This window comes from Camarhynchus parvulus, chromosome 2 (genome assembly GCF_901933205.1).
Source record: "Camarhynchus parvulus chromosome 2, STF_HiC, whole genome shotgun sequence".
NCBI lineage: Eukaryota > Metazoa > Chordata > Aves > Passeriformes > Thraupidae > Camarhynchus > Camarhynchus parvulus.
In genome coordinates this window covers 126,800,320-126,944,498 of record NC_044572.1, presented here as the reverse complement: position 1 = coordinate 126,944,498, position 144,179 = coordinate 126,800,320, and the positions used below count along the sequence as shown (strand labels likewise).

Below are 144,179 nucleotides of genomic sequence, written 5' to 3'. Positions count from 1 at the left end.
ATCAGGGTGGAGTCATTCTTACCACCACTTCCTGCATTAGCACAGAGGATCAGTGTCTCTCTAGAAGTGGGACCTTATTTTTACTAAATGGCCTGTGAAAGCATTTCCATTAGAGATGGTTTGGTGTATTATAACTAAGTGGACGGAACAGAGTGAACATTTATTTACCCAGGAAAATTTGGATCAGACAGCACATCTGGTTTTCATTGAAATCCTCAACTTTACTAAAACAAAAAGTCCAGCTGAGTCAATAGAGACTCAAGGAAGGCAGGTGGTTGACATGAGTGCAAGAGAAACAGGATCAAAACATGAGCATTCTCTGAAGCTTCAGTTCAGATCATTCCTGGAAAGCATTTTAGCATCCAGTTTGTAGAACTGAATGAGTAAAAGGATTGCTTGTAAGTGCTGAGTGCACAAAGAATTGTTTCTCTGAAATGTTTTTGTTTTCTTTCCTTTCTTCGTTAATCTTAATATCAGGTGAGCCAACCTAACCACTGCACCAGTCTCAAAAAATACATGAGCCATTTGCAGTGGGTAACACTACCACACTCAGCTTCCTAGGAGCCACACCGGACAGACTGACTGCTGCTTGTGCAGAGGCACAGGACATCCAACTTAGCTGTCAGTGCCTGGGAAGGGTTTTGAGAGGGATGAATAATGCTAGGACTCAAGCCTGGCTGAAAGCTTTGTTCTGAAAGCAGTCACAATATGCAGCATCTGCTGCTGCAGCTTCAGGGAACAACAGTGATGAAAAAAGAAATTTTCCCTCAGTCTGTTAGTGCTCACCACTGTCCCTGGTGATATGGGATTCCAGGACAACTTCGATTTCTAACAAGGTTAAGCCTTCTTCATAGTGTGGAAGATGTGTCCTGCATAGTGGGCACAGTAGGTCCTGTGGCAGTTTGTCCTGGATATCCCACTAGATCTGGAAAAAAATTATTGAGGAAACAGAGAAGCTGCCATAAGAAAAAAATATTGGGACTGGTATGGAGCATTGAACATTTTTCTCAGACACCAGGTGCTTTGAAATTATGTTTTGCTCTTTCTATAGGTAGCTTTATGTCTTGGCAATGTGCTTATGTGAGGAATAATGTAAAGAGGTGCCCTGTTTGTGCATGGGTGTATGTGCCTGTTTTGCTGGCTGTGCTGGGCTGTTTGCCTGGCCCTGACACTGTGGGACAGGAACAAGTAGTGCCATTTTGTGATTGGTACCATCAAACTGCTATTTCAGTTACTATTTTTCACATCAGCTAAGACTTCAATGAAAGACTCAAAGAAAGAACTAAGGCCCCTTGACCCTCAGTCCCTGCTCTAATAAAGGAGTGATTAACATTACAGTTCATTATTATTTTCAATTTCAACTCCCATATGAAGCTAGAGGAGCTGCAGTACTAGCCAGAATCCTATTTTCTGCCTGTCAGTTAAGCAAATGAAGTCCCAAGACAGTTTGACTCACCTTCATATATAAAAGAAAATTCTTTATTCCAACACACCTGTGTCTTTCTTAAAATGCATCTTTATTCTGAAAAGTGACTGTCAAAAAGTTGCATCCTTTTACTCAATTATCTATTCCTTGCCAGTATATTTATCCAATGTATTTCGTACTAAAATGAATTTTTACATTTTTTTTCTTTCACTTAGTGTTGACAAAGGTATGAGGAAAAAAAGCTGGTTTCCATTCCGGCTCATTTGTCACCCAAAGAGTTGTTAAATATTTTTAATTTCCAGGACCAAAATGCTGCCTCCTCAGCTATTACTTTGCAAACTCAGAGGAAAATTTATCTGCAAAGATTTAATTGTGAGTAGAATTTGATGTAATGAAGCTTTAATGGCAAAGCTGCATGAGCCAGAAAATGCACAGCTTGACTTTCAGATCCCAAGCTGAATCTGCAAGTGGAGATGCTTCTAAACTGAGAAAATGTCATTCAAGTCACTCAGGCACAATAAATGTGAATCCCTCACCACCTTTTTTATGGTAAAGAACAGGCTCATATGAACACTAATGGAGGACTAAGACACTGATGGCTACTTCTGCATAACCAGGGTAGTACTCAATGACAAGACTCAAAGAAGCATTGTGTAAAAATTGTCAAGCTCAATACACACAAATGGCCAAATGTGTTTTCTTCAGAGCAGAACAACTGTGGTGCACCAAAAATGCCCTATTTTTCCAGCTCTACCAGTTTGTCTAAAGAAAAATGACTCCCTAGAAATCTTCCCCTGAGCTGTCATGGCTGCAGTGACATTTCCACTTTTGCTGAAGAGCTCATCTGGAGAGGCAAGTTCTAAGAAAGCCTCAGGGAGTGATGGCCATAAAAATCTCTGATTCTCTGATTTTGTGTTAAGAATAGTAAAATGTGCCAACAAACCAGGAGTTGAAGTCTGGGAGGCTGTTCTAGGCAAAAAAAGTAAATACAATAATGCTCATTGGAGAAAATTACAAAAAATTTCTATCAGCTAAAAGTGTTCAACAACCTTTCCATTCCTCATTCACTTTACTAGCGTGGTCTGAAGATTATTTTTGAAGCAAATCTGTATTTAGAATCTATTCATTCAGTTTTCCTGCCTTAGGTTCTTCCTCCAGGCAAAACCAGCCCAATAAAGCAGCTGACACTGTCCTTGTTTACACAGGCAAGTACTGAGTATCTTGAGTCTCTTGGCCTCTGGGAATGCTTCCAGGCAGAGCCAAGCTGGTTAAACAGCTGTCTGAAGCATTGGAGATGGAAGGTAAGAAGGTAAGGGCAGTCTTTGTTAACTAAGAAGCTCCAATTGTTGTGAGAACATTTTGTTCTGCTATTGTTTGTTGCTCACCACTGTTATGTTGTTGCCAAGGACTGAGTTCTCCCCTGCTGCAGTTTTGTAATTACTTGTGTGCTGTGAGTCGAATCATAGAAGAGTTTGGGTTGGCTGGGACCTGGACATTCTCACCTAGGTTGGGTTGCTCAGAGCTGCCTCCAGCCTGACCTCGAATGTGCCCAGGGATGGAGCATCACTCACCTCTTTGGGCAGCCTGTTACAGCGTTTCATGGCTCATCACAAAAGATGAATCACTTTCATCTTCCTCATTTCTACTCTGACTCTACCCTCTTTTAGTTTTAAACTATTACCCCTTGTCCACCTCAATAGGCCCTACTAAAAAGTCTTGTCCCCACCTTTATTATAAGACCCATGTTTGTAATGAAAGGCTGCAGTAAGGTCTCCCTGGAGCCTTCTCTCCCTCAGGCTGAACAACCTCTACCTCTCTCAGCCTGTCCTCATAGGAAAGGTATTCCATCCCTTTGATCATTGCTCCCCTCTGGATTGCTTCCATAGCTCCATGTCCTCTACTGAGGACTCCAGAGCTGGGTGCAGCATTCCAGGTGGAGTGCCATGAAAGCAGAGCAGAGTGGCAGAATCACCCCCTTGACCTGCTGGCCATGCTGCTTTGGATGAAGCCCAGGATAAAACTGGCTTTTCTGGGCTGTGAGCACACACTGCTGGCTCATGTCCAGAATGAATATCAAAGGGTACTTCAGATAGGTTCTTGTTAATGCCATATTTTTAAACAAGCACATTAAATAGAAAGAATTAAAGGCCAACTCTGAATCTTGTTAAATTTGTCATCTTGCAAACTGACAAAGATATCTTCAAAATTGTCCCATAGTAGCTCAATTCAGCTGTCATGTAGTCAGTTACAACTTGCCCTATTTTTTGCATAAATTATTTCCCTTAATATTTTGATTTCTTTTGTCAAATATACAGTGTTACTGTATTGCTGACATATTTACTTGCTTCAAAAACTATATATAGTTCCTGGCTGGTTTATCAGTCATTTCAACAGAATAGGAGATAAAGTGACCCCTGTATCTTTGAAGTGCGCATGAGGTTTTAGCACTCATCTCTCATTAAATTCAATGATACTCAAGCTAAAAGCATGAATAGTTCCCTCCCTTCACTGCTCTCTTACCTGCAGCTAAAAGACAGGCAAGCCTGTGATCATTCTTTTCTTTAGTTGCCCCATGTTAACCTGAAACTCAGTAAATACAGTTTTTATAACCCAGTCCTTTTGAATGTTAGTCCATGCAGCACAACGCTCTTTGTTCAGCTTCCAGGTACAGTGAGAGAAGTACTCTTGATGGGTTTGTTCACAGCCTCTACATGGTTGTCAGTCCTTCAGAGGTGATCTGTTATATATGCTGTGAATAGTGCCTAACAGATACTTTACTGTGTATGGATGCATGTAACTAGCACTGTTTAAGTGGAACCTCAAATTTCTCAGCATTTTCTAAATGGCCACACTTCATTTAAAAGAATTCTGAAATCGATCAATATTGTATAATAAAGAAAGAATACCTATAAGCATAAAAATAATTTCTCCATGGGGTTTGTGTAGTTTTAGTTTTTTCAACTTCTTGTACAAAAAGGTATCCCAAAGCACAATCAATCTTCACCTGACAGAAAAACTACATGCCCCTTTAGCCATTGTTTTACTGCCTTTGTAACCCAAGGTTTTCCCTTTCCAACAAGGCTGTTACACCCACCTAGGAGAGGAAGTGAGAGGTCCCATTTTCCCTTGTGTTGTGTTACTGAATGGATAGACACAGAGGGATGAGCTCCTGCTCAAAGCAGCCTTTTAGCCCCCTGTAAGAAATGATGAGCAGTGACTTTTCCAGCTGTTGTTGGAGGCAGCTCTGATCTATGCTATAGGGAATGAGACCGGAGCTCTGTGTGTCACCTACTTCCTTTGTGTGCCCAAAGAGCATCTCAAGGTGAAGGGCAGTCTCATCTAATATAGCAGTTTTCCTCTTTTCCTCCCCGTTTTCAAGAAGCAGCAACATTATTCTGTTCATGGCTTTATTTAAAATTATTTTGCTAATTCTGTGGCCCGACTACAAAAGAGTGAATGATACTGAGTGAATTAGAACTGAATTATGCTAGTGGAAAAGTACAGGTAAAGCCACAGGTTTTCTGTGAAAACTGAACAGGAAACCTGGAACAGGAACACAGAAGGCAAGTTCTCATCCTAAATCCAAAATACAGCATATACCAGCTACTGTGAAGAAAACTCTATCCCTGTCAAAACCAGACAACACCCATTTCTAAAATATCGAAAGGTGATGCTCTGTCCAGTAATTAACTACTTCATCACTGGAAACCTTAATAAGAACGTGCTGATTTCAGTTCAGAGCAGATGCTCAAAGGCAATAAATTATAATCCTCTATCCCACTCACATCCCTTTCATACTGCTATGGAACTAATGCTTAGGCTAAATGTTTTCTGTTATCACAACCTTATAAAAAACCTTCTTAAACCTAACAGAAATTAAGTGTTGATTATGAAATGTGAATTTCTGGATTCTGTTAGATGATCTCCAAAAATACTGATTATAAACAAACAAGACAGTCACGTAAAGGAATTACAGCAATAAACATTTCATTTACAATGTTTTCCTCCCTATGGTTTTCCTCCCTTTGCTCCCTATAGTAAGAGCAAAAAACTTCCAATACTAGTCCTCTCACCTTATAGAAAATATATTGTTCCTTCCAACTTTTCAAGATTCATTTCCCATACATTGTCACAGTGATGGCTAACGTATATAAATCCATGGCTCTTGAGTTTTACTTCTATCTTAAGGTATCTGCAATGTATCCTCCAGATTGCTGACAGAACTGGAAGCAGATGCTTTGGAAACCATTTGAATTTCAATAAAGGAAGGATCCTTTATTTGGTCAATAGATTATGTACAGATTTCAGAAGGTGAATTGGAGTCATAAATCATAGAACTTGAGGGAGCAAAATTCAGGTTCTTCTTCATTCAGAGGCTTTCTGAAAGACATTGAGCAAGTAGTTTAGTCTGATATAGAATGTAAGTATTTCCAATATTTTTAATGAAGTGTGTCTAGCTTTTTCTGTTCTTTGGGAAGTAGAATCATCTCACAGCAGTATTCATAATTAAATTCTCTAAAGGGCCAGAAGTGTCCAGATACTATACTGATATCTCATAAATTCTTTTGTTGGAGCCTCCTTTCCTTTTCTGTGAGAGTATCTGTAGAAGAAGGAAAACTTTCTCTTCTTCCTGGCTACATTATATCCCAGCCTTATGAGTGGGATATAATGTAAGCTTCTTGAAAGAGTAGTCATTTACTGGCTCATAAGAAGTGCCTTCTTTTGCTACAGTCTAAAGCCATGCATGGAGCAGAGAGGTCACATACGATTGGAAGAATTATTATTTCTTTTACAGAACATGACAAGTCTCCCATTGTACTTGTGCACTTCGTTCTACCCTTCCAGTCAGCGCTACTAACCACAGCACCCATTTGACCACTTTCTTCAGAGGGTTTTTTCAATAGCCACCTGCAGGAATCTGTGCTCTAAAACCTCTGAAGTACCTAGGGCTTATTGTTGCAATGCCTGAAAATATCTGACCAGCTCAGCTTGCCACTAATGCCTTTTGCAGAGGGACAGGCAGCAAATACAAATCAAGACTTACGACTAACAATCATTAAGTAGTTTAAAACACCCGAGTTTCTAAGATGTTTACAAACTGCAAGAGGAACATTTTGCAGAATAAAACTGCAGTCCTGGAGCTTAATACTCACTCTACTATTTCATTACTGCTCCTGTTTTATATTAGCGCACTGAGCAATTTGTATGCGTCTATGGACCTTTTAGAAACACAGACCCAAAGCAATTGCCAAATGCTATTCGGGGCTGCTAATACGTAATAGTTCTAATGAATAATGTTTTTGTTAAGAATGTGGCAAACTGCTATTTATTCAGATGAATTCCAACCAACCATAATGCCTGGGTCTTACTTCTGAGGTATGAATGCAATAATTACCAAACACAGTTCTAAAATACAATTTGTTAACTTGGACAAGATTGTGAGATCGTGACATACATTTAAAGTGTCCCCAAAGGTGCTTTTGGTCGGGTTTTTTTCCCCCTTGAGTCTTTGTTTATGCAAGCAGGCTCTACACTTAGTGAATCCACCAGCTGCATGTCTGCACAAACATTTCTGCTGCATGCATCAAGATTCAATGACTGAATGTGAAGCAAGCAATAAGGTTACACCGAAGATAAAGGAGGAAATGAATTTTCAAAACTGTCAAACTCTTTTTAATTTTTAGTTTGAGACTCAGAAGTAACTTACAGTGGTTTTGAAAATGTCCTCAGAATATGTCCCAGAATCAGCAGAGCTTTTAAGTTAGTAAGAACTAGTAGTGGAAGCAAAGGTTGTGCATTGGAACTGAAAGCCACACAGTTTGCTTCTGGGGCCAGAGAGAGACAGACCTGCATAGAGCTGTCAGAATCAAACAGAACCACGAGCAGCAGGCAGAGCCTGGGCGGATGGGAGAAGAACAAGAACAGTGTTGAGGAGGTGTCATTGACTAGACAGAATCAAATCAAATACAAAATCCAGCAATTATATATTTATTAGTTTTAAGTAAGCATATTCAACTTTGATGTCTTAATGTGGCACATTAGATTGACAATTTAAAATGTTATGAAATTATGATTAAATACTTTTATTAGAGATTAAACTAGAACTAGCACTGACAAATGTGATCTAGAACAAAGTAGGTGAACTCAAAAAAAGAATAACTGAAACTAACATATTACTGAGGAACTAACATTGTATGACCATAAAAACATGTTGGAGACTGGCCTAAAAAGTTTTAAATCACATGATTTAAATCTAAACTTAATCCTATGAATGTGAGCGACTTGTATCATGTTGTATGAATTTCCCATCAGCCAGGACTCTTCAGGACACACACTTTCTTCTGTTTCTCTGCAAAGTTTCTGCTGATCTTGCAGAATTGCAGACATGTTTTAGGCTGGCAGAGACTTATAAGCATTTCAACTTATGCACTGATAAGTGCAGAAATTTGCAGCCTCATAGCTGGGAGACAGATGATACTGCAGGTGCATTAGTACGAATATAAATGCCACACTAATTTTTATCATGACTCATCTGGGAATTTAAAGAAGAGGCAGTCTCCCCTCCTGCAGCTGAGAAAGCCCAGGAAAAAACCTCTGGAGGATTCAAGCAGCTGGGCTGAAGAAACATTTTGGTTTTGTGCAACTCGTAACTTCAAGCATTTGGAAAGCACAGCAAATAGAGAGACAAGGGAGGAAAAAGACTTGGGCATATAACTATTAGTAAAGGAAGAGTGTTCCAAAAGAAAGGACAGGTAGTACTTCTCTGTAGTACTTCTCTGAATGTTTTGTATAGCCCTGAACTTTCCCATTAATAATGTAGACTTTTTTAACACTAGATGAATGTTAAAACTAGATTGGAGTAGCTTGTCACATACACAACCACAGAAGGCAATTAACAGTTGAGGATGGCAGAATCTACTTCATGGCAATATAGACAATAACATCTCTGTGGCTGTGATCCTGATTTAGCTGAAGCCAGCTCTCCCATCTTGAGATCCACAGGAAGAATGTGAGTTTAAAAAATGTGCTAAATTTTTAAGGAAGTCCTGTGTGTCTGTGTCCTGAATCCTTCTGATTGTTTGACGTTGCTCTCTCACAACCCATTAAATCAGCATAAGTGAGGGCAAGCAGGCAGACAGATGCAGATGAGAAGCTGGTGGGAAGAAGGTGGAAACTTTCAAAAGCAGTTGTGCTTCTTTAAAAATACTGTGTTAAATGGCACCAGGGAAGACCTGATCTGGAGAAAGGACACCTCTTCATTCCCCTCCAGGAAAAGGCTGGGGTGATCTAGGCTGAACTTGGAGGGTTCTGTGCCTTAACTGATTCTTGCTGCAATGAACCTCTGTGGCAATCCACTGAGCTAGAGAATGCTGTCCTCACCAGAAGAATAAATGGTCTCATGGTGTCCAGCCTTGCCAACCAGAGTTGACCTGGCCAAAGTTGTGGTCAGGACAGCAGAGTGGAAAAAAGGCTTAATTTTAGAAGAAAGGGTCAACTTTCGTGCATTGGTTTTGTATATGGGTTCAAAAATTATTTTCTCAGTCACATTTAACTCCAAATTGTACATTACATGTATTGTTATAAACTTGTCAGAACATTTTTTTGTTGGTATTTTAAAATGGAAATTAATTTTAAAAAATCAAAAGGAATTCTGAGCAAGCTATTTTTGATGAATTTTTTCTCTCCCCTTGTAAATACACTGCATGGGCTGGGGGCTCACTCACAGCCTGTCATGCCCCACTACCCCAGCCAGGGACAGGGCAGGACAGGACAGGGGGCAGCCTGGGCAAAACCAGCCCTGGGCATCAGCCACCTCCCTGGGGCAAGTGGGGGCCAAGGCTGGGACAGGAGCTTAGGCATTCTAGGACCACCTTCCCCTGCCTCCAAAGGAATGGATCAGCCAAGGCTGCCCTGCCTCTAAGCCAGCCCTGGGCTGGCAGCCAGATCCCCAGAAGGGGATGCTCCCAGAGCTCTCACAGCCCTCTCACAGACAGGTAAGGATTCATGGGAATGCATTTCTTTTGCTGAGAGGAGAGGAAGGAAAAATCCTTTTGATGCCTGGGTGATATTTGCTCTTGTAATCCATGCCATCTCAAAAGAGGAGTAGGAAGACTGAAGGATGATAATCAACAGGGCAGAAAACATGGAAGAAAATGAGAGATTGATTAATTGCCAAAATTATGCTGCCATGAGCCTTGGAACCATTAGTGTACTGCAGCTTCCAGTGGAGCTCAATCCCTCATTGCAGTACCACCTGCTGCTTTCCAGAAGATTGTGGAGTGATGTGATTGGCCTGTGTCATATATGTGACATTCTTTTACATCAAAAAGATGAATTTAGTAATGCCTTAGATATTCCCTAACTTAATAGAGGCCAGGTGAATTTGGGGTATAGATCTTGCCCAGGGAAACGCCAAGGATGTCTATTTTGCCCATGAAGGTGTGACATGCCCCTCTGCACACCCACTGCACAAGTTTAGCACTCTAATGGAGTAGCCACATAGTTTTCATCCCATTCATTGTTTTCACCCAGTACCTTCTTCAGTGTTCCCCATTCAGCACTCCCACAACAGCTTTAGCAGACATCATTCAAATTAGATACTGATCACATCTTCATTTCTCACAGAGCTCTTCATTCTGATTCTTCCATAGGCACTAAAAATGCCAGTTATATGGCATTCCTGACACCCCTACAATTTAACCTCTGAGGAACTGAGTCACAGGGAAGTGCAAGCTCCTTCCTCTGGATGAACACTGGAGATGATGAGCTCCTGATACTTCAGATGATACTGCAATTTTTAGCTTATAACCCATTCTCTCATGGGTCCAATCCATCAGTTCTACCTTTGTGAGCACTTTGCATCTCTGTTAGCTTGGCCTTAAGAAATTTGCAATTGGAGACCAGAAAGCAAGGAGCAAAGAGGTCAGCGATCCTCAGAGGAAAATAAGGTTTTATATGGCTTGGCTGGCATCACAGAGGAATCCTGGGCCATAGATCCAGCTGTCTAAACTTGCATTTCATTGAACTGGCATGAAATAATTTCTTTGCTTAAACACATTCAGATTCCCAATTTTTTTTAACAAGGGTTTTTCAGGTAACGGCACCCTCCTCCACTGCAGTATCATGGCACCAGAGAACCTGAAACATCTTCAAAGTGCATACACAGTGCAATAAAATAGTCTTAGATACAATCTTAAAATGGAAGCTTTTAACTTTTGAAGGCTAAAAATTGAAACTTATTTTTTGGATTTTGAAAGGTCTAGTATAATTTTAATATGTCTCATCCAACAATTTTAACTTGTTAAAGGAGTCCTTGTAAAATCTGCTTTCTTTGGTAATATGCGTGCTATTATTATGTTCCACATGCAAATTAAATGTGAAGGACCAATTACACACTGCCTTTTATGTTAGTGAGTAGTTTTCAAGTGTAGGAAGTGTAATAAGTACATTTCTTTCTGAGAGGGGAGTTTTAAGTAGTAGTTTTTTACATCCACTCCATATTTATATTTCCTTATTAACAATGACTGTGAGGAGCTCAGATGAGAAGAGGCAGGGCCTATAATCTCAAAGACAGATTTTGCAATCTTCACCCACTTGAATGTTCTTCTTCAGTTGTGTCCAGTAAGACAAAAAACCTGAATTTGTGAGGTGCTGAAGTGAAAGCCATCTGATGAGTGAGAGATTCAGCATAGGAGGATTCAGGGCTTCTTGATACCAGCTACACCAAGAAGAATTTAAGACTCACAATATGACCCTGGTCAGGACTAACAAACCAATGGAGAGCCCTGGGTGGGCTCAGCCCCATTGCAAACAAGGGAGATAAAGAGCTGGTGCCTACAGAAATGGCAGGAGAGAGGTGCAGTGGGGCTGGAGGCACGATGGAGAGCCTGCCCTGCAGGGATGTCCCCGGCCCCTGCACACAGCGTGTGTGACCAGGGAGCCACGGGGAGCTGCTCAGTTCCTGGCACTCCGTCTGCCAGCAGCATGGTGGGCCTGCAGAGTGAAAGAGGTACACTCTCCTAACGTGCCAGGTGTGAGTCAACACCTGCATCCTCTTTGAAACAGTTCCTCCTTCTCCATGCCACACAAAAGTTGTACACGCCATGGAATATGCAGTGACAGCAGTTGGCAGCTGCTTAAGCCCAGGCAACTATTTCATCATTAGTCTGAGTGCAGAGTCATGCAAACTGATCACATTTATTGCTGATTTTGTTTATACTTCTGTATACTAACGGGTTTTCAGCCAAGAGTAACTCCCTTGTTTAGACCCAACTCATTTGCAGCAGAAGTGATCCTCAACCCTGCTGCATCTGTGTGCACCCTCGCGAAAACAGAGGGAGGGTGGCAACAGCATTGGGAGCAGTGCCAATCTTGCCTTGCCAACATGGATGTATGCTCTAAAATATCCAGAGCTGCTGTACACAGGGAACTGTGGTAAAAAGGACAAGCAGATGTGATTTACCTAATTGATGGCCTAATTAGGATCTGAAGAAGAGGTGGGTGATTTAGTGCTGTTGGAAAACAAGTTATTGAAAGGATTGAAATTTGATATAAAAGGTCTCAGTGGTGTTTAATAAACAGAATTCACTCCAAAATGTTTTTAAATGTTCCAGATCTCATTTTCTACAACAGCTCTGCCAGACTACGATCACCATGTTCAGTACAGAGCCAAGAGAGCACAGCTGGGGTGAGTGGGGATTGCCACTGTTTTCTTGCACTCCTCTGTTTGATGTGATGCCTGTCCCCTAGACTGTGGCATTAGTCAGTAGACAAAACAGTGTGCAACATGCCTCTCACTTCGGTGAAACTCCCACGTTCATTATAACATGTTTTGTTCAGCAATTTCCACTCAGTTGCATTTTTAAGTGCTTCAAAACAAGTCACTCTGGGCTGGATGTGGTTTAAAAAGCAGAGAATTGCAATGCTCAGCCCTGAGGTGATCCTCCTGGAGTTTACCTTCTCCTTCTATTTGCTCATTTGCCACTTTATCTTTTTTTTTTTTTCTGTTTCCCACGAAAAGGAATATACTGCTGGATCTTCCACAGTATTGTCAAATTCTAGCCATCAGTCATGAGGTGGTGCTGCACCATGAGGGAAGCCAGATGTCTCTAGGCCAACCTTGCTCTTAGATTTCTAAAATAGATATTTGGGCAGGGGAGGCTGGGAAGAGAAAACTTCTGCTTGATTGTTTGGAAACTCAGTAGGTTTTTTTTGCAAAGACGGTTTTGAGATGAGTGAGGAGCAAAGGTAACATGTAGGTGACAAGGAAGGATCTTGCACAGTCTGAGTCCCTTAGCAGTTTGCCCCACAGGAAAGGAAACCATTGAGTCCAGGGAATCACTGGTGATGGGATCGCTGACAGAGCTACTTTTGAAGTCAGCTTTGGTGCCACAACTGGGCAAAGAGCAATGTGAGTGACAGCAAATCTGGCTTCCTGTGTAAAATGATCCTACTTGCAAGTCACCTCTCTCATTTTGTATCTGGATAGCTCATCAGGTTATGTCATGCTCATACCATGCTTGTGTAGAGAAAGGATCCCACACCTGTGGGATACTGCCTTAGCAACCATCAGCAAAGAATGGTCATCTCTTACCACTTAGAAAGGGAGATTATTAAAGAATCTAGTTTCCTAAAAACAGAGTCTCCAGGTGTTTTGCAAATCCAGCTTCCCACACAGACACATAGGGTTTGATCCTTCTGGATTGATTCAATCAAATTTGACACAGATGCAGAGATTCAAAGGTAATTAACATCTTTAAAAAATATGAGAAGTTAAGGAGAGAGCCTCTATGAGACAGCCATGTGAAAACAACCAAAGAATCTATTCTGGACAGAGCCTTCATGGTTCTATCATTATTGGGGGAAGGGGAGAAGGGGAAAAAACCAACAAGCAAGAAACAATTTTCCCCAAAATGTCAATCAAAATAGCACCTTCTTAGATACCAAACTCAATCATAAGACATAGCTTAGTAGAAACTCTGACTCCAGTAGCTCAGATGTTCACATGATAATTTGCTCTCTGTGGGAAGCCTTCTTCTTCTGGAGGAAGAACTTTCTTCCTCCACTTGGTCAAAAAAATGCATTAATGATCTTCCCAGTACAGTGCTTGCCTTTAAAGACTTGGGGATTGTTGCAGGAAAGGCCTTGAAAGGGTGAATGAAGAATATGTTTTGCTGATGGTTGAAATTAGTCGTGGTTTAGATTGACTTTATTTTAGTTTTATGACAAAGAAATCTGAAATACTTAGATGTATTTTCTTGTACATTTGTAATGGAAAATGAAATATAGTAAATCTCTGAATAAGCATTATCCAGTCCCTGTTTTATAAGCCTATGGAGATGCAGCCCACAAAATAAATGAGCACAATATCACTGAGTGCTGGACTTTGGTCAGAGTAAGCTGAAAGATGCAAAACCATAATGAGACCTGCTAGCTTAAGCAAGAAGGACATTAGTATCCAGACAATGATATTATTCCCTTCTCTTTTGCACCCTCTTTATTTCAAGAAGCCTGTGAAATTCTGGTCTTAAAAAACATAGCCCATGTACTTCTGAGGGGAGAGAAATATGCAAGACTGTTGATGTGGCTTCATGATGGGTTTTGCTCTCTTGCTATTTGTACCCAGTTGAGAACTGACCTCATTCAGCACAACAGAAATGTGACCTTTCAGGTGCTTAGAAAGATTTTAACAGGAAGCAGGGTTGTTTTCTTTTTCTTTCTTTCTTTCTTTCTTTCTTTCTTTCTTTCTTTCTTTCTTTCTTTCTTTCTTTCTTTCTTTCTTTCTTTCTTTCTTTCTTTCTTTCTTTCTTTCTTTTCTTTCTTTCTTTCTTTCTTTCTTTCTTTCTTCTTTCTTTCTTTCTTTCTTTCTTTCTTTCTTTCTTTTTCTTTCTTTCTTTCTTTCTTTCTTTCTTTCTTTCTTTCTTTCTTTCTTTCTTTCTTTTTCTTTCTTTCTTTCTTTCTTTCTTTCTTTCTTTCTTTTTCTTTCTTTCTTTCTTTCTTTCTTTCCTTCCTTCCTTCCTTCCTTCCTTCCTTCCTTCCTTCCTTCCTTCCTTCCTTCCTTCCTTCCTTCCTTCCTTCCTTCCTTCCTTCCTTCCTTCCTTCCTTCCTTCCTTCCTTCCTCCCTTCCTCCCTCCCTCCCTCCCTCCCTCCCTCCCTCCCTTCCCTCCCTTCCCTCCCTCCCTTCCTTCCCTTCCTTCCCTTCCTTCCCTTCTTTCCCTTTCCCTTTCCCTTTCCCTTTCCCTTTCCCTTTCCCTTTCCCTTTCCCTTTTCCCTTTCCTTTCCCTTTCCCCTTCCCTTCCCTTCCCTTCCCTTCCCTTCCCTTCCCTTCCCTTCCCTTCCCTTCCTTCCCTTCCCTTCCCTTCCCTTCCCTTCCCTTCCCTTCCCTTCCTTCCTTCCCTTCCCTTCCCTTCCCTTCCCTTCCCTTCCCTTCCCTTCCCTTCCCTTTCCCCTTTCCTTTTCCTTTCCTTTCCTTTCCTTTCCTTTCCTTTCCTTTCCTTTCCTTTCTTCTTTCCATCAGTTACTGATCCAACATACTCTTGATACTGGAGAAAAAGGAGCTGGGAAAATTTATTTATGAAATTTTCAGGTATAGGTAGGGTCAAGAAGGGACTTGGCAGCTATGTCTACTCCCCTCACTTGCTGCTTTATCTCGGAGGTGCCTGAGATACTGAGGATACTAAGTGCCTGACACTGGGAATTGCTGAGATGCCACCAGTACCAAACAAATTTCTGTCCCTGAAGTTCTGGCAGAAATCCCCAAGGAGGCAGCAATCGAGCACCTGTGGCCTCCATGGGCTGGTACCAATGCTCCGGCTCCAAAAAACAGGGTTTGGCCCTCCAGTTTCTGCCACTTAAAACCCCATGAAATCTGTTTCTTTTCAGCCATCATTCTTGACTAGACTATGAGTCAAATTTAGGATTTTCCATCCAAGCTCTTAATTTGCTTCCCCAACAACACTGAAAGCACTAAGTATGTGCTTTGGATACTTGCTTACTGACTAAGACCTCATATACATTGTCATCTGACACATTGCACAGCTGGGCACACATCCCCAATGGGATCTTCTAGTCCAGCCATACATCAAATAAATTTGTAGTAATTGTCCCTTCAAACCAGAACAGCTTTCCACACATCCCTAAGATCACCAAACCAGAACTCATTGGATCTGAAACCCCCCAGAGTGCCCATTTGCTCAGATTTGGGATTTTGATGGTGATTTTGAATGGTGCAGGCCATACTTGACTGAAGCTGTGACTGTCTGGACAACAGAGGATTGAGGAGGTATTAAAGCGAACAGCCCTATATAAAAAACATTTCAAAACCACCTTATTTCTGCTGGGAGTCAAGCACATTTCCTCCACGCTCATCTCCAGTGAGAAATACCCTGGAATTTTTCCCCCTGCAATGCTAACTAATCTGCTATAAGAGAAAGCCCAGTTGACTTTGAAGTGGTAAGTATGCTTAAATTTGCCGCAGGCTTCATTACCCCTGAGGGTCCCTAAGGCCTACAAATTATTTTTATTCATTTAAAATGAAATAGAAAAAAAAAATCAATACAGCTGAAAAAAAAGACACTGGAGAGTTTTGTGACCCCCTCACTCTCCCTATGGTGTTTTGTCTTCAACCTAATGGGATCTCCTTTATCTTTTCTTCTGGAGAAAATTCTGCTTTCATTCAAAGCAAAGTAGAATTTGACAAATGGTCTGGAAAAGGCACAAAATATTGCTGCCATAACTGTGTCTGTTGTGAATTAGGACTGTTGGTGTGTTTGTTTGCATATTGTGCCAGCAGTGTATATGGAGAAAAGCTCCAACGAAAGTGCTGTCACAGAACAATTTATTACTGCACCACAGGGTATGACTGCAGTAAAGATGCCATGTATCAGCAGCCCCAGGAACACTGCGGTGGAGACCCTGAGTTGAACTTTGTCACACAAGAGGAGGGTTTATCTGGTAGCCTGTGCTGATATCTGTGCTTCCATATCTTCCATGCTGCTACTTACACTTTAGCCCTCCTGAAGCTCCTGGAGATGCATCTGCCACACTTCTGTCAGACACCCAGTTACTCTGCAAGAGTAGCATGGGCTGACCCAAGGGAGCCCAGAGTTAATGTTTGGAGGCAATTTTCCTCCTCCTGTTTGTGGAAACAGGAAGCTCAAGGAACAAATGTGTCGTCCAGCCAACTTGCATTAATAGATTAAATACTGTAACCCTGCTATTCAGCCTATGGTTACCTCCGTGCTATTCAGCTAAATATTCCCCAAAATATTGAAATATTTCTGGGAAATGCTTGTCATCGTATATTAAGCTTAGGTCCTACAAAACCTTCCTAATCTTCATACATTTTCCCCACATTTCAAGTGTATTAGCTCCTATGGCAATGAGATGCCATTGGCATGGGAGAGCTCAGTGGCATTCAAAATAACCCTTATTTTGGGGGAATTATAGAGTCCATTTATAAAACAGAAAGTCATTTATACTACAGTTTGTCAAATAAAGAAAGTGTTTATGGGCCAGGTTTGGATCTGGTGATGTGGGTGGGAATTTTGCTACTGCCTTGAGTTGTACCCAGTAAGGTCCTTATGCTGCACACCATATGTCTTGCTAACCACCACACAATCCCTCACCCCAAACTGCTACCTCCTCTATTTTTTTGGAAGAGTATCTATGAAGACAGATTCATGCAAAGTACCCTCATTGTTTATAAAGAACACTAAAAGCATAATTATTTTTAGGAGTTCCTCAGTGATAGGAAAATCTAGATTTCAGACAGAGATGCCAGATGATCTAGTCATTGATTTCAGAAAAAAGATTTCTGCAGGTACTGCACTCTCTTCTGTTTCGTGTCTCTGCACCCGCCTCTCACTGACTCCTGGCTGCCATTTTAAAGAACAGTATGGAAATTATTTCAGACATGTAGAAGATGGGGTGTGATTCAGTTCGAGATCTCAGTGGGCTGCAGGGATTAAACTGGTGATTGTGAAAAGTCTTCCTACACATTTTCCATATATTTTACATGTCATCCCACAAAAGGAATGAAAATAGAAGAGTCCATTTTACCAAAGCTGTGAGAAGAAGAGTATAGAAACTAGAAAGGTGAGTAAAATATGCCAGAATGCCTCCATTTCACACAAGCCATTCCACAAAAAACAGGGAGCGGTCACCTTCCATACACAATATTTCTTAAAACCTCTGCCGCTAATCCACTTCCTTCATCATGTATTGTGTGCAGTGTGCTCAGTATAGAGAAATAATTCAGAAAAAACAAGGTAACTCCCTAAGAAAATGCAAGAAGTCTGAAAGTGGAATTAATAGCCAATGGCAATTTAAAAAACTGGAGTTGGACTGGTGTGAACTGGCAGATCGATATTACTGGAGTTTTGAACAAGGTATTTTCGGAGGAGATTTGAAGTGAGTGAGGGAGTTGTCCCATGTACTGCAATGAGAAAAGACTTGGATAAAATAGACCTGATATATTGATTTAAAAGGTAAATTCCTCATGAGACCCTTTTACACTACATTATTTTGGTCATTATGGGAATTCTGATGGTCCTCTACTGATAGAAATAGTATCTTTAGACAGACACATGGAAGAGTGTGAAGAAATGCATCAGGATGATCATGTGGAAAGGACTTTACATTCTGCAGTGCCCTCAGATGAAAAACGCTGCCTGAAACACACTGACACCTGAAAGCCTCTCTGAGCTAATTTCCACCTTCCTCCTGGGACATCTAGGATGGGGAAGTCTATATATGAAGGCAACCAAGATCTTATGGAGGGATCATATTAAACCTCTAGAAGCAGCATGTGTTTGTCAAGATCCAGCTTTGTGGTTGCAAAGGGTGCTAAATTTTAGAAATTCAGTGCTAACCAGGGAAGGCTACAAGAAGTTTTAATGTCTTACATTAACTTTCGCCTGAACTCTATTCAGCTCTGCCTGACTCTTTATGCAATATGGGACATATTGATATGTGTCAGTTCTGTCTGGAGGGATGTACCAAAAATATATCAATCTTGGTACATGATGAGACTGAATTGAATATTAAATTGTTATTCTACATAGGCAACACATTGCCTAGATTGACTCACACATACAAAAAGAAATGTCTGACTTAATTTCTGTGCTTTTTATGTCATTTTTGTGCATTTCTGTAATTTTAAGAAGAATCTGGTCTACTTTCACAGCTGAAGTTTGTTTCTTGTGAAAGAGGAACAGTGACATCCTGTGGCTCAACTATAGTAAAAACACGTATTTTATCACTACCCTTTCTTGGAAGTATTTTCTCTTCTTCTATATAACTTAGCAAGAATAGAATCTAAATTTTAGCTACCAAAAAAAAAAAGGAGGGGGGATAGCACTTTACTTGGGAAATAATCTTTCTGCATATGTGGGATTACAGGCACGAAGAAATGGAAGACATTTAATAAATGTGACATTCTAGCTTCATGCTAATCAAAATAGAGTTATTTTAAATTATAACAATAATTAGAGAAAATAACTTAGAAAAAGACTTAAAAATAGATATGAAAAGTGACTTTTGAAAAACAAAGTCTCATCAGGTCCAGGATTTAAGCCTTTCTTTCATAAGCACCTTTTGGTCTTTGGAAATACTTTGATTATCACTGTTACCAGAATGTATTTGAAGAAGCAGACTTCATTCAGAATATGATGGCATGTTTTCAGGGTAAGCTGACAGCACCAGCAAATGTAATAACTAAGCAAAGCATGGTCATATTCACAAAGGAAAAAAAATCTGATATGTTAATTTAAAAAGTAATTTCCTCATGAGACCTTTTACACTACATTATTTTGATCATTATGGAACTTCTGATAATTTTGTACTGATAGAAATAGTATCTTTAGACAGATACTATTTTCAGATAATGTACCAAAAATTATACTAAAAGAACTTTACAAAGGCTTTGCAATAGTAACATAATTTTCTGTAAAAGAAAAGAACTTCAGAACTCCTTCCCTTTGGCATAAATTTAGTGTCATATACTGCTGACATCCTGAAGAACTTGTCTTAAAACTCTATTTTCTTATCATATGTTTAATCAGAAAGACTGTTTTTGCAGTTGTCTTCACATCAGGTTCACACTCTAGATTTTCTTCCCAATATATTTTGCTCTATTTGCACATTTATCAGTTGTGAGGTTGATCCTTACTTAAAACTAGTTTGCTTTTATCAAGATTCTCAGAGACAGTCAGTGGGGCTGTTACATTACAGCTCTGCAGGTTCTGCTTGGGCTCTTGACTGTGGCAGCAACACAAAGAGCAAACGTCGTCCTGTCCCGACTCCTCAAACACAAATGGCCGAGTGGATGGGTGACAGTGATGAAGAATGAAGTTGGAATTGAAAACAAACCTGTTCAGACAGAAAGGCTGAAATGTGTTTCTTGAGCATAAGTGATTTTCTCCAGGGCTTCAATTTCGTGACTTTTTTCCCCTTCAATGCAAACAACCTCCAAAGGCAGAAATGTGTTTATAGGAAAGAGGACACCTCAATGTGATGTCAATGTTGTGCATGATGGAGACATTCATAATGGAAGACAAGAATTCCAAGCCTTAAGCTGTAAAGAAAGCATTGTTGACAATAGATTATTTCTTACCTTTCTTATCATTCAAAAGGTATGTACTCAGATGGGTACTATTTTTTAAAAATAAAGAAAAAAAATCCCCACATACAGCACAGAAATTGTTCACTGAAATAGCTAATTTCAGAGACAAAAGAATACACCATCTAGCATTTGCATGTATTTCATTATGTTTGACTGGCATATGGTGATCCGTAAGCTTGCTGCTAATATAGAGCCTGTGTTTTTTAATTAAATTGGTGGTCTTAAAAAAGGTACCTAGTCTCCTGAGTAAGGTATAATCTTTTCAATTTTGAATATTGCATGGTCTCACACCAGCACTGCAGTAGTCCTAAAATTGCTTCAGCCTCTAGAAGTTGCTTCAGAATAATTTTTAAATATAGGCTTGTAAAATTATAGTAAAGGACAAAGCAAAACTATAAGCAGGGATTTCCCCAAAGAAAAATGAAACAAAGAACAGCGCAGGCTATAATTCAAATTGTCAATTAGATTTGACTCAGAGGAGTTTGAAAATTAAGTTTTTAATTTCTATATATTCCTTCCACTAATCTGTTTGTGAACTTTAGACTGTCAGCTGAGAAACAAAAAGAGAAAAACTAGACTCTTTTGAACCAGAGATTTAATAACTCCCCCAGGTCACAGTGCTCATTATAAAGGGAATGAAGTGCTGGTTCTTGGGCAACAGAGCAAACATCTGCATCCTGAAACAAGCCAGGTGCTCTAAATCAGGGCAAAACCAAGGCAGCCCAAGCAGCAAAATCTGAGCATGTCCTCTGTCTCTCCAGCCTGCCTGAATCCCTGCTATGATTGTGTCTGCAGCTGCAGCGACCTCCCAACCGAATAAGCACACCTGGAAACACTGATGGGCAGCAGCTGTCTGGCACCCACAGCGAAATTCCCAGCAGGCATCAGGTGTTTGCCTGGCTTTTCCTAGGGGAGCTGGATGCATGTGCACTGTGCAAGCTTTAAAATGTCATTGTTAGTTTGTGTGTCAGTGAATAACATTTAGGTCTTGAATTGAAATGACAAGGGAAAGAAACATTCTGCAAGAGGTTCTGCTATTGACAAAAATACTCGCTGCATTTTATTGTGAATTTCCTTTCTGTAAATCTTTCAAGCCTCTCTCCTTGTGAACAATAAAATGTTACCTTACAAACAGCTGAAAACTGTGCACACCTATCACTATAAGCAACGCATCATCTCCTTTATATTCCCTTTCCCAGACACTGCTTTACCAAAGTACACGATTGATTTTCATGCATTTCTTCAAATGATTCTGTATAATAGCAGTTTACATGAACTGCTTATCTGCTCTGTTCTTCCAAGTCTGCCTTTGCTCATCAAAACCATACAGTACCTGCTTCCTGACTCCTAAAATGAAGAGAAGGTTTCAAGAGAATCACTATAGGAGATGCCTATTTACACAGGGGTTTGTATACCTATATACTTTTTAATATCAGCAGTGCATGTGTAGGAGTATTCACATCCCTGCAGATATCCTCATGAACAAAAGCTTTCACACTTGAATGTTTGCAAGCCAAAGGCAGAGCAAATGCCACCAAAGGCTGCTTTTATGAATGGGGATCATGTGGTTTTATTTTACTCCAAAGGTTTATGCATCTGGGAGCTATGTTGCATTGCTTGAATGGTGCATTTTTGCTTTGATATGATTTCATCCTCAGCTTGGTCCAGGAGTCATGTATTAAGCACTTGCTTTCTTTCATTGGGTGATAAAAGCATTGGTTTTGCTCATACAATACCGTGCCCCACTCCATAAATGCACAATAGGTATTTTACAACTTCTAAAAAATCACCTTTTGGCTAAATCATACATAAGAACATTCCCCATGTGTCTGGGTTGTCCCAGGCATGTCCCCTTTTACCTCCATAATGAATCTCGGGATGCAGGAAATCCAAAAGCAACCAGAAATCGTACACTGTGTACATGTGTCATTTCTCTGATTCCCCTGGTAGTTTATAGACTGTGCAGATGACAGTGTAAATACAGCATGTACTGGATCCATCTGACTGACTGACTATGCACAGCTGCACAGCACATGCAGAGCACATAAGACATGCTGAGGTTGGGATGCACTTCCAGTTCATATGTAGGCCACCTGGGTGGTTCATGCACACATACTTCTGGCCAGGAAACCCTTGTCACAAATACAGCAGTCCTAATCTAATCCAGGAGCAGATCTGGAAACAAGTGCTAATCATCACAATTCTTCTGCTTCCTCCCTTAGGCATATCTTTGGCATTGCAGATAAGAGATGAACTCCTACCTGTACACACTGAACTCTTAGGTTTATCTTTTTGTAACATTGCTATTCAAAAAGAGTCCCACCAATTTTGATTTATTGTGACTTCAAAATTTAATAGCTCTATATAATATTTTAAAGGTGCCTTTATGAAAGGAAATATTTAATGCATTTATTTTCTAGAGATTTTATTTGGCATTCCCAAAAGGGGATTCCAACTCCATGTTCCAAACCATTTGAGGACAGCAGCAGCCAGAAACCTAATACTTTTACACAGGCAAGACATGGTTCTACTCCTGCATCCAGAGCCCAGGATCAGTCATGAAGAATCAGTTAAATGCAACATCTCCAGCAGAGCTTAGCTGTGTACTGCCAAAGCCCCTCTGAAACCCTTTGCCACACTGAAAGCCTCCTGTAAATGATTTGGCTTGTCTTTGACCATTTCACTGGATTACTTGATATAAACACTAAGCATTTGTTGCTTGCTGTTACACAGTCATCTCCAGTCAGCCATCCACAAATTAGTGGTCAAAGTAAAGTAATACTTTGTTGGTCTTTTCTCTTCCTCTGGTTTTGTGTTCACTGATGAGAAGAACCTGCTTGTTATGGATGGATGAGTTTTTCTCAGAATTGCAGCTTTTTCTCAGGATGCTCTATACAGAATTGGATTGTGGTTTACTGTGACCTCAGCTCTGGATTTCTGTCCTGGAAAAGACATTCAGATTTGATTTAACCTTTGCCTACATTTGCACACGACTTTTGGATGAGACTTTTTTTCCTTAAACGGTATTTAGCACCAGATTATAAAGACATTTTTCAGCCTTAGAGTGACCTAAGCAAATATATTTGCCTGAATTACAATTATTCATCAGCCCTTCCAGGAAGTAAGTACCATAAAGTGTGTGGCACCGCACCTCGATTTATATCAGCTGCTCATGTTACAAATTTAATTTTAAAACACTGTATATGCACATACCTATAAATATGCAATATTTTTCAAGAAAAATCATGTAGTTTGATGCAGCTTAATAAGCACTAAAACAGATGATATTACAGTAACACTGCTACAACTCATCCTAGAGACTTTAAATCATTGAAAAGCTAGAGCTACCAAGGTAACCTTGACTGTGATCCATATCTCCTTAAGTCACCTGGCTGTATTGCAATAGACCATCTGATCACTGTCTGTAAGTTAAAGGTCTGTACTTCAGAGAGGTGTTTTTTTCTCAGAGATGGTACATTGTGCTCTCAGCATGTGCAGCATTCGTAGTAAGTCAAGGGATAAAATATCAAGATGTTTTCTTTCTTCTCTTGGCAGCAGAGATTTGGAAGCTCTGGTAATGTTATTTCAGACTTAAAGGTAGCCTCAATAGCTCCACCTCATTAAATTTTCACCATTGCTAAAGCATAAAGATCAACAACACAGATATTTTCTGGAGAAGGTGGATCTGGTCTGGCAGGAGATAGGATACTTTAATGACTCTGACAGTGCTGCTGGTAAATACATAACAATAAGTGTTGATAAAAGATCACAACAATTTCATTTAAATTATTTTAAATGTAATATATATATTTTAATGTAATTTGTGTCTGAATAGCAAAGATTAATATCAGGTAACACCTAGTTTTATAAGGAAGTCCTCCCAAAGTTCAGCAAGGACAGGTTCAAAGTGCTGCACCTGGGAAGGAATAACTCCATGCACTATTGTATTCTGGGAGCAACCCTGCTAGAAATTAGTGCTGTGAAAGGGACCTGGGGTCCCAGTGGACACCACGATGAACATGAGGCAATAATGTGCCCTCCTGACTAAAATGACACATGGCAGCCTGGGCTGCATTCAGCAAACCATTACCAACAGGTCGAGGGAGGTGATCCAGCCTCTCTACTTAGAGTGGTGAAGCCACACCTGGAGTGCTTTGCCCAGTTCTGGACTCCTCAGTATGACAGAGACATGGACATACTGGAGAGAGTGCAACAAAGGGCCATGAAGATGTTTAAGCATCTGGAGCATCTGTCCTATGAGGAAAGACTGAGAGAGCTGAGACTGTTCAGCCAGAAGAGAATGCTCAAGGGGAACATTATCAATGGCTATACAATCTTTTCAGCAGTGCCCAGTAACAGGACCAGAAGAAAAGGCACAAAGTGAAGCATAGGACATTCCCTCTGAATGGCAGGACACTCTTTTACTGTCAGGATGACCAAGCACTAACACAGGTTGCCCAGAGAGGCTGTGAAGTCTCCCTCTTATGAGACTTTCAAAAGCTATCTAGACACAGTCCTGGGCAACCGGCTCTGGGTGGCCCTGCTTGAGCGGGGTGAACTAAACCAGATGGCCTCCAGAGGTCCTGCCAACTTCAGCAATCTGTGAATCTGTGATTTTGAAAAGAGATGAAAACTTTGCCATGTTTAGCGTTCCAGCACTCATTTTAATCATCAAGTGGGGCTGTTCATAGGAGCTGCAACTTCAGGAAGGGACACATCAATGAAGAACAATTTTAAGAAAGCTCAGGTCTCCAATCCGTGCAGCTCACGACCCAGCAGTTAGTCAGGACCACTGCAGTGTTTTCCTCACTGTTGTTTCTAACCGTCACACTGCTGGCTCAGAGGAAAGAGCAGCACTTATGTGCTGTGAGCATGATGAGAGTAACCTGAGGGAATGGGGACCCCAGCATAAAGAACATGCTGTTTCACTTAGACACTTTTTCAGGAAAATGAAAAAAACTTAAAATAACATGTATGCCATCGAAGCAGTTTCCTTTGGATTAAAAACAGAACATTAGACACATATTTAATCAGTTTTGCTGCCCCTGGGGGTGTTAATATTTGGCACTATCCCCCTTTCAATTAAGAGGTGGTTCTCTAGTTCTTAAATAAAACTAGTCAGGAAATTTCCACAAATGCTTTCTCATATAAAATGCATTTTCTGCAAAACTGAACTTTACTGCAAGGAAACAATAATATTCCTTGAAGTTTCTGAATCTTCACTGGGCAACACTGACTCCAAGAAAAACACTTGGCTGGTTAAAACACTTCAGACCAGATCAGTTAGACCTTACCTCATGGTCACAAAAGTCAAAGAAATGTCTCATAGCAGTTTAGTTTAGATAATACATGCTCCAGTTCTTTTCTGCAAAAGCTTTCTTAGACATTCCTGAAGCTGAAACACCAGACCAGGTCCAATTGATCTGGGGACCCCAAACCACCAAGGAAAAATGGGGATGCTGCATTTGAACTACAATTCCTGTGAGGAATCCAAGTTCCTCTGAGTCCTGAACTCAGAATGTTCAAGTAAAGAAATCAAAATGAAACAATTTTATTTGGAGTTGTTAAGAAATTTAACTTCAGTCAAAGGAATTGGAAGCATCTGCTGAAATGCATTTTAACCAGTTCTGTAAAAATATTGATATTCATTGTTCTCCCCTTAAAATACAAAGACAAGTAATGTCTTGGGGATGTTGTTCTACCTTTCTGTGTGAAGGAAGATGTAACAGAAACCTAGTCTGACCCAGAAAATCACCTCAGAGTTTGCTAAAGTTTAAGGCAAGGATGAGCCAACATCTCTTTCAGTTTGTTCTCCTGAACACGCCAGAGCACAGCATTTTATCCAGTGTCCACGCAGTGAGTGAACTCAGCAATATGTGTGACTAAAGTAAAACTTGTGTCAACACAAGTCTTCCAAAAAAGCATTAGACTTGTTTAGGCAGTATCACTAGGGTTTTTTTGGTATTGTGTTGCAGTAGTTTCTTGCCATTGCTGCTCAGGGTCTGTTTCATGTTTTCTTCTGACTTCATCTTCATATGGCCAGAACTTCCAGCCATAACTCTTGCCGTGGCCATATCTGTTTGATTAGAGATTACTTCAACATACACCTTTTCACATGAATGAACACACTGTCCTTCCTGTCAGTGAAGGTAAAGTAACTTCTCTAGCTCTCAGATAATTTTGTTTACTCTTTTTCCTTATTTCCCAGAATTGCTCAACATCTTGTTTAAAAAGCTGACTGCAGTCCCGTGTGTCATGTTCCCACACTAGGCTTAAAATGCACACACAGGAGAAAAGTAACTCCTGATTTCTACTTATCACTGACCTGGTTGTATACCTGGGGACTTCATAAGTCACCTGGCCTCAATATCATAGCAGCAAATTGTCATGAACTTTAATGAGTTTCCGTGTCTTGTGTTCCCTGCCTTACAGCTACAGTTTCTTTCCAATACTTTCTAACCTTAGTAGGGCACTCTTAACTTTTTTATAGAGTACTACAATTCTCCCTTGACAAATTTACCACACAAGAATATATTTAATATATTCTATGATCCAGAAACTAATCTGAACTTTGACTTTTTCTTTCATAAAATATACAACTCTCTTGAGAAAAGGATTTTTATGAAGAAGTGCTGATATGTCCATACTTTCTTCCCTTTCCTCCTCCCTTTTTTTGATAACACATAGAACACACAAAAGCAAAACACAAAGAATACATTCAGATTAAATGGCGATGGATGTAAGTTTTCGAAATCTTCTAAATTTTCCCCTTTTTTTTCCTCTTTTTACCACTTTTTTCCCTAGTCCAATTCCCCCCCTTTTTTTTTTTAATTTTCATTTCTAGAAATTTATGTAATCTGCAGCTATGGTCAATTCTGAAAGAAGTGAAAGAAGCAAAACATTCTGGAATTTCCATAGGGAAAGCAGAATCTGTGTTCTACTTTCTACTTTGTTGAAAGAATGAAAAGGAGTAAGTACAAAATATATAGGACCTCACCAAGAGACAGACTAAGAAGAAAAAGAAATCTATAAACTCAGAACTAGTCAGGACAAAGAAACTTGTACATATCTTCTCAGAAATAACTTCACTGCAGTCAGTGAAGGTAAAGGACTGGGATACACAGGAGCGGTCCTGGTGTGCTCTTGCAGACTGAGGTGGGAGCAGAAGGGAGCACTGTAAATTCTTTCTCCATGGAGAGAAACATCTCAGTGCCCACTGGGGCTCAAAGATAGCAAGAGGACAGGAACTCTTCCTGAACTAACCCTCGAAGAATAAATACCAGTGGTTGGGCTTGCAGAGTGGCTTTCTGGAAGGGGATCTAAACTCATGGCAACCCCTGATTGCACCTCAGTGACCCCTACAGCAACCCTCACTTAAGTTACTAACAACAAGAACTCTTTGTTTTTGCACTTGCTGACCTTGCAATACAAGCCAACTCTGCTTCCACACCTTGTTCCTTAAAGCCTGGCGGCTCTAATAAAGCCACCAAGAAAATTCCCATAGATTTCAGTAAATACAAAATTTTACCCATTGTGCATTTGGGCTGTACCACCATTAATAAAAATTCTATGAGCACATTCAGTGACAGATGAAAAGAATCCAGCCCCCTTCTATTGTCCTTTGTTCTGCAGCTGGCAGGGATCCAATCTAGCAGCAGGGTCTCACTAGTTAGGGGGAGAAACAAACATTGTGTGATGAAATACACCCATGCAAGGCAATGCTCTTGCATACCTCCTTTTCAGCTGAGGCAAGACAAAGTTGATAGACAGCTAAGAGTGACACTCCTTAGCTTCCAGTAATCAAAGTATTTGAAGGGCAGGCAAATAAGAGAAGATGATGTTCCTAAATTTTTCCATGTCATGCACATACAAGGACGTATCCCTCTTCACCCAGTGTCATCAGGAAGTGGCTCTCCAGAATTAATTAGACCAGTTCTCTTGTACTTCAGCTGGGAATCAAGCTTCTTTCACTTGCACTTTTGAATTTCAAAGGAGGAGTGTACTGGTTATATGTTGACTTTGTGTGTGTCTGCATCTGTGTGTAAATCTATGTAGAAAAGCTTAGTGTAAAGCTTGGAATAACCATTAAAATATTAGGCAAGAGAACCAGAAAATCTACTCACTTCCTTCATTTCACTGAAAGAAAAGTATGACAAGGAACAAAACCCAAAGCAATACTCGACCCTGGTTTTTGGATGCTGGCTCTGAATTGTCAGTGGCCGTTACATCAGATAAGCCATGAGCCTAAGCCAAAGTCTAAAGCGTTATAAGGCCAGGAAGGTAAAAAGAATCAGGGCCAGTAGAAGATTTAAAAGTCAGCAAAGAATTTTAAAGCCATATGCTGCTTAACAGGCACCAGGGTAGAGGGAACGTGAGACTAGAGAAATATGATCTGCAGATCAAGTCCTAGTAACAATCCTGGCAGCAGCAACATTCAAAACCATCTGCAGCCAGTTTAGCAAACAATCTGGAACACCACCAGGAACAAATTAAAATAGTCAATCCTGGAAGTCATGAAAGTCTGTATGAACAAGAGCCTGAGCAAATGAAATGGTGTTTTCATGAGAGTATCTTGCAATATTCTCAAAAAACATCAAAAGATTTTTTGCCCTCTCTTTCATATGAAGACAAAAAGCTGAAAGGAGAGTCATATGGGTAGGCAGAAAGCAAGACGTTTCAGCACTGGAGCTCCAAAGCAATCAAAATGCCACAGATTTCACTGGCAGCGATATTAATACAAGTCAGGAAGAGTCCTCCTGTACACTGCAGGGCCTCAGACCCAGATATTCCACTACACTTTGCAGCACATGTTGAGTGCAGAAGCTGGGAAAGCAAATGTGCTGAGAAATCCCACGGAGAGGGGTGTGGGTGAGAAAACTGGCTAGCATATGCCGTGCTCCAACATGTAGCAACTGAACTCTCACTACATGGATCTCATTGTGCAGCACCTCCTCCAGTAAGTGAAAAAATCCAGTGCATGTGTGTAAGAGGTTAGGAGTTGAGGATGCAGTGCCAACAGGAAACGGAAAAGCGGAGACAAGTAGAGAAACAGGCAGTTGTGAAAAATGCAAGGAAACACAACTCCATTAATGCTATCCAGGGAGCATCATGAATTGTCTGGAGTGAAGAACAAGAGAGAAAGTGCTTTGACAAAGGCTCACATACTGGACACAGCACAGCCAGGGACCTTTGTTGTGGGCTAGATCCCCTCTTTTGGGGCAACTTCTGTCTGCTAAGTTTCACTGCAGGCACGAGAGGCATTTTCCTCTCCTGCTGCTCTAGCGCCATGCCCTGCTCTGCTCCAGCAGAGAGAGCAAAGGCTTTCCCACTCCAGCTCACCCTCCTTTTTAACCTGGGAAAGACAGGAAGGTTTTCAGTTGTGAGTTTGTCTGGATTTTTTTGAATCAAAAGGAAAGCTGAATTCAATCCAAATCCCTGGCACTTCAGATTCTCACTAGTTTAGCTGAATACAGGAGCTATTGGAGAGCTCTTTTCACAGAGCAGTTTGACCCACCAGCACAGATGGAGACGCAGAACATATGATCTGGGCCAGGTTCTTGTACAGATACTGCAGGGTGTGAATAGGCGAGTTTCATGCAGTGTCTATTAAAAGGAACATTAGCATGGTATTAGCTTGGTTTTGAGCAGCCAGGAGGACAACATGAGAACAAAAAATTAATTTGTTAATTGTGCTGTGACTCTTGTTTTCATCACTCTACTCTTAGCTTTGTTACTCCAGAATTAACAGACATTAAAGCAGAATTGTGTCCACTTTTATTGCAAGTCCTATCCTCTTTGGCTTTGACAGGCAAGGTGAGACTGAAGCCTTGGTCCCAGTCCTGAGGAGGGTTATGTTCCAGGGATGCTGGCACAATAACACAGTTGTGATGGAGCTGGCTCATTCCCAAACCCTGCTGCTCTTTACTTTGCCCAGGAGAAGGGTGGTTAAGCTCACAGCAAGTTGGGGCTGATCTCACACTAGGTGATTGTCTCGTTGTCGTTCTCTTGATGATTATTTTCAATCCAGCCCTAAATCTACAGTCAGGGCAAAATAAAATAGAATAAAATGAACTAAAATAAAATATAAAATTATAATAAAATGAAAATAAAATAATAAAAATAAATTTAAATTAAAATAATAAAATTAAATAATTATATATATCCAAGAAAACATTTTCTGACAGTCTGGGGCAGAATAGGGGAAAGCAAGCAGGCACCTACAAAACACCGTTGCAATTTGTGCATCGAGGTATTTTTTAGCGCAGTGGATGGCAGGCAGCATTCCCAGCTGATAAAGCTCACAATAAAAAAACACAGAGAGTGAGTGTTCCTTGGCCTTTTAATTGTCCTTTCTAAGTCACCCATGGCACGGATTTGGCAATTAAGTGGTTTAATAGCTAACTCACGCAAATGGTTTGGATGACGGTTTTATTTTCAAACGAAGGGCGAAGCGGGCCCGCAGCACGTGGCCAGGAGCGGCTCCCAGCGGCGCCAGGAAGGGTCCGCGCCCCCCCTCAGGGTCCGTGCCCCGCTCAGGGCCCCAGCCCCGCTCAGGGTCCGTGCCCCCCCTCAGGGTCCGTGCCCTGCTCAGGGCCCGTGCTCCGCTCAGGCTCCGTGCCCCGCTCAGGGTCCGCGCCCTGCTCAGGGCCCGTGCCCCGCTCGGGGCCCGTGCCCCGCTCACGGCCCGTGCCCCGCTCACGGCCCGCGCCCCCCTCGGGATCTGTGCCCCGCCCGGGGTCCCTGCTCCGCTCAGGGCCCGAGCCCCGCTCAGGGCGTGCCCGCCGGGACCCCCCAAGGGGAGCCAAGAGGGCCATGCCGCACCCTCGCTCACCGCCCTGCCCGTGGGAGCAGCCGGACACGGCTGGTGACCGCGGCACTCCGGGGCTGGGCAGCTGCCCGAGCCCCCGGGCCGGAGCAGCGTCCGTGCCGCTGCTGAGGGATAGCCCGCAAAGCCGGGCAGTGGGAGAGCTCGCTCCAGCCGCTCCACGGGGCCCCGAAATACCGACAAGGCCAATCCTACCGAGCAAGGCGGCAAAGACAGGTGTAAAAATAGAAGGCAAGTTCCATTTTCATTCTCATCTGTATCCCAGCTCCTCATTTCATGCCCAAACGTCGAGCCATCCCTGTACCGCACACCTTGTCTGCCACCAACAACAGAAGCCCATCCCAGCTGGGGTCGATACGAGAGTAGAACCAGAGAGCAAGATGTGAGCCAAGAAAACGCCTAGTGAAAGGCAAAAGTCCCCGCCCTTGTCCTGCCCTCCTTCCAGCTGGAGCGAGAGGGACGCAGTATTAGGGCAAAGGGGGCACCAGAGATGGGAACATAGACTGCGTCATCTGTCTCACATCCTGTATGATCAGTGATCAAAACCCCAGATACCCCTTCAGACCCTCAGAGAGGAGTAGTTATTTAAATGCCTCAGCTTGCCAGAAAAGACCTGCCTGTGGAGGTCTTCAAAGCTCCCTTACCCTTTTTCCATCACTTCTTAAGGGAATATAAGCACTGAGTTTAGCAGCACGGTTTGATTAGGTACCCACAGCACAAATCTACATTTGGCAGACAGTGCCAGATCTGTCACACACCCTATTTTGCAAAATATTTTTTTCCAAACTTAAAAATGCTTTATACATTTCTGTGTCTGTTTTTCTTTGAAAGTACAGAGGACTTGAAGCCAACCAAAGAAACTTGTGAAAATAGATATGAGGGTAATCTCTCATGTGTTCTGTAGGGCTCCCAACTCGTCATAATATCTAACAGGCCACAGGAATTTTTTTTCACAGCTTCTAAATCCCCAGTAAATTAATTAAAGGAGTAGAAATAAGGATAAAAATGCTTAATTGTTTTTACCCAATATATTGTATCATCATTAGGGCAGAAAGGCCCAGAACTTTGGAAAGCTAATAAACCACAATATTTAGAGCAGATCCCATGATTTGTAAGATGTAACAAGTTCTCAGGAGCAAGACATAAAATGAAATGGAAAAGAAATGAAAAGGGATAAGGAAGCCATAGCTAGAGGTCTTACCATTTTATGGAATAAGATATCCTACCTAGAGCTTTCAGCACAAAATGGCCAATATAAAAGAAACCTGAGTTTTCTCACCTCTCTTAAAAAAACTGTATTTTCACATACTTTCTTTATGTGTTGAGAAAGGATGAATGAACTATGCATGTTTTTAAAGAGCAAATGGATGACCAAGTAGGATTAGGCAAGGCTGTATCCCAAGAAGAGTTTAGAAAGGAGATCCTTCACCTCTTAAGATACACAAAAAATTCATCACTGGTTTTAAGAGATAATTGAGATTCTTATAGACACAGGAGAGGAAAACCAGAAGTCCCAGTAGGTGGACAAATGAACGCCCACAAATACACAGGCAGGTGATTGCAGCAGGAGTACTCTGTGTTCATAGAAACACGTCATGGATCTTGGGTGAAACTCTCAGGCTGAATGCAAAAAAAAAAAAGAGTATTCTTTATTCTCTATTATACTTTATTAGTGAAATAGTTTTATTTCCAGAAAAAAAGAAAATTTGAAATAATTTAAAATTACTGTAATTGAGTACTTACAAGCCCATTGATTGAGAAATAGACTAATCATGGTATTTCAAATGGAAAATTTGTTCTATGGATGGATTACCCATTATTTTTTCATTTCAAAATTGTCCTAGTTTTCTGGTCCCCAGAAGGGGCAATTATAACTTGAACTGTTCAGAGGTTTGCTATTGAAAAAAAGCATTACAGCACTGTTTCTCTTGTGTACTGACATCCATCAGTCAAGATCATTGCTTCACCATCCATCACATGGTAAAAGAAATAGTACTGTGATTGTAATAGCGAATGATCGATATCTCCTGCTTTGAAGATAAATCTCATTTCTGTAAACGCCTTGTCTGCCACCAGCAAGAGACTATTACTCTATGAAAATATGCTGTTTCTTTTAGATTACCTCATGATTAAAACTTTATGGCTCTTCAATTAAAAGTATCATCAGGAATTTCACGTGTACTACAATTTCATAAGCAAAGCTAAAGCTACCTAGCTCTGTGGTAGAAACAGAACAAAGACAGAAAAGCTGCTTCTCCTGGTCCTTGGCTCCAGATGCTGCCTCCCAGTTGTCCTCACAATCCCATTCCCAAGAATGATGCTTCACATAGGGTATCTAAAAAGGCTTCTGATAGCTTCTGACCTGTATCTACATCTTCCAGCCAGCTATGTTTTTAAAAGTGGATTTTCCACCTTAGCCTATCTTTATTTAAATCACAATTAAAGCTATTAAAACCAAGAAAATGCTTGTATTTCAACAGTGAAACTATTATCTCAGAAATTGCTTCAGAAAAAAAAAAGCAATTAATATGGAATGCTTTGTATAATGCTATAATTATTTTTAATGGAAACTAGAAATGGTTTGGAATTAAGAAGTTGTCCTAGAATAAGCAACCTGTTTATCAGTGTTACTATGGACTCTTGATATGGACTCACATTTTCAAGTGAATTCCATTCCATTTTTTTTATCATATGCTCTGAAGATTCCACTGGCAAGAGAAAAGTCCCAGACCTTGAGCAGAGTGAAACTGTCCAGAACAAAAATCAGTGGTAAAAAATCTGTTGACTTGGATGGAGTAAGAACTAGTCTGGAACAACTGGAATTTCCATCACTGTAGTCATTTTCCTTGTAAATACTTTTCAGGTTAATACCATAGCCTTGCAGCTTTCTTATAAAGTCTGTTTTGGTTTAAAATGTTGCCCATAATATTGTAGAGTAGAAATATTTTATATGAGAGTAGACTCAGTTAAGAACTAATTTTTTCCCCATAGTTCTTCCTTTCTTGGCAAGATCTTGAGATAAAGCTCACAAAAAAAGAGGATTAGCACGATGAAATTGAAATATTTTATACAAATGGAGGTGTAGAGAGAAGCTGTGGTTCTGAAAATTTACAGGAAGTTAAAAGCTGTGTATCAAGTATCCAAAGTCTCCTTCCAGATAGTGAGCTGGGGGTGATTCATCTTTCCATTAGACAATTCACATTATATATGTCCAATTACTTTCAAGATATAAATGGATATAAAGTTAAGGGTACTCTGTGAGATTTTGAGACAGCTTTAATTGATTTCAGTGGGAATTGCATTTATGTATCTAAGGGGAGAATTCAGCTGTTCATATTTAAAATGTAGAATCTCAACATCCTAAAAAAATGTAGCAAGAAGCTGAAAAAAATAGCTTAGTTTTTTTTCTCAAGAGAGATAAGAATGCTGCAACTTACACGACACACAGAACAATAATTTGAAAAGATGGATATTCACATCACCAAAGATGTGATTTTTAAGTGCAATTCAGATAAGAGGCCTGAATCTCAGATCAGAAAGAATGTCCTGAGTTTATGCCAATTTCATTTCGGACAGTTGTCTGAAAGAAATAACAAAGCACATTTGGGAGAGCTAAGGGTTAAGGGCTGCTGCTTATTTACTTTTTCTTTGGAGCAGTATGGTAGGCTGATTTATCATGCCCTCATGCCCCCCTGCAGGGAATGGACCTGCTTATGTGGTAATGACCCTTTAGAGTCAGTGATTTCAGCCAGCTCTGAGAAGAGTATTGTGCTGTCCACCAGTCCAGTAGTTAATTCAGTTTGGGACTGGGGAAACTATACCTCCTTCAGTCCCAGATGCTCTCTCCACTTTTTCCTCAATATGAGGAGGGGAGAAGCAGGAGCAGTGCAGACCCTATCAAGGGTTTACAAAGCCGTGTGTTTTCTGGATTTGGCAGGATGGCTGCAGGTCATGCACAGAAGTGTGAGTGTAGGGGAGTGCTCTGCACAGAACTGTTCAAGAGTCAGTGAGATTAACCCTTCTTAGCATATGCAGTTGTGCATTTTATCCTCAGCAGATGCCAAGTCAATGGGCACCAGGACAGGAATTAGTAGTTATTATTTTCTCCTCCTATGTGTTTCTCAGTGTATTGTACAGTTAGTAGAGTTACTCGTTTCTGTCAGTGTGGTTGGTGTCTGGTGGGCATTAACTGAAGCGAGTGCACTGTGTTTAATTTCTAACTTTTGAAGGAACTTTATTTCATGCTATGTTTTCTTGCAAGAAAATCCAGACAATATAATAGGAGAGCTTTTCTGTCCCAGGTCATCCTCCTGCATTTAGTCACTTGACTCTCTTTAGCTCACTTGTGTCTCACAAAATCTCCTTTGGGCAGTGGTAGCAGAGCTAAAAGCTCAAAGATTTATGACTTCAATTGTTTAGCTCACTGGCAATAATGCATCATGATAGAAGCATTTGTTGGAACAGGCAGTTATGATACCATTCTTTTATGAAAAACTGTAGTTGGAGATAAGGAAGGCAAAAGAAGTCTCTTGTGAATATTATTATCCTCTGGAAATTATCCCCAAAAGATTTGCAGTTTCTCTATAGACTGTGACTAGAGTTCATTGATCCACAGACTATCATCCTGAATAGAGATTAAAAACAGATGGCCGTAGATCTCAGCTTGGCTACAAATCTCAAAAGAAATGAGAGGGAGTACAGTGGTGACTGACCACAAATGAAAGCATTGAAGGGATTCTTGTTTTTTTCCTTTAATTCCCTATTTCATTCCTCTGTAGCTTTATACAAAGTCCATTGTACTTAAAACTCAAATAATATCAACACAGAGGAGGTATGCAAAGTATACTGAAGTAGATCAAAATTATACAAAGTATCCTTAAAATACACTACAAAGTCTTTCATGTGGGGCTTTTGTTAAGTTATTGTGCTGGAGCAGTGCATTGTCAGTGAAAAGGGTCTTTGTATAAACTGACTTGAACTGATGGTAATCCATTTGCTTTAGTGGCTTGGGTCAAGTGAAGAGTAGGTATAAATTATGTGCCCTCATAAAAGTGATAAATATACTCTAGCAGTTAAGACAATACAAACCTGAACCCTCAAAAATAAACCCCCAAGTATTTTAACTGTCAAGCCAAAATCCTTGGTTTTATTTAACATATGCACATATACAAATTTGTTAATATAATAAGAAATACCAGTTTTCATGCAGCCTCATAGACCAAGATTTTCCAGTGTCCACTTTTATAGTTTTTAATTTCTATTATTACACAGTGCCCTTGAAATTTTTGAGTAATAATTTCTTTTTTTCTCCTTTGAATTAAGTTAAGGGGAGAGCTGAAATTCTGGTATTTCTCATTAAATAAAAAAATCAGTACGTGCTGGTTGAAGCAATATATTTTGGCAATCTATCTCATGTTACTGTAGTCTAATCTCAATAATATCAGTCTAGCAAAATAAAAATTACTCTATTTCAAATTGTAAAAATTCTTGAGATTCCAGTTACAATTCCAGATATTTTGTTTGGACTTTATGTTATACTGAATTCTCATTTATATATAGCATGATATTCAATGCATTTGAACAGGACAGTAAATGGAACCAATTAAAGAATAATTCAATTTTTTGGTTTTTTTCATCATACATTTGCTCAAAATCAATGATTTGAGAATAACGAAATTGAAATTTTATCAGGAGTCTGTTTCATAAGATTGTTTTCTGTGTCTCTCAGATAGCGAGTCACAAGTCTGGCTAGGTGGTGAGATACTCATAGAGTTCATTATTCAGTTTTAGTTCAGCTTTTTCAAACATTTTCAAATGCAAGTTGAGTATGCAAAGTGTTTTCAGCAGAAATCTCCCTAAATACCAACAAGTTATTGGAATCAATAATGATGGCCTTGTTTACATAGTCAATATTATTGTTATAAGCATCTTGTGTAAATAGAGCATTGTTTCTGTTCTTAGATTAAGAGCATTTTTATTTTGCATTCATTCCCGGTAATAGAGTTCAAGCATTGTGCATTTTTCAAAATCACTGTCAAAGAAGTAGAGAAACTTTACATATCTGTTGTTCAAGTGTTAGTAAGAATTATGTGCAGAATACTGACCAAATACTGACAGTCCATGAAAGACATGGATCAATTAACTGAGTTGCTGTTTATTGTTAATGGATGATAAAAAATAAAAAGCTCAGCTCAGTGTAAGTTAATGGAACAGCATCAAAATATTAAAAGGGTGTCAACCATTCACAGTCTGCCTGTGTTAGCATTTCCTGGAGTGGATAACAGCTTGGAAACACAACACCACAGAAATTTTGGTCAAGACAGTTCCATCCTCTGAATTAAAATCTGTATTTTGTAATTAAAATTAAAATCTGTAAAATTAATATCTGTATCTTGCAGCTAAAACACTGGATGCAACTCAGACTGAGCCTTTGGAAGGACATTAAGGGTTTTCAGCTGAACAGCCACTGAGGCTTTTATCTCCCATAAACTAAACTTGCTTTTCACTGGTAGATTGTAATTTCATTTGCATCATTGTTATTCTCTAGCAACATAGAAGGGATTTAATTCTCATTTACATCAGGCTAAATTGGCAACATTCTATCAAGATATTTTCCCCAGTGAAAAACTATTTTGCAATTAACATGAAATTTTTCTAAATTTTTTTCAAAATGTTCATCCCTTTAATTAATAGTGCAAAAATTAAAATAAAAATTTAATATTTTTTCTGTTACCAGTGGTCAAAAAGCACTTCACTTTCATGTGTCAGGTACCAAATCAGTAAAACTGGAACAAGAAGCTTTTTTAATCAAAACAGTTTATTTCCCCTGCTCAATCCCTTCTCAAAGAATGAAAATAAAGAGTTTTTTCCATAAGAAAATTTAAGAATTATTTTGTTTTTACATACTTACCCCCTCTTTAGCCAGCTCTGGTTTGTGGCGCTGTTGGATGCTATCAGACTTCATGAGGCAAGGCAGGGAATATCTCAGCACATCAACTCTTCTTAAGGGTTCAATCCATAAATCCAGCTCTTTTTTGATCATGTTTTTTGATGGCAAATAAACTGATCTCAGGGATATTCTGCCTTTTTTGCCGTGGTAAGACCTACTTCCCCTCAAATCTCAGATTGGAGAAGACAACACTATTGCCTTTATTCCAGATGTGACTCCACAAAAAAATTGTAATAAAAATTATGACAATTTCAAAAACCATTATCTCTCATAGTAAATATTTCTTATTTTCTCTCCTTTGTGATTGAATTCTGATGTAAGTTAGACTAACTAAACTTTTTAAGGACTCTGGAAGAGAAAAACTCAAATGGATATGTCGGTTTTTAAGATATAATTCAATATATAATTTATCTTTCAGACTATAAAAGGAGACCAAGAGACTGCCTGTTTCTAGAATATTGTGCATGTGTATGTGTAGATTTTTACTTAGATTACAAGAAACACGTTCCTCCAAAGTAGAGAGGAGTGCTTGTATATTGAGGAAATGGGAATGTTTTGAAGTGAATGTATAAAAGAAGTTACTGGTCTGGTTCAGTAAGTTTGTACAAAGAATGCTAAACTGGATCTAGTAATCTTATAGCAAAATTAATCCCTGTTTCATCCTCATGAACTAACATAGGCCTACAAGTCTGTGACTGTAAGCAAGAGCTGAACTACACTGGCTGAAGAGAGTTTGAAAAATGGGAATGCATAATCCATTGATTTCTCTGTTGACAAAGAGGTTCAGACCTTCAACACAAAATACCAGACAGTTTAGAGTTCAGCTACGCAGTTTTGAACTCTGTGGAGGAGCTGGACAAAAATGAAAGTCTTTCATTAAAGCAAATGTCAGCCAAGTTTGCAGTGCCTCTTTGATTAGCAAAAATGGCTTTGCAAGTTATGCCTTAGAGTGCTTCCTTAAGGTCCCATTTCCCTAATTTTCTAAATGTGGTCGTATTAACTCTTCATGTACTGACTTGTTATCACTGGTTCAATAATGAGCACTCTTCCTCTCTGGCTGTGTTGGTTACCAGCTGCAAAACACATTCATGATTCTCAACTGCCAAAGCTAATTCTTTGTTATTCATTCTCCTTTCTTATAACTTTTTCTTGTCCACCTGATAAATATCATTTAAAAAACCCAAAACATGATCCCTTACCATGACTAGTGAGTTTTTTCCCATTTGTATTCCCATGCTCAGGTAGAACATCACATGAAATTTGCGTGGAGATCTCAGGTGGGAGTCTGAATAGTCTCCCAAGGCTCCAGACCTTTCTGATCAAGTATCTGGCTCAGAATACCATTGGTACAATGGTTAAGAATTATTTTGAACAAAAACCCCCCCTTCAATAGCCCAGACTCAAGTCCTGAAGTGTTTATTATGTGAACAGTGAATGTGAACCATGAATCAAAATATCCTGCTGTTAAAATGACTGGTGGATCACCATATTTTTGAAGATAGCAACAATTTTTCTGTAATTTACAATGTCTCTTACGTGCTGCAGTGCCCAGTGTTCAGCCAAGAGCGGCAAGGAAGGTTAACTAACAGTTCCTGTCTCCAGAAGTCAGATGATATTATTGATTGCACTGTTATATAAAGGAAACAAGGAAGCCACATTAATTTTAGTTTTGAGTAGCTATCATACTGAAGGGTCAAAGAAGAAGGAATGCCTTATTGAATACAAGTGGAAACATTGGAAAGGAATAATTAGTCACAAGATCAGAATGGACAAAACTACAAAAGGAGTTGTGTATTTGTGTGTGCGGTAAATGATATTACAGACTACGAATTCTAGGATGAAGTGAGATGTATTCAGAATATCTACTTTGCTTCAGAATAGAGACATAAATGTTTTGAATTTTAAAAAATGCAAAAAATGAACAGTAGAATCAGTCTTACTAGCCAGAGATGGTAAGTCATAGCTACATATACCTTCCAGGGGAATGACGCAGTGGGAAATGTAAACTATCTAAATAGGGCTCCTGTTTCATTCTGTGGACTGCCCAGAGAGCCAGGTAACCTTTACTTCAGTCACTGACAGGTTTTTTGAATTCAAACATCAGTTGGACATGCCAAGTCCATTTTAAGCACTATTGTAGCTGGTCTGTATTGTAACATGTCTTGTTACCCCTAACCAGTTTTGTGACCAGATTGAAGGAGAATGTTCCCTGCAGAGTCTATTGGCAAAACTAGTGTAAAATATTCCATTGCAATCTCTGTGTGCAGATATAGGCCTGGCCAGGGATTGTGAATTAATTCATTCTGAGACTGGGACAAATGTTGGCAAAATAGAGGTTTGAAGCAACTTCTTTTTTGCTTTTGCTGTGTTTTTGTAGGAGGCAGTCTAGATGTGGACTGGCATGCAATGTCATTGAATTCAGCCTTTTTGAACAAATGCAAAAAAGCTGAACTTGGTGAATTTATCATATTGCATTTATTGCTTTGTTAGAGAAATCAGTTGACACCACAAATGAAATAATTAGAAAGTCCTCCAGAAGGATTTTAGGGGATGGAAGCATTTTCAATAATAGAACATTTGTTTAAAGGCTTTTAGCAAAATCCCCTTCCCCCTTCTTTTGGCTTTACATCTATTTTAAATCACAACATGGCTGGTTTACCTTTCTACCCTTCTACTTTCACTGTTTTTATCTGGAAACATTTTTCATAGGATAGGAGTGTCCTGTACAACAGGGAAGGAAAACATTTTTGCTTGTTCAAAACAAATCCAAGGGTTTCGCTGTGGAATGAGAAAGGGTCTGATGACATTTTCTAGCAGCTAGCAAATCATGCTGTCATGCATAGAGAAAACGCCACTAAAATATCCCCTGCTAAAATATCACAAAATTATGTAGAGCTCAATCCTAGGGAGCCATCTGCCATGTGAAAGCTCCACTGATTTGTAAAGGCGTTCATTGCAGGCAGGTTTGCAGAACTGGACGCATAATTTGTCCCTTTTAGAAACCATAGCTGTTGAAAAGAATTCCTGATCTAAAACACGAGTGGCAGAGAATGAAAAAAAGTCTGTACAATTGGGTGAAAAGTCCCCACCAGGGCTTGTGTGCTGGTTGAAAATGCACCCCAGCTACAGGTAAGAATTGAGCTACTCTGAAAGGTCTGATCCTGTCATGTGTGTGCATGGAAATCTGACTGCAGTCAGGGAGCTTTCTGTTCTGAAAGTGTTCAGATAAGGTTCATCCTCATTAATTGGCTTTTTCTGTATTATTAGCCCTTTAAAAACTACAGGTAAATAGTACCAACCAATAGGGAAGAATTTTTGATGTACACTACACATATATGAAGGGATGTGTATAAGTGTAAAATATTTTAGTATTGCCTTCTATTTTGCTGAGAAATAACTGTTGGAAATGGTTTAGTGGGTCCTGCCTTGGGACAGGGAGACAGAGAAGCAGCTTCTTGGGAGCTTCTCCCAGCGCTCTGTTTCTGGAAGCGCTGAACCTCAAAGTGGAGGAAACAATCTGCAGAGAGGCAGAAGGAGATGTGTTTTACAAATTGCAGCCTGATGAGCTCTCCAACAACATTAAACACCCCCGGAGAATTTCTTTAACACAAATACTAAATGAAAAATCTCTTATGGCAGTAGAGAAAGCTTTGATATATATCTATAAAATAGATAAAATTCCATTAATTTCCAACTTGGGACAGACGTTATATTTGAATTTACAGACATGCCAAATGGTAAATTTGGCTGATCTATTATGGGTGATAACAGCATATGCTACTTTCTGAGTCAATTTCTATTATGTCATGAGAAGCAACACAGCTAGTAATGGAAGGCATTTTTGCATTAGCTAAAATAGCAAATGAGGTCCATAACATAGAAAATAGGTGGGTGTCAGAAGTAGATTCAATATTTGAGATGGTTGTCAAATTCAATACTGAGTAAATAAGTCAACAAAAGCAAATCTTACATGAAAAGTGAACATGGCATATAGCTTGTACAGAATTTTTTTCTTTCATGATGTCAAAGGGTTGCATATCTTGACAATTTTCTTTAGCTGGTTATGCCTGGAAGAATTGATGGAGACATTTGGCCTTTGTGTGGGTCTGTGTCCAAACTTGTATGTCCTAAGGAGGTAAGTGGCTGCTTGAGATGCTGTGGAGCAGGGGTGAGCAGCCGAGAAATGGGAGCATCTGAGTGCAATTTGATGGAGCAGATGTTTCATCCCAGCACTCCACAGCTGCCTCAAGGCTTTGTCTGGTGTCAGCCCTTTCCTAAATGAGTTTTCATAATGAATTTATCTGTTAATTGACACATAAAAATCTATGTTAATATAACATTAAGGACCTATCTCATATTTGCAAATGCTAGGCAATTGAAGGGAAAAAAAAAAGCTTAAGCTTGACTGTCACCAAGACTTACCTGCTGTATTCCATGGGGGAGAAATCACTGATGCAGAAACACTTTACATACCGCAGAGTTAAACATCACCTTTTTTTTTTTTTTTTTTTTGGTCCTTTCTGACAACTGTATGAGCAGAAGAAATACCTCCAACACCTAGTAAAAGGTTTAGGCAGTCACTTATGACTTCAGGTATTAGAACACTTCAGTTGCTTCTACCTAGCGTCCAGACTTGTGGCTCTGGTGGCACCAGAGTTGTCCACAGCTGACCAGACCAAGCAGTGAGGCATTTCCCTTATCCCTTGCAGAAATACAGAGGTGCTTCTCATTGGTCTTTCCAGTGTTGGCAGAGAGCTAACATATTGCTAGTCCTCTTTCCATGCATAAGCTAGGGCTACTCCTTCAATACAATAGCCCAGGTTTTGCTGTATGAGTTGAGAAATGCAGAAACAACTTCCTTCTCAGGCTGGCAAAATTCACATCTATCATTCTACCTTCAGGGTAAAAACCTTTCTACTGGTTGGTGAAGGTACCTTACAACAAAACTATGCCAAACAGAGTTTAAGCCTTAACTGGGCTGCCTGGCAAAAGGAGACACTGTATTTTTGTGGCTGGGGAAGTCAGAAGTGGGGAATTTCTGGGCACCATTCCCTCTTCCTAGGACAATATATGTATTTAATGTTAAACCACCATTATGAAGACCAGACCCCAGGAACTTAGATTGCCAGCTCATGCCCTCTGCTGTCTTTGCCCTTGTCACCAGTGAATCTTTTTGCCCTCTTTTGTATGCAGCCAGATAATGCCCACAGGAAGGAGAAATCCTGGAGGAGTTAAGGTACCTTCCTGAAGTAAGTCCAGACATGGGCACAGTCGATTTTGGCGATCTGGAAACACTTGGTTCAGGTTCTCAGACCATACCTTGGTACACACAGCCCAGGCAGGCAGGATGATGCCATTCTAAGCTGAGGACCATGTTTACAAAGACAGATTCAGCAGCCACACGGATGTCACTCTCCTGATAAAAGGTGCAATAATGTCTCTGCCTGTGCTAATGCTTGGTTGCCTGGTGCTCAGTGGGTCACAGTGGTCCTCTGTGTAGTGTCTGCACATCTCCAGGGCAGTGCATCTCCGTGCAGCTCTCATGAGTACTGAGGATACTGAAGACTCTACTGCACTGCCTGGTTTGGCCTTTCCCTGCACAGACAGAGTGGAGGCACTCACCAAGGCACAGCACACAGGTGCCCCATTAAACTCTACCAACATTGCCTATGGCAAACTGTTGATTAGCCCTAATGGACTGGTTATTCTAAAACTCTTATCCTAGCTTGGAATTAGTCTTTCAACTGAAAATGTTTCCCATTTAGCTTTCTTTTTGTTTCACACTTCTAGTCCTGTGCTAAGTTTTCTTTGATGCACCACATGAATGCAGCTGCCAGTACCCCGGGTGGATCCTGGTGAAGTATCTGAATGGTGAAAATGATGGAGAAATGATTGAAGTGCTTTGAGCACAATGCTTGCAAGGGCTGCCCATAACATGGAGGTGGCAATACTTGGGGTACACTTGTTTGTCCTTATGAACCACCTGTCTCTCTGCAAAGGTATAGTCTGTGAGGCTGAAAAGAGGCAGATGTGAGCTTTGTAATATGTGCCCTTCATACGTATATGAATGAAACACCTATAAATGCTGCATTTTTTTCTGAAAAATATGTCAGACTCAGAAAAAAACCACCAAACTCTTACTGGTATGAAGTAATTGAAATGCTGCTAAAACCACATTAACAGGATCAATCACACTTGTGAGGAAATTATCCTTGTGTGAAGCAAACTGCACTTTGGAAGAAAATGACCTTGTGTAGTGATCAAGGGCCTGCCCATAGGAGTTTGTTCAAATTTTTGTGGTCTGCCTCCCTTTCATCCAGCACCTCCATGCAGACTGACATCCCAGCTGCACCTTTGCTCTTCAGCTTTTTCATTCATGTACAGCATCACAGTCTTGTTTACTTGATTCTTTTTCTCCTGTATAGCCTCTTCCCATATCCTGCTGTTCACCCCAGCACCTTTCTCCTCCCAGTCCCATGCATGACAGTGAGTCTCACAGCCCACCAGCATCTTAGCCCTGGTCTCCAGCTCTGCATCTGCAGCATTTCACTTGTATTTTGATCGCTTCTGCAGCCACTAGTGCTCTGCAGTCTGTAGAGGAGCTTGTCTCCTACCAGGAGAGAGGCAGAAGGAAGCAGCAAAGCGAGCAGTCCCAAGGTCTGCAGAGCATCACAGGTCACCTACAACACTGTCTCTGTTTCATGGGATTGGGAACCAAAAATGAGGTATACTGGAGACCTCTGAAATCAGGGCAATTGTGGAGTCAGGCCAGCACCAAACCTGAGCTGTGATCAGCAGATTTAAACACAATTTTATTACTAAAAAACAGATCAAAATGATCACAAATTGCATATTGCAAATGTAATATTCCAAAACATGCTTCAAATCTGGAAGCACTCCAGAACCAAAAAAGTGCTTTTTTTTTTTTTTGTAACAGATAAGTCAGAATTGCTCTTGTTCTTTCAAAACATACCTTCCTTTATGGAGGTATTCTGAATTAAGATTTTGGCTATAGGAACCAAGCTAAACCAGAAAATAATGAAATTCCTGAGATGTAAAAATGGTCACAGAGAAAGAGAGAAGAGGAAAAGGAACTTGAAGCAAAATGCTGAGAGTTTTTTAAATTATTAATTTATACTGGAATATAAGCTACACACTCTGTAATATCAACTCACAATTCCAAAACTGTTACTGTGAACTCAGGGAGACTTTATTTCCAGACCCAATGAGCAGCACACATTTTTTACTTTACTATCTGAGCCTACAAATCAGAGCAAATGTGCAAAAAAGAGCCTTCTCCGAAATCTTACAACTATTAGTTGCAAGTAACAATTAAGGAGCAGATAATTTTGCCTCTCAAATGGAATATAAAACAGTGTGTCCAAATTAGTGCGATATATTTTGTAGGATATAAGCGTGTGTACAGCTTAATTCAGCACTGTGGAGTTTCCAAGAATTCCTACAATTTTGCTGTGTTTTTAAACTGCAACAATATCACAGTCAAAGCACAATGGGAATGAGAACACTTCTCATCATTCAGTCAGAGCAACAGGAGCCACTCTCTTGGTTCTTCTTAAATATTAACTACCTGAATTTATCCAGCACAAAAGACCTCTTTATTGGAAAATACATGAGAAAAAGCAGATATTTCTCTGCTTTTGCATGTCATGCTCTTCAGAACTGCTGTGGCTCCAAAGGATTCCCAGTAGGGAAGGAGTTGCGCTTCAAGTTACCTTTCAAGTTCTTGGTGAGAGCTGATCTTCAGCTTCTACATGCTCATTCTGGGAATAAAAATTATGATATTTTCTGTTCTGTCACCCCAAAGAAAGATAACTTGGATGTTTCCTTGCTATTGGCTGAGTTTAATTGGAAAGGATAGCTCTAAAAAATAGCCTAGCTCTAGAAAGTAGCCTAGGAGTAGCATCTAGGAGTTTATGGAACTGTAAATTGTTTATACTTTTTCATACCACTGTAAAATCAAAAAAATGTAGCAGTTGCATTCATTTTTGTAGAAGCAAATGCTTTCATAAATTACCAGGCTTGAAAAATTAAGCTGCTACATTCAAGGCCAAAGTTTTAAAGATATGTCAATCCATTTTTCATTAATGTCATTACAGTTATTGGGAGGTGGTGGGAAGGTTTGCCCATCATTTCCTCTCTACTGGGATAAACCGCAGACTGTACATAAGCGGCGCCGTCAGTATGTGCCAGTTGGATATGAGGTGCACCATCTGTAGATGCAAGTGACAATTAAAAAAAGGCATATTCAAATGACTGTGCATGCAAAGAGGCAATACTGGAGAAATTGGACCAAGATTTCTGTATTTCTCATAGAGGTAAAAATGTGTTACATGCCATACTCCTTTAAGAGCTATGAGGAAATAAAACTTCTGAATGTAAGGCAAATTTTCTTTTTTCATTGTTAAGATCTAATACATTTTGAGGTTGGAAAAGGCAGCATATCTCCTAACAAAGTGGCTAGTACAGAAAGAAAAAAAAATAATTTAAATAATGAGGGCTTTTTCCTCCTTCTACATGCAAATTGTCTCATATTCCAATTTATTTCAGTATAAATTTATTCTTGCATATGCTAATACATGGAATTGGAAAAAGAAAAAATATTTAAATGCATTATAAAACATATGGAAACATACAGATTATGTGATCTTTAGTAAAATCTATCTTAATGATGAAGGCACCATTTAGCATGCACTCTGGAACTGCGCTCCTTCATTTATTTATGAATTCCTGTAGACAAAGAAAGTATCTTCCAAAAATAGGAATACCATATTTTCAAGGCATACTGTGTATTTTATTTTTGAAACTAGTAAATGTCAAACAGTATTCATACACAGTATTGGCACATTAATGTTTTCATTCAACAGTGAAGATACCTTTCCTTGTTACATTATATATTTATGGCACACAGAGCTGTCAAATAAATTATGTCAAAGCAGCTACAGCCAGACCTTGTGACACTTGAATCATAGAATCAGGGCAAATAACCTTTAAAATGAAAGACATATGACAAGAATTAGAAACATTTAATTTGCATAAATATAATGTTAACAGTCTTTTCCTTATTACATATTTTATGCCGAATTTTTAATTGCCATTATACTCATTCTTTAACATCAGCTTGCTCTCTCTTTTTTTCTTCATTGCTTGCTTTGGTTTGGAATGTGTGAAACAAATTCTATAAGAGCATATGATCAGATCATCATTTTAATATACTTTGGTTATCAAATCTTCATATCAAATCAAAAATGTTGAGAAAAACTCTTTACTCACATGATATACTATTTAAAATGTAGAATAAGTTCCTAAAAATAACTAAAAATTCCTAAACACATCAAGTAAATATATAATCTCTGATAACTTTGGACCATCTCTGCAAAAAAAACATTGTATTTAAGTTCTCCTGTGAAGTGCAGAATATACCAAATGTGCAGAATTGAAGTACTGATTTGCAAAAGCTTGGTGACTAATACACACTGAATTTTGCAATATAAAGTCTGAGCGTGTAAGTATACATACTGGAAGCAAAGTGAATGGTTAGATTTTCAGAATTGCTTACTAAGGGTAGTAAACTTGAAACCTGTCTTCCTCAAGCCTCTGCTGGCAGGTGCAGTCTCTCTCTTGCTTTAGAAATCACTGAGGACAGAGGAACTCCACAGTTTGCTCTTACTGCTAACACTGCATAAGCTCACAGATGTAACCACGCTTGATGAAACTTTGCATTATTCTGAAAAGTCCCTAGGGATGTTCAAGCAAACAAGGCTGAAGGTACAAAGATGAATGTCTGCAGCAGCAGGCCACAAATAACTAAACCCCATATTGTTCCTGACTGTAATTCCCAACTCCATTGGGATAGTGTGGCCAGGCCTACACAGCCATAAGGACACACAGACTTTGTGCAGGCTCTTTGCTACAGAATGAGTTTGGCTCCCTTGGCCCTTCTGGATCAGAAGAGTAAGTATGGTTTATTCTAATTATAGTATTCTTTTATAATAACAGCAGTTGGACTTGATGATGCTTGCTGGTTTCTTTCAAATGTTACTCTATTCTATTTAATTCTATTCCATTCCAGCAAAGCTAATTGTGATGTTTTGGGTTGAGCTTCCATATATTTACATAATAATTCTGAGAGCCAGAGGAAAGCCAGTGGACAGTCTATATAAAAAAGCATTGAGAGAAGGGTAGAAATTGATAGTGGGGATTGCCTCTAAAGCTTAATCCAGAAGTTTTAAGATGTTTCCTTAAATCTTCACCAAAGAATTAAGCAGTTGTCCATTGAGTCTGTCAGTGGCACAAACACACCATCACTAGGAATTTGCAAAGAGCAACTCGGGGAGGACGTGAAGCAACTCCCATCCCACCAGCAGACCAACCATGACCTGGCAGTCCACGAGGTCTGATGGCAATGGCCTCCTGGCCATTTGAAGACCGGCAAGGTGCAGTCACATGTTTTAGTAAATATCAGTAGCTCAGAAGGGTGGGTGGTGGAGAAATGGAAACTGCGTCAGTGGTTTGCAATTTGAAATTTGCACTTCCAAGTCAATTGTGAAAAAGAAATGACGCTCCCTCCCTCACTGCCCATAGTTGTATAGAGCAGTTCTGTATTGACAGAGCTTAAACTCAGTACAGGTATTTTAGAAGAAATTGAAAGAACAGCTATCTTCACATGCCCCTTAAACACTGTTCTGCTGAGAAACAAGTATCCTAAGTGATGCCACTAGCCAGACAGGGAATATAATTAACAATGCATACTCTCAGAAACGGAAAGTTGTTTAGACTAATTATATATAGCAAAATAGATTACAGAAATATTATCCCAAATCTCAGTGTTGGAAGGTTGGAGCTAATGGGAGATAAATGTTCATCCCTAAACCAACCATTAAATTCATCAAAAATTATTCCTATTGAAAGCAATAAAAATTAGAAGCTATTTTGATAAGCACTACAGAACTGATTATTAAATGCAGAAGGTTTCTTAAAAGGCTAAAACTACGAGGAATTTCAAAAGCATCTGTGTTGTTCCATTTACAAGATCATTCAGAATAAAAGTGAAAGTCTCCTGAAAAGTGATGTTATCTTTGCTAAAGACCCTATTTTTAACAATTTCATTAATCAACTAATCTATAAATTTTCAGAAAAAACATTCAGCTGACAAAGAACAAATGCTGAATCTAGTAGAAAAGATACCATTTATTCATTTATTCAGTTTGCAGTTAAGCAGAAATCTCCATTCAGCTGTGACATAAAATTGATGCTTCTGTGATTAAAGTACATTGTAAATAGTTTCTAAAGTGTTAATAAATTACTAAAACTGTTTCAGGAAATTATTAATCAAATGTTATGGCCTGTTACTGAGTCCAGTGATGTAATGAGCCATTTGCAGTCAACTACAGCATCTGAAATTAATGTGCTTGGGACAATATACAGAATTTATTTCTCCTGCATATAATGAGTTTCTCACTTATCAGCCTTTTGCATAGTAATTACCAAAGCAGTCTCAAAAGAACTTGTACAGAACATTTCTAGCCCTCTGTGGGACAAAGCAGGGAATAACTACAAGAGTAACTCATAATTGAAAGGGCAAGAAACCCCATGGGTCTCTCCCATTATCATCTACTACTGTGGAGTGACCAAGAATTGAGGAAAAGCATATCAATGTCTTAACTATGCAGAGATGCAGAAGTCACTCCATGAGCCACTTCATCTCCTGCGGGCAGCAGCTTTGGGCAGAGAGAGCAAGGAGAGTCCAGACAAGCATGCAGATGTAACTGCTGCTGAAAACAGAATGCTTAGAGCTAGGTTTTGCCTATATGTGTCAGCTGCACAAAGCCTCCTTGTACTTCCCTCCTGTCTGTAGTGTTAAGATGGCTGTTATGGCTGTGCCATATTCATTTACCTTTAGCTTCATAGATTTTTTAAGTTGGTGAAAAAAACCAAAACCCCCTACTTATTTTCTCATTTGTTGATTCCTTTTTACTCAACTCACATTTTACTGCTGGTGTTCACATAAGGGAGCAAAGAGGAGAAAAATCATACATAGAATGGCCTAGGTTTTAAAGGCCCCTCAAGATCATCTGGTTCTATCACCCTGCCATGTGCGGGGACACCTTCCACCAGAAGAAGTTGCTAAAAGCTCCATCCAACCTCACCTCGGACACTTCCAGAGTCAGGGCAACCATAACTTCTCTGGGCAACCTGTTCCAGTGCCTCAGGATTGTCACAGTGAATAATTTTTCTTCTAATATCTAGTCTAAACCTACTGTCTTCCAGTTTGAAGCCATTCCCCTTCTACGCTACATGCTCTTGCAAACAGTGTCCATGTTTCTTGTAGGCTCCCTTCAGGTAGTGGAAGGCCTTAATATGTTGCCAAATAATGTAATAGCTGCATGATAGTATGATCTAATGCAATTGCTGACAACCCATAAACACAAACCCAATACTCAACCTGTGAGTTCCACTACCCACTTTGTGTGCTCACACACAGTATACTGCACATCACATCAGGATTGTGGCTGAAGTGTGGCACGCACCTTATGTGTCACTATGATCACCTTTCAGCTGCCTCAGCTGAAGATTTCAACACCAAACAAATCACAGCTCAAACTGGAAATGCAGACTGGAAAAAATGTGGAAAAATGCTGGAAAAAAAGAATAAGTTTTGGAAAAATATTACCAGTTTTCCTCTTCAGACTGAAGCTAAAGAATACCTGTGGCTTTGAAAATGTAGCAAACCGTAATAGCACAAGACAACAAATACAGAGGGAGGCAATCCAGTGTTCTTAGTCAACATGTATCTGCCTTTTCTGTATAGACTTGTAAGTTCTCCCACTGATCTGAGCAGGCATTAAAAAGCATACAAAACCAAGTGCAAAAAGTGAAAGCATATGATAGCTGTGATGTGATGCTGTTACTGCAAACAGCTGTCTTGAACAGAGGAAAGAGTAAGTAAAGCCGTTAGAAAATGTATGCATTGGCATATGCCTTGCTGCCGATACTGTATCAATTATAATATACTCTTTAAGAATTTATGTCTCTATTCCATACACAAAACTACAGATGCATGTTACAACTAATGTTACAATAGAAGATACTAAATTAATACACCTAACTGGTAAACACAATACCTCGTGTCTGCTTTCTAATAATTTGTATCTAAATGTATATAAAAATATTTTATAAAACCACTATAGAACAATTGCATAAAAATTCTCTGAGTGATCACAGCTGAAAGATTTTCTCTCTGAAAGGTAGATCTGTCGTTACTGAATGTACTAAATATATATTGTATACAAAAGATCATCTATGAGATCCACAGGAGAAAAAAGTGGAGAAGCCATGTTGTAGTTCATTTTGAATATGAGCAGATGAAACTCGCTATGCTCAATGGGTGGGCATCACACTTCACTCTGTTCACTGAACTTGCTGTAATTCTAAAATGAGAGAAACAGAAAAAAATGTATTATAATGTTTTCCTAGAATATAATGTAAAATTAGGATATGAAGGAGTGCTAGCTTGAAAATGCCACTAATATTTCAAAAAGTTATTTATGATTAAAAAAAGTTATTTAAGATTAACTGCATAAAGTAATAGGCAAGTATCCTACCAATTTATAAACATAAAAATGAGAATGACACATTTTCATTGGAGCATGTAGATAAGAATATCTTTGCATTTCTGAACAGCAGCAGAGATTGAAATGGACCACAAAGCCCTCTTACCTCTACCTTTCTGACTGTGGAAGACTATTTCCTGCTATATGGGAAAACTGAAATGTGAATCAGAACAAATCACTTTCTGTTAGTCTCCAACTCCTTCCTCATATTTTTTTCTATCCTATTCTGCCTATTCTGTCATGTTAACACTCAAGAGTCCTACTGACCTCAGCACCTTAAAAAGGCACAGGAGGAGTACATAGACTGGTAGCTACAGTGTGCTGCTGCTATTGCAGTCATCCTGCCTTTTCACTCCTGTCCACCTTGTCTTCAGGTGTTCAACACAATGAATACATAAAAATCCCTGAAGCACATACTGTGAATATTCTGAAGAAGAACCAGCAGTATATGTACACTGTTCATGATTACATTTAAAATTTGAGGTTGCATGCAAGCCTTTCAGACTAAACTGCAAGACCACTATGTAGAGGTTTGACTTGCCTAGCAGCTCTGACAGAAACAAGCAATCAGTTCCTTAAAAAGTGCGCTTTGAGTTTTAACTCCCCCTTTTCATTATGAACATTTGCCCTGGTCTATCCATGTTTCACTTCCATAAAATGGGAATGCTGGTACATAACTATCTTACGAGAATGTTAGGAAAGTTAATAATGTCAATATAAAAAGCAGACATTTTATAACACACGGATCATTCTAATTAATCTAATCAGACCCAGACAAAATATACAATAGCCAACCCCATTATTTTTGCCCTAGAGTTACCATTTCAACAAATTATTTTTTGTAGGACAACATAATGAAAAATGTTGAAAAGCACTGAAGAGAACATGTTTTTCTAGTCAATTCACTAGACCAACTGTGCCAATTCACCTTAATCTGGATAAATCAATGGAAAGTGGTTTTGACCATAGGCAAGTCTGATTTAATTAGTTAAATACAAAGTGAAGAACAAAAGACAAACGACCAAACCGCAGACCATGATGAGTTTAATGTCTCTTGGAGAAGGCTCTGAGCCAAGCTCTAGCCAAGCTTGAATCATAAATAAAACCATGGGAAAGCACACTGCTTTTAATGGACACTCCCTTGCACTGCCATGACAGTGGAAAAGGATCACATAGTTCAAGAGGAAAGTCCAGGTTTACAGTCTTTTTAAAAAGGAATGCAGGAATCACTGAATAAGTAAATAGATGCTCAAGCCTCCCTTCTCCCTCTTACTCTCTCTTCTACCTCGTGCAATTCCCTTCTTTCCACCAGTGAGCCAACTCAGCATGGTACAGTGCAGGGTAGAGACAAGATTTCTAACTCAAACCAAACCAGCTGGGGATCCAGAACCGTTTCAGTCAGACCAGTGCTCTGATTTGTGAAGAGCTTCAAGCATCCCAGGCTGAGAAACAGAAGTGTTGTTTCAGTAATGCAGAACTCGCTGTGAGTTAATTTTTCTCACTGAGAGGCTGTGTTAGGTGTTTCTAGATGACATAAATCTTTCCAGTGGAGAATGAGCCCAGATTAAAGCACCACAACACAGCACCTCTAGATCTATCATAGAAGATGGAGATGTTGTTGCAAAAGGAGATGTGGTGATGGGAAGAGAGTGCTAGCAGCAAAAAATGGAAAACTGCATTCCTCAGCCTGAGGACTAGTTGTAGATTACAGACAGATAAAATATTTCTATATAAAAGGTTCACTGGGTGAATAAGACTTTCCCAGACTTTAACAAATTGCTGCGAGCATCCAAGAAGCCCTCCAGGCTTCACCTACTCCTGCTTGTAAGTCTTACCCTCTGAATCTGAATGGCATCAATTGCTGAAGAAATAGATTCAAAAAATACAGGATTTTCAGAGTCAAGATTTCCACCGTACTGCATTGCTTTTATCAAGGAACCTGCAATAAAACAAACACATGAGCACTGAGAATGTAGTGAGGATATATAAACCATCATGTTAAAATTTTTACTGTAAGCTGATACTTGCCTTTGCAGTGTGCTAGCAACACATCGATGTATCTGTTTTTACAGTCCGCGTAAATCTATGTTTGAAAACAAGAAATTTTAAAAACACTGGTTAAAATACCAACAGAGAAGAAAGTTCAAAATAGCCCATATTCAAGGTAGGCAGAGCCCGGAGTGCTGCAGCAGCGGTTGTACTGCCAGCAGCCACCAGAGCGAGCCCTTCTATAATGCAAACATCACCAAGCCACATTTATTTCCTGCCACCTCTTCACAGTACTCTGCAGCTCTGCTGAGAATTAAAACTGAATTTGAGTAATAATTTTGCAATTTCTGACTGTATTTTTTAGGGGAATTATTTTCATTTCTCTTTTTTCAGCGCGTTTTCCCATGTCCTTACCATATGCTTTCTACCAGTCCACACAGACAGGACTCAGACCTAGGAAACTTTGAGACTTATATCAAAAAAGCACCATAGCTATCATGCTGCATTGAGCAGTAAGTTGTTCTTTATTATTTCTTTGAAAGTGTTCAATTCCCCAGAGAGAAAATATTAATAAGATAGAAAACAAAACCAAAACAAAACAAACAAAAAAAAAGGTGAAAATAACTCTAAAAGCAGAGTAGGGTGTTTTCCTGCCAAATGGGGAATATCCAAAGCAGTTACTGCTTCAAAAAATGTTTAAATAATCCATGTGAAGTAGAAAAATTCTGAGAGGAGGTTCAGTGAGAACCCCATCAGGATATTTTATTTTTAAAATAAAACAAAAATCTTAGTTCAAAAATCCTCCATCTCTGACATCAGTGATGATATTTTGGGAAGGAGTGTAACAAGGACATGTTGAATGTGGTCCTCTTGGTAGGAGGAGGAGTAACTTGGTTTTGGACCAACCATTTATCCAGAGGCTGCACTACCAATGTGTACACTTCACAGCCCATGCCAGACTTACCTCTCTCAAATTTGTCAAACACTTCTTTGACATAATTTGTAATTTGGGGGTCTCTAAGACCTTCTGAAAATCAATTTCACAAATTTTTAAACGAATACAATATTGAATGCCCTATATTTCAAAGGGATAGCTAATAGTCATTCCCACTAACCTTATTTTTCCAGTTTTCTTTTTCATTATATCCCTGCCTATATGTGTAGTTTTAATTTAAAATATTTTAAGGCAGCATTTACTTCACTGTGCAATCACTGCAGTAAATTGAGAAAATTGTTAGGGCAACAAGAGTCTGGGCCAAGACCCAAGTTCAAATCTAGCCCTTTAACTTACTCAGAAAAATTATGCAAATCAAGTCTTCCATACCCACTTAACTCTGTACTCACTACACAACTTTTAAACTCCAGATCTGATGGAAGTGTAAGAAACAGTTTTGAACATAAATTTTTATCCACTGTATAGAACTACTTGTTATGTGGAACCATAGAGTCAATAGACTTGTTTAGATTGGAAAGGACCTTTAAGATCATCAGGTCCAAGCACTGACTTGGCATTGCCAAGTCCACCACGAAGCCGTGTCTTTCCATCCACTCTGCCCCAGTCTGTGGCACCACCTGGGATTGTTGTGACCCGAGTGCAGGACCCAGCACTTTGCCTTGTTGAACCTCACACCACCGGCCTTGGTCCATTGATCCAGCCTGCCCAGACCTCTCTGCAGAGCCTTCCTGCTCCCCAGCAAATCAACACTCCCACCCAGCCTGGTCTCATCTGCAAACTGACTGACGGTGCACTCGATCCCCTTGTCCAAATCATCACCAAAGATATTAAACAGAACTGGCCCCAAGGGAGCACCAGTTGTGGCCAGCCACCATCTGGACTTAGTTCCATTCACCACAGTAACCAGTGACTGCTGGGTTTATTCTTCTGGGAGCATCTTGGAACTCCTGCACTGCCTGAACCCAGTCTGCAACATATATTGCACACAGGAGAAAGGATGGAGATCATCTTTTGACCTCTGGCTTAGCAGACAGTAGAATATACAGATAAAATCACAGAATTAATACTGAGATTTCGAAGCAGTAAATTTACTTGCCTTTACAGCTGACTTGGTAGGGTCAAATATGACCTAAACTGACTTAAAAAACAAAAAAAGGGAAAAGTTCCAAAACTGCTCTTCATTACATATAAATACGTACACTTGCACTGTTACCTAAAATATTTAGAAATATTTTATTGTAATTTTATATGTAAACACAGTACAATTTTATGCCAAATCTGTGTTCATCTTTTCTATGGGTGAAAGCTTTATCCAGTGACATAAGTGGAGTGACTAGTAGTTGGCCCCAATAACTCATATGTATAATTATAATGTATACAGAATGTTTCTAGTGTCATGAATACCTGAAGAAGCACGGAGACTCCAGTGTAGTCAAAGAAATTCAGTCCACTGCAGTCTAATATCAAAACATGTCTCTCACTGTGACATGGCTGCACCAACTCACCTACACATTTGATAAATGAAAACATTTAATTAAAAGGAGAATACTCAAGAAATGGGTATAAGAATGATGATACCTCAACAAAATAAGCCTAAACTATCACAATAAAATTGTCATTGTTATGTGCTGGGGTATCAGGAAAGCAAATGCCATATTTTAGAAGAACAAATGAAGAACCTTTAGGGTAATGGAAAGAAGTGATGACAGAATATATTAATGGTGATGTTTCAGGCAGCAATAGTGTCTCAAGAATTAGGCAGTTGCTTCTTCAAACTTGATTTTCTCATTGAGTTAGCTTCTTTGGAAGATTTTTCATGGTATACACAGACAATATATCTTTTTTTTTTTTAAGTTCTGGTATGACACTGATTTCCATAGGCCCTAAACATCTGTCTATGGCTTAACTTAATATTCACCTGTAAGGAAGAAATAGATGAAAAGTGGAGTGTTTAATTTTCCTAAGGTTTTACTATACTGGTTGTTGATTGGGTAATTTTTTAATACACAACTACACATTCATGCTGGAGAAGAAAATTGTGTTGGCAAGATTTGCAAAGTTCTTATACTCATTCTTCAACCTCAGGCCATCTTGTGTTTAATCAAAACATACTCTGTTCTAAATGCATCCTGAGCTAGCACATAGATAAATGATTCCTGGCTTTCATAAAGGGAAAAGTAGAAAATACTGCACATCTTATTTACATTGTTCTGTGAACAAATGTTTGTTCATAATGCATGCAACTGAAAAAAAAATATGAAGGAAAGGAATTCTGATTATAAAGATGAGTTAAGCTGAATGGCTTTGGCAGAGCAGAGGTAAAGATTTTAAACTATTGAGGAGACTTGGAATTTCCCCATGATGCAAATTTATAATGATGATAATTCCTTTCCGACAGTAGTCTGAGAGCAAAGACTTTTGGACTTGCATTTCCAGACATTTACAGTCTCTGTTCTGTGCAACATACATGAATAGATACATACAAACAAAAAGATAGGATTTTAGAGGGAACCTCCTGAAAATTACTGTGATAGAAACACAGAAGGGGTTCATGTGATCTCCCAGGCTCAGTGTAATAATTCTCTGCTGCATCCTGAATTGCAATAGAGGCTTACTGGCCTCTAAATGCGGGGATAGGTAAAGACCTGCACCCTCTTTGGACCAGTGGCATGAGCCAGAGCAGCTGTTTCACTTGGTGCTGATACAGACAGTATTCCCCAAAGGGAGAAAGGAAAGATTCTGATGAAGGCATACATTTTTTTTCCATGTGTTCCTGGACAACTGCCATAAGGCTTAAGGATTGTGTCCTCATGCTCCTATCCTTGAAAATTTAAGCTCAGCATTTTGCTTTTCTTTTTAAAGGGTTTTTCTTTTTTCTCTGTTTGTTGTTGAAAAGACCCCATGAAGAATCACCCTAGACTGGTTGATATAAGTAATGACAGCATTTAAGTCCCCAAGGCAGGTCTTAGGCATCCAGAAAAGAGGTCTTCTACTTTCTGTCACTTTTGTGTATGAGAAATCAGTTCATCTTCAAGATGACTGGAATATGTACTGGTAAGATTTTCTCAAACATAGTATTTTACAATATAGTCAATAAAATACAATATAATCTTCAATAACCTTTTTCATAGGTTGTTATACTACAGCAAAGCACTCTGTCACCCCCAAGTTAACTAAACATTGTAGTACCATAAAAATGTCCTGAGTCTAGTTAACAAATGCAAACATTCAGATAACAGCCTCCAAATCAGGTTTTCTACTGTGGCTTTAATGCTTATAAGTGTTTTAAATAAACACTGTTTTAATTCTATCCACAATGAAGTCATCTGTATAAAGTATCCACTGCAAAAGGTTGCTGCAACTCTCCCATGGGAATGTATGTGCTCTGGTTTGATTTAAGTGCTACAAAATGTGGAAAGAGTGGAGTTTCCTGCTTAATCCTTAATTGAAAGAAAACCTCTAGGGGGGGTTTTATTATATATTGTATTGATATACTGTATAATATTGGTGGTTATCATGTCACTAACAATTCAGTTGACATTTTCTGAGATTTTCTCCTATGTGGCTTTAAAGATCCCAAAGATTTAACATGGTTTTAATCTTACTTTTACTTTTTCATACTAACATACTCTGCATGCAAAAAAAAAAAAAAAACCAAGACCAGAGCTTAGCAAAACAGCCTCTTCAGCCTGGTCTGAACATCAGTCCAGGCAACAATATGGGAAGTGTTTCCCCCACTATGTACCTGTCTCTTTATACACACACTCATTCCAGTGCAATAAGCAGGGACACAGAATCAGAGGATATTCTGGTTTGGAAGAGACCTTAAATCATCCTGTTCCAACCCACATGTGATGGGCAATGAGACTTCCACTAGAACCTTCCACTCCTGTAAAAAAAGGCATTTTCAAGGGGTTCCCTGCTTTTGAAATGTGGAACTATTTTGCACACTTACATCCATCTTGGTTTTAACACCATTTGTAGATAATAAACTCACCATGGCAACTTCCATTGGAAAATGAACAGAGCAATGCGTTCTGCTCACACTGAAATAAAAGCAGCAAATTATTAACATACCAAGGAAAACCAGACCATTGCACAGTAAAGAGAGAAAATCAATGCAATACATAAGAATTCTGTTTCTCAGTACCAAAGTTAACTCATTCTCTTGAAAATCATGTCCTATGCAATAGCCTGTCAGATGTATAATATTTTCTGGCATAACTTTAGAATACTGAGATACATACTCAAACTGATATTTGCATTTCTTTTTAGCTGGCTCTACCTCTGTCAAGTTAGGATTCACTAGAAAGCATATTTTGGACACAATGCTTTTGGGGAAGCGGGGGGTGGTTAAGAAGTGGTCAAAAGATGGGAAAAATGTTCTTGACAAGAAAAATTCTTGGCAGTGATTTTATAAGATTAACTTTTGATTAATTTTCTACTTGCTGCAATCTCATCTGCTATGCTAATATTTTAGTAAGAACATTTTTGACATGTAAATTTATTAAGAATTACATTTGTCTGGATAATTTTTAAAATGGTTATTTCAATATGTAAGTTCTCAGTGGAAGCATGAGTTAAAACCAGACACAAAGCAGAGAAACAAAAGTGAAACTGCATTTTTTTCACACGCATTATGTGCTACAGAAAGACATTTACTCAACAACAACAAAAAATTTTAAAAAAGGCACAGTGTTTCAGGCTGCTCTACTGCTGAGTACCTTACAGAAGAAACAAAGGATAAAGTCTCCTTTATAAGTAACATACAAATTAACTTATTAAATTGACTCAAATTAATTCCATGGAAATCCTAAGTAATTTCTCTCTGTTTGGAGGCTTTTGTCATACTAATCTAAATCAGTCAGCCTAGCAAAACCAAGGGAAAAAAACATCACACTTTCTGAGCTGAATTTCTACCCATCTAAGCACATACAGGTAGCACAACTCTGTCAAGGGACAGTAGAGGTGGTTAAGACATGTTGCTGTCTTAACAACCCATCTAAGATACAGCTGGGATTTTCTCAGCCCAATTTGCCAAACTGGATGAAATTGTCTACAGTAAGCATTGTATCATATTGGAATGTCTTCATGGCACTGATAGAAAAATGATAATTTATCTTTTCCCTTTTAGAAAGTGCTGCAGGAAGTTGCAGTAGTTATGTGCAGATGAACTTGGAAAATACTATACTTACAGGGATATTTTCCAAAAATGTGATATACCTAATTTGTATACTGTTTATTTTTCTAAAACAATCACTGCAGAAGAGGAAAAAGAAGCAATACCAGTGAGAAAAAAAGTAGCCACTTTCTTCCTAATTCTCCCAAAATTATTTATAGTTAGAAATGGAGTGTCCATCTCTCAGGGACTTATCTCCAGGGAAAAAAAATCACATTTTATTCAAGCATATTTGTAACTACTCATTTTCTTTCTAAAATCCCAGCCTTATATCAGCTAGATTATGTAAGTTCTAGAAATGTTTGAGTTTTGGATAAGTACTTTAATGTCTCTTACAGGATCACATGCAGAAATCAAAGGGATATTATTTTCAAGTAATAATACAAAAATAGTCCATATTGAATCTGATTAAGGTTAGAATCAGCTTTATTCTAAATGAATAATTTCTAATATTGCTTTTTTATATCTGTTTCAGTATCTGATTGCATTCTCTAAGAAGTGCAAGGAAAGCAAACACAATCTTCAAGCCAGTCATGGTGATTACAGAAGAGTAAAGCACATCCCACCTTGTTTACAATATCACATACCTGGCTGCTCATGCCATCCTTCTGGATTATCTTTAACAGGTCAGCGTGAAATTTTCTGGCATTCAAAAAGACTAATGGGCTGTTGACTGAAACTATTTTTACTTGTTTTAGTGATTCCTGGGGAATGAAATAAACATAATGCTGAAAAGTTCATCTTGGGTTTGGAGAACAAACCCCAGACTCATTTCTTTAAAAAACCTGAAAATACCTGTGAATTAACCTAGGAGGAGCTTTGGATTTGAGAATGATTTAACAGATAATTCTATTGATCAGCCTTCACACATAACTGAAATAAGAATGGAAGCACAAGTAATATGTAATGAAAATTATCTATAATGTTATTTAGCATGAGAACAAGCATACACATTATGAGGCATAATACTAAGAACTATTAGCTAACAATTATAATAGCACTATTTCAGTTGGTGTGATCCCCAAGCATAGACAAGGTAACATTTGCAGACAGGGAATATATTTTATTAGACAATTGCATCTTGGAAAAAGTACACAAGGATTTAGGGCAAACACTGCAGGTGGTTTGGGGAAAGCTGGCAATATTCATCTTGCTCATCTGAAGATGACCTTAGTACAGAGACAGTTCTTCTTGAAAATATTTAATGGATACAAATCAACCTTGAGTGGCACATTTAAAGCTTTACCAGCATATTGCTACAACCAACACAATAATATTTCTACAACCAACACAATAATCTTCACAAGAACTCTCCATTGCGCTTGAGCCTGTCTCTGCACTTCACTAAATAAGCTACAACCAGCATACCAGCACCTTCAGTCAGACTGTGCAGCTCAAAACATAAATGTTACATAGCAGAACAATTTTGGAAGGACACCCGATAATGTTCCGAAACACCCAGGTACAAGTGGGAGACATTTTGCACAAAACAAGTGCTATTTCTCTCACTCTCCAGGTGTACATATAAAACATCTTCAAAAGACAGTAAGAAAATTAATATTTATTTATAAATATATTGGACAGCAGTAAGACATGCTTAAAGACTGGTTTTGTAGGGGAACTTCTGTAGAAGCTGCTTCTACTGAACTCCCAATCTTCCACAGGTTGTGTGGCAATGGAAGCAAAAATCAAGAATTTTCATGAGAATAAAGGTCAAAAAATACTCTTTCTTCCTAACAAAAGTCATGTAACAAGGTCACAGTCAAACACAAGTAAGTGGAGCTGACACGGACCATTTTTTAGGTAGTTAAAAATTGTTTGGGATTGCATTAAAGATATGCAGTTTTCCCAACAGACTTTCAAGCTAAACAGAAATGGAACCACAAACCACATAAACTATCTCCTCATTGTAGACTGCTGTTCAGACTTCTGGGAATGAGATGATCTCCCAGACACCACCACAGTGACCATGAAATAAAGGAAACATTTCAAACATCCCAACTGAGGCAAAGAACCCCAGACTATGCGTAGGGACTTTGCGCAATTTACCTATGGATGTGATTGCAGAAAATACCACAAATGAGTTTTGCCACAGTCAGATATGTGACAAAACTCAACTGGCAGTTAAAATGTATCTATTTGTATGGAATAGAGCTCTAAAATAAGGGCAAAACAAAGCATAGTATATGCTTTAATGGAGAAATGCTCTGACATCCCACAGATTCACACAAAAATGATGCTATAGACAGCTTGGTGTAGAGACAAGTGGACACTTCAGTGCCATGGCAAAGTAGAAGATAAAAGATAAGAAAAAAGGAAGACTATGTGCAAGGATCAAATCCTGTGATGATCAAGCTTCCATAAGTACAAAGTCCAAAACTTGAAAGACTCAAATCATAAGGCCAGATCAAGCAAATGGCAGACTTGGGTATAATTTTCATCTAGAATGGACAAGGTCAACTGTGCTTAAATTTGACCAGCCAGTTATTCCTGGCTCTGGTTTGACTCTTTGTTGACAAGAACTGTTCAGAAAAAACCAAAACTTCCTCTTTGTTGTGCCCTTGCTAAGAAAGAAGGAAATTTATCTCAGGTGTCTGTTCCTGCCACCCCTCGGAAGGCCCGGGGTGATTGCCCTGTGCACTCTGCGCAGCACTGGCTCTGCTCGGGTGCGAGTTCTGTGCCAGCAAATGCCTGGGATCAAATGTGTTTCACATAACCTTCTAAATACCCTTTGATTTTTTCCACATTAAAGTGTCTTTTCTCTTATTGATGAAATTACCCCTATAAATCCTTAATGGCAGGGTAGATCATTAAGCTTGCATATTTTCATGTTTAAAAGTCCTGTTGTTTATGTCTAATCTGTTACTTACCAGGGAAACTTGGATCAGTCTAACATTCATACATTAAAAATTACCCTAAATGCCTGCTGCAACCCAGTGACTCTAAATTCAATTAAAGGCATGTTTTCCTTCTTTGTTTTGTGTAATAGCTCTTGAGCAATTTGCTTCTCTAACATAATGTTATTTTCCCCACTCTCTGCGGACACTAGTTTGTTATTAGGTTGCTGGCATTAATCTTACTGAATTAGGGGGAAAAAAGGACCAGTAAGCGTAAAAAAAACTGTATAGGCATTTGTACAAAGTGCTTCATGGACCGATATGAAAAACAGCAGGCAAATCAAATTTTTGTTACCCATCTCTGACAAAGTTACTCCAACATTTTTATTAAGAATGAAAATGATATAATAATTGACAGCTGATCCAGCCTCAACAATAGTGTTTTTCATTCACATTCCAGAGTCCACCCTATTTTTATTTACCTTTCACATTCCAACGTTTCTCAGCATGCCAAAACAGTAAATGCCCTTGAGCCCTTGGAAGTTCAGATTTTTTGCCTAAGATAGCTCTGATGGAAGACATTTGCCAGAAATAATAAATTCTTTAAAGAAGATCTGCTTAATGGTGAAGCACTAACTGCTGAGCATGTAGTTTACTGATACATAAGACCCTCCATCAGCACTAAGAAGGGAAGAAGGACATAGGAGAAACTGCCACAGTGGAGAAGGCAGGATGTCCTGATGATGGGGCTCTGTGCTCAGAGGACACATGGTTCTACTTCCCTCTTGGCTACTGACCTACCATTTCATCTTGGAGGAGGGAGTTCACCTCTCTGGGTCATTACCCTTCTCTTCTTACCACAGACCTGAGCAAAAAGCAACTTTGATGATAATTGCAGTGAAAATAACCAAAAGAATCTGACTGGTTGGTTTAAGTTTGTAAGAAGCCAGATTTAAAAGGCACAGTCTTTGGGAGAGATTCTTCCACCTATTTTTCGTGTGCACAGGGTGATGAAATTTGTGAAGCAGTCTGTAACAATTTTGTGGTGCTGCCCCTCTTTGCCCAGCCTTGTGGTGTCCTCTGGGACAATCTGGTCACAAGTGGTTGGTGAAAGAAATGGTTTCAGAAAAGAGATTGGGGATTATAAAAATACCAAAGGACTTTTAGGAAAAGTGATAATAATACAGAGACTGCTATTGTCTGCTCAGATTGCCCTTGCCATTCCTGGCAAGATATTTCCTTTAATTTAGGAATTAGGAAACACTGAGAAAGCGCAATTCATAATTATAAATGACAAATAAACTAAGATAGATAAATCTAAGAGGACTTGCCTAACTTCACTTTGCAGACAAGCAGCAGAACCATGAAAATATTCCAGTGGCCAACTATAATATTATTATATTATCCTGGCTTTAGATTTCAAGTAGTCATATCATAAAAGCATTCCCTTGACTCCCCGATTACAATCTGATAACTAACCAGAGAAAACAAACAAATCTGAATTAGTGAAACACACACACAAACAGAAAGTTAAAAAAGAAATTAACTTACACAGTTATCTTCTGCTTTGTATTTGTATTCCACCTCTTTCATATTTTTCAAATTCAGTGTCTTTGCTCTGTGATCAATATATAGGGAAAAATCTGTACAGTTAATCATTAGTAGTCTTGAGCAGAAACAAAAAAGACACACATCCCAAGCTACAGCATAGCAGTTTAAAGGTCCAAAAATGCAATCTGGGAGTATTCTTGTGATTACAGACCTTATCTTTTCTGATAATCATCTTCTTAAACAGTAAAAAGCTTATTTTAGAATTGTGAGATCACTTTGAATATATGAATAATTAAATTCTCTTATTCTCTTGTGAAGAATATCTTAATTTTAACTTTTGTTTGCTGGACAGAGCTACTTTCAAGTCAAGGTAGCTCATATATAATCTATATCTTCAAAAATAAAGAAGTTTAATTAATATTTTTTAACCTGCAAAAATCATATTGTAAGGAAAGGGAAAATAAATACATAGAATAGTTGTGGGTCATGAAAAACAAAGATATTTTATTTGTCATTAAAATTGACACATCTTTACATGATGAAGCAGAACATTACACTCTAGCCATCAAAATGGGGGACTTACTGGAAAGCATCAGTATTCCTATGCTTTCTACAGAGATAAAAGAGAAAATTGCTTTGGAAAGGGAGCTCAGTGTTAGGATCTTCTGATTCAACATGTCGTTTACAGGAATACATTTAACTGCAGAAGACTATGGAACTATCTATCCTCTGAGACAGATGCACCAATATACCAGGAGTATTTGCAGGTATTGGGGCCAGATAAATGAGCCTTGCAAACATCAGCTGTTCTCTCATCTCTGCCTAAATGAAGCTGTAGCTGCTGCTGCTTTTAATACAGTCTGATACATAACATGTACCACATCCAGCACTCTGACATATGAACAGAAACCTTACAATAAATAATCTATGGTATTTTCCTTGCTTCGCTTCTGCTAACACTTCTGCTCATGACTGCACGGCTTACTACACATTATCTCATTAACCCCATCTGTGCCATGCCAGTTTTAGGGCTGCTACCTTGTTCAATGCCTTTAGATGGTGCGGACAGTCATGTGCAGCTTTACTGAACACAGAGATCACTGGGAAGAGTCTTCTTTACGTTAATAAGTGCAGGTTCAGACTGAGGTCTCCTTTGCATCTGGCTCTTTTGTGCTAAATAGCCATCACTTTCTGCTTTTGGAGAGCCTCTAACATCCAGGCTCAGGACAAAAACAACATGAAAACTTGCCTTTTGCTTTACTACAGAATTTATCAAAATTTTAGTTTGTTGAGTAGCACAATGTTATCACAAAAGTATCGGTTAATTCAAGCAGAAGCAATCTCCCATTATTTTTAACTGCCTTGAAATTTGGAACTATTTTCATGCTGGTTCTTTAACTTATTCTATGAGAATAAAGCTGTGCACAAATGTCTAACACCATTAACTTTAACAAGCATTTAATCGAGCTGTCTATATTGTGCTTAATTTCACTAGGATTCAATGTTCATGCAAACTGCATGCAAGCAGCAAGTCATTTCCAGGACTGGTGAGCTGTGGATTAATTCTGTAGCACAAATCAATCATGAAGCTCAGCTATATTTCCCTTGACTCATGATCCAAAGTAGCAACCATAAAATATTAATTTAAAAACAAAAACAAAAACAACAACAACAAAAAAAAACAAACAAAAAAACAAACAAAAAACCCCTTCTGAAGGCTCTAGTTTATTTGTCCTGACTTTTCCAAGTCATGCACAGAACTTACACATTTTGTTAGACATTAGAATAGCTGTACAGCTATGTTTCATTGATCTATATTAGCAGTGCAATTGTCAGCTACCAATTCCTGTGCAACATAGTACCTAGAAGTTTATAAACGCTCTTAGTTACTAAAGCTTGCCAGATATACTTTTTCCTTAAGGAGCAAATAAATATCTAATGGGAAAAAAATTATTAATCTTCCAGTTGATTTTATGCTACCTTCACATAATTAACCCTACAGATGTGTAATAATAAAAGAAATCACAAAACAATGCCATTTTATAAAATGTTTTAGAGATTCCTTAGTCTACAGTAAATGGACAGATGTGACTTTTACTTTTGAATTGTCTTATCTTGCAATTTTCTGCAACTAAAAACCTGAATTTTAGTTGTTAAATTTAGTATACCGTATGTCTTTCCTGACTGTGAAGCAATATGCAGAAGGAATACATAATGAAGTGCTAGTGGAACATTTCAATTAATTGTTTCTTACCTGGGAAAGCGGAAAATCACGATTGCTATAGTGCACACAACACCATACAACAGTCCCACGTTAGCAGCAAAGCATATTGTAAACACATAGGTACTAACCCAGATGCTCTTTAAGGAGGGGAGCAAAAAGAAGTGATTAGTTTCAAATTTGATAGCAATGTGCATTTTTTTGAATCAGAAATAAAGATTTTTAAAACTAAGCTAGTTTCTCAGATGTGAACATTTGGATCTTTGAACTGGCAAATACTGAAGACTGAATTAGCAATTAAAGTAATGCCTCCCCATGGGGGACCACATGCAGCATGGCACAACTCTTCCCAGTGCTCACAGAGGTTCCTTCCAGGGTTACTTAAAATAGCATTTGTACTTCTGCTAACAGTTTAAGTCAGAATAAACTCAGCTGTTTTGGAAACCTGTATTTTATTTTTCACATTGCAAATTCTCTTCACCTTCTTCACTGCGTAGATTTTAAATCCTCCTTTCCTTTCCCATAAAGAGGTGCCCTAATGAGGTCACATACAGAGAGCTTTTCTTCCACTAATCATACAAGTGGGAATTATGATTGGCAAGGAGTCTGATTAAAAGTGGCATTTATCAGAGTACAGCTGACTGAAACAACTCTATTACAAATAAAAATTACTGGGGAATTAATTCCTTCCAATGGAAATGGTGAGATTTCATATTACCTCCCCATCCTTCAATATTTGATTACTAAAACTTTGGATTAATTTTAAATACAAATTTAAAAAATACTTAGAAGCATATCTGAAACTAAGGTCACTTTAAAAAGAAATTTTTAAAAAGTTTACCAAACTTTCACATTTCAATTTTTCCTTAATTATTTTCTTACCAGAAATGATCACTTTTCTTTCCATACTACAATGACATGTACAGCTAAGAGACACGCAGATTTTACAATTAAAAGAAAAGTACAAATTACTCGATATCTTATACCAACCTAATTGGTATAATAAAGCACATCTTTCTTTCCTTGAGGGAGCCTTAAGCCAAGATTGCCATCTAATCTTTATATAAAAGGTTTTTAAAAAGACTGGAAAGTATTTTCATTTCTCTGGATATACTGATCCCCACAGGTGCCCATTTCAAGAATTACAGTGCTGCTTGTTCACGTTTGCACAATAACAGATCACATTACAATGGCACAGTCATTTTTAAGATTATCTTTTCTGATTCCTTCACTTAACTCACGAAAGCCAGAGACAATAGAATACTTTCAGCCCGAGCACAGGGATTTTGCTTGAGCAGATTTCAGAACTGTTATTTTATGAATTATTAAGTGTAATTCATACCATGCTAATTTGCGCTTCACAGAGGACAGAGTGTTATGTGACTGTTGAGAAACCTTTTCCTCCCTCATCTTGAAGATTCCTAACTACTGCAAAAGACTTTTCAGTTTCCTCAACAGGAGGCCTGCTAGGTAAGGAAGTAGTTCATCCTCTGAAACTGTCCTTAATCACTAGTTGTATTTTGACATGACATATTATATGAAGTGTTGTGCACATATTTGCAAAGACCACCTTTAAGAACAGCAGATACTGAGGTCTGATTAATGAATAAGAAAGTAATGCTAAGATTTATAAATCCAATATACATTTATAAAGAAGCTCACCTGGATGTGAAAAGGCTAACAGAACTACTGAAAACCTGAAAATCAGTGGGATCAAGAATTAGACTATCTTAATAAGGCTGAACCCTTGACAATACCTGAATCCACTCCAGTGCAATCCAGTTCAGCTGCAGACCTGAACCTCATCACATCTGACTAAATCACTGCTGCAGACCTGCAAACTTCTTATGTCTCAGAAGAGAACAGCACAAAAACACAATACAAAGTCTGCATAGGAAGAATCAAAACCAGAAATATTTAAGTACTGCTGACTACTGAGAAAGTTAGTTAAGTGCCTCTCCAGCAGCCTAATATCTTACATCTTAACTGTATTCAGAGACTGCCATTGTTGTAGAGGCTGAGCCAAAACTAACATAGTCTCATTACTCAACCACCCTTTCAGTGCTTTGTATTGGCCTGGAAGCAGTTCTTCTTTAATAGGGTAGCATCAAACTTGTAGAAAGAAGTTATGTTGATCTGATAGACTTTTTTTAAATTCATGGTTATTGCAAAGTTCAACATAAAAGTGATAAAAAATATCAAAGTTATCCTTGGCAGCTTACTTCAATATGATTATTGCATATGCCAGGACAGATAGAATCTAATCGATCTTCAGATCTTAGCAATAGTGTGTTATAGGCACATGCTAATATCAAAAACCAAAACAAAATCCACCTTCAAAGTACTGTACTAATTTAAAGAAAAACTCTAAAGATGGAGAAAAGAAACAAGCAGAAGAAATAGATTTATGTCAACCCCTGTATGTATCAGAAAGTATCAGAAGCACTGAGAGGTACAGTGACTGTGTATATCAACTGCCTCCTCTAGACTTTCCATTTCATGGAGTCTGATTATCCACCATTGATGACAGTATAAAATCTGCATTTGGTAGGAAAAAAATCATATAAACAAGTTGCAGAATACTTTCTGAACCTAGAGCTAAACCATGCAAGGCTAAGGTACAGTGATAATAAGTGTTTATGTACCAGTTTAAAAGCAGATTATACGCTTGCCTTGTTTCATTACAAACTGAGGAGATGATCAGCTGTTGCCTGAATGGGTAGAGTTCCTTGCACATAACTAGCTGCAACACAGCTGTCTCGTCTCCTACCATAATCAATAGATTTGGTTATCAGAATGGATAAAATTTAGGATGCAGTTCATCTAACTCCTACCTAGTTACGCTGTTGCTTAATGGAGGAAGAGATGAACATGTCTCAGCTGACAGTTCTGTGCTATCTGTGATGTGAGGCTGTGATGAGCTGCTCAAACAGAGGCCCTCCAGCATATAGCCAAAAGAATCCCATTAAAGTCCTGCTCATTCCAAACCTGTCTCAGCAATAGATGCTGGAGTCCTGGAGGAGGCTCTGGCTCAAAGGACTGAGTGACATGGCCATGGTCCCACATCCTTCTGCAGACAAATGACTAATGTGTGCATTCATCCTCAGCACACCCTTCATGAAAACTTGGTATTCAAGTGAAGCCCACCACAGCCACAGGGCAGGAACTGCACTTAGGGACATGGTTTAGGAGTAGACTTGGCAGTGTTGGATTAACAGTTGGATTAGATGGTCTTTAAAGGTCTTTCCCAACCTAAATGATCCTAAATGATCCTAAAGTGGTATTGTAGTTCTTTGATACCACCTACAGCACAAGTAATATAACTCACACTAGCATATTCACTAAGGCAGGACAAATAGAAAATCTCCCTAAGATGCCATAAGATAGAATCATTGATATAAAATAATGCTCATAGAAGAGTTGGTTTCCTACTTTGTACAGGAAAGCAGAGCAGAGCTCTCTCTTTGTAAAGCATAGCAGAGCCAAGAGAGCTCTCAGAATCAGGACCCATGTGTGATGAACAAATTTAAGAGGCCATCTTCCTCCTGATGATGGTATCTGAAGAAGTTCTAAAAAACCCCAAGAAAATGCACTAATGAGCTCCAGATTTCAAGGAAGACCCTTTCTAGGGCCTCTCCTCTAAGTATTTTGACAAAATAGATTGACAGGGTATTGGATACGTGTCCCAGAATTTCACAATTGCAAGATCTTGGAGGATACTTGTCAAAAATGAGATCTTCATTCTTGGATCTACTTTAATTGCTGAATTAGTAGCATTCCTTATGTCCTTTAATATTAATATATGTGCATATAATTATGATTCATGAATCCATAACTGCCTGTCATCACAACACCATGTTGGGAATGTGTCATTTTTACCATAAATTCTGGCCATTCTGCTTTAAAAGTCAGGCATGCAACCTGGCTTTGTCTCAGCTGTGGTCATTTTCTGGTCAAGACATATATGTAACTTTAAAACATTTTTTTCTCTTTAAATGCCAGAGTATTTCATTGCTGTACTTGTCAAATCCATGCTATTTAATTAACTCATGAAAATGATCCTTATTCTGTTATAATTTTTCACTTAGAACATTATGTTCTGAAATATTTTCCCCCCAACTCTGGTTACTTTCAAGTCCAACTGTTAACAGCAAAGAGAACATTTTTCTTCAGCAGTCCATTGCCAGGCAGTATTTTTGCCTGTCTTAAAAGGCAGCTTATCTGTGATCCTGAGCCTTAAAATCAAAAGTTAACAAGAACTTCACTGGCCTTTTTAGTAATACTAGGAGAATATCACAGGTATCAGCAGCCCTATCAAGCTGGAGAATAAAAACAGCAAGTTAGTAAAGCTGGCCTGCATAAGAACTTAGGCTTACAGGAAGGACAAGAAAATCATCTTTTGACCTGAGGGCCTGAGAAGTGAGATGTATTTACAGACAAGGTCAGATTAGCTTCCTGGCTTTTCTCAAAAAAAGCAGAAAAAAAGATCAAGACAAATCACTCTCAGTTATGCATATAACATATGTAGTTGAATAAGGCAGTTATTAATCTGAGGGTGTTGAAGTCATCCAGCCAAGGTGTAGGGACTGACAGAAGGCCTTAACTGAAGCAGGAGACATTTGAAGTTCAAATGGCAGGAAAGAAACCTCTGGAATAAGGACAGTGGGGTAGTAGCTGAAAAGTAATCGAATGTGATTTGAGAGGCAGGATGTAAATCTGAAAGAAAAAGCCACCCATGGCTGAAAGAGATTTCATAGAAACACAGAATATTCTGTGATTCGAGGAACCAATGAATTTCCTCAACTCCAACCTCTGAACAATATCATACCTTCTACATTTAAAAGGATTATGTTTATAGAGAACTAATCAACAAATAAATATATTCATCCCCTTTGTGTCTAATGAGATGCTTAAAGAAGTGTGAAGGAACTAGGTAACAAACTCCATAATATTCCATTTCCATGCACAATCATTTGCCAGACCTATCACCAAAACAAACCTGACTTCAATTCTACATGACACACACCCTTCAAAGAATCAGTTCCAGAAAGGACAACTGCTAATTATTTCCAAATGTTTTGTTAGGGTTTTTATCTTCAGAACACTTTGGATAACCTGGGTGATGGAATTATTCATTTCTAGTGTTCTGTCAATTACCGGGGTGAATCCTTTCAGGCCAAAATAACCAGTGTAGTTATACAAATCACTGGCCTTGGTGGGGCTCCTCAGAGCAGGCAGCAATGCAAGATCAATGTTTATAGCCTTTCTTTAAACTATGCTATTTAAGGCAAGATGATTTATCCTGTCAAGCTAAGGACTGATGGTTAAACTACTTCAAGATAAATCATTGCTCAAGTATGTTTTGTCAAAAAGATGAACCCAGCAAACTCCCCCGTTCTATAACCTCTCTTAGAAATGATGACAGATGTCAGAGATGTAATAACTAACTACTTACACAACCTTTTCTGCCAAAACCAGAAAAGCAAAAATCAATCAGGTTAGTCAATCTGTGAAGACATGTCAAATCTAGTGAGATTCCAAAATATCCTGCTGGAAAGTGTATCTACTTATTATCTCAATGAACTGATGGAGAAGATATATCTCTCTCCCATAACTACCGATGTTTAAATGTTAATGACTTAAATGGTTTAAAGTCCATTGTTCCCAAAATAATTTTTGATCCACATCATCCATAATTTCTGTCATTGGCAATAGGGGTTAAGCTGAAGATCGAATACAAAACAAGAGATAGAAAATATTTTCAGAATTTTACTGCTTGAGGACGAAAATATTTCAGGAAATACAGAACTTTTCTTCGGGATAATACAAAAGAAACCTCCAAAAACAAGTCTTCTGAACCTCTAGTTTTCTGCAACCAAGTGCAAAAAATCTCACAGACAAACTTGATGTTGTTTTCTCAGCTCTGTTTTCCTTACTAAAATGCAGTAGTCTAACAAAAAAAAAAGTTTTATTCTTTCTAGACTTAACCATTACTGCTATAGAATGCTAAGTAACTGGTGGATTCAAAAAAGTCCTATCAACTCCAATTATCTGTATTTCCCACCACAGACAAGGACTATGTGGCCAAAATACCTTTCTGAATATTGTTAACTCAAACATGCAGGACATCAGAAGAAATTTTGGTTCCGCTAATGGGCCATTACACCCAAAATCTCCCACAGAAGAGAAATCCAGGAGTCTTTTTACATCCAGGATTCATCTTTACTATGGAATTTTTGCAAATTCTCTCAGACTATTTAGACTTTGCATTAAACTAAATTTTCATACTCTATCTCTTCACCTATCTACTTTTTCTGATGTATTCCTCCTCTCATAGTGCAGAATTTTTCACTGTGTTCAAACAGTAGATAGAATACATTTCTGCAAAATCTGAAAGAATTAAGGCAATTTACCTACAGCCCCCCTCAATATTTATCTTCCTGCAACACTAGTGCTTCCAGTTCTGTTTGACCTGTGTGGTCATTCCCTATTCCCAGAGGATAGGAATGCTACAATAACAAAAGCATGTTAAACAGATAGGAAAGACATAAAAATTAGACACATATTTGCTCATATTAATTTGATCTGTCTGTATACACATCTCTAGCATCAGGTTTGATTCTTTATCATTTGTTAAAATGTTATTTTTTAATACAACTGATATTACAGATGCTGTTATTCTAAACTGATAGTGCACAAAAAGTACTACTAATAATATATTGCACTTATTACTTCTAGGGCCACAGAACTGTTATAGTTAACAGATGTTTGCCAAATGATGTCAGGAAAACCTCCTTAGATTAAGTTTTACTTACCCAGTCTATTTTATCCACATTCCAATATTTTTTTAAGTCACGGAACTGCATTAGCATCCCCTTCAAGCCCACAACAATAATGCTTGCTAACACACACTGCAAAGATATAAACACAAAAGCCATTTGCATAGTTGTTAGTGAAAGCAAGTGCTGTTTCTTTAATTTAGCAGTCAATATCATAATTAAATTATAAAAAACCTTGTAGGTGTTTAGAAAATGGGATAAGCACAGGTGCCCTTGTGACAGCTGCTAACAGCAACAACCACCCTATCCCCATCTTATTTGTGAAGGCAATCTACAGGCTACCCAACAGAAAGAAAAATGACAGAAACCTCAGGACTACTCAAGACTCTTCTATGCCTCACCAGACCAAATACATTCTGCCACAGTCTGAAGGACTCGAAAGCAAATCATCACTCAACTCCTATGCAGTGAAGAATTGTAACTCCCTTTCCTCACTTCCTTCCCTTCCCCTAGAGAAGGCCTCTAGGGCAAAGGTCCATTAATTCTGAAGCAAAAAAACAATATTTTTTTGTTCTTTGACTCAGGAAGGAGAAGGAGATGGATGAATAAATTATCTAGAGCCAAAAATAATGGAGTACAAATCAATGGACTTACAGTGCATAGATGGGGCTGAAAAGGCATATTGGAAGAGAAATAAATTATCAAGAAAGCAAAAACCAAAAAGTATTTTTAAAATATGGGTGGAAAAACCTACAGGAAACTGGTCAAAATTTACCTATAATCCATATGAAAACAAATGAAAGTAGGGAAGAAGTATAGCAAAAAACCCAGGACATATTGTGTACCCTTCTTCAAGTGTCCTTACTTTGCATGGTTAAAATAAGCTATAAAAAGATCTGTGTTTGAAAAGTGAGAACTTTCATGACACCATGTAAACAATAGCACAAAGCAAGTTTAAAACATAGTTGAGTCAAAACTTCATGTACATACATGGCAGAATCGTGGATAATTTTGGAGCTGTATTTAGCAGCTTTGACATGCCTCTAGTTAAAATTAGCTATTAATTCATAATACCAAAAGCTAGATATAGCTTATGTGAAAAGATGCCACACTGCTTTAAAGAGTCCTAGCATAGATGTATGACAGAGATATAAGAATACTTTATAATCTTTTTGTCATTAAGCTTATATCACTATTTAAAATAATTTGTGTCATATTTATTTGAAAAGCAAAATTGTATATCATGTGCATATCAGGAGAAATATCATTAATCTTCATTAATTTCTACCACACTTTGTCAATTTACAAATCCACAGCGAGCTGGGTGTATATTTTTCGTAAACTACATGCCAAAAATAAGCAGAAGAGAAATTCACTTCTATACTCTGATGTGATAACCTATGTATGTAACTATATATGTCTAAAATCTATATGTCTTATGCTGTCACCTCTGTACTTTATGATTTTGGGATTTATCATAGCCTTACTATTCTTTTGGCCACTGAAATTAAATAGAGCTGTTTTAAAGGTTGCACTGTCTTTCCCTGAAATAAACTGTCCTTAGGAAATATTTGACATCTTAATCTTTAAAAAAGTTAAGTAGTATACCATAGGAAGCCAGTACAGCAGAGGTCCAATTGTGTAGATCACCACAAGAATTAGCACACAAGAGATAAGGCAAGCCACCTAAAACAATAAACAAGAGTTGCAGATCATTCAGTCTAACAACAAAAACAACAAAAGAAATTGTGAAAAGGACTAATTTTAAAATATTGTAGACAAAGTCAAGATTCAGATGTTGAAGGTGTTAGCTATTAATGTATCTGTGGATTGCAGATGCATATAATTTCAATTTTAATCTCTGATTATTATCTTTAATCAACTACAGTGATGAGATAGTGAGAGATCTCAACATCTCTGCTTGACCCTGCTGCCAGCACCCTGACACAGATCAGAGCATCACTTTCACATTTGGGTATTAAGTGGAACGTGTGTGTGCGATGTCTCATTCCAGAAGTTTCTCAGCACCCACTGTCATTGTGCAACTTATTTATAGCCATGCACCCTATGTTGTACTAAATAACAAATCTGTCATAGCACTAAGCAAGAATTATGTATGCTATGATTTTTTCCACAAGAGAAGACTTCTGACTTCTTTTGTTGGGATTAACACTAAAAGAAAACTATTTTTAAATCTGAAACCACTAACAATTTCATTTTAATATCAGTGTATTTACTTAAGAAAATGTAGGTACCATTTAAAAAGTACATTAAAGATTATAACTAATGCAAGTAATATAAATTCAGAAAAATATATGGCCTAATAATTACATATTTCTTCACAGTATATATGGTATTAATCTGATGGAAAATGACAGTAAAATTGCACTGTCCTGTTCTGCTGTAAGTGCTCACTGAGTACTTCTGCTCTTATAAATATACAGTTCAGATTCACAGAAGGTTTTTGACGATAAGTAGACAGATGCTCACTTTATTTTTATATTGATAATATGTTTCTTTACTAAAATAATTAGGTTTCATTTTAAGAGACAAGTTGTTAAAAACAAAACCAGACAAGTTGTTAAAACACTAGAAAATTAAAGTCATGGTGTACTTAAAAATACCATCAAGAAGGATAGACAGAGTGTTTACATAAAAAGGGACGGAAAATCTGCTGGTAAAGTCACAAGGAACTTTTCCCTCTTTCTGCCTTCATGAAGAGCAAGAAAAAAAGTGTTGATTCTATTTGAAGGATGCTTCTAGTCCATGATAGAGTTCCTCACTTCTCTTTTCTCCCAGGAAAATATATCACTGAGGAACAAATGACAAAACTGCAATCCAGGTATAGCCATTTGAGACAAAAGGACTCCTCTGTGCCCCTGAAAGGCTCTTTGCATTGCTTCCATGTGCTATGCCAAACTGACTTCCCTCTAAGGGAAAGGCCTCTTTTTGCCTATGACCTGACCAATATTTATAAATGATGGTCTTGTCATCTCCTCATTCTGTCTGGACAGCGACAATGGAGAGCATTAAGCTGATGTGTTGCTTTCCAGGAAGGCAGGGGAGAGATTGTTATGCATAATAAAATACTCTCATAGTGCTAACTCATAACCACACTCTTAACTTTTAGACACAGGCACTGCTATACTGCGAAACCAATGGGTAAACCAAGCAGGTTTTTATTGTGTGTTTGCTGCCTTGAAATCGATTATAGTGGTTTCTTTTTCCCTTTCATGTATTGATTAATTCAAAAGACCTTTTATCAGGGTCTTTCCCTTCATGTACCAGAGCCAGGGTGCTCAAGTACCCCATACGCCTCAAGGTTATAGGTCTGCAGGATACCTCAAATCTTCCATGGAAAAGCCAGTACAGCATGATGCAGTACAACTGTAAATTGTACATTCAGTACATTAACAGATTACAGAAGAGAATGGCTGTGAGGATGACAGTTCATTGTATGACATAAAATTCAACTAAAATACATGAAATAACTAATAGCCAAGTAGTAGCTAAAATATTTTCATATAAATACTTTTCAAGATTATTAATTGTTAGATTATTCATTATGATTGAGTTCAAAGTACTCTGTAGGCTAATTAGCAATTATTTAACATGTAGATTATTGGAGTAAAGTCCTGTATAATTCCTTAATATTGTTGCATCTGCATAAGAAATAATTGCAAGGCACGGTTGAGAAGAAACTACCTATGGATTGTATTTAGTCTTGTACCTCATGAACTTCTTCCTTGCAGCTAATGTTCTTTATACAAGACAAGGCAAGAGAAACAGCTATAAAATTAAATTAGAATCATTGAATCATAGAACTGTTAAGGTTAAGAGACCTTTAAGGTCATCAAGTTCAACCATCAACCCAGCACCACCACCATGTTCACCATTAAACCATGTCCTCAAGTGCCACATTCACACAATGTTTGAAAACTTCCTGGGATGGTGAGTCTGCCATTACTCCAGGCAGTCTGTTCCAATGCTTTACAACCCTTTCTCTGAGGAAAAGTTTCCTAATATCTAATCTAAACCTTCCCTGGATCAGCCTGTTGGTGTTTCCTCTTGTCCTGTCACTTGTTACCTGGGAGAATAGCAAAGGACATGACATTGATCTGGCAGGTTGCCACTGAAGGGCCCATGAGTTTCAGAGGAAGAGACAATGCTGTGGGGGTGCTCCAAGTGGTTTGCTACCTCTCTTGTTCCCAAGCACATGTTGGACAGATGACAGGCTGATAGGGTCAGTTATCATTCTCAGCAATTACAGTCCTCTCTTTCCTGAGCTACTGTAATAACAGCTTGTGGGTTTAGATTCCTCAGTAGGAAATAGCAACAAACATCCTCAAAAATCTAAATGTCATCTCTGTGGGCTCAGTGTACACTGAGGGATTGGACAAGCACACCATGTCACAAGGCAGAAGCTGGGAGATTACTTGTGTTTTTTTAACAAACAAAGCTCTAAAGGTTACTTTCATTTTATTTTGGAAATCAGATAGAAGATAAATTAAATCAGATAAATGAAATGTGATTTTATTTTCCTAAACTTCGGTTTAGACTGTAGCATTAAATCCATTAAACACCATTAGAGGGCACTTTTGTTACAATGCTGACAAATTCACATAAACTGAAAGGGCTTTTATGCAGTTTCCTGCAGTCTGAAAACACAACTCCTAACTTCCTTGCTGCCACAGACTTTATATGTCATATTGAATGAAACAGGTAAAAATAAATGGAACCATCGTCTTTCCTAGGAAGACATCACTGATCAGCTGCAATTTCATGCAGATTGTTAAAAATGACAGGGCAGAGGCATACCCAGGAAAGAGGAAGAAGGAGGCTAGGGAAATACAATGGATAAATCAGTACAAATTGCAGTGAGCAGAATCGCAGCTTTAATTCTCTGACATACTTCACTCCAAGCCTGTGTTTTTTACAGCCTGTGTTTTTAAAACACATTACCTGTGTTTTGGCGCCCGTGCTGTATAAAAGTGCCGTCCGTCCCATCGCTGCAGCACTTGGTATGCAAAAGAAAAATGAAGGAATCACGTTGCTGAGGCCATGAGCCAAAAATTCCTGCAAAGTTGTTAAATAGAAGATGTTTTTTCCTATTGTGCTGTCATTTCAATGCCTCTTGCCAACAAAGGAGTCCACTATGCAAATATTAGCAATAATAAAAGATGGACACATTTTTGAGGGAAAAAAATCCCACAGGTGCATGACAAAGGGTTTCCCAACAGAATAGATCTTCTCCCAGCTCAGAACTAATTTGAATGATAGAGCTGTTGAACCAGATTCATCAAAAGCAGGAGGGACATTTTGTTCCCAGAATAAATGCTATTGTTAAGCTTTGAAGATTAAGTTCAACCAAAATATTTACATCTCGATCCATGTCTGCTTTTTAACAGAGCCCCAAGTACTGGTGTCTGGAAACTGTCCAGATCATTTTGGTGCATGGCTCACTGGAAAAAGACAGCCACTGATTTCTCTTCCTTTAGAGCATGTTTTAGTGAAAGTGTAGTGGTGTGGTAGCCATACTTTATACACGCTGTCCTTTATCACAAATGTATTTAATGTTTGTTCACAGTCAAAATGCAGTCATGTCTGAACAAAGGATTCATAGAAAAGGTGGAGAAGCCACTGCGTATGTACAGCCTAAGAGCAGTGTTTTCTAAGGAAGTGTTCCACCATGGCCACCTAGCATCACAGACTTTAAGGAGCAAGTTGGTCTGCTGAGGAAAACATGTAGGAAAATGGTGCTGTATCCAGCCGGGAAAACAGCAGCTCATGAGTTTGTGTTCACAGCACAGAGCAGCACCCCTTAAAGCTCACCCTGCAGCCTCACACCCCAACAGGCCCCGTGCCCAGCACTATGCCTGTCCTTGAAGGCAGTACAGCCACACCACCTCACTGCTCTCCTCACATGGAGGTTTTGCTGTTTTACTCCATTATTTGATGTCGACATTCACAGAGTTTCCAAGACTTCAGTAATGAACCCGTGTAAGCTACAAGACTTCCAAAGGTGCAGAAGGACACAGAGGTTGCTGCATTCCATGGAGTGCCTTGAAACAAAGCAGTGTGTCACCCTGGAGTCTGATCTGCACTAAGCTCAAAGCATTCTCCCTCTGCTCCATAGAAACATGGCTCTGAAGCATCAATGGAAATTCATGGCCCAATGTATTCAAACTGAGAAATATTTTAGAGACCTGTATAGCCAAGAACGTTCCCACTGTGTTTTGCAATGACACACAAGTTGTAAAGGACAGGACCTGATGTAGCAAGATCAACCTGTCTAGATAGGGTATTCAAATAGACCTCCAGCTGCAAAACAACTGTTCTTCATTCAACCATATGCCATTTATCCCAAACCACTTAACACAAAGGTGGAGGCAACATTTTCATCACACAGTACTAGCACCAGTTATCTGAAATTGAGCCTTTCTTCCCACAGTGCTTGAATTAACATCTCCACGGATTTGCAGCAGGCTTGGAGTTACCCACCCACCATGACAAGCACTGTAGTAGTGTAGAGACTGCCCACTTTTACTTAAGCATGTCCTCTGCAAAATGGAACTCGGAACAAAAATCTCCTTTGGCTGTAAATCTGGCAGCACTCTCTGAACTCACCCAGCTTCTTGGATACAAATAAACCTTTATTTCAGATGAGACTTCTACTTTGCATAAATAAATAATTTCTTATTATAACATCGGGTTAGTCCTGGGACTATAAGTACCTGGTTTTGTTTCAGAATTACTTTGTTTCATTAATGGTGGCTGATTTAACATCACAGCTTGTCTATAAGAGCTCAACTGCCAGAGGAGAAGCTGTCTCATCTTAGAGCAGTGAAAAAATGCATTAACACCCAAATGCTGCACTGAATGTAGCATTACAAGATTATCCTGAAGGATGAGCTTCCCCAAAAGGAGCAGCTCAACCAATGAGGGCATTCTGCAGAGATAATTTAAACAAAACTTGAGTGTTACTGTAAACACTAGAATGTGTCAGGATGTTATATGGAACATAACTTTTCCTACTGGGTATTCATCTAGAACATTTTTCCCAAATGGTGATTTCAAGGCTCAGTGACACTAAGGAGAAAGAGCTTTACCTGGTTGTCATCCACAGTGTATTTAAACTTTTTAGCAGAGCCCTGAGCAAGAGCTAGTGAGGCTACATAACCAACCAGTGCCACTCCAAAAGCTTCAGTGACTACTTCAGGCAGGACACTCATGGGTGGTGCCTTTGGTGATGGCAACCTATAAAAAATAAAGACAGTAATTTTTTAAAAACTTGGTACGTAGTCTCTATATACCTGCAATTTATGTGAATACCACAGAAACAATCTCTGCAGGAACAGCTAATTTTTGTATTACTTGTAAACTTGTAAGGTGACATTTTGCAATATTTTAGATTAATAAGATTTCTCTGTTGGGAACAGCAGAAGAGAATTTGTAGAAGATGAAACAGTTTCAGATGGAGTATTCAATTTGAAAACTTCAATTTGAGAAATTATAAAGAGATGTTGATAAAATAACTCCACTACTGACAAATAAAATTAGCAACCATTCACTAATTTTGTAACATTCAGAGAAGAGACTACTGTATGTTTTCTCCTTTTTTAATATAGTTGGCTTTCCTGTAAAGTTAAATTAAAATCTTTAAAAAATTGTTGTATTCCTGTCAGTTACTGACAGTATAGACATTTATTCTATCTAATGGGGATTGCAATAAAACGACTCAAGTTATGAACCAAATCACCACAGATTGTCTCTGAACTCTTCAAAACGACTTTGGTCTTTCCAGAGCACAAATCACACCGTCTGAAAACCAAATTGTGCTCCTAAAGTTTCTGATGCTCTCCACTGACAAGGCAGTTAGGTATTTTGGATACATTCCTAAAAACATGCAGGAATTATCCAGGCTCTGCTTCTGTTTTTCAACACTACTTGTATGAAGTTAGACAGAAAATAAATTCCTGATTAAATTTGCACAAATACAGTTGATTTGTTCATTACACATAGAAGGGGCACACTTAGCCATGTTTTAGTCTCAGATTCGTAGCATGCTCTAAATACTTAAAAACTCTATTCTTTCTCAGAAATGTCCCTTATTCATCTCTTTCAGTGCAAGCTGCCACACATGCACTCATGTTGTCTTGGCCTTGTACTTTGTGAAATTTAGGGAAACCCTCCTATATCCAAGCAGGAGAGTACATAACAGCTGTGCCCTGCCAAAGTGTGAACATTTTCTCTGACATTTACTCTGATTTCTCTTTCTAGAAAATTATATTGAAATTTTTTGCCTTCTTTTCAAGGTCATGGAGAAAAGTGTATCATTAACTATAGTAAAAATGTTCTTTTCTAGATAAAGCATGATTAAATCTTTCACATTTTCTCAGAAACTTCATTTTCTAAAATTACTATATAGGTGGAGAATATTCTGCTACAATAACCCAACCCAACCCTCAAAAAGCAGGCTGCAATAATCTTGTAAAGAGCATCCTGCCATCCTGTCATACATCATCAAGTACTTAGTACCTACTTTTTATTCCACAAAACAATAAAAAGCTATGAAAATGTATAAGGATGCATTTTTTGATGACATCTATGCACATATAACTTGTTAACATGGGATTGAGCTGTAAGAGAGTGTTTGAGGAGACAGGAAAAAAACAAAATAGATTTTTACCATTTCTTATTTCAGAAAGTCCTATGACCTTTTCAGAGACTGTTCTCAGAAATAAAAGTATTTAAAGCCACAAGCTAATAAAACCACATTACCCTTTAGGAATATTTCCCACAACTTCTATCCCGTAGACATATTCCATATCAGCATAGTAGCAAGCAGTGGATGTAGCAATTATCTATTGATTCAAACAGAAAAAGATGTTACGCTTCTGTTGCTTCTGTCATGGTCCCTATTATTGCCATACCTAAGCACATGGCACTGTTCATACACTTATCCTTAGATCAATCCAGTAAAACAAGAAAGTTTTATCATGATTTTTTTTTTTTTTTGCAAATGTGTAAGAGAGTCAAGAGAAACTAAGATTTGGACACAATAGTGATGTGGGACTATAGTGCAGTTTGTACATTCTGTGTTAATGAAAGAGATTTGTATGGCTCTCTGTAAAGCCCCAGGAACCTTGGCAATCAGTGCCCAAAGTCCCTCTGTTCAGCACCTGCCCCAGAGCACTGGCATTCATCTAAGCAGCTTAAAGCAGTTCATGATTCAGGTGTTCCTGCGCAGTCTGATCCAGCTGATGTTCTCTGAGCACATCTAATCCAGACTGGCAGTGTTGACTTCAGCACAGAACACAGAAGAAGATGTGTCTGCCTCTTGTTTTTATGTTCTAGTAGGTACAGATCTTGCAGAGGGAGTATAAAGCTTGACCCTGAGGAGGTTCAAACTCATTTCCTGTATTTCAAATGAGATGAACACACAAATCCCAATAGAACAGGGTTCCAGGCTGCAGTCCTTAGTTTGCTGGTACATTTTATCCAATATTTTTAAAAAGGTAACACTGAGACCAGGACCATGCTACCTCCTTTTCCAGCATTTTGCCCTTGTAAATATTTTTTTCCAGCAACAGAAGAGTAACTGCAGTAATGCACTCCGAAAACGAGCTGTCCTTCATACTTTGCATTTTCTTTTAGAGGTTTAGAGAAAAGCAGAAACTTTCTAATGGTGATCTGGTGCTGATCATTTGACTACAGCTTAATCCTTAAAGCAGGGTTTGTAATGCAACTGCTAATTTTAATTTAGTTAAAAGAAAACTAAAACCTGCTAAAACAAAGCATGTTAGTAAAATGGCAGAAAGCAATAGCATAGCTATTTAGCTTTGCTGTAGATAAATCACAAGCAACATCTAAGGCACAGCTACCCAGCACAAGACTTGCTTGGAGTTACGATATGCCAGTTACTTTTTATTTTCTATTTGAAACTTCTTATACTTTAACATTCTAGTCTTTATGTTCTTGTGATTATGTAAAAAGTAGTAAACATATGAAAAATATTATACAAATTGGGAGCTTATGCAATTTCTTTCTTAATTATTAAGCCAAACTGTTTCATGTTTTTACAATTAACTTTCAGCCGTGAAAATCAGCTGTCTGTTTAATAAGTGGCAGGTGTGGGTGTGGGTAACTACAGACAGCACAGTAAACTTCAGCAGATTGAGCCAGTAAAAGCTTTGTAAGAAAAAGCCTGATATATAATTTCGTACTTACCAAAAGTAGGTCGATGGGAAGGACAACTTTAATATTTCTGTGAAATTTCTCATTCAGTTCTTTAACAAGAACAAGTACCACAATGCTCAGCAAGGAGAGAAGTAATGCCTCCAACTGAACTGATCTGATATTCTCAAACACGTAGGCATAAATCTACAGTGAACAGCAAATAACAATCACAGATCAAAAAATATATTCTGGATCACATGCCGTGGCATCTTCTCACAACTTCAGACAGATAATGAGTGAGAGCTGAATCAATACTGCAGGAGCTGAGTCGTTGGACAAGTTTTTGGCCTGTATTTTAGATTTTACAAACAAGAAAATCATCAATTTACCACTCTTACGGACTTTTGAAAACTTTAAAAAAAAGCAATTAATATTTGCATATATTAATTTACAATTTTCTATTAGTAGAAGCAAGCTATAAAATTCAAATAAATGTGATATGTTTCCTTTTCTTTTTCAGTCTCATTAAGTTCAGTGAGATAAAGGAGTGTCACATAAAAATGTTGAGAAAAGTTTTTTGCACAAAGGTTTATTTGTAGTGGCCATAGTATATAACATCCACCAATGTTAGTAGTGAAAGTTATTTCTAGAAAAAAAAATTAAAAGACAGAAAAGAGGAGAAAAAAGAAGGAGAGGAAAAAACAAAAGGGAAAGAAAAATGTAGTAGTGGATGGGAGGAGATGCAACAGAAAACTTCAAGACCAGCATCCTCTTCAGGGCATCCTCTGCAGTCTGTGGGTCATTTTTCCAGAGTAACACTTTCCCAGAGTAATTTCCGCAGGCCATCCTCATCCCCCCCTTTTGGTTGCCCTTGCCCCTTACACAGTGCTCCATGGAGCATGCAGGTCCAGGTGCTGCACACACTAAATAGTTGCCAAGCTTGCATACATATGGTACTGGTTATTTAAACAACTGAAGTTATCTGGTTAACCCTGTTTGTTCCTTTTCTACTCACTGCAGAGTTAAGAGGGAAAGAGGACACCAGGCCAGAGCTATGGGGCTCAGTTTTTCCGCAGTTAACATGTGCTGCAATCAGCTGTAAAACAGGTTAGAAAAATGTGGTTGGATCTGTGATGAACAAAGAAAATATGGTGCTGAATTATAAGGAGCATGCAGAACAGAAATACAGAACAGGAATAGAATGACCAATGGTGAGGAGAAATAGAGGTCTTTGGCGATTAATACCATGTTGTGAGTAACAGGCTCAGGAGAATGCAGTTCCCTTTGCACCAGCACAGATGACACAGTGACATGTAATTTTTGCTGTGTGCTGAATTTGTGAGTTCAGGGAATAAGACATAATTCAGTATGGTAGTACATTAACAGAAAGCAATGAAAAAATACAAGTTTGCTGAAACAGAAAGGGTGAAGAAAGTTAGAGAGACCATCTATCCTGATAAAGAAATCATGAGATCTCATCACAACTTATTTTTGGACCTCATGAAGAAAAGCAATATTGCCTGAAAGAACAGCAAGCCATAAAAATTGATACAATACACATGCTTACTAAAGATGTAAGGGAAAAAACAAGATAGGCTCAGTCTCTTGAGTTCTGCATTTAAATTCTGGGAACTATTGTGCATACGGAAATATAAACCATGGAGAGAACAGAAGGTAAGATTAGGATGTAGATTTAGACATCACAAATAAATTTTTTAAACCCCAACATAAAGGATAATAAAATAAAGCAAGTGAAGCTTGAAATAATAATAGCAGTATTAAAAAGTAGGTGTTTTCTCTGTCAATGACTAGAAAACCACTGAAATAAATCAAAAGTGACTCTTGTAGTTTTGTCAAAATAAAGATTAATAATTTTCTGCTCCAGAGAACTTATTCTCAAATACATGTATAATGCTAACAAGTTTTGACAGTTTGGAAGTTATATTCATAAATTTATATTGGACAGGGAAAAGTACTAGAAAAATTATCTTAGGGAAAAAACCCCGTTTTAGCAGAAAGGTAGTCAATATGATGATAGAATTTATTTCTACTGTTCTGATTCTGTCCCTCATTTGAGAAGTGATACTCATATTGAAGAATGAGTACATTAAAATGACTTCCTGATTTTTTTCTCTCTGAGGATATTTTCATAATCTAGAAAGGTAAAAAAAACTAGCCTAAATATGGTTTCAGAAAAGTAACTTTCCTCATAAGGAGCAAATGTAGCCCTTGCAGTTTCAATTAAGGATGGATGCACAATATAACCCAGCACAAACGTTTCTCGGAAACCAGAAAAAATATTTTAAAACCCACTTGCTAAGTAATAGGATCTAAATATGTCTCAAATCTGAAGAATGGCAATTAAACCACAGTTTTTAGCCACATATTGCCCCACTGTAATCAGAAAATATGTGGATTGTGTCTTGAGTGGCCTCGGACTAGATCTGTACCCATAATTTTCCAAGAATGCATTTTCAAGAAGTCACAGGACTTGGGTCCGTGCCCAAGCAGAAGCTGTGATTGATTAAGACAAAAGGAGGCAATCTGGAAAACTGAGCCCACAAACTTACTAAAGACTGAGCTAGATCTAAGGTGAAGAGGCAAGAAAATGGAAGAAATGGGTTGATTCCTACTTGCTGATGTCAGAAAGATGGGATTTATTTTTAAATGAATGCTGGCTATTAAAGTGTCAGCATTAACTATCTGTGTTCATGGCATCAAATCTAATTTTCCGAGACAAAGTGAGACAAAATACTGAGTGAATAAATAAAATTTTAGTGAAGAAATATACACAGGCTTCAAGAATTTTTGTCTTTTCAAATTGAATAAAAAAGACATTTCCATTTAATTTTAAAAATATATGGCCAAATCTTGTAAACCTCTGCCATAGGTTTTTCAGATTTTGCAACAAAATCTTTATATGAACTGCCTAGTACATCCTTTGGTGCTTCTTTGAAGTCATACTCTTCTGTAAGCAGTCTACATCAGCCAATAAATGAAAAATAATGGAACTACCAATACTCTGTAGCTCATTATTCGAATTCAGTAGCCCAAACAGCCCTATCCCCAAAGTGTCTGTAGCACACCAAAACAATTCTGGCAGTAATGCATTAGTATTAAATTAATTACTGCATTTGACTAAGGAGCTTCCACTAACTAGTTGGTTCCTGGGTAACCCTTTTCTGAAAACCTAAAACCACTCAATTCATGGTATGACCAGTGAAATGAGGAGACCCTTTCACGAGATAGAAAGAGCATGTGGCTCTTAGCAGGAATGTAATTAACACAACACAGACATCTCTTTAAACTGTACTTTTTACATTGTATTCTTTCCAGTCAGTTACTGTACTCATCCAAGATCAAACTATAAATCCTGAATATAAATACATAAAGCTTAAGCTTCCAACAGCATTGGCATCTGATTCAAAAGAAGTATTTACAAATATTTTAATCAAAAATGTAATTTGGAAATTATGCAGCAGAATTTAGCTTGATATTGCAGTGTATGTGTATGAAGCAATCTTTGTCATTATATAATTTAAAATAATTTTTAAATCTTTTTCATGCTATAATTTAAAATATTTTAAAAATCAGCAATCATATATTAATTGAGCTGTTTGCCTCTTGTGTCTTAGTTTCATTGCTAGTTTTGTGTAAATATTCTTAATAGAACCTATGTAAGAATATTATGAGCAATCAGTGGAGTTTTTTCTAATCAATGCAAATTTTGACCTAAGTGAAACAAAAACTATTCAAGCTTTGCACATATATATACAGACACTGAATATTCCTTTTCTCATGGGAAACCATCAGTTTTGAGGTGATATTGAACATTGGAATGATTTATATTCTAGAAAGGTTGTGTATTTGGATGTATTAATGAAATGCTCTGAGTTGTTTTTTTTAATGCCTACGTGAAACCCCAAAAAATTATCTCTAAAATATATATAGAGGCTGAAGCAAACAAAGGAATTAAAGGAACATGTTATTTAAGACAATACATTTTAGGAGTGGACAAATTAATTTCATTTTCAAAAAAATTTCATTATGATGTTTTTTAGATATGTCACACTGGAGGGAAAATGTACAGGCAAATACAGTAAACTGTAGAGGTAGCTGGGGGAAAAAGGGTGACAAGAAAGGACTGATAGCAGAATGTGAATGTTTGCGGTTTTTTTTTTCAGATTTGCAGCAAAACCACACAAGGATTTTGCAACACAGCCACAGAAGACCCCATTTTGCAAAGCAGGTTTCTTACATTACAGCTCATTTTGAAGTGTTTTATTTTCTCAGAAATATGTGGAAAGATAAACATATCTATACACAAATAAGGGAGAAATACAAGTATGTTCTTTCATTTTAAGATGTTGACTAAAACTTGATGACACTTTTTCCCTTGTAAAGTTAGATCTCACATGCATTATTCCATCACTGTTTTTCTTCTTCACCTTCACTTTCCCTTTTTAATTTGCAAAATACCAGGTGATGCTGCACTGTGGAGCTCAACTGAAATGTCACAAACCATGTACAGGGAAAACAAAATTTATTGTTACATAACCTGTGTGTAAACACAGAAATACCACAGGCTCAGGGCCAGTGTACAAGATTTGTTCTCTATATGCAAAGTTCCTTCCTATGTATTTAACCATGATCTCACATGCTATAAAGAATTCATTTCACTGGCTTGCTATGCTTGCAACTCTCCTATCACACTTTATTAAACATTCTTATTCTTGCTTTGCCAACCCAAAGGCTGCCTGAGGCAAAGCAATTGGTTTTGTGAGTGGGAGGTGTTTTGGAGTGGACAAAGAAAAAAAAAAGTAACAAAAGCACCAGTCTTTGGATCTTTGAGAATCTGAAGTGAAGAATGTGTCAAGAGACATGCCAAAGTTGCTTTTCACTCTCTAGATACATGTGCAAACTACCTTAAATATAAATAATATAATTTTCACATGAAACTACAACCAGAGAAGAAAATTATTGTTTAAGTTTAGCTCTGGTGCTTTTGACAGAGATACTGGACCTTCTTAAGGCAATTCATTAGTTGAACAGACACCAGAAACATTTTAAAACATTTATATAGTAAAATTGCCCCTTTTTTATCATTCTTTCAAGTTGTACAGAATAGATTTTTTTTTTATCATTTGCTTTCACACAATTTACAGAGCAATTCAGTATCTTAAAAAAATCAGGAAAGTTTTTCTCTGGAATATGTTCAAAGGGGTTTGATTTCAAAAGAGAAGAGAAAGGCAAAGAACTTGTTTCAAATGCATTAAAAATACAAGGGGTAAGGGAATAGATTTCTTTCAAAGCATTTGAATGACCTCATTTATGATATCATCAGCACACCAAGGTGGAAATATTTCTTCATATCACTGCTGTTCTTTATTATTGCTCATAATGTGTATTTTGATTATGCCTTGGCTGCAATACTTAACACCAGTCATCTCTACAAGATGACAATATTCCTATATGTAACTATAGTCTCCATGGAAACGCCACAAAAAAGAGACTATTCACATTTTATATTGAGAATCATTTATGAAAAGGTTTTTAAATAATAAAAAAAAAAAAGAACCATTTTTAATAGTCTAATAAGCCAACTGATCACTCATAAAAATAACTATGACACTTTTAGGTATATCTCTACAAGATAAATGGATAAATTACTCGTGTTTATTACATGCTCCTAATTTTCAATAATGAATTGTTCCTGCAAAAAACTTAACAAATGTATTATCCATATGAAAAGCTATCAGATTTATAAAATACTATGAGAAAAACATCCTAAAAAGCAACATCTTCTAATCAAGATTTCACATTAACAAATTTTCCAAACAATAGGAAAAAATAAAGTACATAGTAGGGCACAAAGACATAGTCAGTGCTTTTAAATAAGGTGTCCTAATTTATTGGCTGCCTAGATGAAGTCTCACTATCAGTGCAATGTAGATATCACCTCAGCAAGTAAATACAGTTTTATTATGAGCAAAATATCATTTTGACAGGCACTGTTGTAACATTAATAATGCCAAGAGATTATGCTCAAAGCACTGAAGCTCAGGGCTTGCTGGAATAAGTTACCATCAAGAATATGTTTGTGACTCTGTAATAAGATTGCTCAGCTTTGCTCTTTAAGGTATCAGCCAAAAATATGTACATTCCAAGGGCTGTCACCATGGCACTGGAGGTGGTGCATCACCCACTGGCCCTGCCCAAACCAGCCAGGTGAGGACATGTCCCTGAGCAGAGCAGGTGCTGTAACAGCAACACCTACTGTGGGGCTGAGGTGGGGAACAACGGGTGATCAGTCATCCCCTGACAGCCTTGGAACATTCCCTGCCTGAGCTGGAGCCCAAGTAGAACAGCACCATTGTTGCCGAAGTTTTGGAAACAATTTCCAAATGTTTTGGAAACTCCAGTAGTTGCCAGCGTGGGTTATGGCCAGGATGGAAACCAACTGATGACTAAAGCAAATCACCTTGTGACCCTGCACACAACAGCCCTAAGTGAGGCCTTCTGAGCTCTTCTGGGCCACAGTGGGCTGGGCCAGCACCTCCATCTCTGTGGGGCACCTCTCAGAGCTCGGGAACCCTCAAGTCTGAAATACTCGAAGGACCATCACAGCAAGGCCTGGGCTGATACACACACACACACACACACACACACGCGCACACTGATTCCTTGAGGTGCAGCCCCTGGGCTGACACACACACACATGCACACAGACTCCTTGAGGTGTGTCCTGGGTTGACTATATGATGCTTTTATCCCCAATCATCTGTTCTGTTTATGCTGAATAATAAGTTTTGCACCTTGAAGATGTGTTCCAGAGAGTGAAGGGGGGAGAGAAGAAGCTGCAGTTTGTTTTCAGACACTGCACTCGCTCCTCCACATTCCTGCTCCTGGACTGTGTTGTCTGTGGATGAACAGACAGCGGGACAGAGTTCTCCTTTGTTTTAGTTAGTTTTAGCTAGCTGAGGCAAAGTTTCCTGGACTGTGGGCTTTCTAATTTTTTTTTCCCCTTTTCTTTGGACCTCTTGAAGCCTGCTCTGGACTGAACACCAGCAGAGCACGGGCAGCTCCACCTGTGGCCACCAGGCCGGGCCTGGCCTGCGACATTTCCAGCACTGGAGGGACTGATCAGAGACTGAGTGAGCTGAGCTGCAACCCAGGGAGGGGACTTTCTCAGTTTGTCATCTCTTTTGGAGTGGCAAGGGGTTTTATTTTTTAATATTGTTAGGTTTTATTGTTTAATAAACAGGTTTTTTTCCACTTTTCTCCAATGGGTAGTTTTCTCCCAGACCAGTTATGGGGAGGGGCCGATTGAATCTTCTTCCTAGAGGAGCCCCTTTGGGGATTCTCTCCCAAATTTGCTCTGAACCAGGACAAAGTGCAACCCCTGGGCTGACACACACACCCACACCCACACACACCCACACCCACCCAGCCACCCACACACACACACACACACACACACACACACATACACGCACACAGACTCCTTGAGGTGCAACCCCTGCCTGGTGAGAAACTCTCAGGCATCTGCCATGAATATTTCCCTGGAGTCAAGGGGAATTTTTGATAAGCACCTTTACACTCACAGACAGACATGTATTTATCTCTGCCTGTGGGCATGTGAAATCATTATGGTGTGAATGTTGTTATCATGAAATTGTAATTGTCACAGTTATATTTATAAAAAATTCCCATCGAATCACTTAATAAATGTTAAATTACTCAGTGATGAATTTCTGTTAAACCCTTTTGCACACCTTATTTTTTGTGTCCATACCCTTTGTGACCTTACCCTTTTTCATCCTCAGTCTCCATGTAATCTATCCCAAATTGTTACTAATCTAATTTTCCTATGAATGCTTCATCCTTGCAGTAAGTAAGAGAGTGAACCTTGCCACTGAACTCTGTTAAAGTCACACTTCCATAAGCTCATATAAAGCTCATACCTGCTTTTTACCAATACCCCTGATGGTGATGCTTTAAGCAGCCTTACCACGCATTTGCAACAATACTGCATGAAATGCAGCATGCATTTTATAAAAATTACCTTCAAGTCATCCACTTGCTGTGTTTATGGCAAAGTAGTTTCATGTAATAAAATAATAAATAACATATCTAGAGTAATTTTTGCATAGTAGATGCACAAATCATGGGTCGTTTTCCTTTTACCACAATGGTGGTCAGATTTCATTCAGCAGCATATGAAGGAAATACATTTAAATTTATATTCCTTCCACATGCTGACACAGAGAGAGATTACCCTCCCTGTATGAGTGTATAGTGGCTCAGGATAATAAAAGGGGTTATTGTTACCCTAAGAAACATATTTTAAATTAATTACTGTACCCATCCCTGCTAGTTCTCTATCAGGTTTTCCAAATCTCGTCTTACAAACAGTTAAAGCAAGATGAGGATTCATCTTCTGTTCATTCACACATGTGCATAACAAATTCCCTACTCTTACCAGGAGACAAATAGTGCATATAATAAAATTTTTCTAATGAAGTAAATCTCATCTCTTTCACTGAACTCACGTGAAAAAATGCCAGTGGTCCCGATATATATGGCATTTTCATTCCCAGCAGATACTTCACTTGCGAAGTCACGACGTGTGTAGCTGCTCCTGTTGTCATGGCACTTATGACAGGCTCTGTTAACAAGAAAGTGGCACTGCCCAACTGCAGCATGAACATCACTACCTAAAAGGCAAAGGCAGGAGGATCAGCAGCTTCTTGGTGATAGGACAATGAGTCAGAGTCCTTTTAATAAATTATAAAATAAATGAGATAAAGACACAAAGTAAAAGTCCTTTGGAAGACAAATCTATCTGAAAATGTAACCCACTGAAGTTCTCTGGGTTTACTTGCACTATTTTACTCACTAGTTTACCAGACTCGAACACAGGTTTAGTAACAAAAGCAGACTCAAAGAAACTCTAAATATTCTCTCCTGCTCAGATATGTAAGCACAATAAACACCATAAAAACATCAACTCAACACTGTAACAAGTACAGCAGCTGAAAAAGTGAGGCTGGTTCTGAGACTTATTCCTGTTCCACTGCCATGCAGCCTAAATGGGCCAAGAGCCATATCTTGGTCCAGCTTACTGATTGCCATTGCTTACTGATTGTCACTATCAGGATTCTCAAAATTAGTAATTTCAACAGATACCAAATTTATGAGGTGCTATAGAGACTGTTGTGGTGAGACCCCTAATCCAGAAATTTAAACTACAGCAGGATCTGCAACTATTGTAGGTATTGTTGTGTTCAACTGTTTTCTCCCCTTATCCTGTGCTTCAAACATTCTTTCCCTCCAAAGTATAGATTTGATAACTCTTAATTCTTTGAACAAAGTTGCTACATGACTACAGCTGCTACTGTGGTTTACATAACACTTCATGCTTTTCTGATCCACATTAAGTTACACTGACATTATCTTCCCTCACAATGAGTTTTGCAGTTTCTTACTTTGGTGGTCTTTTGCATTTGCTGCTCTTCTCCCTGAAAAGTTACATGCTCTTGGCACAGAGTTGTTTGTTACAATACTTTCTAAGAGGTTCATTTTGTGTTTACCATACTAAATGTCATCATTTTGGAATATATCACAGTCTCCCTTGCTTTTTTGGGGGGGTTGTTGTTTTTTGTTAGTTTGTTTGGGGTTTTTGTTTTGTTTTGTTTTGTTTTGTTTTTTTCTGAAGCTAAAACTGTTATTTTCAGATGTTATCTTTCTTTATGCCTGAACACCATTCATGTTCTCACCATAAAACCCACGTGTTTGCAGAGAGCTTTGGGCATAGTACCACAAAAGAAATAAAAATATCAAAATAAGTGGCTTTTAATTAACCACAAACCTCTAGTGAGCAATATCCTATTCCATTTGAGAGATTAAATCTGAGATTTTTCTTCTACTTCCAACTAATAGCATGTAAATTGCTCTTTACTATGAGCAATTGGAACATTGATTGCCATTCAAGATTGGACTCCAATAATGATAATTACTGTGTACCCTCAGTGAGTAGTAATTTAGTTAGTCAGGCCTAAAACTGATAATTACTAATTTCAGATATTTTGTTTAGCTGTTTGTTCTAACAGTGTGTCTACTACTATATTTAAAACATTGTTCACAGTAGCAAAGTTCAGTAAGATTTCAATTCTCCCTTCCCTTGGGAATTTTTGTTTGTTTTGTAAAATTGGTTTCTATTGTCTGAATGTGAAATTTCTAACTGTGTAATAGCTTAGTTTCCAGGAAATTGGATGTTTATTTAGCCATGGAATCAAAACCACAGAGACAATTCTGTATGCTACCTAATATCACAGAGAAGTATTAGTTACTATTAGCATTTCAGAGAAAGTTATTATTTTGGGTTACAGCAAAATTATTGCTGAGCTTAGAAATTTTAGCATCACTCTCAGATCTATTTTTTGGTTTTTTGCTTTTTTTTTTGTTTAATCTTCAGCATTTTAAGAGGATGCTTCACAGGTACTAACTAAAAGAACCCATTTCAAACACAGTTTTTATTGATTGCATGGAACCATGGGCTATGTAAAATACATGCAAACCATGGGTGTGGTTTCAGTCAGACAATTTCTGTAGCCACTCAACTGAACAAGCAACACTTGGTGCCCTTTCCTTCCTGCAGAAGGCAGCTCAGGACTTCCAGAAACAAAGTCAGTACTTCATGAGCATGAACATCCTACTCTTTATTTACATGATAGCTAAATAAATATGATGTGCACCCATACATCTTCCACGGAGAGGATCTAAAAATGAAGCAACCAGAACAGGAAACATTCTGGGTGGAGGGTGTAATTTTTAGCGCAAAATGATATGGGAACCTCATGTTATCCTTGCAACATGAGTAATGGACAGAAACTGCTTGGATCTTGAGGAGGAAAAAAGTTTTGAAAAAGCTTCCCAAATCTATTTGCATGTGAATTTTCCTGACAGATAAAATTATTATTAGCATTTACACAGGCCCAGATTAACTCTACAATTAACCCTCCATGCTGGGCAAGAGCCATTGAAGCTTGGCTGCCACTGCATTTTGAATAAACACCATGTGAAACTTAGCTAAGCTGACAGCACTCAATTACATTACATTGCATTATGTCATAAAATCTTTCACCCAGTAACACTGACCAAAGTGTAGAAAGTTCAATATTCTTAAAGAAATGTCTAACAATCTGCTTTATTTTGGCTATTATAAAGTTCATTTTTGCCAGTCTTCCACTTTATTTTCTGGTATATTTTATGATTTCTTTTTGTCCCTGATGCAGACAAACTACAGAGAAAAGTGCCACTAAAGTGCTGGAACAGCAACAACAACAACAACAAAAAGCAAATATTTTTTTCCTTTTATTATTTATCATAATACTGAGATTTTTTTAATCTGTAAAAGAAAAAAAATTAATTTATTTTAGAATTGTATCTAGAATTTTTAATTTTTAAGAACTTAGTTCCTAGAGGATAAAAGCAGATTTCAGGGAAAGAATATGTACAATATAAAAGTGGTTTGAAAGGCACATGGCTATTGTTTATTTGCAAAAAAAAAGTTCATTAAGAAGTAACTTTCTTGAGATGAATTTTGCTTTCACCAAGTATAAATTCTTGAATAAATTCATGTAAATAAAATCAAGACCTTTCAGAGAAAAGAAAAAGCAATATAAGATAAAGTGAGGGAAAGCAGCCTTGAGTTAATGCACAGTAAAGGAGAAAAGATCACAGAAAAAAGGTATACAATGAAGTGATTAGATAGAAGTGGGGGAAGGTGTGATTCCCAAAAAAAAATTGGAAAAAATAAGTAAATTTCAAAATGGAAGAAAGACAGTACAAAGGGAACCTTTTTTGCAGCTGTCTTTACTGTTCCATAATTTTACTCTGACAAGTAGAAGAGAATGGGAATTTAGCCAGGAGAAGAAAAATGAGCAATTGCAGAAAGCAAAGCCCTCTATGTTCATTATTCAGAACCTTTGGTTCTTGTCCACTTTCAATACTTTCTTCCCATGACAACATGCTCAGTCTGTTATTATTATTATTAGAATTCCATTCAACATGTAGTCAATTTAACTCCATGGCCAGTAAAAATTTTTATCACTTAACAGCTCTTTGGAAATCACTAATGTCAAACTTTCTGTCCCCAGAAATTGGAAGACTGACATCGTGTTGCCTGCTGCACAGATTCAGCTTTGGAGAGTGAATTTTAAACCCTTCAAAACTCCACTGTTCTGGAAGGGGTTTTCCAGTGTTACAGCAGACAAAGTGGTCGGGCCCTTTCTGATCATTTGCTGCATGGGCTGGGTAGATGAGGCCAGACATCTCTTGGAGCACAGGCTGTGAGCCTCTCCTTTAGTACATTATATTGGTTATCTCACAATCCAAGGGAGCAAAAGTGAAGACTTCGGTGGACCCTCTGGAGACAGCAGTCAGACACAGGTCAACTCAGCTGAGTTGCCAATTGAAAATATCCATGGCCTCCTTCAATAGATATCTGACTGGTAGACCACTAGCTTTTGGTTCTTTGAGCTGCAGCTCCTATGTTCATTCTGGGTGTCTTGAGAGTATCTGGTAGCTTCTGATGGTGTGCACAGTGAGCTTTCCTCATTTCAGGACCTGAAAAATCTTTTCTGTGGTCTTTCTGTACTAACACATAGTATACACTACCATAATTGTGAGAATCAGAACTCCCTTTTGAAAACATGTAGTTTTCAAAATACAGAATGAGAGGCTGCAATAAGGTATTTCCACTGTAAAAGAAAATGAACTTTTTCCCTGATTATCACTGTATAATAGACTCATGTTTTTTACTTTATGCAGAGCTATGGGTAACAGAATACTGCAGCATCATTTTTCTCACAGGGTAATAGAGATTTGGACAAGAATATTGCCTTACAAAAATGCCCTTCATATTCAAATGTACTCCTTTTTTATTAAGCAAATTGATAATAGACTGTGTAAATTTGTTCTCCTGAAAACCAGAAATACTTTTTATATAAAACACTGTATATCAGCAACTAATTACATGTTACTTTTTAAAATAGTGTAGATGAAAAACTTGCTAATAAAAATGTTACAAGACTGGAATGCAATAAGCAGCTATTTCTTCTCTACAGAAGAATAGCCCAAATGAGGCCGATAACACTGTGGTCTTAGGAGAATTCAGGTTTTTTTCCTAGGATATTTTTTCCTCAGTTTGATCTTCAAGGAGGTTTCCTCTATTTATTCAGCAAATCTTAATCTTGAATTTCATTGTAGTATGCTGAGATTATTTTAGAGGCACATATATTTATGCAAGCATTCTTGCACATATATTAATAGGGAAAAAAATCTTACCCAAAAGCTCTTTTGAGGATTTTTTTAATGTTATAAAGGCAGCATCCAATTTTAATTACAAAATTACTCCACAGATGTCTGCTATGTTCCATCACTTTCTCTCCTCATCAATACCTCCAAAGTATTTGACATTAAGGAAGATTTCTGTTAGTTTGATTTGTTTTCCATGCCCTGTTTATTTTTATAGAGTAGCAGCTACACAAACATAAAAAAACTTCATATGCCTTCCATTCTGCTTTTTAAAATGAAGTAATGAATGCCTTATATTAAATGGGTTTGGTAATTGCAGTTTTTTATTTTATGTTTACTTATTTTCTATTTTAATACTATTTAAACTTCATCAGAATGCCTCTTAATATAAATATTCTTTCTCTTTTATGAACACTTCCTCAAACATTAGATTTCAGAAGTAGTTCAGGACCCTGAAATTTATTACTTTGAGAAAAACTTAAGCAGCTAAGCTCCTAATTTGAATTGTGAAAATCTCTACCTATCCTTGTCTTATGATAAGAAAATAGTGCTAATTTATTTAATGTCTAGATGACACTGAAATTCACAGAGCCTGCTCAGAATTTGCCTCAGACACAAATGCACAGTTGTGGTCTGCAATAAACACAAGCTAGCCATCAGCAGTTCATCTCAAAAACATCTCCCCCTTCCCCATTACTCATTATTTCCTCCAATGCCTTTCCTCCATTACTCATTATTTTTTATGTTTTCCCTCTTATTTTAACATTATTTGCTGATTGGAGTACTTAGCCAGGCTACTGGAAAAATATCATCGAATTGCTTTTTAGGCCAAGGGTGTACAGCTCTTTACCTACTCTTTCCAAGAAGGAAACAGCTGTTTTGGCAAGGACTTTTCATCCTTTGTCTGGAAGATGCCCAAGGTAGGGATTAGTCACAGCATCTGTTGTTTTTGTGCAATTAGTGGCTGATTAGAGAATTGCATTTAGACTGTTTTTCAGAAGAATTAAAGTCTTATAGTAGATAACATAACCCATGTCTGCTCCCTTCCCAGAGCAACACCATCCCAGATATCAGCTACACAGAAAATCCAACTTTTTGTATTGCAGGATGCCTTCAATGAAAAGCTGTTGCCTCAAAATGCATCAAACTATTCATCTTGTCCCAGAACACATATTAATTTCAGGCTACTAGTTAATTTCCAATCTAATCTGATAAATAGAAGAAGGTGATTGATTCAGCTACCCATTAAGGGCAAGATGTGCCCAGTCACCTTATCTGGGGCTTGCAGCAACTGTTAGTTGGGAGACAGGAATCTTGATGACAGACATAGATTCCCACACTTAACAGCACCTGAGAAGATGCCAAAGTTTAATCTCAGCCTTGATCAGGACTTTCACCTGCATATTGCAATATTAGCAGCTTCAAGGCACTTCTTTAGAAAATAAGTGTTTTACTCTGGCCTCCAACCATTAAACTCACATAAAGGATGGGTGGCAGCATGGCAAGCACCAGCTGTGTTATATGACTCTAATGCAAGTGACATTATTGACCTGAGAGAGGAGCCCATGGATGTGGCACAGTTCCCTGCCAGAACTGCTCTGAAGATGCAGAGAGGATTTACAAGTTCTTCCCATTCCAGTCGGGATTAAAGAGGACATAGGCTGAGATAAATTAGCTGGTGCAGTGGAAGGCGTATGAAAAAGCAGAACTTTTCAGGATGAAGGAGTAAGAGGTCTAGAGGACTCACACACCTAACGGGATTCTGCAGCCACCAAGCAAAATAATTTCTGCATTGGATTTTGAAGTTACATCAAATGAATGCAAGCACCAACTTCCCACATAAGGCACTGTGGCCTCTCTGGGGATGATGCAGGAGATTTCCAAGCTGTGGGCACAGGACTCCTGCATTAAGAGCTTCATTCATGCTCTGCTGTTGCCAGCACCCTGCATAAGATGCAGTGCTGGGCTGCACATTGGTACAGCACATGCAGGCACAGCCAGGCACAATCTGCATCAGCTCTGCTTTCTGTGTTGTCTGTAGGCTGTTCCTCATGCTCCTACCCCAAGTCATAATCCAATAAAAGAATTCTCATCATAAGTCAATAAAAGAATTATAAGAACACAACAGAAATAACAATGCTTCTGATATTTCCTACTGACTAACATGAGTACACACCCCAGTTCCTGCCAAGCACGTAGGCTACTGAAGATCTCATTCTGGGCCCCTTTGCTCATCCTCTGCACGGGAGAGGGATCCAAAGCACCAGGTGGAGGGGTCTGGGTTTGTTTCAGGAGCCCAGCTACCTAGGAGGTGTTGCAATGTCACATGCTGGCACGTTACTTCTATTTTAATATTTACAAGGAAAGAGGGAAGCCTTCATTGAAAACCTAAGCAACTGGCAATGGATGAAGAAACTTGGCCCCTTTAGCCAGAATAGGAAAAAAGAAGAAATTTAAAAGACCTCTGATCATTTAAATAAACTTTAGAGAATCATTTGAAGACATATGTTTTACTATTTCACTTTAATGATGGGTGTGTGAACTCTAAAGAGAATTTAAAACTTTCCCTACTGTTTTTAATTATTGGATATTGTATAGTATTGCTTTTCAAGCCAAGGGCAACAGAAAGCCTCAGAAATATGTCAGTGCTTACCAGGAGCTGATTCATGTTTGTTTCTGAAGAAGGAAAAGGGACACCCACTGCAAGTGAGTGTTATGGTAAAGCTGACTGAAGGTGGTTTTGCTTCATATTGTAAAACACTGAGAGAATGTATACAGATAATTACTGCATCTCAACAAAGGAATAGCAAATTCTTAAAGTGCATTAATTTCATCATTTGTGACCATTAAAGCAGATGTTTTCATTAGCTTTTCTCAGAGAAGTATAAAAACTATTATAAATGTCATAGCTGTAACAAAGGCAGTACATCAGTAGCATACAGAAAATGGGATCACCACCAACCTGAATGATTCCACCTAGAAATGAAACTGCTGCTGCAACTCCAATCCTCTGCATTTCAAATTCTGACAAACCCAATATTCCTGAATTATTGTTTGCTGTGAAATTAGTTCTGGCTGAAGGAACAAGACGTTCAACTGCGTTGGCAGATATTAAGGAAGTTAAAGCAAAAGTTCCTGTAAAAAAAGCCACACATTAGTCACCAATAATTGTATATCTGTCTGTATTCAACACTCATGGTCTCTTTTTCAAAATGGCCATTATAAGTAAAAGTGGCATTTTTTACATTCCTGTCATCATAAGAACAATTTTAAGGTAATTTTTCCATGTAACACACATTTCTTCTCATAAAATACCATTTATACAGGCAAATTAAATGAAAATCCTTTTTTTTTAGAACATTTGTTAAGACAGGTTTACAAAAGACATTCAAATACAACAATTTTAAATTATTTCAAGTTATCAGAAATGCTTTTAACTCACCCTGGATGTGATCAAGCAGCTATTTGTCTGACAATCCCAAGTGTTCACCATTCAAATGTCTAGGGCAATTAATTCACACTATATATATAGTACTTAGCCCATTAAATAGTACCTAGCACTCTAATAAATGGAGGCAAATTATGAGAAAAACTTTTATTTGCTGAAAGAGATAAAGCACATTTAATGACACAAAGATAAATGAGGATGACAATTCAACATTAAAAGACACAAAACTGCAGAGCTATTAGAGAACAGGAATATCATGCTATGTCAGACCAATGGCCCATCTTGCCCAGTACTCTGCCTCCAGCTGTCATAGTCAGCTGTGTTACCTGGGAAAAGCACACAAGCCTGGCAATTTTCTGTGGGCCATTGCTCTTATTGCCAGCATCCGTAGCTGTTGTGTTAGTGAAGTATTTCCTGAGCTGGCTTTTTTTGATTTTGTTTGTGGACTAGCATTCACGAATTTGTCAAAGGTTTGTCTGAACCTGCCTGTAATTTCTCCTTTTGCAATGTCATCTGAGAGCAAGTTGCTGAAGTTCAGCATCTGCTGCACTGTTTTCTTTAATCTATACTTTAAAAGTCTTTTAAAACAATTTCTCTCTGAACTCACCTTTTTTCTACTGCTGCAGGACCTGGTGTACACAGTCCTGCCCTCACCTTGGCCTTCCCAGAATAAAGCTCACAGCATGAATTCCTCAGGAACCCACCAGGGATACCACCCCCCTGAAAAGTGGCCATGAGGTCCAGCCTTTTGCTCCATATCTTTCAACCTGCTAATAATTAATAAAAGGACTTTTCTTCTATCACAAGGACAACTTAGTTTCTTTAGTAACCTTTGGTGTGGAACCTTATCAGTAGCTGTTTGACCATTCTGATATCTTATATTCAAAGTATATCCCTTCTGCATGCACTTGTTGACATTCATACAGTAGTCTAGATGGTAGTGAGGTAGGATTTTCCTTTACAGAAGTCACATTAACTCCTCTCCAACAGGGTCTGATTATACACAGCTTTTTTTGCCCCATCCCTGGAATTGTTCGAGGCCAGGTTGGGTGGGGCTCTGAGCAACTTGGCCTAGTGGAAGGTGCCCCTGACCATGGCAGAGGGGTTGGAACTAGAAGACCTTTAAGATTCTTTCCAAGCCTGGCCATTCTATTGTTATAAGTTGTTTGCATAAAATTAAATTTGAAAACGCTTACATGAAATTCTATCTTAAATCAAAGACGTGTATGTGTTGTTTATGGCGGATAAAACTGTCTCAGAGGATGGTTCAAAATCAATTATGTTAATAAAAGTCAAGAAAAGCTGTATGTGTTTGTTGCTCAGGTGAGAAATCTCTTCAAGTAGATCAGCCTTTTCAAAGAAGAGGCATTTCAAGAGAATAAAAGTTAACTGAACAGGGCCATTGATGGATTTTCCATTTCATACTAATATAACTGCCTTCACTAACAAAGAACACTTTTACAACCTGTGTACATATGGAGAGCATCACAGATCTTACAGAAAATTCTGGTAAGTGAAGAGGTTGTCTCCAAAGCCCATAAGGAATTAAGGAGCAGCTGAGGCAGGCAGTGTGGCTCCTATACACTCAGTTACACACCACGATGCCTTAACTAAGGCTGGGGGAACAAGTGCATGAGACCTTCCTTCTGAAAAGATCAACAATATATGTTACTCAAATCTATTAATTTAAAAAATCCCATGTGTGCAAGAAAAGTCATTTGTTGCCTTTTTTTTATTGAAATTAAATTTTGAAATAGAATTATGAATGGAAAGAGTTTCCACACCAAGGACCATGCAGAAATCTGCAGACATGAACTCAGCAAGGCATTCTCTGAACACTATTCCCTCCCAAGGATAAAACATCAGACTTAACAGCATACTTACCTATTGTATCAACTGTTTTCATTACTAGAATTTATGGCAGCCAGATGCTTACTTATCTTTCCTACATATGATGGATTCTTGTCTTCCTAATAATCATACAACAACAAACTTCTGACAATACACTTCTAAATTTTTTTTGTTTTGAAACAGCTTTTTAATAGAGGCTATAGTTTTAATCTATCTGTATTCAAGAGTAAAATTTATTTTCCAGACTCTAAATTTCCACCTTTTCTTGGAATGCTTTAACATGAGTTGAATACAGTCATTACAACATTATGATACTAACACATCTACAGATCCATTTTGCCCAGCTGCTCTGCAAGAGGATAAGGGTCCTTATTGGGAGAGTCTCTAGCTTTAATACAGTAGCAGGTAATGGGCTCAGAAGGTAATTTTTGTTTTTCTTCTCCTGAGAAATGCAGGATTTGTGTTTTAGACAGAGAAGTAATGTGTGTTTTCTGTGGTTTAAGAGTCAATCGAACTTTTTCATTTCCATTTACATACATCTTGTCGGCAGAGCCCTATGTTGAACTCTTAGCCTGAAGCAGATTTCTAAAGCAAAGTTAAAATACAAAAACTCTTACTAAATTACATTTACAAAGGAAGTGTCAGTGCAATATTAAATTATAATGGCAGGAGTAACTCCAGTATATTCTTAATGAAGCTCTTTAAAGTAGTTAAACTGACAAAAAATAGTTGTAAAGAGAAGCACAAAAACATCTTATTTCTGTTTAATGATATTTTTCCTTCCACTGACCTTTAAACAAAAATAAATTTCAGTATCCGGTTCTTTATTTTTGAAAACGACTTTAGCAAACAGACACTTACCTGTTGCAACGTGACGTCCCATTCCAAATATGGCATAAATTATGACAGGGAAAAAAGATCCATATAAACCAAAAACTGGATGGACTGAAGACAGAACAGCAAAGGCCAGCCCTGTAGAAAATTAAAGAGAATTACTTCACTGTATGAAGATAAAACTGTTCTGTTTGCTTTGTTGTTTTTTATTTTTATGAGGAAATGTCTACAGTTTAATTAAGAGCAGGAAAAAACTCACCTTCCTTTATTAAAACCTAGAGTCTAAGTGAACTACTGTACAATAAGGATCAGAAATAACTGTGGAAGGTTTTTCATTTCATCATCCAAATCCATATATCCCACCATGTTTCCAAGTTGTCTCCATTAGTGGTTCCAAGCCTCTTTTAATAGCCAGGCCTCACAGGAGGAGGCAGCAATGTTTCACCCCCACCCTCACAAACGTGGGTTTGAGACTGCCAGGCGGTCTCCAGGCTGTGGGATGGTTGTTTTTTACAAATATTTCAAAACCTGTAATTTTGGTTTGGATAGAGCCCCTTCAGTCTGCTTTCTTCTAATTTCTTAAAAACTATTCCAGAGTTCATCTTCTTTAGATGCCTGGGGTTTATAAGCCTTTAGACATTAACATTTCTTCCATCATGTAAAGCTGTCAGTTCAGAAGCAGAAAGTATTTGACTTTCATGTTGAGATGGAGAACAAACGGAATTGGTTCAGGTCTAACTTTACAGACTTACTAATTACCTTCATTGCTTAGCTACAGAGGACAGCATCCCTCCTTTTCTTAGAAAGTCTTGGACAGGAACTCATCTTTCAATAGAACATTCCTGCAAAGCAGCAGATTTGGTTGCTTTTCAACTTGAGATACCTAAGACAGCAAGTCAGACTGCACTGGCCTCTTGCAAGTCATCAGAAGACTCCCCAGACTCGCTCCAGATCAGCAGGCTCCACAGCCATTTCACAGCTCTTACTTCTGGAAACTAAGAGCAGGAGAACCTGGCTTGCACAGTTGCTCCATAAATTTTGGTGAATACCTCATCACGCAGTCTGGAAGAAAGGACTGGCCTGTGTACCACACAAGATGCTTTTCTCAAATCCACCTTCAACCTGAGTACACTCACCAGCCCAGGGCAGAGGTGCCTGCACTGGGAGAATGAGCACGTGTGGTGTGTGACAGAGGAGATTCAGATCTGTGCAATGGAGTTACCTTCTGTGTACATGTGAAATCCCCAAAGAAAAACTAAACCTGTAGGATTCATTGTTCTCACTGAGCGTTCCTAACTGCTCCAGAAAGCATTCTCTGCCTGAAATGTTGGTGTTATGGGGCTTTGATAATATGGAGCATGCCAAAGAGTGTCTTTGTTTATGGGTTTTCAGAGGCAATTCTGAACATTTTTATTCAAAATCTCCTTCTTACATTTTCATTTGAGTCTGTAACAAAGCACACGTGGTGGTGGCGGGGGAGGCAAGAAAATACAAAAAGGTCAGAAATGTCAAGTTCTCAGTGAAGCAGTTCATCTGTTCTTATAAAAACCTCACAGTGAAGATTTTGCTGAAGTGAATCCTACATGGATCATTTTCATCTACATTGTGCTCAGCAAAGCAGCACTATCAATTATGACTTGGAGAAGAGATATTTTTAAATCTGTTTAGTTTTAAACTTCTTTCAAACAGAAATGGACTTGGTTGCTCTTCAGCCTTATAATGAGTGCATCTACTGATAGTCAATTCTGTATTTTTCTCTTAGCACAGCAGTATCATAAGCCAAAAAGCTCTTTCAAATTGTAGTGTAATGTCCATGTTCACATTATCAATAGAGGTAAAAGAAGATTCTGAACCAAGAGCAACACAGAAGGGTGTGCCTGAGGAGAATAAAAACAGCACAGGAGAGAACTATGCGACCCAATCCAGATAAAATTGAGCATGGAGGAAGGGGGGAAATAGAGAATAGGAGAAAGAAATTTTTATCTTGCTTAACACTGGGAAGCTCTCCCATTTTAACAATTTTGAACATGAACAAAACCAAACAGAAAGAGAAAATTTGGAATTAATTTACTAGTTGAATACTACTCACACGCATATTCCAGCCTTGCAACAAAGCATTATGCTAGGCTAATTATTTGACTCTCCAAAAAGTGAAGGAATCAGAAAAATCAGTATAATTTCAGTCTCATTTAAATTATAACAACATAATTGAAATGGAGTAACCTGTCTGTGTTCTTCCCAAGCATAAAGGAATACACAAGCTTCAGTACTGAATGTTGAGCCAGATGTGTACTTTAGAAGGTTTTGGGGAAGAGCCTGTTGATCCTGGTTGTGGTTATAAATCCAGATTATCTGCTGCTGATAAATATCACTTGTTTACAGGCAGATAATCTGAGCTTAAATTTGGCCCTTGTTTTCCTCCATTTCATGCCTGGACTTTTCACATTTTGTATTAAGTTTCTAGAAGCAATTTGTCATCCTTTTTCATGCTGAGGTTGTGGCAATCAGGCCAGAGCTAAAACTACCAGCCTTTGACTTGAGTCCTGGCACTGTTTGTTAGGTTTTTACTCCCATTACTGAAGCATGTGCAGCACTTACTGCAGTGTGTATGAGCAGAGGGGCATTATAAAATAGAATCAATAAAGACTTCAGGTTTTCTTATTAGGCATAAAATGCCCTAAAGGTTCAAATACTTTTCAAGATGTAATCATTAGTATATTTAAGCTTATTTAATTAATTTTCATATTAAACTGCACTGCAATGCATTCTGTTTGCTCAAGAACTTACCTGTCAAAAGACAGGAAACATTATTTTCTTTTTTTTCATTCTATAGAGTAATACTTAAAGAAAATAGATCATAAAGTAAGGATCTCCCATAATCTTCACTGGTAATATGGAGAAGCCCCCATGGCAGTGACATTAAGGTTTTCATATAAGAATATAAATTCCATGAAAAGAAATGCAAACAAATTTTGAACAGTAAGTTTGGATACAGTACATTAATATTGTTTGTTTTAACTACCTCCTTATCATAAGATAACATTGTGGGACACGCTTTCACTGAAAACCATGACCTGTGACTAGCACCAGGTGCTTTACAGTCCTCTGGCACATCAGGCTGAAAAGCAAGAGATGTTTAACACTCGGTGTCAATGAAAGCAACTGCAAAATAACAAACTCGATAAAAAGAAACAAGGCCATCTCCTGCCACAGGAGAAAGGTCTCAGTTTGAATTGGAAGTTTCTGCTAATTAGATTAGTGGCAAAACTAAGCAATAAAAGAATATTTTCCATAGGAAGAGCTATGAATCACTAGAGTATAGTTAACTAGTTAACAGTTCTCTGCATCTGGAAATATGCTCATGATACTTACATCTGTCCTGAGGAAAACTCTACCATGTCTTTTGGAAATATTAGGTGCAAAGCAGAAATTAAATTAAGAAGCAGGAAAAGTATTAAGCCTATAATTAATTTGAGGAGTATCAACATTAGTATTATTTAGTATTTACGGTAAAAAGCTATATCTATTTTAAAAGTTTTTCTGATAGAGCGTATATTCAAATAACTTTCTGTAATTGTAACCTTTCACTCTTAAGTGTGACTATTCTAAGACAGTCAGACCCCAGGTTTACGGAACCCTAAATGACACTAATTCATCTTATCCCCCTCAAAAATGCTATCTTCAGTTGTGGGCACTCTCTAATGCTTCAGAAAAATATAATTTCTCCATTTCTACTCCATCTTCTCACAAAGCTCTATTATGTAGTAAGAAGGATGTTTTCTGAGGATACCCTAAAATGTAGAACTGACACATATTTAATCAGTCTCCTACCAATACTTCCTGGAGAACTAACAAATCAAACTAACCAATGACTCATATCCCAGGATTTAATTTCTAACTCCAGGATAGCTAACTTGTATTGAAGAAAAAACAAGAAAAGTTTTTCCACCACAGGAAAATAATAATATTATATTTCATAAAAGTTTTCCTACACAAACCTGCGAGTTCTGGTGGGTTCTTTAACAATGGCTTCGAAAAGCTCTTAACACAAAATGATCTTTTGGAAATATCATTAACCTCCAAAAACTGGGCAGCTCAGTGTCAGCTCTCTCAATGCACATTTGCTGGGGCTGCACAAGTGGATTGTGCCTTCCATCTCACTTATTTAGTGACAAAGTACCAAGAGCTTAAAATCATTCCTGTCATTCAAAGCCTGCGGCAAATGAAGAATGTAAAGACAAAATGGAAGGACAGGCCCTCAAAAATTAACCATAAATCTTTCAGAGACTACACAACGTTGATTTGGCAACCCCCCTCTTTTTTTGAAGGCTCCTTCAGTCCAGCTCCTTCCCATGCAGCTGTCTCCTTCAGCCTGGTGAGAGTGAAGCACCACAGCTGTGTTAGCCCTAGTACCTGAACTCACAGTATTTCACATTCTGAAATGCAGCTCTCCCAATGTACCATCTGACAAGCACATCAAAGGTGGATTTGAGAAAACACTGTGCTATTCTGCCACTTTACAGATCTCCAGATACTGACATTTGTATCTTAATGTTCAAAAGGAAAATATGCAAACATTATATAAAAGAAATAAGGGGGTGGCATGATTTCTCTGTTCAAGACAGCTTGACCCTTCTGTATGTAATAGATATGTACAAAACAGAGCATTAAAAAATTCCTCGTGTTTTCTTTTCTTTCAATAGAGCTCCTCAAAAAAAGCTATCAGTCTTGATAGACAATCTGAAATGTTAAGATCCCTTAAGGATAAATTTGACGCCATATCTGAACACCCAAAGATTTTATAAACTGTTTCACGGGGAGCTCTATGATCCACTAGCCAGCCATGATACCGGAAGAATTCAGCCATCTCCAGAAACAAAGAAGGATTTGAAAGTGGATTATAGGTAAAAATCTCTGTATTTCAGTAAGAATAAACAGAGAATGAAGCCTTCAGAAGTTTCTGGCAAGAAGGTAACTATGAGGTAATCTTCTGAGAACCATCAATGCTGTGGAGAAACAAAAGCCTGTCATGAGTGATTACAGGCCTTAATCCAGATGAGCAGGACTTGCTGAAATCCATGGAAAGGGCATCCATTTTGGCAAATCAGGGGCCAAGGATCTGAACACTATCAGTTTTCTGATCTGGAAGATTATGTATGGTATCATTTCTTCCTTCAAGGATCGATGTTTCCTGGGTTGCTCAGTCTCTGTCCATGGTGCTCAGGCACCCCAAACCCCAGGGACCCACACAGCTCATCTGGGCATGCAGTGTGTGCACACCAGAGTGCACCTGGACAGGAGGCCCCAGGGGAGTCAGAGGTCGTCCAGAAGCTGAATTCACATTTCCAGCAGTCTGTTAGACAGGACCGCATTAGCACATGTGTAACTTGGAAGAATTTTTATAGACATTAGAAAGAAAATATTGCATGCACAGCAGCCTAAGTGCTTTGCTGCTCCAGTGGAGAGTTGTAAAGTGTGAAACATTGTCCCGCATTTTCTCACTAACGTGTTAAATTTCATATTCTGCTTACATCATTATTCTTTGAATGAGAGAACTATTACAGAGTTCAACTGGACACTCTTCCAGAAACCATGAACTACACGGATTCTCCAATGCATTCAGTAGGAGGTTTTTCTGGCTCTGTTTCCAAATGTGCCTATTCTATTTCATCTACACATATTATTTGTAAGCCAGATGTATATTTACAAGGCAGCTTTACCCCTTCATAAAATTATTAGCTCCAGTTAGTCAGCTTAGAGTATATTTATGCCTACATTTATGATCAGAGCCTGAAATAAACCCCTGGCAACTATCACTCTTGAGAAGACACAGCTGGGGCTCCTCTATGAAAAGCTAAGAAAAAAAAAATTATATAAGTTCTTGGCATCATGCCTTCCAAAACACTGGGCACCAGTTCTGGAATGCAGGAAGGCAGTATAGTTAATTTTTTTTAATGTCAGGGTCTCCAGCCAGTGTTAAGCAATTAGTTGTTCAGCAATAAATCCAGCTCCAGATTAAATTAAGTTTAATTAAAACACACAAACCACACCAAGACTCGGGGAGTTATTATTGGGCTTGAAGAACGAAAAAGAAAAGAAGTTGGCAGAAATAACAATACTGATTTCATCAGATGCCATCTACATATTTAACTTCTAGAGGAAATATGTCTCAAGGGCCCTCCACCCTCCAAAAAAACAGCCCACCAAAATCCACTTGAGCCAAAGCATTTCTTGTTCATGATAGGTCACAGGAAAGGCAGCAAATGTATAATACTATATATAAATTCTACATTAAGCATATCCCTGTAATAGCTGCTTCCAAAAAAAAAATATTATTTTTAAACTACAAACACTGACATCATTGCAATCTGGTAAGTTTGAAAGTCCAAATCTTACACCCTCATGCTTCCAGTGGGCAGCTATTGAGTACATAATATAACATACAGAAAAATATTTATTTCAAAAGAAACAGAAAAATGTTTAGGATTCCACAAACTTAGGAAGCAAAGACTGAATCAGAAATAGAGTGACAGTGTTTTTATTTTGAAACTCCCACACATTTGTCTTAACTTTTTCATATATATACAGAAGTTCCAAACTTCACCTTTTTTTTTTTTTTAAGTAGCAGCTCAAAAGAGAGCATAAAATTGTGAAGACCTTCCCTTGTGGTCTGCTCCCCCTTATGACAGCCAAACACAATTGTTTCTAATTTAGCACATCACCCGTGAATGGAATTATGTGATAAGGAGATCCATCTTCTGAACCCAATAATTAAATACAATATTTTTAGAACTACTTCCAATTTTAAATCTAAACAGATTCAAGTTACTTTATTTTCATTTCTCTGTGTGCTACATTTTCATTTCTCTGTGTGCTACATCTTTTCATTTGAATGCCTTTCCTGATATAGAAAAAACCTTCTAATGTTTTAATTAACCTGTCTGAGCCATTTTTCTCCCAAATATAATCTCTGTTTTTCTGCTCCTTCTCCTAGCCTTTTCTTCTACTGAGATCATCATCTATGAACAGAGGCAACCAAAATGAAACACTGTATTTGTGATAATGGATCAAGAGACAGCACTGCCAGTGGTCATCAGATTCTTTGCACCTCCCAATTCACGCAGCTGCCTTTCTTTTTCCCAAATAGGCTAATTATTTTCCAACACACCGTTAAAACCAACTTTAACTGAGAGCAGCAGCAGATTTGTCTTTAGAACCCATACATAAATATGAAGTAAAACCCACCATCTGTCCTAGAGCCTTGAATCAGAATTGCATAGCTGAATCCATCACTCCAGTATCCTTTATTACTGTACGTGGACATGTATTTTCATTATTATTATTATTATTATTATTATTATTATTATTATTATTATTATTATTATTATTATTATTATTACTAAAGAGAATGACAACATCATGGGTTGCATCTGGTCCAGTCCCTCATCTGCAGTACAGACTTGTAACTGAGGTACAACATTATACTCACCACCAATCATAAAATATAATTCCAAATTCAACAACATCATCTAGGGTACGTGTAACCAGATCCATGATGCCACTTACCTTGTTTTTCAGACTCCTGAGATGGCAATTTCCTATCTCAGCCTTCAATCTGGACGTATTTCATTTTCTCTGTTTGATATAAGTTATATATCCATGTGCTTCACCATTTCCTTCATGGAAAAGTCATCATCCTTCAGGAAACTCAGTCAAAATTCTAATTTTGCACTGAGGCTTCCATTCAGACCAAATACTTCAGTAGAAAGTACCATTCCTTTGTTTTGCACTTATTTTTTAAAGGCTGTAAAAGCACTTGTAGGTTTAAGGTTTTTTGGAGGGGTTTAACTCAGTTGCAGTGTTAGACATGTATTTCAGTAGCAAACTACTGAAACCTGAATTCTTTGCACCATAAACTCTCAGTGTAGTATTGCACAAGTAATTTCTCTATTTTGAGCAAAAGCATTTTTGTGTGTCTAATTTCCCTACCCATTAACTTTTCTATTACTGGTAAGTGTAAAGAGCTCTAAATTGTTATAAAGAAAAGTGCATGTTATAAGTATTATCATCACTCAGAAAATTACAAAAAAAAAGAGAATTTAGGTCATATATTTGTGTAAACAGGAGACAGTCTGGTCATTAATAGATTGAAGTTGAAGTTTATAATTATCAAAACCTCAAGAGAGATCTTGGAAGAAGCCTGAGAGAAGGGTTGACATTGTCTGAAGTTAGGTACCTACATTAGGAATTTACATCCAGAAAGAGTAAAACAACTTCAGGTGTTATGCAGAGCACTTAATTTTCACAGAATTTCATGACCAAAATGCTTCAGACACATTTGTGTCCCCTACCTGTATAGAGAACATAAAAAAGTTACATACGCTAAAATATATATTCAAAAAATAAAGTATAGATTCAAGCAGACTAACTTGGGTAATAATTCCTCTGGCAATGAACTCGTCTGCATGACAGAAGTTCTCTTTGATAAACTTTTTTTAGATAAACTTGGTCTTAATTCTGTTGCATTCATGGACATTCAGGGAAGCTTACTGATGGGTCATGGTACTAGACATGGTTTCTATATGCCAGTCTTTGTGAGCTGTGTGCATAATTCTGCCCAGGAAAAAACAAACAGCAAAACAAGCAAAAAACAAGCCCCAGACCCCACATTCTAAATAGCAAAATACTGAGGAATGACTACCAAAAAATATACACCGCAAAATTTAAATCCTGAGTAAAAAGCTGTTTGTTTGAAAAGACAAGACTGCACAAGAAGGATAGCGAAGTGGATTATTGGTAGATGGATCAAGAGCTAGGTAATGAATAAATAATGTCAGGAAAGATCACCTATGAAAGGCCATGAAAGTAAAGATTAATAATTTGCTTGGTGCAATAAAAGTTACCACTGTGAAAATAAGCTAAGCAGATGCATTCTGAAGAGATATGATGGGACTATAGCACATGCTCAGAAGGCTACAGAAAAAACATGATGACAATTTAATGAGATTTAGCTACATGGAAAGACTGCATCATAATGCATCTTAATTTTATCATGTAAGGAAACCAAGAAAAATTCAGACCCAGGCTGATCAAAGTATTCTTTTATGAGTATGGGTATGAGTCACACAAGAAAACCACAAATAATTCTATTGTGACAGGTCAATGGACGAATTACAGAAAAGAAAACAGTAAGACCTGCCTTTAACCATGAACTGTTAAACATGAACTCTTTATCTGTTTATTACCCACAATGATGTGGATATAATGGTTAAGACACCTAAACTTTGATGTCTGCCTCATCAGTGTCTACACTTGAGCCCATCCCTGTTACACTCAGAGGAAACTTATTAATATAATTAATCAACCTTAACAAAGCAGATGGTTAGATTTAGTCAGATGAATCACGCCTGTGGTGGGTTGATTCTAGCCAGCAGTTAAGTACCCATCCAGCCACTCACTCCTCCTCAAAGGATGCAGGAGAGAATCAGAAAAGCACAAGCGAGAAAGCTTGTCAGTCAAGATAGACAACTTAATAAGTGAATGAAAGAAAAGGAAAAAAAAATTATGTAAATGCAGTCATTCGCCACCTCTCACAAGCATAGAATCACAGAATAAACTAAGTTTGGAAGGGATCTATAAAGATCATTGAGTACAACTCGTGGCCCTGCCCAGGACACCCCCAGAGTCACACCATGTACCTGAGAGCATTGTCCAAATGCTTCTTGAACTCTGTCAGGCTAGTGCTGTGACCAGTTCCCTGGGGAGCCTGTTTCAGTGCTCAGCCACCCAATGGGTGAAAAACCTTTTCTTGATATGCACCCTAAACCCCTCCTGACTTAGTTTCCTCAAGTCCTGTCCCTGGTCACCAGAGAGAATAGATCAGTGCCCGCTTTTCCACCTCCTCTCAAAGCATGTTGAGGTTTTCCCTCAGTCTCCTCTTCTCCAGGCTGAACAAACTAAGTGACCTCAGCTGCTCCTCATTTAGCTTCCCCTCAAGGCCCTTCATCATCCTCCTTACCTTCCTTTGGATGCTGTCTAATAACTTAATGTTCATTAACTCCCATCAGTTAAGTCTTCATTGACCAGTGAAGAACACAGAAACAGCTTGCTGAGAACTACTTACCTGCACAGCAGAGCCTTTGTTTTATTAGCATGATTTCAATTTGGAAAGGAAAAAGAAGGTTAGGCACTTATGAGACATCTACATGGATCTAGCAGTTGAATTTGTTTGCAAGGATGAGGGATACAGAATTAAATGGAAAGAAGACTCTTCATAGAATGACTGTTGATGGGGTATTAATAAGTTTGAAAGGGAAAGGGAAGAGGACAAGCAATGTTAATCTAACAAGTTAGGGATTTATTTTGTTAATTTAGAGACATATTGCTCTGGTCTATCAATAACAGAGTTTTGAGAAGTTTTTGAGACAAATTGTGTAGTGATTACCACAACATAAAAGCTCAAATTTCTTAACTTCCTATTACAGTGTATAGCAAACTTCAAGACTGCATCATGATGTTCATTTTAAATTTAAAGATTATTTTTTCAACCTTAGGTATCAAAGTAAGAATAAGGATTCTTTGTCAGCATTATTAAATTATACTTGGAGCTAATGTTAAATAGCTGCAACTGGTGAAGCCTGATTTCTTTTGCTAGTTTTGACTTGTGGCTGGCTGACTTTGCAGTCTGGGACTGTGCAAGTCCAGCTGGACCTTTGTGCCAATTGGTATATTTGAAAAGGCTTTTTTTTGTTAGAACTTGTAGGGTCTTTTTCCTATGTGATATTTTCATAAAATTTTTAGAAACATAATTATCTTTGACATTTCTTTCTCCATATTCTGTAGAAGTAGATAAAGGACTCTAAAACTAGGGGATACATACAGAGAAATTACAGGTATTGTCTCATAAGGTAAAGATCCCTGAATTTTGGGACTTCTGAATTAATATTTATTTATTATTTTTAGCAGACAATGAAACAACTATAGGACCATTTTCAGAATGACTGCTTGGTTTCAGAAATGACTCTTTCATCACAAATGCCCAGCAGTACATTATGATAATCCCATGCCTTCACTTTCCATCTTGTTACACCCCTCAGTCTCCTTTTCCCCAGCCCAGTTTTGTTGCTTTCACTACAGCACAGTAAGGACAGTGACTTTCATGTTTTCTTCCTTACAATACAAAGGGAAATCAGCAATTTTATCTAAAATTTAGATTACAAGTGGGAACACAAACATATTACACGAGATCAGAGCAGCTGCCAACCTGAATAGTCTGAATATAACCAATGCCAGATGAGTAAGAAACCCCACAGAAGGAAATTGTGAAAAACACAGCTCATTTGCAAGGCCTTTCTTAATTATTCTCAAGCAACTGGACTGCTCTCCACCCTGGAGTTTGCAGCTTTCATCACTCAGAAAACTGTTGTATATGAATACAACTGTACATTTTCCCACATATTTCCATTACTCAGGTTTATTTCCTTATACTTGGATTTGCCTAAACCTGTTGCTGAGGTTGACACTATGCTCAACAAATCAATTATCACCAATTACCTTTTTTTTCCTACTATTATTAGAATTTCTGCCTTGCATTGCATCACAAAATTTCTTGGTTTATCTTGTGGGTGGAAGAAAACAGTCATAATACGACCTCCCAAAATTTGGGGTTTTTTGGCTTTGTGCTATATAACAAATGGAACTTCTTTTCATCCATAAGTCTTCCTGTGAAAATATTAGGATAGTGCTGGTGACTGGAATGTTTACAATACTAGGGAAAGAGCTTATATTTGCATTCAAATTAAAGCACCACAAACATGATGAAATGCTTTTGTCTCTAACTCTCTTCCTATTTCATCCTCTAAAATCATTCCAAAATGCTGAGAAGCAGCAAGCAGAGAAAGAAAAAATAGATCAGGAGTTTCAAAGTATTTCTTTTTGAACAGCATAAAATAAGGATAAAATTGTTTCTAGAGTACTTATAAATAAACCAGAAAACACAAACCTGTATTTTTTTCTTCGCAGATTTATTTGTGACAGTAAACAACTTCTTGGTACAAGAGTCAAACATTAAAATCTTGGCTAAAACTACCAGCACTGCAGAAATGCTGTTTAACATAGCATTTTTGATGAATTTCAACATACTGTTATTAGCAGCATTTTAATTACAATTGTTGTATGCACACCAGTGAAATTAGATACATTGCAGAGTTACAGTACTAAGGTTCCCAAAGTTAAATCATGCCAATGCAGATGTTCCTAATTACTTTAAAAGCACAAATACTTATACAAATCAGTTGTCTCAAGTTGCAGCATAATTCAATTAAAGAAGTGTTTAACAGCATGAATGATAGTTAAGCACACTTAATATGGAAGACTGTTAGAAAACAATAGATGTCATTCACATGAAGGAAGGAGTTAAAGTCCATCTGAGATAAGAAGCTGTGATTTGTCTGAGACAAATATAAGAGATTATCATAAGAAGGTGACACTATCAAAGACACATCAAAAACTGGCAAAAGCATTTATTTCCTCGCAGCAATCACTTTACTAAGCAAGATGACTGGAACTTAAAGTTGCTGCGGGTCATTGTGCAGGGTTTGGGAAGCTTTCCCTTTTTCTTCCTTTTTTTTTTTAAGCTGTAAAATGGAGTCTAGCTCCACCCCTGCTTTGTATTGCTGCTTGAAAAGAGGTGTGGTAGGTAACGCAATACAGCATTAAATCAGCACACAAGCTATGGATGCCACAGATCCTCTCCCTGGATAATATCTCTGGCAGGAACACTCTTTAGGCACAGAAAGTTGTGACCTCTTCCTGCTGTGTTTTGGAATTTTACAGGTATTAGTATCATGCATGTGTTTATTCCACAATGGCATATTTTATAGTGCAATTATCACTGAGTTATATTTTGTTTTCCATGTGAAATAGAGAAAAAGATGGTCATTTAACTGATAAAACATTGTATATAATATATATCCTGTATGAATAGAGTTACTGCTCTCTCACCTTCTGTATTCATTGTTTGAAAAAATGTCAAAGGATAAATAGTAAAGTTCCACAGAAATTAGGTACAATATCACAATGCATTTCTTTCCACATTTGCACATCCACTCTATAAATGAGTTAAGACTATACATTTTTTCCTTGTATTTTTATTTAGATTCAATTAACATTAGATATGACCAGACAAACTTAAAATATTAATTTGAAATGAATTAACTGTACCTTGAGTCACCTGTTGGATGGCTAGCATCATCCCAGAAATAGTATCAGGAACCAAATTTTCCTTCCAGTTGTAGACAGGCACCCATGTCAAGATAGGCAGCCTTCTCTTACACCAAGCTTTGATATCTTCAGAGCGAATAGCCTGAATCTTCCTCCAGACTGTACTTCTCTTCCTTTTTGCCCCTGTCATCATTCCTACCCCACAAAAGCAGTGCCTCTGTCAGAAGAGTGCACTGTTGAGGAACCACCCTGATCTCTGTCAGTGTCCAGTTTTCTTCTGGGATTTTTCAGTTCTAAACTACAAAGAAAAAAAAAAAGAACAGAAGCACTTAAGATTTCTGCAGCTGTTCTGTAACTATACTCAATGAAAACACTTATTAACTGCTTCAATCATATAAACAGCATTAAATGCAAGAACTGTCTACAACAAAGATCCCATTTTCTGCTGTTTGCAAAAATTTGGTCTAGTCTCACATTAGTTTGTGATTCTTTCCAGTAACTTCCCGCTTTATATCCTTGTAATGCTTGTGCTTTTGGCCTCATTCCAGTGGCAAAATGAGGTATTACTGGGTGTGTGTGATATAGGCTGGGCTATGCTAATCTGAGCAAGAAGTGCCCAGCAGAGCAGGCATCTCCCTGCCAAGCCTGGGACAGCAGCCTTGCCCCTCCTGGGGGAGCTTTTCTGGCCACAGGCGGGAGGCATTAAGACCTCAGTAAAACTCGTGCTAGGAGACTTGTCTTACTCCATCAGCATTTTGTCTTCTAAATGACACAGAAAGCTTATTTATGTAGCAAATGCAGAACATCAGGTAGCAATAAGTCCTACCAGAAACATGCACAGAATCTCTCTGTAGGCTGAAACCTCAAACTTCCGAGTAACAAGCTCAAAGTGCAGTGTGGGACTGCAAGGTATCAGCTTCACATGGGCAGTGCCAAAAATTCTTGTGACAATCATTCTTGTTCAAAGCTAGTCCTTTCTGCTCTTGGCTGTCCGCTCAGCAAAGGCTCTCAGCACAGACAGTTCACCCAGTAACATTTGTTCTTGTAATAATGTCATGCACCTTGTGTACGATACAAAGTGCTCAGGCACAAAGTGATAAAGACATAGAGGAGCTTTAAATGTTCAGGCAGTTAAGTGCCTTGACTGATATGGAGCAAGGACACAGTAAGCTTTCCTCTAAGTTTTCTGTATCTCTGGATGGCAAAGAAATTTAAGTTGAAATGCAAGATCCATTATATGGGTGAAGTGTCCTCCCAATCACTGTTCTGTAGTAAGCAATAAAAATCAATATATTTTTTAAATATTTCCTTTTCTAAAAATAGAAATTAATTTACATTTTATTGTTTAGATTAAGGCAAAAAAAACCCTGAAGCATTTTCCATCCAAAACAATTTTAGAAAAATGAGACTGCTTCCACGCGCAACAGGTAGACTGGCACAAAGACAAATGCATCAAGTAATTCTACTGAGTGACATTCAGTTGATGTCCACAACTGTGTCCCATAGCATTGCAAAGATAAAAAGAAAAAAGGAAGAGAAAGAAAGAATTTCTTAGCATGAGACAGACCCTAACTTTTAACTACTCCTGGCATACTTACTCTTTGCCCTGCCCACCCATTAACAACATACACTTTTTAAAGACAGGTAATCTAACTTCTGTTCATTAGAATAAACCTCTAAGCATCAATTATTTTCATTTATTCTTTTTGTGGTTTGTGTTTTTTGTTTTCTTTGTTTTTTTTTAACTTGAAAGTGCAGTTCAAGGATTTCATAATTTCATTATGCCTGCCAAGTTTTCACAACACAAATCTTTTCCTTTCAATTGTCAGAAGTGGACAGGAATCCACTATGTGAGCTACAATGAGAGATACTCAGCAGTCAGGTGCTGCTTAGTTTTGATGAAATGTTCAGTACCTCTAACTATAACAGTATTTACCATGAAATAAAAATCAAAATACATTTCTACACATAAATATGGATGTGCAAAAATATCCCCAAATATAGGTACCTGTGTAAAAGAGTCAAAGAGCCTAGCCTCTTTTTTTTTTAATCATTGTTTGCTAAAAGTTCTGGATATTTTGAAACAGACAAAAAAACCCACAGTGGGAAACCAAAGAACCATGGCTAAACACACAAGAACATATTCTCCAGTCCTCAAAGTTCTTGCACCAAAATGCTGATGATGTTTGAGAAGGTCTGTAATTAAGATTTTCCCACCTCCTAATTGCAGAGTCAGTTAAACTAGACAGGTTTACCTCATTCCCAGATTAGTATCTGAACACCTAGGATTTCCATTATCAACAGATTTTATCCCCTACCAATAACAAAGGATGGTATCTCTCCGTAAGTGTGTGCATGCACGAGTTCAAACATCCTACAGCTGTTGTGGAATTTTTGTGGAAACTTTGTTTAACCCCAACAATAATTTTTGATAAGTAAAAAACTGCATTATCCATAAATCTGAAGTTGATAATACTATCACTATTGAAATACATTCTTCGTTGTAACTCTGAAATTAATAAATACTCCTAGTTACCTATGACACAAAGCTACATTTCTGTTACAAACATGCAAAGAAATCAATATTTTTAAGGGAAAACTGATGTATAGGTATGTATAACAACCCTGTACCTCACTACAAAATATTACAGCCTTTGAATCTTAAAGAACCATAAAATCCCCTCCACTTTCCTAGAACACTTCAGTATCCTAATGGAAACACATATCATACACACAATGTTCAAACTCCTTCCCATCAGCTGTTATAAATCTTTAGTCTATACACTCCCAGACTATGCAGGCTTTCCATAGGTTGAATTGTTTCATGATGTACCTGAGCTATCAGGATTCTGAGACCCTCTCTTGCTCTGAAACAAGTGAATAAAACTTCATTTTCTGGAACACCAAAGGAGAAGCATGAGAAACCTTTGGTTTTATCCATTTAAGTCAGTGTATTCACACACACTTTTGTAATATTAGATGCTTCACAATTAGCTTTTTTGATAATCTCATATGAGTAAAACGTATCTTCAAGTGATTACCGTAGTATTTTTTTGTTTGCTCTGGAAATGCATAAAATTTTAATTCTAGCAGAATATTTATGTACAATGCTAAAAAAATAATTACCATAAGTCAAAAATTAGAATATGGATAATATATAGAAGGAGATATTTATGGCATCATGAATCAGATATGGTGGGCTTTTAAATCCTGATTTGTAACAAGTTCCAAAAATAAATGGGGTAACCTCAGCTCCTCTAACATTTACATACATGGGAAGTTTACATACATGGTGGATATATGAAGAAAGAGGGTTTGATTCTCTAGCTCTGGCCTCAAGGGATTAAAAAAAAATAATCTGACACCTTACTCCAATTTAGACCCCAAAAGGAAAAAATTGTGGTGAACTCTGACAGAGAAGCCCAAAAAACCCAGTTCATATGGAAGCAGGAAAATCTTTGGAGGAAATCTTTGGATTCTTGCATGAGAACTGCCTTTAGATGTCACATAAAGTGGCAGGCAAGCTCAAAAACTATACTTAGTGTACAGACACTCATCAAACTTAAATGATTTTATTCACACCTCAGACAGGCATAGATGGAAAAAAATGGAACATGTGGAGTCTCCCTCACTGGAGATATTCAAGAACCATGTGGACACAATCCTGTTCCATGTGCTCTGGGGTGGCCCTGCTGGAGCAGGGAGGTTGGACCAGATGACCCACTGTGCTCCCTTCCAACCTTAACCACTGTGATCCTGCAGGGTGACTTGATCTTCATAAGTTTTCTCAGGAAGGAACTCAATATCTGCAAACATCCAGCATTAAACCAGTTCGAGCTAACTGAACCTGTGCTCCTGCTGCTGTGTATAATTTTTTTCCCCTAAGAACATCCAGAGCACCCAACTCACTTCCTGAAGTTCCCCCTTCCACCATCACTGGGTAAAGGGAAGTACATGCTATCATTAATCCAAAACTACACACACCTTCTGGCTGGCCACTGGCAAAAACATATTAGATCTTGATTTAGATGTGAATATATAATGAATACATAATGATTGAGCTTTCCTTACCTTTTTATTTTGTGCAGAAAATAATTGCTGTTCATCCTTGTCCTCTATCCTGACCAAAAATTTTTATGAACTCAGTTTTTGTACTGCTCTGTTTCTGTCAAATAAGTTAAGTATGGCTAAAGGATTAAGGTGATACTAAATGAAAGACTTAGGAAAATAAGACAGGCAAAAATCTTGGTCACATAAAGCTTGTGTCTTTAGCAACTATGGCTAAAATTCCCAGACAAATTTTTCCTATGAAAAATTTAAAGTATTTTGACAAAGCACAACTGGATAGGAATGAAAGTCAAATATTAAAAAGAGAGTGATAGGAAATAATTTAGAGAGACCAAATTGTGCAGTTCATATATTGCAGAACATAGCACATGGGAATATAATACAAGCTACTAGAATTAAAACAGAGTACTGACAAATGCAACAACACAAAAACAGTGATAGAAATCCACACTGTTCGAAACAGCATTCCTGAATTTTGAGAATTTGTAAAAAAGTAGTTTATCAGCCATATGTATTACATAAACCTGGGTTAAACCACAATGCTAGGCAGAGAAGAAGCATATGTGTAAGTATGCAAATCATTTATTACTGATGTTTAAATAACTTCCCCCTCTGAAATTCTGCTGTATCAAAGCCAGACAAAATCCACAAACTCAAAAGCTTGCCAATTTATCTCCCACTCTTGGATGCAATGCATTTTCAGTAATAATTAACTTCAAAAACACTGATTTCAGTCACCAATTACTTGAATGTGGACCTAAACTGAGAAAGATATGATTCTCACCCTCCACAAAACACATAAAGCTATAATCTCCATCCCCTCATCACGCAGATAATTTTCAAGACTATGGGGACAGTAGCACCGAGGAAACGCAGAAGCCAGGCATGGCTCAAAAGGCTTGGGCTCTACTTAAACATCTTCTCTGTAAATGGGCTTCTCAGCTCTTTTAAGGATGCTGTGCCAGGCAAAACTCGGTGAAGCAACACTGACATCGAGTGGCTTCGCCTGGTATTTCCCTTTGGCTATTGCAGGGTGCGAGAGCGCTGCTCCCATCTGACGCTGCGCCGCGACATGGTGGGTTTTGAACTGGATAATATTAACTATATACTTTATTAACACAGTCGAAAATCAGATATCTGTAGCATCAAAAAAACATTTACTCCCTAAATTTTCAATGTGTTTACTGGTCAGAAACTTAAGACAGGAGGTCAACTGCTTGATTAGGAAAGTGCTGAACCATGGAAGCTCCTTATGCTCAGGATCAGTCTGCTCTGTGCACACCTAATGAATGACGAATGGAGTGTAGAATAGGCAAAAAAAAAAAAAACAAGTCATAGCGCAAGCATCCTCTTAAACTCTGTTCCTGATGAAATGTCTGCTAATAAATTGCCATAAATAGCTAATGAAATTTTAAAAAAAATATTAGCAAGTTATATTAGATTATTTTAGCATATCTAAAATGATAATAAGAAACATAGTAGTGTCCACTTCCTATGGAAAATACCTTCTAAAGAAAATGTAATTTTTCATTTTCTCTTAAGGTTGTTTCTAGCAGCTGTTTGAAGGTTACCTTCAAATTAGTCAAAGAGAGATTATTTTTTTTCTTTTTAAGCTAAGTGTCACAGAATGGACTAGAAACAAATTTAAGAACTCTTACATTAGAGAAAACGTCTTACCAAAATACATAAATCTATATACACAGACACTGGCATTCAACAGAAATATTTTGTGGTAACCCCTTCCCCTTGACACAGATTTGTCTATGCAAAAGAAATGCTGTTTAAGGTTTCAACATCAAAAACAGATGTTGAAAAAATATTTAAATCACAGGCATTGGTTTCTTCATATTATTTCACTTAATCAAATGTTACGACAGAGTAAATCAGATTTTCTGATTATTGAGTGCACAAGCCAGCCTATAAGCTGCACAAATAAAGGAGAACTTTTCAACTTAGGAAACCAAAAAATTCAAACTCAAGTGACCCCTTCTCTTGCATATCTTTTTGACTGGTGGGTGCTCAGCAGCCTGTGGAATGGAGTAACCACACCACAGAAGCAGATCTTCACTGGTTTCAGTTCCAGCCTTGACCTCCAGAGATTGAGTCAAAGCCTCTGCTTACTCTGGGCATCCTTTCATTTCAAAGCAGTGTGTGTACTGAGCCTTCGAGCATATCTTGAATATCTGTTCTCATGTCTGAGACCCAATCTGTAAGTGATGGTGCTGAGACCTGGCCCACCAGAGGCTGTGGGGCACAGATGCAGCTGGGAGGGCCAAACCCGAGCTCCTGTAGAAGAATACAGTCAATGGAGGCAGCTCAGGGTGCAGCTGCAGAGCCAGGTGCAAATCGAGCTCTGGGTGGCAGGAGCCTGTGGCAAGAGGCCATGAGCTGCAAAGAGCAGGGGACCTGTGACACCAGCCAGGTGACCTGACACTGAGACACAGCAGGAGCCAATAAACCGACAGGAAGATCCCAAACTATTGCACACCTAAGGTAAGGTTATAAAAGCCCCAGGGAGTCCTTTATTCAGGCTGCACTTCTCAGCACAGGAGGTTATTCTGTTGTTGCACCATGATTAAATTATTTTAAGGATCCAGAGGTCTAAGAGTCTGATATGGGAAACCTGGGGTTGAGCCAGTTAGAGAACCTGGTTGGAGTATGTGAGTGTGGAGTGTGTAGGGAATCACACACTGTGCGGGGCACTCATGGGGTCGTTGGGCTCCTTCTGTGAAGGAGCCTTGGTCCCAGTTCAGGTGATGGGACTGTGACTGTTTGAGTCACTTCTGGGTGGTCAGACAGGAGAATTTCCTTAACACCTCCCACAACAGGGTTCTGTTTTCCCTGGAATTCAGGTGCAACAGTCTTATGAGTTAGACAAACAGCAGATAGGTCTAAAATGTACCTATGTACATGAAGTGCAACCCCTCAAGTTACCATTTACTTGAATGAACATAATGTCATCAACCGCAGAACATTTAGGCGCTCACTTATTATGGATTGTCTCATAAGAAAACGATTTGGAAAGTATTATCATGAAACAAGCATTCCTGAAAGACTTTATCTCCAGATAACCTGAGAAGCATAGAATAATTTAAGAGGGGAGGAACACCTGAAGGCCATCTCATCCAAACAATTCCTCAAAGAATGGATAACTTCAAAGCCAGATCAAGGTGCTCAGGACCTTGCTCAGGAGGAACAAACTGTTCTTGTGCTTAACCCTCTCACTGCATTCCTCTCTGAGTGTTGCATCATCTCATGGCAGTGGAATGAATACTAAATCACAGATTATCCCAAAATACATAACCTTTCTTCAATACTAAGTTTTTTGTTCTGTCAGTCTAAAGAGAGAGGATATCACTATCTGGTTAATCAGAAATACCTTGCCTCCAGATTCTTCAGCAGATGAAATCTTTTCTTTTGCATCATGTGATAAAATACCTTATCACACTCTTCTCTCCCTGTGCAAAAACCTCTAAGTGCCTCATTCCTTAGAGGTTTGTGTGGTGTTGTTAAGTATTTTAGAGTGACACATCAGTCAGTGAAAGCATTAATCAGAAAAAGCTGCAATTTTAGAGTGTCCATATACTTCACTCGTTAAATTAATTTCATCCAGCTGAAACAGATACTTAATTACCTCACTGAGGAAACTAAGTTAACAGTGTATTTAAAAATCAGCATATTAATCCAGAACTGTAGGCTGTCATAATATAAATTACAGCGGTAATAGATTTTACAACATATGACAGAAAGTACAGCCATTCAGAAAGGAAGGCCTATGAACTGTAATAATTAAAATTTAGTATTTAAGTAGCTAATATCTTCCTGCCCCAAGAGACAGCAAACTGACAGAATTCCAGGATCACTGCTGAGCAAATTCCATGCAGCCTGTGAGAAAGCTAAAACAGTTCTTGAGAAGAAATAATCCAAAAGCATTAACATATCCACGCAGTCTTTTCTTACCTCATTGCAATTTAAAATATCTGAAAAGATATTTTATGAGACCACTATCTAGTAGTCTGCACACTTAACAGAAACTTTCACATGAAGAATGCATATTAGATACTGAATAAAAAAGAGGTTACTCTTAAATTTGTGATTTTAATGATTTTTCTCCCCAAAGTTGTTGTTTGCCACACTGACTTCATAATCATGAGTGAGTATACAGGAAATTAATTGCTGATAAATTAAAGAGTAGACAAAAATTTTGTACTAATAATAATCTGAATTGTAGCATCAGCTTTTACTAGTTCCAGAAATAAGCATGAAAGATATACAGACACATAAGAACATTAGTTCTCTAAATGATTTCACTACTGCAAGACAGTAACCTCAGAAAAGCCACACTACAAACAGCTGCAGTGAACTATCTTGCTTACTTTAATAAAAATTCTCATCCTTGCCTGGGACTTAGTGACTAGGCACACACAAAATACTTCAGTTTAAAAGAATGTATTTTAAACTTTCACATACATGCATCCATAGATTATAAAAATATAATAATTTCAAATTTCAAAAGTATACAAATAATTCAAACTAAATCTCCCAGTATACTTGCCAAGTGCCCTGAAATCAGGAATGTTGCTGCCCCTTCCGCAATTTCTTCCAAAGTGTAGGAACAAAAACAACCCTCTGGTACACTGGTGCTGGATAGCTGAGAACACCATGAGTCACATGCCAGGTGCTTAAGAATCCATTAAAATGAACTAAAAAAAAAAAAAAAGATTGCTCAATCATATAGGCCATATAGATGAGTCCATATATTTTATTCAAAATGCCCATAGTCCCCAAATCCCAAACCACAGTCCATATTAATTTGTGTAATCAGAATTGAGAAGAAACGCCAACCAAATACTGCTACTTGTTCATTTTATGCAGCTGGGTGCTATTTTATACAATTGATTATTTAAAAAACTAATTCCATGTATGATCATGCTTGCATGTAGTCGACTCCATGAGTTGGACAATTTGTCCTAATTATATTTACAGCAAAAAAATCTCTTCTAGGTGACCTTGAACAATGCATTCTGTCTTTATAGTTTTGCCTCACACTAATTAGGATATATTCTTTTCCTCTTCTGATATGATTGCTAATGACCTCCTTGATGACGAAAAGGCAGTAGTTATGTGCTTTTTTAATTATCAGCTGTTACTTAGTTTAGACAACTTACCAATAGATAATAGTAAATTAGGTAGTCTCAGTAAATATCTCAAAGTTTTGAACATGATCCCTTTCCTGGGTCTCTAAGGCAGTTATCTACATCACACAACATAGTATTTGCATTTCCTAGGAACATGAACATGGCACCAACTAGAGAGTGGAGGGCAGCTGATAAAGAGGGCTGGCACAGATCATTCTGGGCTGTCTGAGGGAGCAGGGATGCTCATCGGGGCAAGAGAAATGCACCACTGCTACTGAACAACTGGTGCAGAACTCTACACTTTCCCAAATAATCAATATTTGTCCTAGATAGCTCCAAATCTTATAAAGTTACCACTCTTCCTTGTTATGGAGAGGGAGTACAGACAACTGAGAATTTCATGCCAATTTTCTCTCCTACATACTTCAAACCCTGTATTTTTCAGACATATTTCCAAAGCAGAAACCCAGTGATTGATGCAACTTTTTCAAATACTTTTTGTAAAGTAAACAGAAAGAGAGTGTTTTTCATTATACATGCATTTAGAATTTTATATAGAAACTATAAAAATCTTTGTTGTCTCAGCCTCATTTTGTCTAATCCCATAAACAATGAGAGCACAAAACCTGCATGTTACTAAATTAAAAAGGAATAAAATCTAAGAGATTAAATTTTCATAGCTGTTATGGAAAGATTCCTCCTGACCCCAGTGATTGCTTAATTGACTGTGGAGTGCTTTGTTAAGTAAAAATGCACTTGAGCATATGGCTGGATAGTTTGCTGAGTCAGGTGCTTAGCAGTTGCTTTAGTTTAGTTCCTGATCTTCGCAAATGACAAACAATTTTTTTACTTCCTCCTCATATTTCCTTTTCCATTGCTACTTCTAAAATTTAGACTTTTTAGCTCTTGTGTTGCCTTTGTCTTCTCTTACACTGGTTTACAAATAATTTTCCTCCTTTTATACAAGATTTCTTTGTTCTGACTCCCATATTCCATACAAGCATTTCCCTTCCACCCTGTTAAAACCTGTCCCCATGTGCTCAAATGCATTGATGTAATTGTTCACTGGGGGTTTCTTAATGACTGATCAGATGCACACTTTCCCAGTTTAGAATTACTTCCCTCATTCAGAAATGTGCAATATTTGTAAGGTAGACATTGGGCAGAACAATGTATAAAATAAGGCATATATAGCATAGATTTGTTGTTTCAAACTATAAATACTTTGAGTTAATTTTGCCACAGCTGAAATTGTAGTAGGATTTCACTGGAGGGAGGGGAAACTTCCTTCAAGATACAGTAATTTAAAGAAAAACCAGCTTGCTTTGAAACACATCTCAGGACAATTTCTGCAGAAAACTAAGTTAACAGAATGAGAGAGAGAAACTTTGATTAATTCACAGAGACTTTTTGGGCCTTTCCAGACTGCAAAGAAATCTGGCATGCTCAGTTATGCATTTTGAATGAGAAACAAGACTACTTTCACCTCTCTGTGCTGACACAACTTTGTCACGTACAACTACCATTTTGGTGTCCATGGGCAGAGGAGCTCTGTGCACAATCCTCTCTTACATTTCAGACGCTCTCTGTCCATCCATAGATGGAAGAAAGAAATTTTACTCAGCAGCTCATGAGAAGCTAAAGCAGTGAGATGTCTCATGACCATCCTTTACATGAACTGGAAAGAACTACAGAGTGATGAGAACCTACACTGGAGCCCAAAGTTTTGGGCAGCTGTTAGAGACAGCACCCACTTGGCTGCACCATGATTCCATTCTCCAGCTTTTCTTTGACCTTCTGCTGCCTCAAGCCATGCTGGATCCCAGTGGCTGATAAATGAGGCCCCTGTCTGCCACCAAAGACTTATTCCGTCTGCGCCACTATAATTAATATCTACCCCTTTGATGTTGCCTTACTCATTTCTACGTGTATTTGTAAATTGTGTTATTTAAAAAGTCAGCAACTTAAACCAATGTCCATATAATATCACACAGGAAACACTGTCAAAATTCATGCTGTAATGAAACTGCTTTTGAAAAGGAAAACAGAACAAATATTTCATCATAAATTAGAATATGTACATTTAACAATATAACCTGGACAGAGAAATTTTTGTACATAAATCATGGATAATTTTTAGTGTTCTACAGAATTATCTATGTACATTTATTTTCCAAGGTTTCTAAATGTTTAACCTGTATGTGTGGATGTCTTCCTACACAGACAAGACATTGTGCCCATGTGAATATTTGCTCTGCGACAGTACTGTATAAACTTCAGTTATATGCTTTTCTAATTGTCAGAGATGGATTTTGATTTATCCCATATCCAACAGAAAAGCATTGTGTACATTAGATAAATTAGGTGAATGTCAAAAAGAAAACCTTCATAGGATCTCTTTACATATTTTAAATAATTGTCTTTTATATAATATTTAATGTTATATTTTTAGACAGTGATGAAAATAGTCTGATCTTCTTGATTTGGGAGTACAATCTGATTGCACATAAAATGTTGATTTCTAAAGACCTTTAAAAGCAGAGTACAAATAAAGTCCCCTGACCAGCTCTGGTTTTGTTGATTTTGTCACCTCCATATATTTGGGCACCAACTACAGCCTTCTTATCATCTTAATGGGACAGAGATGTGAATTTAGTTTGTCATCTTTACATTTTTATTCTACATAAAAACCAAAATGGAATTAAGTGTTCTTTAAACACCCTCTCACTGAAATGTTCAGATTCAGGAAGGTGACAGAATATATAGAACATAGCCAAGATACCCCTCACAGTTTGTACAGTGGTATAAAAGTTAATCTCTTAGCCAGTTTCATTGTTCAAAGCAAAAAGATCCAGCCCAAAGTCCCCATAGGCTCCACCACAGAGCCAAAAGTCACCAGGAATGTTTGCATTCCAGCAATCCTTAATTTTAAGCACAAAAAAATATCTGCAGAGAGAAAAAAATCTGCACCACTTCATGGAACTTTGACTTACTTACTCTTAAAGTTACTTACTATAGAAGTAATAGACACACTAGAATTATTCCAAAGTAAGTAAATTTGGATCAGTTCAAGAAGCTTCTAAGACATCCTTAAATTCAAGCACATTGAGATTCCCAATGAAATTACTTACTAATTACATACTTAGGAATATGTTTCCTGAATCAGTTTTGTCTTTGTAACAACATGATTCTTTCAAAAGGGTGAGAAATAAAAAACCCTCTAATTTTAGGGGAGAGAGAAATGACATGAATGGTCAGATTCTTAGCATAAAAGAAAGTAACAATAATCTTGATTCCAAATGAAATAGCCCACAGGAATAAAAACTTGGGCAGAATATAAATATATCATTTCTAAAGATATTTTATGCTTTCTTACTATTTTCCATGAGGTCTGAGAGATTCTTTAAGTTTAAAGTTGTTCCAGAAAAAAAACTGACACAAAATCTACAAACATTCCATAGCTAGTATTTTGTCTTCATTTTTAAGAATGTATTTGTTTCTAAATCAAGACATCCATACATCACATTTTAAAAGCCAATATCAAAACTAAGGAAAGGCAGGACTTACAGCAAAAATGCTGAAACATATTAGAAATAACACTTTAAACACATCCAAATATTTTCTGCAACTTTAAAATTTGAACTCAAATTCTCTAAATGAAAAATTGTTAATTACAATATCAAATTAAAACACGTGAAAGAAGTCAGTCAAAAAGCAATCATATATCAATTGTTTATGGTTTATCCAATAAAATCCTGAATAATGTTTAAGCAATGTAATCTCCTTGATCTATCTGCTGCTGGAGTTTAAACAGCCAAAACCACCACCATTAGAGTTCCAAGGAATAATTATGTATATGAATAGATTACTGCTTTGGAATTCATTTTCTCTCCATCTGGTGTACATTTTATTTTGACCGCAAATGAGGTACTATCCTAGGAAACTAATTAACAATTATTGTAAACAATACCAAAGAGAGCAATCTGATTGATCTAGTGAGTGCATTCCCTGCTTGCTCTGTGGCACAGCAACAGCATCCAAGCCCTGACTACACTGGGTAGGAGCACAGCATTGTCTCTATTCTAGTGGGTGTACAGCTCGGCTTAATTTCTTTTTCTTCTGAAAATAAGAGGTGCTGCACATTTTTTCTGAGGAAACACCAGTGCAACACCAATGTTTCAAAATTACTTTCCACAAATCTATACAGCTGAATTCTTTTTCTGTCAGATGTTCTGCATGGTGTTGGTTCTTTTTAAATGGTTTTGAAGGCCCAAAGGCTTCCAAGGACACAATTTACACTCAAATTTTGTCTTCAAGACAAAATATTTAAATGTAGAGATCTTTAGGACAGGGACATTGTTATCTGTCATGTCATATGCAACCCTGAGTGTGGAGTGGACAGTAAAGTTGATGAAGAAAACATAAGTTTTCTGAAATCAAAAAGCTATCCTAGGTTATTTTTAATTTAGGAAGAAGAAATTAATTTATTATTTATTTATTACTTATACTGCAGTATAAATTATAACTAGGATTGAACTTCATAGAAAACATCCATGCTGATAAGTAACTGAGGGCCAGAAAATGAATTGGACCCTTCACTGTCCACACTGCTTCATTTTCCCCTTACTCCCTGCATCTTTTGGGCTGCGAACTGAGCAAAGTTTGGAGGAGGTTTCAGTTCAAAAACCAGAGCCAAAAATCAGTATGGATAAGGTTACATCAGTTCTGCCTTTTTCTGCATACTCAGCCCTTCAGTGCTGTCCTTGAAGTTTTTCCATCCCCACAAAGCCCTAAAAATCCTCATGCTGCACTCTTAAACACTTATACATACCTTCACTTCCATTCTGTACAAACGTACAGCCCTCCTGAGCTGGACAAACTGCCCTCAGCTTGCTTCAGAAACTTTGAAATGAGAGGAGCACATGAGGGATGAAGGGTCCAGCAGAGCAGGGTCCAGCAGAGAGCCTGGCAGGGGGCTGCAGCAGCCTTCTGCCTGCTTTCCCCACTGAGTGATGCATCCAGCAGATTAGTAACGTCTCCTTCAGAATTCAAGACACTCTTCATATTACTCTCCATTCAACATTCAGTGTAACATCTTCAGAACCCAAATGTGATTCCTTTCCATAGCTAACATACTGCTGTGGTTTAGGAATGGTATTTGCCACTTCCGTGCCTCCACCAGGGCTCTCCCAAACCAGATACCTCTTGCTTGCTCACCCTTCCCTCCTTCTCTTCCCCTCTTCTGCTCCAGGGATGGAGCTGGAAATTGGAGACATAAAAGGTGAAAATCATGGGTTAAGATAACAACAATTTACTGGAAACAGCAATGAGATAAGAAAACAAACAGTAACAGCAACAATATTAATAACAAAGGTATAAGATAAAGAAACTGTTTACACAGAAAAACACAACAAATGCCATCTGACTCTTCCCCACCACATCATGCTTTTTCCCACTGGAAAAGAATGTCCTTCATCTTGGAAACGAGAGAATCCCTTTCCCCCACCCCTGGGAATGACATAAGTTGGCATCGAGTAACATTACAGTCTTGGCCATTCCACCTCCCGCTGTTCTGGGCCAGAACCAGGACATGTGCCAAGAGATTTAAACTGCCTGGGCAGAGGGTTATGCTGGACGATCTCTGGAGATCCCTTCCAACCATGACAATTCCATGACTCTCAAGCTCCATGAAATGGATGACTTGCCAGTAAGAACAAGTTAAGCACTGTAGAGATGCTGTAAACAGATCCTCAAGCTTCTCACTCTTTTTTCACAATGTCAGCCCTGTCTACGGAAATGGGAACATAAGCAACATCCATCTGGAAAGTTATTTAAGCTGTAGTGAAATCCAGATGTTATTGTTGGCTGGGAGTAGCTCCACATTCAAATGGCTCTTAAGAGATTTGGGTTTCCGAGGTGTTGACCATCCTCAATCTTCCTTTCCATCGCCTACACTGGGACCCAAAATGCATTCATATTTGATGTCTTTAAAATGCTTTATAAAACTATAAATTATAAATCAGAATAAAGCCTTTAGTTAAGCTGTATAGGAAATCAATCAAATATTCATTCAGTGAATAGTACTGTAAATCCTCTTCTCTAAGATCATCCAGAACCAGAAAAACAACAGTTTTAAAATCCAAATACTTTGGCCACTTTAATTTACTCCCATAGATATTTATGTTCATGCTGAACAGGTTCAGGATTTCTTGTTTCTCTTGAAACTGTGCATCCAAACACTTCCTAGAGATTTGCAGTTCCATCTCATTTTCTCATCCCACATCCTTTTATAATGCAATTCCCTTTCCTGTTGTAAAACTCATCATATTGCAGACAAAACATTTAACCTCTATGGTTTTATCTACCACAGCAAATCAGTGGCCTGTATAAGAAGCACAAAAATGCACCTGTGTTCCACTGACAGCATAGAAATTTAATCCACAACACGTCATAAAAATTAGGCTTGCATAGGAGCATGTCCTTTAGAACTCAGTCATAAACAAAAGCTAGGAGTAACCAGAAACTTTAAGAAAGCAGCTGGTTTAAGAAACCAGCTTATTAAATCAGGCCTTTGCCTTGAAGAAATTTGTGTTTTCCTGCGTTCACTGGCATACAGAACATAAGTGATGGTGGCCTTAAGCGACTGCCTAATCATGACTAAAGAGGTAACCATGTTCTGTTTGAAATATTGGGCTAAGTATTGCTCCAAGCTCTTACAAAACGGCAAACAACAATGATAAAAGATTTAAAAACATATGGATTTTCTTTTTCTCTAAATCTTAGGTTTGAACTACTACTTTTTTTATTTTCTTTTGTGTGTGTGTGTGTGAAATTGCTCATCTGATTTTCATTATGGAGTGCTTAAAAAGTATATGAACCTTACAAGCCCATCTTGCACAATGATGCTACAAAAAAGTGCCCTGAGGGCCAAATTGAAAAGAAGGATATTGTTAGACAATAAAATATAATTATCTCTTTTTATGCTAACGTGCTTGAAAATATCCCAAGAAGTATAAATTCTGCATGTTTTATCTAAAGAATAATCATCTTAAACAGAAAAGGAGAAAAGGTAGAGGAGTACACAATTTTATTTTCTCTTATTCCTGTCATCACGGGGCTGACTTCTCTCAGATTAGAAAAGACTGCAAGAAACACACCTAAAGAAAAATTTTCTCTCCCAAGCAGAAGTGTATTCAGACTCACCCCCCAAACAGCAAAGTTCTCTTGGTTGCTTTGCATCCATGATTTATCAGAAGAATGTCAAGGCTGGAGATCTTAGCTTAAAATCTGCACATTCTAATATAGTTGTCAAAATGAAATAAAACCATGTTTATTTACTGTTATGAAATATCTGAAATATCTTTTTTGTTTGAACACATCCACAGCAGGACCAATTATGGTTAAAAGAAAGGAATTTCATGTTGTCTTTTAGTATTTAAATAATTCATAATAGCATATATTAAGCAGTGAAAAGCCTACTTGCCACTTTGTCTAGCTTAATTATCCTTAGCTGCTTTTCACTGACTTCATTCTGTCTAACTGGGTGAGGTAATTTCAGCTTGCATGGTATAAATCATTGGCAAGATTAACAGTATATATTAAGATGATGTATGTTTTATTGCTGCTCAGCTAAACATGTCAGCTAAAGTAATTATGAGTATGAAGCTCCATTTATTTTTCCATAATGGGACCCTTTAAGTCACCCACATTTGGAATGAGGCATATCCACCTCAGTCTCTTTCAAGAGCATTATGTCATTTCATATGGGGTTGAAAGTTCATTATCCAACACACAAATCTTTTACTCCCAAAACTCTATAACTTTAAGAGGATCTCGGGAAAAATTAGGGCTATCAGCGCTTCAGAAAGTAAATAAAAATCCAAATGTGTTCGAGGACTGGATGGCTGATGGAGGTGGCCAAAGAATTTAGGACATTCCATTTCCAAGTCACTCTTTTCATTACGTACTCTATGAGTTATAACAGAGAGTTTCTGCTGCAAACTATTTGATATTAACTCCCTGGCCTGAGACCAGATACTCATGGGCGAAATCCAGATTTTTAAAAAAATCATTGTATGGGTGGAACTCTTCCTGGCAGTCACAGCAAGAATTGCACATGCAAAGAAATTATTACCTACTCTGAGATGGAGAAGTCTTTTTGAAAGAGGTGAAAGGCCTGTGAAATGAGCAATTTCTGTGTAATAACTTGTGTAGTTTACATCCAACTAGCAAAGTATTTGGTGCCACATAACAAAACGTGTCAGAAACACTCCATGCTCATTGGGACTGGTTCTATGATGTAGAAAGGCTCAGGGAGAATTATAAAAGTTCAAGGCATCTGCTGAGAGGGATAGCTAATGCTGTGTGACAAAGTTCATTAGTAATGTCCAGTTCAGTCTGGTAACACCATTATTAAAGAGGTGCAAGAAATAGAAACTGCTTTAATGAGATGTGGAGCTGCTGCTAAACTAGAGGGAGGTGTGATCATGAAAAAAAATATCCTTGGAAATGGAAAATTGCAAACAAAAAATGACAAACTGAAATTCAAGCAGAAAATGAAGGGTGAGTTGCTCCCCATCTGCCCAAACATGGTAAGCAGATTTCTTTGCCAAGGAATGTGCTCACAACCACCAGGGTACACGGCTGAGAGCTCTGGGAGTCTTAAGAAACAACTGATAACCAATTATTCAGTAACTCAAACAATCCCTAGCAGAAAGAGATTACAGTCTCTGTAACTCTTTAGCTATTTTCCAATAATAAAATTATTTATATGAAAAGCACTAAGTATGATAGCTCATATAAGAAAGGCAGAGTTAACAATAAGGATGGAATGAAAGACTTGTCTAAAGGAATAAGGTGAGTTAATTCCACTGAATACAACACACCAGTATTATAAATAGGCTGAATGGGCAGAAATACCTTCAAAGATGTACTAGCCTGTCAGCTGGCTCTATCAATCCAAGTGATCAGAAAACCCCTAGCAAACATCTCCCTCATTATGACCTAGGAGACTCAGTCTGAAGAAACTGGAAAATAGCTCAAACTGGGGAAACCTTCAGATAAAAAAATTCTGAGGTGGCCCCTTTGTCATGGACACAGAAAGAAGGGACCTGCAGCCTGAAGCAAACACACAGAACATGCATTTCTCCTCTGACTGTCTACGGAGTTCTCAGTTGCCTTCCCTCCCCTTTTTCCACATAGAAGATGATGCTCATAAAATGAAAGACAGAATAATTTGCTCTATCTGAAACTAGTGCTGCTGTGAGCTGGATATCAGTCTGGAGGACCACCAGAGATCCCTTTAAAACTAAAATATTCTTTAAAAATCATGCTTCATGTTTACTCATTTGTTTTACACTGCATTTAGAAAAATGTGATCAAATTTTGGTATTTTGTAAACTGTTGGAAGGTACTTGCTCAGTTTTAAAATGTGTTATTGAGACCACTAATAACTTCCTCAACTATTTTTTTCCCAGCTTTGAGACCCATATTCCCACCCTGCATCCACCACCTTGCTTTTTGATTTATGCTATTATAAAAAGAAGTGACTATATTTAAGAGATAAAAAATTATTCAATACATATCTTTAATCTTGGTGTATAGTTCTTCAAATACTTGGTTAAACCATCCTTGAAGCCATCAGTTGAACAAACAGAACGTCATGTGCATTGTGTGCCAGTAATACTTGCTAAACTGTCCTTGAAGCCATTAACTGAATGAACAGAATGTCATATGCATTGTGTGCCAGTGATACATTCAGCCCTGACATCAGAAATTTGTTTAACTATGGCATTACTTTAGAAAATGAACTGAAGTACCAAATATCTAGAACATATGTTTTATGTCCATGTATTTTTTATGTCATGTGCACGTGAGCAACACGCAGAATCTTAGTTCCAAAATTTAAAATATAATTTCAGTTACTCAGTATAGTTATGGATTACCTATTCCCTCACTTCAATACTTCAAAAGGAAATGCTTGTGAGATGTACTATGTGCAAAATTAGAAGCAAAGTTACTTTTATAATTTTTAAGGCTCTTCAATTAAAATTTACTGAGAGCTAATTTAAAAACACTCTAAAATTTACAGAGTTTACTCTGAACAATATATAGTTAACATGCACAATGCTTTAATAAACAAAAATTAAGCTTTATACCTTTACCAGTTCATTCTCTTCTCGGCCTGTTTACTTAGATTCTAATATAATAGTTAGTAGTTCTCATCTATTTTTGCAGTGCACAGTGCAGGACTGGATTTTTTTCACCACTTATTAAAATGCATATTAGATTTCAGTCCTTGAAATGATCATGGAATCATAGAATGGTTTGGGTTGGAAGGGACCTTAAAGCTTACTTTGTTCCAACCCCCCTGCCATGGGCAGGGACACGTTGCACCAGACCAGGTTGCTCAGAACTCCATTCAAACTGGTCTTGAACACAGGGATGGGGCTAAGTAAAATTGAATTTTTTTGTTTTCTGACTGCAAACTGTTGCAGTTGCATTTGAAATTTATGAAGACTATTTCAATACTCATGTAACATTTGTAATGAGTTCTGAAAAGGCCGCTCTGTGAAAGTAATAATAGCTTAGTTTGTGCATCAGACAAACTTCGATGGTACATGCATCGTGATGTGTACCTTACATTGCATGAAGTGAGACTAGCAGAAATCCTCTACTGAGACTTGCTTTCTTATGTTGTACAAATAACCTGTCTTGTGTGCTCTTCCTCAAATGCATAAAGAAGTCTTGCAGAAAAAGGATACAGAATTTCAGATGCAGGATTTACTGAGATTTCATATTCAATTGTATTTACAAAGCAAAAATTTTCAAATTTAGTCTACTCTGCCTTATTTTTAGATTAAGGCATTGGAGTTGGGCAGGGAGCTCAAACTGTGTAAAATGCCCACACTACTAGCAAACTTAATAAAAATATGAAATATGTTTGTTGGTGTGTAACACAGACCCACTACAAGCCCACTGAAGCCACCCCTCTCTGCTCCTGACCCATGTGCTGTGAACAGACCCCACCACCAGTCCCACAGAGGAGCACTAAGCTATCCCCTCTCCTCCTCACCATCCCAGCCTGTCCTTTCTGAGGAGTCTTTATCCACACAAGCTATTTCATATTTCTTTTTATTTCCAGTGATGTCTGTGGCAAGATGTCCTAGGGTAATGTTATGATGCTTGTATCCCCATTCATACGTTCTGTTTCTGCAGGATATTATGTTCTGTGCCTTTAAGACTGGCTTTGAAGAGTGGAAGTTTTGTTTGGGTTTTTCTTATCAGGGACACAGAGATGTATTTAGGGCTGCTTTGGCTTTCTTACTTTCACTTTCTGCTTTGCTTGCTCTCTCTCGCTTCTGCTTGCTTTTGCTTCTGCTCTTTAGCTAGTTTAGCTAAACAGTCCAATTTCTTCCTGGACTGTTTAGCCTTTTTTTTTTCCTGACCATCTCGAACCTGCTCTGGACTGGGACCTGGGAACACCGAGAGTCTGCACCGTGCGGCTTGCAGCAGCTGCCCAGCACTGGAGGGACTGAGAACAGAGCGACCACCCCCCGAGAGAGACTTTCTGAATTTGTCATCTGTTTCAGAGTGGTGTCACCTGGTATTGTTCATTTTGTGTGCTGGGGGTTGCTGTGCCTGTTAAATAAACAGGTTCTTTCCACTTCTCGCCGAGGAATTCTTCCCGAACCGGTTGGGGGGAGGGGCCGGGTGGGTTTGCTTTCTGGAGGGGCCCCCTTTGGAGATTTCTCTCCCAAATTTGCCCTAAACCAGGACACAAGCGTAGTAGACAGAAGGCTCTCAGCCAGGCACAAGTAGGACATAGGGATTATGTGGATAATTATGACAGCATCAAAAATGTTTCATGAAAAATAACAGAATTCCCAAATGGTCTAACTAGAAAAATACCCTTATCATAGTTTTTGTAATGTGTCCTTCCACAAGAGGGGGAATATCACTTGTTAAGACAAGGAAAGCTAAGGTTCTTTTAGAAGTGACAGCATGTCCACAAGTTTTGCAGATGCTATCAGAGGAAAGACATCCACCTTCTTCTCTATTTAAAACAAACAAAATTTTCAATTGATTGTCACAACTAAAAGGTACAATCTAAAATGTAAAGGTTTGAAAGATCAGGAGAATAATTTTCCTTAATAGTATCTTCATTGTTTTTTACTGAACAGCAGTTTTTCAACTTGGATTAAAAGCATCTTGCATTACATTCTCCCGCCCCTTGCCCCCTGTATTTTTTCTCAAAAATCTCCAAGTTGACTCTAATTCTTCAGTTGTTTGCAAAAGTTGTGATAAAATGTTCAGAAGCAGATGGATAACACACACAAGCAGCAGATCAGACAGCAAGCACTACAATGGAATCAGCAACATTAAGCACAGTATGTCTAATATCAATAAATATACCAGAGATCAAAATAAAGCTTTTAAAATCCATTGATGCAATCTGCAGTTCCACCAGCCAGTGAAGAAGATGCAATGTAGCTGCCAGTGAACCTACAGAACACTCTCACAAGGAGCTCACCAAACTCTTGAGTGTTGGAGGCTGCTGATTAATGTGTATAACTGTTGAAAAGCACTGAAGTACAAAAGGACACTCACAGTTGTTTGCCTGGGGCTCCAGCTGCTTCCCCCCAGCCAGGGCACAACAGCAGCACACCCAGCCACCAGCACCTGGAATATTCCTCAACACTGAATAATTCTGTGCATCTCACGCAGGCAACCCCAGTTCACAACTATTTCCCTGTTTTGTTTCATTTTGTGCTCCAACATTCTGCAAATAGCTAAAAGAAAAATGGTTCCTCATTAGATGTCCCTCACTCCCCACTCAATGGAGCTTTATTAGGATTTAATGACAAACTATTGCATATTTATACTATTGAAGTTTTATTTATATTTTGATTTTAGAGGATATATGTGTGTGTATATATGTGTGTAGAAGAATTGTTTAAAATCTCCACATCCTTAGCTTTCTCAAAAGAATATTCATATACCTTCCAGAATGCAATTGCCAATGTGCATCTTCATGATTTACACAATAATTTCAAATAAGAGATTGTGCTCAAATGTTTTCATAATACCATCCTTCAAAAAAAAGGAAAAAATAGCAATAAAAAATTAAACAGCATTACTCATATCTGGAAGGTTTTCATTTCTGGACAAACACAGCATGTCAGATTCTTAACGTATCTAACTTCTTCATACATCATGACAAAACATTTGCAGAACTGATGAAGTTCAGCGAGCCTTTGTAGAAAATACAGCTCCTGGGAGTATTTTTTAATCTGCTTACTATATAAGTTTATGCGCTCCAATTTTTCTAACTTGCAAATAGAAAAAAGCTTTTCAATTAGCACCTTGATGTATTTATTTAATCTTCAACATAGACTACATCAGTTTATTCTGAATTTTAACAAATATTTTTGTGCATGAATAGTTGTTTTTATGATATAACTGTTTCTAACATACAGAGGCAACTGGATTTTAGTTGTATTCAAAAGTACATCTATCATATGCCTCTAGTGATCAATCAATAAAAGCAACCATCTGTTGATTTCATTAGTTGCTCAAAACAAAGGAATTGGTGGGTTGGCATTCTCACTGGAGCCAAGGCAAGTACAGAAAATGCCTTCTGTGTTTCAGATCCTATTTTTAAGTCTGCTTAACTTCTTATAGATTAAGTAATAAACACAGGCATAAATAAAGACATCATTCATAAATACATCCCAGGAGATCCGTTGGCAGACAGAGGGAAGCAAGGCCGTGTTTCAAGGGCTAAAAATAGAAAGCTGTACTTGCAACAATTCCATGGCCTAGGACAGATGACAGCCCAAAGTACCCAGACGATGCAGATGGGACATTCTGATGGCCACTCCTCACCAAAGCTTTCAGGCCATCTCTGGGCCATTCATCATTGGCTCCTTTGGCAGGAATGCAGCTGCAGCCCTGCAGATGGCACTAATGCAGGACACTTCTGCAGGGTCAGAGCAGGACTGCCCTGAGCACAGCTCCGTGTGTGTTGTACTGCCACCACCCGCACTGCCCATGAAAGCGGAAAGGGACACTGCCTGTCCTCACTCTGCCACTGGCTGCAAGCTGCAAGGCAATCAGTGCTGCTGGGGGAGGAACTGGGCAAAACTTACAGCCCAAACTGCCAGAGGGAAGGCCCATCCCAACCCCATCGACTCTACAGCCACCCGTGCATTTAGCTCCAGGAATTCCCACCCTTGTAATTCATGTTATACTCAAGCATAACCCAGCTGAGGGGCAGCCACCATCCCACAAGCAGCAACGTACCCAGTCACACTGCTGCCAGCACATCTTACTCCTTGAGTCACAGGAGCAGAGGGGATGTGTTCTGCATACACCCAAAATTTCAGGATTGGTTTTTGGCTTTTTTCCTGGAGCCCATCACAATTGCCTGTTACAAAGAACAGAGCACGAAGAAGAGGCAAAAAGTGTTCCTACTGACAATTTTGCCTCAAAGCAAGTGGTTGTGGAACAAATTCCCTCCTCGCTGTCTCACAGAATCACAGAATTACAAGGGTTGGAAGGGACTCCTGAAGATCATCCAGTCCAACCACCCTGCCAAGGCAGGGTCACCCAGAGCAGGTTACAGAGCAACCAGGTGGGTTTTGAATGTCTCCAGAGAGGGAGACTCCACAACCTCTCTGGGCAGCCTGTCCCACTGCTCTGCCACCCTCCATATAAAAAAGTTACATTTTAGCTTTGTGCAATATTTTAATATGCATAAACACAAGTTATGAGAACTATACAAAAGTGCACAAGGGACATCACTGCTTCATTGCATTTTATGTAATTTCTTTCTTTAAAAAAATCCTTGAACTAATTTACTATCTAAATAGTAAATTATTAGATGAATGAATTTACTTCTTAAATAAATTATGACAGGTCTGCACTCCTTCTGGCTGCCACCCACCTCCAACCCTCTTTCTGGGGCTGCCTGCAGCCCACACAACTGGACAGGAGAGCAGAGACTGGTGCAGGGTAAGTGAAGGGGACAAGGACAAGCACTAAAAGCCACACGTAACCACTGTTCTCCACAACAAATACGTTCTTCCCTTTCAGAATATTGTACACAATTTACTTCAGACCACTAGACAGCTTCCATCCTATTCATGTGAGTATTCCTGCTGGCAACTAATCTTAATTAATCTTGCAGAAAAATACCCAAAAAATACCCTTTTCCTTAAAAGAAATAGCAGCTGAAGAAACTGAATTACAGATAAAAGCAAGGAAAGCTACTGAAACACACTTGAAGTAGTGTTACTCTGCAGAGAAAAACGTAATCTGATAAAAGTTAAGCTGAATTGTGAGAAGACCCCCGAAGTTCAACAGGATGTTCAAATACAGTTTTTCAGAAGAGCCCAAGTTTAACTGCTAGAATGCAAAGGATCAGTTCAGTTCAGAAACAACTTCATTTCACATGGAGTGAAGCACTGTCTGCCTGAATACAATCAGTTGCTTTAGAATTCATATTACAACAGGATCCTAAAACTTAACCAGGTAAGCTTACTCATGCTAGGAAATAAGTGAACATTTGAGTATAAAATAAAACTGACCCCAAAATATTTGCCACAAATAAACCAATTTATTACTTTTTGGCAAGTCCCATACAGCATAAGCAAGGATCTTTCACTCACTATATTAAATTATTTAACTTTATACAAACTGTAAACATCTTCAACATGACAAACTCTTGGTACAGGTGTTCCCCAATTCTGGCATCTTTTCTCTCTGAGTTAATCAAACAAGACTGAAACCCAAATAAACCAAAGAACTGTGTATCTATAAAATGCAGCATGTACATTTTATATCAATTCTAAGCAGAGAAGAGTACTTTTTTATTATTTTTAGTGAAATTTGTTATGGCATTATGAATAGAAACATTTTTTCCATGCTGTTGTATCCTATTTTTTGTTTGAAATTAAAACCATCATTTTATACAATCAAGGTAGTAAACCAATTTTACAGTAAGCCAGCTGGTTTGGTATATAAACCAGCTATATTTGTTATACTATAACAGATAAATAAGAATGTAAAAACTCCTGATCTGGTTAATACTTTGTTTTCCTGCAGGCATCAGCCTAAAGAACTGCTTGTCCAAAAACTCCTGCTGTAATTATCTGGTATTTTTTTACCCCCTCTCTCTCAAAGTGCTTTAATCCAGACATAATCTGACCCATAAAGTGATCATTTACCTCCCTCTTAAGTAAGAGCAGATTTTTCTAAGTTCCAGGAATGTAAGTCTGCAGGCTAGCTTTATTGAAGGACTACAAGATACAAACTGTTAGGTCATAATCTTCAAACCAGGGCAAAGATGTTTAATCTTTTCATGAACCACTTTTCTCCAAACCAACTCAGCAGCAGTAAAATACAGACAATACTATTATTGACTAAGTCTTTTTAAAAATTAACAAAATCACTTGTTAAAAAACATTTTCATTAAAATTTTGGTTTCAGTATGTTCCTCATTTTGAAGTCACATTTACAGACAACAATCTATATTTCTAATGTAAAAAGTCAAACCATATTAAAACCTTTTAAGTCTCTGTGCATCATAACAAGCAATTAAAATAAACTTAATTATTTTCCAGATCACCTTTAGTTACTGATAAAACCCAAGGTGATTATTTCTACAGTTTGTGTGCAACCAGCTGTTTTAAGCATTATAAAATATCACACTTCAGATGACAAAGTGCTTAGATCAGCAGATCCAGAAATTATAAGTTTAGATGAGTTTCACTGCTTCAAGTGGGGACACTGAGGAGCTCTGTAAGATTTCGGATTCACCGAAATGCACAACTGAAAGATTATGGAGAATGAACAGTGCAGTTAACTTGCACTGACAGTATAATGTACAGTGCAGTAACAATGCACAAGAGTTGAATTCCTACTGTCAACTCAAAAAAAAGCCCCTACATAGACCCTTGGTAAAAATCTTACATGAAAGTGTTTAAAAAGATTGTGCAATTCCTTCAGCCAAGCCAAGATATTCTGCTGCTGGATTTACCTCCTCATCTTCTCTGCCCAAATAAAGAAGGGAATCAATACTACACTGTTGAAATTAGATCCTAATAGGACTACAGAAACACTACAGATAATATTCCATAAGCAAAAATACAATCAGTTCTTTCAAATGCCTGAACTCTTCCATTATCATGACAGAAATAATGGAACAGGGACCTTCAGGTAACCTTAAATTTTCAGCAGAAATGCAGATTAACCAAAACGAATTTCTGCTACTTGATATTTTCTCTGCAGTATTGGGAGGAAGCGCTATTGAAAAAACCTGATCTACACAGCCACCATTTTACAGAAGATCTTCTAAACATAATTAATACCAATAAGTTCAAAATATTGTTGTATGGTTTTGGTTTGGTTTTGTTATAAATCAAGAGCCCTGTCTGATTTATAGTCAAAACTTGCAGGGTCTTGTATTTTGTTCGTTTGTTTTTTTTTTAAATTTCTAATCCATGCCGTTTACTTTCCAGTCTTACTGGGAATTTCCTGGAGCCCAACACATCACGATGCAACTGTTATCCATGTGAATGTACAACTTCTGTATGCTAGCTGCTGTTCTCTGTAGCAGTGTCTGTTAGAACTTTCACAGAATTGTAATGTTCTCCTAATCCATAGGCATGCCTCATATACCTAAAAAAAAAGTTACAGAAATAGTGTTCAGTTTAACAGAAAGTATACATCATGCCAAACAGTAACAGCACTGGAAGACAACTGAAATAAAGCCAAGTTTTAGCAACAAAATATATAGGATCATTACACAGAAGAGTATTAATAAAGACAATTTTTAATTCTGGTGACTTCCAGGCAGTTTGACAAATACCCTGAAGAAGGAAAAAGGTTTTCTTCATCTTCTATCAATGCCATTATAATTTTGCAAGTATTTACCGGGTAAAATGACCTTGCAGCATTCTCTAAATCAGTGACAGATACACATCAGACACTGTTTAATTACAATTTCTCCAAAGTAAGTGTGTCAATCACAAACAATTTCTGACCTGCACAACCATTACTCAAGCAGTGTTTCAACATCAGACGTGTAACAGAAAATAAAAGAGCAGATGAGAATCAAAGCTGAGCCCTCTGTTAGAGAAATAAGTGCACTAAATTTAAGTGATAAAATTGGATACTTACACAAGCGTTATTGGTTTGCCTGAATATTCTTCACCAACAACAATGGGAGGAGAATCCATCTGCACTACTTCAATAGGTGTTTGTAAAATGTGTGACAAAGCCCTTAGCTTTAAGGCAAAAAAAAATTTAGTAACAGGATTAAAGACAATGTAGGTAGGAGACAGGAAGACTAGGCATTTAATTTTAGCAGACAGTTCAAGCATAACATTAGAAATACTTTCAGAAATTATGCTTTATTAAAATAACCAAAAATATTTTAACTTTCAAAACTTTAATTGAAAACAATTGCCTTAATCATTGTTTAGAGGATACAACATTGGGCTAGCTTCATTAATTTGCTAACTCTTCTCTCATAAAAAATAAGACAAACTAAAATCAATACATATTTTTTGAAGCTTGAGTTCTTATTTACATGACAGCAACCTAACAATACACCCCACTCATTGTGTCAGTCTTTCTAATGATATTTATACCACATAAATTCACTAACTTGCATGTCGTCAAATACATCAGAACAGTGGAGCACCATCAGAAAGATGGTGGGAAAACAACCTACAACCACAAGATAAAGTTCTTAATAAGCTATTTATGACTATGTTTCCTTATGCCTTCAGGTATTCTTTCTAAAGAAGCCCTTTTTTAAGGTGTATTCACCCACTTCAGAATTTCACAAATAAAAATTATTAATACAATACTTACTTCCAGCTGACCTCCCCATGCAGCTGTATTTGCTATATCGTCACAGTATTTCTCAAATTCCTCTGCAGGAAAAGACAACATTTAGTATTTGTCTTGGTTAAGAACAAGCAACTGAGGAAAAACACTGATTGTGCAAACTAGAGGCAGAAAAGTACAAACACATTATAAAGGAAAATACACTGAAGAAAAGCAGAGAAAAACAGTTGTTAATAAAAAAAACCCAGACTCATTCTGTTTTGAAAAGAAAATTTCAGACTGAAGAGAGGGATAAAAA

At 38.0% G+C, this 144,179-nt stretch overlaps 2 protein-coding genes across 2 annotated transcripts in view; both read right to left on the bottom strand.

Moving 5' to 3' along the window:
* Positions 1-51,119: 51,119 nt before the first annotated feature.
* On the bottom strand, positions 51,120-116,097 carry SLC26A7 (solute carrier family 26 member 7). Its single transcript, XM_030971822.1, has 18 exons — positions 115,818-116,097; positions 102,624-102,734; positions 99,426-99,598; positions 91,696-91,860; positions 83,195-83,347; positions 81,746-81,828; positions 80,074-80,221; positions 77,927-78,040; positions 74,573-74,650; positions 73,001-73,096; positions 66,219-66,325; positions 63,965-64,031; positions 60,164-60,280; positions 58,395-58,443; positions 55,802-55,902; positions 53,482-53,536; positions 53,289-53,392; positions 51,120-51,270 (listed from the first exon to the last, which is right to left on the bottom strand). Exons 1-18 carry the CDS (start codon positions 116,008-116,010, stop codon positions 51,235-51,237), a joined length of 1,950 nt encoding a protein of 649 aa, XP_030827682.1. The 5' UTR covers positions 116,011-116,097; the 3' UTR covers positions 51,120-51,234.
* A 24,525-nt stretch (positions 116,098-140,622) lies between these two features.
* OTUD6B (OTU deubiquitinase 6B) overlaps positions 140,623-144,179 on the bottom strand; it is a 10,459-nt gene continuing 6,902 nt past the window's right edge. The window contains exons 5-7 of the mRNA XM_030943630.1: positions 143,906-143,967; positions 143,207-143,313; positions 140,623-142,705 (exon numbers count right to left, since the gene is read on the bottom strand). Coding sequence (XP_030799490.1) covers positions 142,621-142,705; positions 143,207-143,313; positions 143,906-143,967 — 254 coding nt within the window. The 3' untranslated portion in view covers positions 140,623-142,620. The remainder of the gene's footprint in view (positions 142,706-143,206; positions 143,314-143,905; positions 143,968-144,179) is intronic.

Excerpts from the sequence above, each read along its gene's own strand:
- SLC26A7 (XM_030971822.1), bottom strand. The coding sequence starts at position 116,010 with ATGATGACAGGGGCAAAAAGGAAGAGAAGTACAGTCTGGAGGAAGATT. Across the intron at positions 81,829-83,194 it reads TTCCCATCGACCTACTTTTG|ATAATTGCTACATCCACTGC; the intron begins GTAAGTACGAAA and ends TTGAATCAATAG. Across the intron at positions 55,903-58,394 it reads TTCCAATGGAAGTTGCCATG|GTGAGTTGGTGCAGCCATGT; the intron begins GTGAGTTTATTA and ends TCAAATGTGTAG.